General features: G+C 40.7%; 3 protein-coding genes across 3 annotated transcripts; 2 read left to right on the top strand and 1 right to left on the bottom strand.

Moving 5' to 3' along the window:
• Positions 1 to 39,245: 39,245 nt before the first annotated feature.
• CMPK2 (cytidine/uridine monophosphate kinase 2) lies at positions 39,246 to 53,978 on the bottom strand (the record flags this gene model as incomplete). The annotated part of the gene is made up of 7 exons (XM_084202600.1): positions 39,246 to 40,466; positions 44,055 to 44,288; positions 45,453 to 45,654; positions 46,472 to 46,586; positions 46,926 to 47,625; positions 53,562 to 53,715; positions 53,912 to 53,978. 7 exons carry the CDS (start codon positions 53,976 to 53,978, stop codon positions 40,346 to 40,348), a joined length of 1,593 nt encoding a protein of 530 aa, XP_084058726.1. The 3' UTR covers positions 39,246 to 40,345.
• Positions 53,979 to 54,090: 112 nt separating this feature from the next.
• On the top strand, positions 54,091 to 59,284 carry RSAD2 (radical S-adenosyl methionine domain containing 2). The gene is made up of 6 exons (XM_084202581.1): positions 54,091 to 54,448; positions 54,634 to 54,795; positions 55,269 to 55,498; positions 56,327 to 56,476; positions 58,168 to 58,200; positions 58,776 to 59,284. The coding sequence occupies exons 1-6, from the start codon at positions 54,124 to 54,126 to the stop codon at positions 58,938 to 58,940; spliced, it is 1,065 nt and encodes a 354-aa protein (XP_084058707.1). The 5' UTR covers positions 54,091 to 54,123; the 3' UTR covers positions 58,941 to 59,284.
• Positions 59,285 to 63,262: 3,978 nt separating this feature from the next.
• RNF144A (ring finger protein 144A) lies at positions 63,263 to 125,686 on the top strand. The gene is made up of 9 exons (XM_084203640.1): positions 63,263 to 63,403; positions 77,907 to 77,973; positions 98,126 to 98,271; positions 112,827 to 112,931; positions 113,121 to 113,181; positions 114,190 to 114,397; positions 116,186 to 116,333; positions 117,579 to 117,668; positions 120,908 to 125,686. The coding sequence occupies exons 3-9, from the start codon at positions 98,137 to 98,139 to the stop codon at positions 121,037 to 121,039; spliced, it is 879 nt and encodes a 292-aa protein (XP_084059766.1). The 5' UTR covers positions 63,263 to 63,403; positions 77,907 to 77,973; positions 98,126 to 98,136; the 3' UTR covers positions 121,040 to 125,686.
• The last annotated feature ends 18,493 nt before the right edge of the window (positions 125,687 to 144,179 follow it).

Genomic DNA, 144,179 nt, shown 5'->3' with positions numbered 1-144,179 from the left:
AGCAATGGCCAGAAGACACATTCCTGTTATGGGATTCAAATTCTTACTTGCATGTTATGATTCTGTCCAACAGTCTGCAACTATCTCTGCCATGTGTTGAGGCCAGCCAACAGGCTGATGCAGGTCCACAGCCCAGGGATGCCTATGCAGACATCTAATTTCTGACTCTGAATCTGGAGCCCAGCTCCACCCCCTGTCACTTCAGCCAGTCTCCCTTATCCTCACAGACCAGGGGTATGATCCTGAAGAAACATGAGCACTGCTCACAAACCGTGGGGTGCCCAGAATGTTATTGCCTTCAGCTCCCTGGAGAGTCCCTGATGCAGATTCCAAATAAATCTAGCATCTAATCAATTCTCCATTAACATCATAACAATTTTGGTGAAAACAGTCTATTTCTGTTTGTAAATTGATGATTTCATGTAATGTTTTCCTCTGTGTAGATAAATTTCAAGAATTTCATGATCAGCTTTGTCTGAATAAATGTTCCATTTCTCTAGCCATTTTATGTGACTTAGATTCATGATGAGAAATTATCAATGTCATAAGTATAGAAAGCATGACAATAAAATAGAAAATCAACCTGTCTGTTGAAATTCTGAGAGGTTTTTTTTGTTTTGCATGCTTACAGTAATCCCTTCTTTTCTTTGCTACAGTGTTTTTGTTGTTTTGTGGGTATTTTTGTGTTTGGGTTCTTTCAAATTTGTTTTTGTTTCTTTACTGTGGAGTATACATTATTTATGTAGAAAATATTGTGATTTTTAAGCTGGGGAGAAAAAGAAGATCCAAATTTAATTTTATAATATCACTGGAGCAAAGTTAAGGCATATATCTTTTGATGCCAGGATCAGGGAAATATTTGTAAAAGAAGCATATATTGTTGAGGTGTACACTTCAGCAGTTTTTGGTTCATATTTAAGGTATAGATTTACACCATATATTTAGTATGTGGAGGAGAGAGTTTTTAACTGACCAAGAGCAATTTAACCCTTCCTCTGATTTTCCATAGAAAAGAACTTCAAGTCCTTTTCAGATCAGATGACTTTCAGACCGTATGACCTGTCTAAAGGAAAATCAAACCAGAAAGTGTAGCTGCCTTAAAGCTGAATAGGATTTTAACAAAGCAAGCCCTGGAATGACTGTGTCCACTATGATACTTTTGATGGTCGATCATGCAGTCAGCAGCTCTCTGTACATTAATTCTGAAAATCTCAGTATTTTTTTCCATGTTGGGTAAAAGGAAAAATTAAATATTACTTGTAATGTTAGTATTCAATGAGAATTTATTATAATGCTGGAATTATAGTATATGTTCATAGATATTCTAGGCTTATTCAGACAGGAAAGTATTTGGAATGTTTCAATGAGATCCAAGCTTGCACTTCCCTGGCTAAACTGCTCAGCCTATTAGCTTGAAAAGGCAAAATACAAAGGGCAAGATTTTCACGACTGATTAGGGAACTGAGAGAGTCACTTTGCATTTCCTTAAAAGGGGCCTGATTTTCATAAAATACAGAGAAGCCTTGAACCATCTAAAGCTGGTTTAGCACCCCAAGCTAAACCAGCTACATTTACAAGTCCTTTTTGCCTGTCTCCAGCAAGTGGTATATTTAAATTCAGTTTCATGAAAAGAAAATATCAAAGAGACAAATCCAATTTGATCATGAGAATCAAGTCCCACTAACTTTAATTATTGATAAAATAGATCAAACCCAGGAAGGATGCAAATGCTGCTGACATCTCTCATTCCTTGTTTGGGCTACCAGGGAAGCAGTCTGAACTAGCTTGCAACATCACGTTGCATTCTGAAACTGAAAACAAACAGCAGCTTCTGCTCTGCAAAGTCCTCACCCTCAGTCAGAACGACAACAGCTAATTGGATTAAGAAATGGATTATGACACCCAGCATAGTTTGAATTGGTTAATTGGATTAAAATAGATTGAACTGGCCATTTGGATTAAGGCATAATCAAACTTCTCCACAGACAAAAGATCTGAGCAGCATGTTAAGGGAAAAAAAAATAAAAGGAAAGAGAGGGAGAAAAAAAAAAAAAGATAAGGGACAAGAAATGCTTGTTAAAGGGGGGTATGCTACTCTTCTCTTCCTAGCTATTTTTAATGAAGGGCACATTATCTTCTTGCCTAGCAGCTGAAATAACATTGTGTAATGGAAATGAGCTCAGCAAAAGGGCTGTAGTCATTATAAAAGATAAAAATCCCTAGGAGTCTGTTTAAATGTTAATAAATATAAAAGAATAAAAGAAGAAATTAAACATTTCAATACAATGTTACCCGCTATGCAAAACTTCCTGGTCTGCATTTGCTCCCCACCACATTATTGATTTTTAAATTACATTGTCTTTTATTTCTTTTCTCTGAATCTGTCACTGTAAGAACTGACACAAAATCTAATCAAACCATAAGGAAACCATCAATTTTATCTAGTTATTCAGCTGGTTGGTGAATAACATCACAGCCTCTGGTCCTGCTCATAGTAATGAAATCAAGTCCTGACCTGCGCTTTCTTATTTTAAAGGTTTTCTTTGGAAGAACTACACAGTTGAAGGGAGCACCTTTTTGGGATTATTGTGGTACAGCATAAGGGTACAGGCTGCCACAAGGCATTGACCAAAATTTTTCTGTATCTCTCGCTGACAGATCTACATAGAGATCTACATGCTTTTTAATACTTTCTCATTTATGTGCAAGCCACACAATTTTTTTTCAGAAGTTTGTAGAGCAAAAGACACCATTCCATCAGTGCCATCCCACTGAAGATCACATGGGCTCACACAAGAAAATTAGCTGGTGCAAAGGCCCTTAAGCCATTGCCACTAAAAAATGGGCTTCAAACCAAGAGCTGCAATTCATTCCCACTCAGGGGCTGCAGAAAGCCCATGGTGCTGGCAACATCTGCTTATCTTCTGAGCCCTTCAGGAGAGCCCTTCATGGATCTGCAGAGGCTCCAGCAGCGTTGAGGGTCTGCTTTATCATCCAACTCTCCATTTCAAAGCCAATGCTAGCCTACACTGGTGGGAGCAAGGAATAGGGAGAGACATGAGGGAAAAAAATTGAGACAATCAGGTAGACCACAGCAGTCTTTGGGCTCCTCTTTAGTTTTCCCCCATAGTCCCTGTGGCCCGTGCAAGCAGCAGGGAAATGAGTCTTTGCACTTGCAGCTCATGCTGTCCTCTCTGCCAAGCAGGAGAGGTCAGTTGTTGCTTTTCAGGTCTTCTTGCCTGGAGTTCAATCTCGCTGACATTGCTCAAGTGCACTGAGTGCACCCTTCAGTCAACAACAGTAGCAAAAGGGTTGTGAAAACAGATGATGCTTGAGGTCAGAGATGGAGTTAAGTGCCAGAGAAGTTCAGGACTATGTGAGAAATTTTCCCAGATGCAGTTTGCCAAAAAAAGAATCTATATTCAGCAGCAATGTGATATGTGCTAACTCAGTGTGCAAATCCTACCTTCATTCTCAACCTTTGCAGAAGCCCCATCAAAACCCAAGTAACATAGCTGAATAATACATGACTTAAATTAGCAGATTACTGGAGACAAGAAATAGCCATAAACTGCAGTCATAATTCAGTGTGCATTAAACTTTCCAATCACTATCTCTAAATCACCTTGGTTCTACCCACATTTTCTTTTTCATCTTCTTTCTCTAGAAATGAACAGGAAATAATAAAATCCCGGTAATTTATTAACATAAGAAAAAAATCTGAGGATGGGATGATATACATTCATTGAAAGTCTCATTTCCTTCCATCATTCAGAAAATAAATTTCCTGGGTTTGGCTTGCTTTGGTTTGGTTTCAATCAGAGAGCACGCTAGGAATATTTGCAAAATTATAGCAGGACTTTTACTTTAATATCAAATAGAAGACACCTGTACTGCCCTGTAAAAAATTATAAACCAAAATTTTTTTCAAGAATTACAGAAGTATAAGCACAATGCTGCTTCATGATCTGGAGTAGGTCAGATCATGCCTTGAATGCTATTTTTGCATGTAACCATCTTTATCCTATTTGTTGAACAGCCAGGACTTCTGTATCAACATGACGATCCCATGGAGGAGCACAGGCCCTTTATAGACAACTGTGGATGTACCTTCATCGAAAAACCAGAATCAGTGAGCCTGGGGGCTTTGTGTTCAACCATTACAATTATCTGCTGCTTACCATCAGCTAGAGCATACTGCACTTGAGGACAAAGATCCCACTGGGTCATCTGTATTAACAAATTTCTTAATAAACTCAAGAGCTTGAAAGGGGAGGTCTGTGGCCAGGGAGAACCTAAACCTCAGAAGCTCTGACCCAGCTGCACTCAGCTGTGCTGGTCTAGCTGGGCGCATCACAGCTGTGCCAGCTACCAAAATAGGTGAGGTAAGGTTCATCTATCAGCAGAGTGATTGCCAAGCCAGCGCCCTAAGGAGTAATTCACAAAGCAATATCAGCTCTGACCCACCCTCCCTTGCCTGCTCTCCCCATCAGTGAGCCTGCCAATCTCCAGCTTCAAGGTGTGTCACGCTCTGTCCTTACAAACGGGTTTCGTGATGGTTCGTGATCTCAGAGTGCAAAAAGAACCGACAGGGTACAAGGGGGTTTGCAGTAATAACCAAAATAAATGCGCCTTTATTGAAATAACCACAGCAGAAATGCCTTGGGGAGGAATCTGGGGAAAAAGGGAAAAATAAGGAAAAGAGGGAGGAAAAAGAAAAGGGTATATAGCTACCAAACTAGAACAGCTAGTTTGGTATATAGCTACCAAACTAGAACAGCAAAGTCCTTCGGTGTCCAGTCGGTGGAGTTCGCCAGGTCATGTCCGGGGAGCTCTCAGGGATGCTGTTCGTCTGGACTCCAATTTTAGTCTTTTTTGATGGGGGAAGGGGAATGATTTTGAAACCGAATCTATTGTATCTTTGGGGGGAAAGAATTGTATTTGGAGGAGGGCACACACAGTCTATATTCTCAGTGGGCGAGAGCCATTGTCTTCATGGTTCAATGCCCTCACCTGCAACATCCATCTTGCTTTGGTCAGCTCACCTCCCCCTACACACCTCTCCCTAGAGTTGGGGGATTTCAGTCCCAGTCCTTGGAAAGTGTGAGAGGGGCCTTCTCACATGGGGATTTCATGTCTTGGCTTTTTCTCTGGTGAAGAGGCTTCTTACATCTCACTTCGTCTGTCACGGTGCTTGCAAACGGGAGAGAGGGGTCTTCTTTGAGGGACCACCCCCAAAACTCAGGAGAAGTCCAGCCAGGCCAAGAAGTGAGGGAAAATCCCAGAGCTATTGTTGCAAAAAGGTCAGAACGTCCTTTTCCTTCTCATGGAGCTCAGTGCAGCATGCAGCAAAGGCACCTGTGACAACAGCAGCTCAGCAGTGCTCTGGGCTCTCCGAGCCCGTGGCGTGTTCCTTTCCCTTACAAAGCCAGAGATCTTTGTGGGGGGGTCTTTCCTTCAGTGGTCCCTCAGTGATGATCATGAGGCAGATGATGGATATTTGGGACAGACTCTCACAAGGTGTCAGAAATATGCTTCTTCCTGCTGAAGTAACCAATTAAGTTTTATTGCTTTATTGATGCAACAGATATAAAATGACTATGTAGAGCATCTGTCATAAAATGCTTGCTTAAGAATCTGTTGCTGGAGACATCAGTACTGCAGTAGAAAGATGAAAGGAAGATTTAAAAGGCGTGATGTGGATATGTGTTAGAAGCTAATTACATGCAGTGGGAACAGATACAAGGATGGCTTGCCATCAGCTGTGGATTGCATCGAAGATGTGGTTATCAGTGCTAAAATGTTTTCATAAAACAATCTTATGTGCTGTCAAGCTAGTCATTTTTCTATCATGAATTGTTCCTTCTAGTGGTTTTCTTTTTTTTAAGAAGAGGAAAACTCAACCCTGGTTTTCTCTTATACTGTATAGAGTGGAGTTCTTTTATGGGGAGCTCACAAGTACACACAAAACATTAAATGCTGGTCCTGAACACTGAAGTCTATTGTCAGGAGGTGTCTCTTATAGCAAGGGCATTAATTTATAGAAATATAAAGAATAAATTCAGCATGAAGAATCTATGACCATATAAATCTATCATGCATCAGTTCAAATGAAAGCTGTTGAAAAGAACTGGATTGCCAATATATTCATGTAAATGCCTGTGACACAGAAAGTTTACAAAAGAAAAAAAGAAATGCTAGCAATAAAAATGGAAAGGTGCCTTTCTTCTACCATATCCTTTTATCCTTGATATATGCCCTGCTTCTGCATTTTTCATATGAAAGCTTAAGAGAGTGTTGAAATTCTTAAAAAAAAAAAGGAAAAGGAAAAGGAAAAGCAGCTCCTATTTGCTATCAGATATAGTCACAGAGGCAGTTGACTCAGATATACAGATTAGGGAATCTTTTATGCTTTGGCAGCATTGGCCCCTCCTTTTTTCTTTGCAGCCCACAGCAGTATTACCTTCTTAATTTGTTATTTTATAAATATTTTGAGTGCTGAAACCTTTAAAAAGCCCCAGAACAAAATAAAAAAGGAAAAAAAACCAAACAGCATCACTACTGTCAGTTTTAAAATGGCAAACTCAGATTCCTAGCAGGTTCCTTTGAAAAGGGAAATTGTGTATGAGGATCATGTGCACAGGGACATGTTATCAATTCTGAACTATTTTCAAGATGTAGTCTTGCCTGCTGCTAACACATTATACAGTGCTGCAAATCGCATGTACCCTTAAGAAAGGTCAAAAGCAAGAAATTTTAAATACCATGGGATTCTTCCTCTTTTTATACAAAAGGCCATGCTTTATTGAAGAGGTTAGGAAATCTGGTATTGTAAAATCCATAGTGGAGATCAATTTTATGCCATTGAAATAGGAGGCTATGTTATTTACTACGTATGTAAATATTAAAGAATTGAAAACCTGTTCTAACTTAATATTAAATTACATTTTTCAGAGATCTGGGAATGTATCTAATAAATTCACTGTCTTATTCAGAAAACAAGGAGATAGAAGCAAGTATTAAACCTCCATACAAAACCTGCCCAAAGAAATATTCACTGATTGTTTTCATTCCTTATTCCTTTTCTACCCTAATTTTCTTTCTGCCTTCTCTTCCTTTTTTTGGCTATATAAATAGTTATTTTTTCAGAGTCAGGAAGGATGTATTGTGGCAAGAGGAAGAAAGCCACCTTTTAAATTTTTTTTCACTCCTGTTTGTTTCATTTATGTATTCAGACAGAAATAGTTTTAAAATAACCTCTTAATATTGAAATTCAAAAGAATGAGAAAATTTCAAGGTTTTTGACCCGACTTGATCAACCCTCATTGCAGCACCACCCAAGCATTCAACATTTCATTCAGTCAAGTTAATGGCTAAAAGATTGATGAAGAAATATTTGTTTTGCTACTTGACCATGCCCTAAAATCATTGTAAGAATAATAATTTCTTTGTGTTTATTTATTGGTCCTGACACAAATCCCATCTCTTATTGATGCAATGAGCTTTGTGACCACTACACATCTTGAAAAGTGAGAAGGAGGAAACCAAAGCACTGCTTCTTTACAGAGTGTGTTTCCTGCCTTGACATTTCAAGAGTCAAATGCAGATGACATACATCTGCAGGTGGTTTAACCCCATAAGATCAGGTAAATCAAGATGTACCAGGAGCAGTCTTTGTAGCAGTAACAGGTAAAAATAACTGTTAGAGGAAAGCACACAGAAATGCTGCAATGTCTCTGTCACCATCCCCAATTTCCCTCTGCCCAAGACCACATCAGTCACCATTACCAGGGACATCTGTGTGTGCTCTCTCTGTAGTTACACTAACTTGGAGAGCAAAACCTAATTATACATGAACCTCTGCTTGAAAAATTGCCCCTGTTGAAATATCCAATTGTCTCAAAAGTTAATAAATAATTTGCAATTATTTGTTTATGCATAGTTGCTGCTATAGAATTATTTTTGTATTCCGGATATTATTTAAATTAAAATGACCCATACAAATGGACAATCTTCTTTCATTAGTGCTCTGCACTCTCTAAGTCATAAAAGTCAATTGACAGCAGAGCAATAGAGTGTCTGGTATAAATATTCCAGGTACAAGATTTCTGGTCCTGAGATAGTGTCCATCCAGGACAACAGATGGATCTATGTCATCATTATTAGAGTGCTTTGTTCAGGTTGCATACGTGCAGGCTGAATTCCTGGGCCAGTCAAAGGAGACATTGGAAAGATGAGTTCATCTACCCTTAGTTCTATAGCTCCTTATCTCAAAAATGAGAAAAATTATATTCTTTCCCAAAGGAGTAGAGGAAGTACAAATCTGTGAATTGTTGTATAAGATTGGATACTACAGTGCTGAAGACCATTGCAAGAAACCTTTGTACCTATATTTTCTTCCAACTTTTTTAATGTTCCTTAGTCTCCATGCTCTGGGAATTCCTACAAGTATTCCTTCATCTTGTCTTGTTCCTTTGTTTTTATAGCATGTGCTGGTCCATGGAATCCAGCAGTGGCTAGGGTCACGCTGTAAAGCTATGAAACTTAGAGCATAATCACATGGTTTTAATGTGGATCAACCACCTCCTGAACCCTTCCTGTAATGGCAGTCTATCTTAAGATATGCATTAGTGAAGAAAATCAATTAAATTACCACCACTTAATGAACTACTGCTTGTTGGCCAGTCAGGGTACCTGACTCTGTTACCACAATTGAAAAAAATAGGCCATAAAGGGCATAAAGTAGTTGCATTCCATATCTGAGTGAATCACATATTCAGATAGCAATGAAAAATATTGATTCTTTTTGCTTGTATTGAGTCTTCTCCTGTGGTCAAACAACAAGTCACAAACTACAATTGGTAAGAAATTGCAGCAGACAAGACCTAATCTTCTCCCATTGCTCTTCCCATCCCCAAACTATACATCTTGCTTTGGACTACACCTTAGTAGGAATTCTTGGCAGAATGTTTAAGACAAGGACCTGAATCACTGCATGAATACAGGTATAGTCAAGTGTTAATTCAGCTCAGGTTAAGCTACACATTGTATTTCTCAGGTTATTGAGGATGTTCCAGTGTTTGTACTGGTGCAAAGATTAGCATTTGGTCTGAAAACTTCTGGGCTTTTAGCTTTACAGTTTCTGGTACATCCAAGGTTTGTTTCAATCACTAAGAAATTTGCAATCATGCAGTTGCTTGTAGCTCATGTTGCAGTGACAGCAGTGAGTGTCTTGCACAGCTTTACACAGGAAATGGCCATAAATGATCTGGACCAAATTTCCCCTTTTCCCTCAAGAGGGCTTCCAGGGTCAGAGTTGAGGTCATTAACAGGATGGTGTGGGGAAGCTCACACTGCAGCTATCTCTTGTGTTTGCAGCTCATGGATAAACAATGGACCTTACTGTAAAATATTTCAGTCCATTAATCTTCAAAAATACAAATATTTATAATGCAGTAAGAACGCATTAGCGCTGTACACAGTATCTGCTGTGACTTGCTTCCCTTTGTGCAGTTCATTAGCTGCTTTAATGCTAATGCATTAGCTGTTTAGTACTAGTACATGAGCTGTTTTAGTACAGGCATCAGTTCTAAGGTGTGTTGGGCTCACTCTTCATCCATCTGTGCATGCACAGACTATCTGAGAATGCAGGGGTCATCTTCTGGCTTGTGGATTTTGTTATGGTGTTCTAGAGAACTTAATCTTTCCAACTCTACTCTCCCTCTGAGACTGACAAGGCCAGGAGAAAGAGGGTACTTTCTCCAATTGCTTTGGAACTGAGCATAAAAAACAAAGCATAAAAAAACCAATCTTGTTAAAGCAGTTTTTATACTCTGTTCCCAAATTGTGCCAAGCACTCTTCTAAAAAATATGTTGTTCCAGGAGAACTGTATTTTCAAAATAGGCTTTCTTCTTTGGTTCTTTAAATTTGAACAGTTAATATTTCATTCTGCTCCATCAATGCAAATGGGTCTCAGGACAACAATGTACTTCCCCCCCATAATGAGACCTGTATTTTGTGTCCTGCACTTACCTTTCAAAAACAGGTTCAGCATTTAGACCTGCAAAGGATGATTTTTCACAATACAGTGCAGTAATAACAAGACAGGTTCTCTTGTAGAGCTACTAAGACTGACATAATACCATATCTAATGGGCCACTGTCAACAATGAACAGTCCATGAAAGAGCACATTCAGCACTGTCACTTTCTAGGCAATTAGTTTCACCATTTAAATTATTACACTTCCAGTAATATTATGGCAATGACATAGGCACATCAGGAAAAAACTGTATTCTGCCCTTTCTTCACCCATGCTAATTGCTTGCAGACCTGTGGAAAAGGCAATGGAATGGAAAAAAAAAAAGAAAAAAAAAGAGAGGGGAGAAGACAAAACAACCCCAACAAGTTATGAGTCCCTGATGGAAATGACTTATCAACATTAGTTGTACACTATATGTTGTCAATTTATAGATACTTACATGTTGTTTGCATCTTTTAACCAGCATTTGCTTATTTAGATTCCGAGTTTCAAAACATGAGTTAATGGGTTCTGCTTTCTTGCTCAATTTACTGACAGAGAGGAATGTCTCTTCTGTACAGACCTAAGCTTTGCATTTTGCTATGCCCAGGCACCAGTGCAGATCAGCAGGACCATACAGCTCATGCTTCAGTGTAGGATTTTTCCAATAGACAGCTAGATTTTTACTCCAGCCAGTTATATGAACTTGGCAGAGCGAGAGTGTACTCTGGCACCATCTAGCAAAAACACAATGCAACTCAGTCTTCTTCTCTGAGTACAGACTAAAATGGGGACATGAAATAACTGAACTGCAAGAGAATTCAAAATATTGGCAGTCTCTTTTTTGACACAGGTGAAAAAGGGCTTTAAGGATGATTTGTAAATATATACCCCTTTGTCAAACGGCTATTTGTGCTGTCATAGCAGAACCCTATTTTTTATATTTCAAGGCAAATGGAATAGAAGATATAATCTACAGTGATGATTGATGCTTCTGCAGAAGTGGATTAAAAAGCAAAGTAATTTCTTAAGTGTAGGCTTCTGCTTTAACCTTTCTTGAAATCACCAAATGAGGCAAAAACTGAGAGTATGCTGAGAACAAAAATGTTTTTAACATTAACTTATTTACTGGCCATAGAGAAACATCCTGGTTTTCAGTGTCTCCATATGTACAATGGGAAAAAAATAATTACAGGATTGCAGAGAAAATAAATTATTGCACATTTACTGGCTGTTCTGAAAGCATGACCAAAGCTGAAGCAACTATTTTCCTTCCTATTAATACTATAATAAGGCAGTTTTCACACAGAAGCTTAAACTTTTAAAGATAAATGAAGAACCAAAGCCTGGAGATAAGAAAAGAAAAGAAAACCTGTTATTGTATTAATGAGAGCAGCTCTGCTGTTTTTGCTTTACTTTGGGTAAGAAGGTGAGCTCCTCAGATGGTATAAACTACACTACTTCCAGCTTCCTTCAAATGATGCCCTTTCACACTGACTGAAAGCCTGGCCTGTGCTCTCTAGCAGCTCTGACCTTGGAAATCCCTTTGCTTGAAGAAGTTTTATGGAAAGATTGCCTTCAAAACATTTATTTTTTGAAAAACAGGCGTTCAAAGTTTTTTTTTTCATTAAATGACAAATAATTGCTAACTTTTCTAAGTTGCATTTAGAAACACAGAATCACAGAATAAACTGAGCTGGAAGGGATCCACAAGGATCAAGCCCAGCACAGCAGAGCACCATCCCCAAGAGTCACACCATGTGCCTGAGAGCATTGTCCAAATGCTTCTTGAGCTCTGCCAGGCTTGGTGCTGTGACCCCTTCCCTGTTCTAGCTCCCAACCACCCTCTGGGTGAAGAACCTTTTTCTAATATCCAACTTAACCTCCCCTGACACAGCTTCAGGCCATAATACAATTAGCCTGACTTTCTAAATCCTGTTGTCCGAGTTCATGTTTTAATTTTCTTCTCATCAAATGACTTGTTATATAACTATCTTCTTTTTTTATCATCTTACCAGGGCAATCTTGCTTGCAATATCTGATAAGATGTTTGGGATGGTTTATAAGATTTCCTTAGTAATCTGGTAACTTTTGCAGCCATTATTAAGTGTCTGTAAACTTGGGGGGATCAATGAGAAGTTATGAGCCAGTGGTTTGAATTGAAAATTGTTTAAACTGTTATTTCAGACATAATTCAGTTAATAAACTGCCCCAGTTTTGGTAAGAACAATATTTATTTTTTAAATTGTCTTTTTCTTGCTTTTCTCCTTTTACCTGAAAGAAGGAATTTCTTTAAATCCCTGCTTAAGACTCATACTAGCCTCTCTTTTCCAAACAATTCTTGCTTCTTTTCATCATAACTTCTACAAAAAAAGCTAACTTTTGGAATATCAACTCTGAAACCTGAATGCAATTAAATTGTCTCCAATACTTTACTAATTAATTCATGTACCATTATATAATATCTGTGAAACACTGACAGAAGAGATCACATTTCTGATTTTCCCACCTCTCCAAAGACACACAGGCAGTTTCTAGGTCTGAGGGATTTTCTCTTTCTGGCTTCTCTTAATCCCTGTAGTATTCAAGCTAAATGTTTCCATCTGCAGGGTGTAACCTCAAAATACAGAACTCTCAGCTGTTGTCTGGGCCAACACATAACTTGATAGAGACATGTACAACACACCAGGTTGTCAGTGAAGAATGCACATCTATACCTTGCCTCCCATGCAAACACAGGCACAGCAGCCCCCGACACGGTGGCCTCAGCTGGGCTCCTTTCCTCACCAGCACCAGGCTCCTCCCCTGGGTGGAATGTCCCCACAGTCAATGTGGAATGTCCCTGCCTCCCCAGGGACTCTGAACCCAAGCACACCTAATGGAATTCTCATTCCAAGTCATGCTAGGGAGCCATGTGGACACCATAGAACGCGGCACTAATAAACCACAGCAGGAGGGGACCCCTATAACCAACGGGACAGGTCTGTGCTCCTGCCACCATTGCACAGACTGATGGGAGGACTTGACCCAGAACCTCATGGGGATCCACAGCGTCGGTCAAGTACAGGCACACTGTTTTACTCAAGTTTATTTTTAAGAGCAATGGTTGGTAACATTTTTACATCTGATTGCATGTGTTATTTAGCCACCTGCATTGGCTATTCCATACATAAAGACAAATTTCTGTTGGCTTCTTGACATGAGTTTAAAATACGTTTGTGAACACAGCAATGTGGGAAACTATTTGAAAGTGGGCCTTCTTCCATTCTGCTGGAGCAATCCCTATGGCTTCAGGGTAAACCAAATGGAAAGCATTTTATTTAGGATCTGGCAAGTGTCCACAGCAATTTTTCACAAAGTCATGATATGCTTATGCCGAAAAGGTTGACATATATGAAACCTCTGAGCAGCAAAATGTCACACTAACAATAAAGCAAATGGACTATGGTTTAGGCCTCTTTTTTTTTTTTTTTTTGTACAGTGCCAAATTCCCCTGTAGGATGAACTGCAGAGAAATGGTCTCTGGAAAAACAGACTGATTATTCCTGGTTTCATTATCAAACTGTCAGTGTTTTCCTCTAAAAGACCCACATACGCAAATAATGGTGTTCTTATATTTAGATTTTTCTCTATCACCTTAAAGCTATCCTATCTCACTGCAGCTGTGTCCTTCCCAAGCTGTCAGATTCGTATATTAACTGATATTTCATCAATTTGGCCTGAGCTGCATTTGTAACTGAGTCCCAAGGGGAAAAGCTAATGCATTAAACAGAACATTAGCCTCCTGGAAGTCGTATTTCCTTCAGAAGCAAAGAAGCCTTCCTCAGCTGAGCTGCACAAACCAGAAGCACCAAGATGGCGTGGAGAAACTCATATTGTTCCTCGTGAATTTTTCATGAGGGTGTCTGCCCATGCATCTCTAACATTCATCACTGACCTTTACTTATCCCCATCCTCACAGTAAAGATGGGAAAGGTAAAAATGACCTGGGCCTTCACATTTTTGGAAGTATTTGATACAGAATGGAGAATATCAGGGAGCATTTGGAGCCGGAGTTGGGAATCAGGTTGGATGGATGTTAGCTTGCTAGCCCATAGCCCAACATCTACAAAATCATGCAATGCCAGAGGTAGTTAGTTTGTAGCTGTACAGATGGTCATGGATGATAAGATTTGCCTCAGGCAGGAGAGCTGTTCTTGCTTATTCCACTGAAATGCAGCCTTAGATATTTGTAGCTATATTGCTTTGATTTTTTTTTTATTGTAAACTCCTCAAGTTAAAAGGGTAAAGCTCAATTTATGAACAAGATATCAGAAGGCAAAGTTTAAAATGCAAGCATCCCTTAACCTAGCTTAAATACAAATCTCAGAAACAATTTCATTTGAAATACATTTAACTTGCAAGCTTACCAATCACATCATTTCCCATACAGTTCAAATCAAGACTCGGCAGAACTTTCTCATTAATGCATCAAATAATGCAGATGTCCTTTTCTTGCCCCCTTTGAAGTGACATATGCTTCAATTTATTTTTAATCTTCTTAGTGATGTTGTAAGTAAAGCTGCCCTGTGTGACATATGAAGTTACTATTTTCTTCATTGCTATGAATCTGGAGAACGCAGGCAGTAGTGGCTAAATGCAGATTGAATCAGGCTGCTTAACCTAAACGCCAAGGAATGAAAGCCAGCATTTAATTGTGAGGACATACACAAAGGCAAATGCAATGAATTTGCCCCTTGCAGTAAGAGAGAGAATACACTAAACACTTAAACCCCACATCTGCACTTCTCTTTTACAAGGCACATTTCCACTTCCAGATGAAGTTTTTTGGCTGTAGCTGTGTGGAACAACAGTGTCATCCAGTGGTTACTTGGTTAACCACACGCTGCTCTTCCCTCCAGTCTGTCCAAAGTCTGCATCCCAAGCTTGACACATTGCTTGAGGTAACAGCCTGAAAATGAGCTGGCACGGCCAGCCCTCTGCATCACACCTGTAGGGAATATTACACAGCTGCTCTCTGCACCCTCAGTAATGGGTGAGCATTGGGTTTCATGAGGAGCCTGCCTTTTGGGGACAGTGCACAACAAGGAGCTGCTGTGGCCAAGGGCATTTCCATGTATGTTTTTAGAATCTGACTCTGAGATCCCTTTAGGAAGACCAGACAGCCAAAGGAGGGTCGGATAAGGAGACACTTGGATACTGTCCCTTGACTTCTGGCATTCCCAGTCCAGGAGCTTCCCAAACCAGAAGCAGCACCTCCGTGCCCGGAGCCTGACATGTAGTTTGTCCAGTTGCTCAGTAAATGTTTGATCCTTCCACGTGTAAGGTTATGTGTCCTTTGCAGGGAAAACAATATCTCTTACCTACTTTGATTCCACCAACAGCCCTTTTCATTCTTTCACTGGCACAGGAAATGAACAATCTATTCTGATACATTTTTTCCAGGCCACCACAAAGCCAGATCTTCCTTCATCCCCCTTTCCAACTGCCAGACTTGTATTTGATCACAACATCCACTCCACATCTTTGAGCTTCTTTCACCTTCTCCGTGCTTCTACAAGCTCTAAAATTTCATTTTTGAGACAGAGAGACATGCCTGAATATTTAAGAGTAAAGATGACATTTTTGGCAAAGCTGAAACTTTCCCTCTCAATAAAAGAAAGTCAAAATCACTAATAGATTTTTCTTTAAATAACATAAAGATCTTCAGGGGTATTGAAATAAATTGATTTGGCTTTATTGTTTTCATGCATTTTCCTCTGACCTAAGGATTAAATATTAATATCATCCTCTATATAACATATCTAGAGTATTTAATATTTTATACTGTGATTTCCCATGGTCTAAATGAAATCCTCTAATATTACTGAACTGAAACTTTCTGACATTCTCAAAATAAAATGCAATAAGTGCTCTGATGTTTCCAAACTGAGGGAAATAATTAAAAATAAAAGATTCAGTCTGTCATAAAATTCAAAATTTCCACTTTAGGTTGTCATGAGATGTTTAAAAGAAAATATCATGGGAAAACGGTTCTATCTTCTCAAGTTTAGCTGCAAGAGTTTTCCAGATGGGAAATGATGCAGCTTCACATGGGGATATAATGTTTTCCGTATATTTTGTTAAGGAGTGCACATGATCACTTTGGAAAAGATATATTAAACTTAAGATTTATGCTTTGCTTGCAAGATAAAGATTATGCCAGGGAAAAATAAAACCTAAAGTACATCTTAGAAGAGGCTATCTTTATGACTAAAGATTTTTTTTTTTAATTGTGAGATTCTAGTCTTTTTCAAAGTTCAATTTTCCTTCTCTTGAACAATATATTTAAAAGAAATTGAACAGTCTCAGAGCCCAAGACCCCTCTACCTCCTTTTGTCCATGCAGACTCATTATTCTATTGCAGGAGAGCACTGGAGATAAGGAATTTTATAAAAGAACATAAGTGATTTAGGCACAATTAGATATGTGCTCTTAAACCTGCTAGGTGCATTTAAAAGTCTCCCTAGACAGGTTATGGCCATTTAGATCCTCATTTATATGGCCTGCCAGGGCTACTTCTTTAAATTAGCTTGAAGCAGGCCAGATAAACCCAGAAGGAAGTCAGTTGTCTTTTCTTTTGGCATATAGCTAGCCATTGCTGTGCTTTCAAGGCTAACAACAAACAAGATGAGGGTAGAGATAAACAGGACAAAGACTAAGCCATCTTCTTCCTGAAGAGTTCACCACGCAAGCAGCAAAATGTCAAGATGAATTGGATGAAATAGTAAACTCCAATAGGAACAATGCATCTTTTGAAAAGAAAAGGCTGCCAGATAGCCCGAAAGTGTTCCTTGGCTAGATTACCTCTTCCCCAGCAAAGCTCATGAAATCATCATGCTAAGCAATCACAGATAAAATGATGGGGTAATTATGAAGGTTTAAGCAATAATACTTGAACTTGGCAAAAAAGCAAGATAAAAGCACTCTGTTCATTAGGGTTATTAGGCTTCAGTTTGTGCTAAAAATCTGTGATATTTCAAGGAGCCTAGGAGCATAACTCAGCTTCAAGAGTAGTTTCTGAAAGAGCCTCAATTAAAGAAGAGGAAAGCAAGCACGATTACATCTCTGCCAGTCTAAATGGAAGGGGTGCTGGGCAGGCCAGAGGAGGTATTGTGGTGCTCCTCAAAAGGTAGCACTGCTGAGAAAGTTTTGGGCAACATGTGTTGAGAATCTGGAGGAAGAAGGCAGGTTTTATACGGAAGTGACCTTCAGAAATCATAAGCAGAATATGTTCACTGACCTCTGCCTACAGCAGGAAGAGAAGGCTGTAAGCTCCTGGGGGGAGAATGGGGTCACATCTACAGATGCAGATGCAGCCCATATGTCTTTTTTTTTTTCTCATTTTAATGAAACTATGCAACACTGATGCCTTTTTTAATTTAACAGACGTTTTGTTTGCAGTTTTTTGTTGTAATTGTGGTTACTGCTCTTGATGTTTTTTGTTTCTTTATGTTTTTGACAGGGCTTGCATAGGTGTGTATAGCTGCAGCTGTCACATGGCAGAGTACATACATACGCATATGTCCAGGTTTTGTCTGAAATAAGTTTTTTAGCTTCCAAGGAGAAAGAAGTAGAAGAAGGACAGTAAAATCTTTAGCTATCTGAAGAGTAGTGCACAGAAAATTCCTACTGTGGGATGGGGAGAGAAAAAATAAGTTCATTCACAGCAAGTGAAAGGCTAAAACAGACAAAGACCAACCTCAGCTGCAAAAAATCTTGAAAAAATATTGGCAGTATGTATACTTAACAAATAGGGGCACATAGAGGGCTAAACCCAATGTCTGAGGTGATGTAATGAATTTAACCTCCTGTTCCCAGTGCAAAGCTCCTGTAACCATGACTCTCTGCAGTTGACTGGGAGCCAGCCCTTCACAACCAAACCACAGCTTGCCCAGGTGCAGACTGGTGGCTGGACGTCCCCTAATTCTCTTGGGCTTACAAAACCTGAGGAGATACCTCCAGTGACTCTGAGGGGTTACAGATGTGTCCCTTCCTCATCTCTAACACTGCTCTTAACAGTTCAATAGGACCAGGCTTCGGAGAACAGCAGCGAGGAGGCTGAGTGATAGCACTTCATTCCCATCCTGCAGCAAGTGAAATACTCCAGACCCTCACAATTGCAGCTGTAATTCCATTGAGGTTTTCTGGTGACATTAGCCAACTCCTCAAGTCTTTCTCTTGATGGAATTAGAGACCTTCTATGGTCTGTGGGATAGACATCATGTCATTAGCATCAGCACTGGTTCTGCCTGAAAAGCTGAAGCACTGAAAAGCAGCTTCTGGAAGTAAGAGCCATTTGAAATATTGCTTTAATGGGAAGACAAAGAGCTCATGTAGTTCAATGTAACTTTCGAGATAACAATAGCTAAAAGATATAACGATATACAGAGAAATCTAATTTGCTGTTTACATTATATTTTTTAGCATAGAGGCATCCTTGTTTTTCACCTTGCTTGCACCAATATCAGCTAAAATAGCATAACTGAGAGCAGTGGGATCACATTGCATAAAGCCATCTGATGTGAAGTCATGATCAAGCTTTAAATACAAATATATTACTAATTCTAGGACTGCAACCAGACAATGGTGCAAATCCTCATTACCTAAGGGGCAGTTTTGTGCCTGGAGCTCTGTTTGCACAGAGCTTCACCTTCTATAGAAGGCTGCCTAACTGGTTTCTGCACTTTGTCATCTAAGTGGCCTAAAAATATGCTGACAATAAAAGCTTTTTTTGACAGCTGTGTAGAGGCCTCTAGAGGGGAGATAAACAGAGAGTGGAGGTTATTCATCGTTGTCCCTCCCCCACCCAGCCTAACTCTCCACCCAAGTTAGCAGAGCCAAAAATGTGTCCACCGCAGAAGCTTTCTCTTATTTTTGAAAGTTAATCTCCCCCAGAACTGGATTACCACTGGCTAATCCCTTTAACCACAGGCACATAATGCTGGAAATGGATAACTTGCTTAGAAACCTGCTCAGAGTGTGCACGTTTGAGACACATCCGCAGCCCCTGGCTGCTCGGCATCGCGGCTCAGAGCAGACACTGCCCGCTGCTCTTTGCTGGCTCCTGCCCTGCTGGAGAGCCTGGCACCCCCTTCCTCTGCACATCATCCAGGGGGCTTTACTGAGCTGCTCTGCCCTGCCCTCCACATTATGCTGGAGCTCTGCTATTCCACCTCCTGCTTCCTCAGAATGTGTTTTATATTTTAGCTGGGGAGCTGTAGTAAAGATTTTAAATGAGTGGTTTCTGCTCATTACACAAGCTTGCTGCCCTATTAAGCAGATAGATGTTGTGCTTCTCATCCTGCTAGAATGTTCTGCAGCAGTTCGTGTACCAAGTCTCACACTACACTGCTTTTTATTTACATTTCAAAACACCTGTCTAGAGATGTGCATGCAGCACAAAAATTAAAATTACAGCCTAGTGCTGGAAAAATGCTAAATACTTCTGCCTGGTTGATACTGCACTGGAATGTGGGATAGGGAATATAGAAAAAAAAAGCATTATTATTTCATTCAGAAAGTATATGAAGAACCAAAGCTTTTTTTGATCAGTGTTGTGAAGCTCAAAGGTTGTGGTACAGGACTGATAACACATCTTGGTTGATGAATGAGCACTGAGCCAGGAGGCAGTGACATTGTTTTTACTCTGAGCATTGCTGGTATTTGTTCCACAATCAGATGGTATCTGGGGTATTGATTAAGTATAGATAGCAATACTGGTTATGATCTAATCATGTAACTGAAAGGCAGCTTCTAAACATATAATTACTTATAAAAAAAATTAGTCCATGCTCTGTGCTGAATTATCATACAAAAAGAATATTATTAATATTCTGCACTGACACACTGGGGAAGATAATGATGGTACAGTATATTCCAAGTCTCACATTAAAGACTAATCCAATCCTACACTATGAGTGAGGGCATGAAGGTAGAGCAGACAAACACAGTCTTACCCACCTGATAACTTTCAGTGTTCATACCCTCTTCATGAGGGATGGAAGGGGCATTTTTCTCTTTCAGCATAAGCAAACCTCAGATTTACAGATACTTACAAAATGCTCATTGCATTTGCCTGAAGATTTCCTGCAGTACCAGTTTCCAGTCAGATTATGTATTTTCACTCTCAATAACGTTTAGGAGTTCATTCAGAGTTACCTATGGTTAGAAAGTTTATAAAGTGAAATAAGGCCCTGTCTAAATAAAACATAGATAATGAAGAGGAAAGGCATTATTTCTCTTTGTCATTTTAATATTGACCACTACTGGCATAACCAAATAAGAAGAGTTGTTAGCTTCACAGATTCCTACTGCATTGGGAACAGAAGTGACAATATGCCAGGATGCTGCATGTGCATCACTTCTGTCTCCTAGGCATAACAGGGAAACAATTTATCACTGTAGTGCACCCAGCGTGTTCCCATATATCAGACAGTCCCCTCATCATATGTTTGTGCCTCCATTTCAACAGCAGGTACAAAATGCCACACTTGTGTTTGCTCCTTCTGGGTGCTGCTGATGCAGCTCCTCAAAAGCCTTTGTACTACAAAAGCCAATCATTCACCAGAGAAGACATGAAAAAAAGTCACAGACTGGACCAAGGTAGATGTCTACATTGGACTGGCTGCTGTTGGCAGAAATCCAAGTCTAGGTAAACTGGTTTGGAAATGGTTCAGATGCTCAGGTGAAGTCTAGACTACAATCAGCACACGAATTTCACCTGCTGTCAGGAGATTTCCAAGGAGACAGCTGGCAAGTGAAATCTATCAGCATGTGGAGGCTCAGATGTGATGCTACCTTTTTTCATGCTTCAGCCACAGCAGCCTAGGGATGGTCTTTGTCTTTAGAAGGGCAACTACCTGCAACACTGAACTTGTTTCAGTCCTGTCAAACTGAAAAGTGTTTTCCATATGCCAAAGATATGTTGTTTTATTTATGATTTAGTGACAGTTTACTGCAATGAAAGAGTGCAGTATCAGCAATAATCTCACTGGAGCAGGAAGCAGAAATTATCTTCATTTGTTAAGATAGTTAAGACTTCAAATATCGTTAATTTCTTAAAATAATTCTTAAATGAGAAAAATGAATCTACACAAGACATTTGCTTCCACTCTGTGGAATGAGGCTGGCTCTCTATGCTGGAGTGACTAAGAAGTGCTCAGATATCTCTGATGACAGAGACTGTGTAGATGTTTCAACTAATCATGTACAGAGAAACTTTGCAGCTTTTAATTCTAGTTTCTGTCCATTTCCTATAAAATTCAAAGGTCCTTTCACTAATTGAAAGACCTGATGGTGATGCAAGATTTATAAACCTGGATTTTAAATTAGGTAATTTATTACTTGGGATAATCCAAAGCACATTCTTAGTTTGACCAACAGATGCTTTGTGTCCCAAAATGCTGAATTCAGATATTTTTCATGTACCTCTTGGGAAAGCAGAGACTGCTATCCCAGAATAGGGTCTGAGCTATACTTGCAGGCTGAACTGCTGTTAAATTCTTAGCACAGCCCTGAGAATGTTAAATGGGTTAATAGAAAATAGTTTTCTTTCCAGGAGGAGAGCAGATGACTCAAGAAGCTGTAGAGACCCCTCCTCTGGCTGTTACCAGACACCGTTTGCCACTCCAAAAAACAGTATTTGATATTTTCAACCTATAGCTCTGGGGCTTTGCAAAGGCTCCTAAACTGTAACTGTTTGAATTGTACAAGCTATAGACGGATCTTTCAACCACTGCAACACCCAGATGAAGTCTCTGCCTCACTGTCTCCAAGAGCTGTGTCCATTCTCTCCAAGCTAAACTGGATCAGCTCTGAAATGACAAATCTTCATGTGCAGAATTTGTCCCAGGAAAAAGTTTGTCCTGCTTATCAAAGCACAAAAAAATTTCTTAGTCTTGTATCACCCTGTAAGGACTATTAAAATGTTGCTAATTTTTTATGCATGGAATCCAAGCATTGTGGCATCTCATGCTTACCTTCAACAGACAAGAAGAAAGGAAGCAAAAGCTTCATTGCAAGCATTTAGTAGAAGGAGTTCATAATTTGAAATTCATGAATTGCAAACAAACAGGACTGTAAGAGATGACGAACCCGAACAGAAGTAACAAGCAGTTTTTATGTCTGTTATATACTTACCTTAGCAAATCAAAATGATTTAAAATTACTTTGGTGGCAAAAGAAGAACTTGTTTACTGTAGAAGGGAAGATATTACTGCTTAAAACCAGTATTTGTCTCACAGTAATAGTAATAGTGAAATTTGTCCAATTCATTCATTTTGGCCATAAGGGGTGTTTTGTAATGGAGCAATGGAAAATGTGCAATTGGGAAAAGACCCCTTTTTTTTTTTTTAATTTAAGTCTACACTGAACATCTGATATCATGCAGATGAGCATGCATTGAGAGAGCATGCTGGTGAGGCATCTGGATGAAGTCAGCCTGGCCAAGATTTTATGAAACTGAGAAAAGTAAAAGGTTATACAAATAAGTGCAATAGCAAAAAGATGGCAAGGTGCACTTTTTCTATCCAGAATACACACTCAGCAGAGAGTACCAGTCTCTGTGTGATTGCGTACTGACACATTTAACACGGGTTTCAATGAACTTGTAACAAAACAACAGGTTACTCCAGCAATTTGTTTCTCAAAATATGTAAACTTCCTTGGGGCTAAATTGTGGTGCAATTTCCAGAGCCATGCAAGGGAACAATAGGATTCAGACACTCCATAGAAAAAATTATACTGTGAGTGACTCAGCTTGCCTTGTAGCCTGCTGTTGGGGCACTGGAACAGCCCTTTGCACGGGTTTCACAGAAAACCCACAGCTTGGCCTTGAAATAATAAATCTTCATGATTATATGATGCCTGAATTGTCACCATTAACATACCAATGGTTACTTTTGGAAGTTTCATGGTGGTGCTGACTAATACAACAGCCAAGCATATGTAAAGTAGGAATTCTGAATATTGCAGCAGAATATTTATAATTTAAGCTTTTCAAGGCAAAATTCAGTATTACTATTGTTTTCAGAGTGGTGGCACAGTCTGTGTTGGGGCTGTAAGAAGGAAATGAAAAACGGGAAAGGAAGGTTTAGGGGGGCAAAAGTTTCTATGACTGGAGCTTAAGAAAGAGGGTATTGAAGGAAAAAAAAAAATACTGTGGCAGAAAGGAAAAGCAGCAGAAGGCTGCAGGTGGAGATGCTTTCCTTTCCTGATTCTTCAGAGGCGGGAACAGAGGCAGTAATTCATGCGGGTGGGATCAGGGCATGCCAAGCAGTAAGTGTCCCGTGCCCTCCTGTGGAGGCTGGAGCTGGGCAGTGTACCAGGTGGGATAGTCTGTCTCAGGGCGGCTGCCTGCTCGGACCCACCTTGAGCAATTTTCAGATGCCCTGCCCGGCATTCCGTCTCTCAGCCAGCCGGAGCTCCGCGGGCTCGGCAGCGCCCTCGCCTCCCTCGGGGCAGCCCCGGCAGCGGCAGCGGCTCCCCGCGCACGGAGCACGGCAGCAGCGGCAGCGGCCCCCGGAGCCTTTCAGCCGCGCATTCCTCGCAAAACTCACATCCTGTGCTCCCCACGCCTGCCGGGCATGCCGGCATGGCAGGCTGGGCAGGGGGGCACGGCTGAGCCCGGCCGGAGCCTGAGCCCGGCCGGAGCCTTGCAGCCCCGGTGCCGGGCAGCGCCCATCTCCCGCTACACCCAGCACAGCCGGCAGCCCTGCCTGCACAGGCACACACAGACAGACAGACACAGACACACAGACACAGAGACACAGACAGACACAAAGACACAGACAGACACACACACAGAGGCACACACACACAGAGTCGCAGACACACAGAGACACACAGACGCAGACAGACACACATACACAGAGACACACACACAGAAACACACACAGAGACACACAGATGCAGACAGACACACATACACAGAGACACACACACAGAAGCACACACAGACACCCACAGACACACGCAAAGACACACACACAGACACACAGACACACACACACAGAGACACACACACAGACACACAGACACACACACACAGACACACACACACGCAGACAGACGCACAGACACACACACACACAGACACACACAGGCACAGACAGACACACAGACACACACACACACACACACACACACACACACACACAGAGACACACAGACACAGAGACCAACAGACACACACACAGACACATGCACAGAGACACACACACAGACACAGACACAGACACACAGACACACGCACAAACACACACACACACACACACACAAACACACTCACATGCACAAACACACACACACACACACACAAACACACACACATGCACAAACACACACACACACAAACACACCCACACACACACACACAGACACAAGTGCCCCTCTGAGAAGGTTATAGTAACCAGCGGTTATAATTTTCCTTAATCCTTTATGACGTTTTTAATTAAAAAGGCTTTAGTACTTTTCTAGCGTGACATTTGATTGCACTCTAGATAATGCACCCTAGCCGATTCTGGCAGCGGCAAAGCGCTCAGAAAAGATATGAAATATTTTTATAAGGAATTCTGTCAGATCTGTCTTCAATGGGAGGCACAATGATTTCAAACCATGTGTATTCTTTTCAATAAAACAACAATATATGCCAGAACAAGATAACTGAAGAAAATCACCCTGTCCAAATTACTGTCCATTATAAACTGTTTTCATTCTTGCTGCTTAGATTCCCTTTTTTTTTCATATAAGAATTAACTGAAATTTGTTGCACCGTTTTGAAGTACTGACTGAAATTAAACCTACTACAAGCTGTTTCTAGCTTATCTGAAAAAAAAAAACCTGCGTCTGATTCTCTTGTCATCCATACCATTTTAATTTACTTGACTTAATCCTTATTCTCATCTAGAGCAGAATCATAGATCCTCGTTCCTCAGAAACTCAGATTTATGCTGTATTTTTACTTTTATCCTTATTATATATAACCCTTTGATTTATTCACATGTATTCCTTTATCCACTTTGGTCAGCAGTAATCACACTTTGCTTAAACATGGTACCTTGTTAATCTCTGACACTGAGCTGTAATGCTATGCTCTTTCCTGGATTTATGCAAATCTGAAAGTAGAAATGCTGCTACTGAGGACTTCACATACTTTGATGACAGGGATGCATTTACAAGATCAAAGAACAAAACTCTAGTCCCACTGTAGTCATCTGAAGGTAGCCATTGACAAAAAGAGCTCCTAGATTTTTTTCTCAAAATAATAGATCTCTTAGAGAATTATTTGACTTGTTGTTTTGGTGGGGTTTTTTTCCAGTTAAACAAAGCTTTTGACATTTCAAATTGTTTTTACCTGAATTGAAGGAAAAAAAAAATTAATTCTGAGGAAAAAAAACCCCTGTGTAGAGCAATGTTTCCATTTCAAAGAAATAAAAACCTTTTTTTTTTCTTTTTTTCTTTTTTTGTTGTTGCAAAAACTTTGTATGTTTTGTCCTGAAAAGAAAAATTCAGTGGAATAATTTTGAAGAAAGCCTCAGTCATGGGAGACAAATTAGTCATTTCATGACAAATTTGTCTATGGGTCCATCACAGCAGTATAGAAATGCTTTCCAAATGGATTTGTCCTCATAGTATCCTTATGACATTAATAGCCCTTCCCCTTCTCTGCTACAGAAGATGCAAAATGCGCATCAAAACCTCATCCTCATTTGTTAAATCTTGATTTTAAATGCCAAGATTTTTCAAACAGTGTTGTTAAAACGTGCTGTATTTACGGCAGAGCGTTTCATTTACCCCCAGTACAATTCCCACTGACCGGGACTCTCCCGGGAAGCTCAGCGCTGCTGCCAGCCAGGCACCAGGTGTCCCCCGGAGGGCACTGCAGCGAGGAGCACACTCACACACAGTTATCACCTGTCTGAAAGAGTGACCTGTGCCACTTGCTCAGGGACACGGCGTGACCTGACCCTGCAAGGGCACCGGTGCTCAGCTGGACCTGCCCCAGCCTTGGCCCATCTGCCTGTACAAAGAGAGGGGTGGAGGTGATGGGCAGGGACAAGGCACATGTGCTGCAGGAAGGAGGTTGCTCCTCAGGGGACAGCTCTGGGGACTGTGTGTTATCTAGGCAGATTGCTTTGAATTTGATATATACTTGAAAAAATCAGTGCCACACTGGATCTGGTGTTAGCCTGTTTCCTTAGAGAGGCTGGTGAGGAAATTGCTATGCCTGCACTGAGGATGGCGAAGGGTTTCACAGTCAGAGGACACACTGCTTCAGTGACCCATCCAACCTTTCTGCAGCTGCAAGGCCTTCAGTGCTTTCCATTTCTACGGTGAGATGAGGGCCTTTTTAACAAGGCATTGCTAAAACCCCGTCTTGAGCCATTTCCTGAATCCCATCCACCTCCTGTAGTGTGTGAACAGGAGATAGAGAAGAAAACATTTTGTCAGGCTGAATCTGGTGAATCCCGTCTCATTCATCAGCCCACGAGCCTCAAACAGGGTGATCTGCTCTTTGGTTGCATATAGAGAGGAGTCCTCTGTGGTGCATATTCAAGTGCCTAGCTCCTTGCTTTTGGGTCAACCCAATACTTTTTGATCCTTAGGCTGATATCATGGAGCTCTTCTTCCCAGTGAGCTGGGAGAGCTGGTGGAAGCAGCCCCGTGCCGTGGTGCCTGATGCCCAGTGCTGGATGAGGGCGATGAGGCTGCAGGGAGTGCTCTGCTCTGCTCTGCCAGACCGTGCCCACCAACAGGAGTGTCAGGTTTCCTGAACAGCCTGCTGTCGCTGCAGTGCAGAGCCTTACCACTTGCCCTGATGCTGGTAGGCTTTGGGTTGGGCTTTTTTGTTTCTGATACACAGTCAGGAGTGGCTCATAACCCAGGTTTCTGCTGCAGTGCAAACCGTGGAGATGAGCATCCTTCAACCAAATGGTGGCCAAAACTTTCTAAAATGGGTGAATCAGCTTGTCTTTCCTATGTGCTATGCTGGGAAGTCAGTGCACTGGTTTTGCAATGTTTCTCTTGAATGTTTTGATAACACTTTTCCAAAAAGCATTGTCTGGGCCAAGCATGATGCAGGCAATATTTCAACTCAGAAAAACTGGCAAAGTTATGAGAAACTAAAAAGGGTGTCTTAAAAGAACATATTTCCAACAACATTCACCATAAATACCTATTTATATGGTTTAGAAAAGGCACGGACTTACACAGTACCTGTGATTTTTGAGGCACTAAAACTAATTTTTCAACAGTAAATCTTTCCCTTGCTTTGAAATCAAAATTCTCTAAAGCCTTACCTATAGAGCTTACAGGTTATGCCAACAATGAAAAAGAACTGGCTGGACATCCAGGCTCAGAGAGTGGTGGTGCATTAAGTTACATCCAGTTGCTATCCAGTCACTAGTGATATTCCCCAGGGCTCACTTTTGGGGATAGTCCTGTTTAATATCTTTGTCAATGGCCTGACAAGGGGATCGAGGGCACACTCAGTCAGCAGGTGACACCAAGCTGTGCAGGAGTGCTGGAAAGTTGACCTGCTGGAGAGTTGCAAAGCTGCACAGTGGTGATGGGCCAAGGGTAAGAAATTCAACAGGGCCAAGTGCTGGGTCCTGCCCTTGGATCACATCAAGTGCAGGCTGAGGGCAGAGTGGCTGGAAAGCTGGAAAAGGATCTGGGGGGCTGAGAATCAGCTGAACACGAGCCAGCATGTGCCCAGATGGCCAAGAAGGCCAGTGGCATCCTAGGTTGTATCAGAAACAGTGTGGCCAGCAGGACCAGGGCAGTGACTGTCCCATTGTACCCAGCACTGATGAGGCTGCACCCCAAGTCCTGTGTTCAGCTCTGGGGCCCCCAGTACAAGAAAGACTTTGAGGGGCTGGAGTGAGTCCAGAGAAGGGCAACAGAGCTGGTGAAGGGCTTGGAGAGTAAGTCATGTGAGGTACAGCTGTGGAAGCAGGGGGTGTTTAGCTTGGACTAAAAGAAGGTTCAGGGGTGACCTTATTGCTCTCTACCTGAAAGGAGGTTGTAGCCAGGTGAGGGTTGGCCTTTTCTAACAGTTAACAAGTGATAGACAAGAGGAAATGGCTTCAAGTTGTGCCAGGAAACCTTTAGATCAGATATTAGGAAAAATTTCTTCACAGAAAGGGGTTTTTCCAGCAGTGGAACATGCCATGGAAGTGGTTACATCACCACCTCTGGAGGTATTTAAAAGATGTGTAGATGTGACACGTGGGTACATGGTCTGGTGGTGGTCTTGTATGTTTTACAGTAAAGGTTGGACTTAGAGTTCTTTTCCAGCCTAAATGATGCTATGATATTTAACACCAGTAATGCATATTACTACTACCATTATGCATGGCCTGAAAGATATCAGGAGAAGGATGGGGATGAATGCCAATTTTAGAACCAATTTTTTATGGAGTGCAGTCCCCTTTTTCTTAATAGCCCAATTTGGTTCAAAGAATTCTTCAGGGCATGCTTTAAAAGCAGCAGCTTCTCAACTACATATGTCAGGTTGCAGCCAATAATGAAATTTTATAACTCGTTGAAAAATAAGATCTGCAATGGAAAAATCTGACACACCCTTAATTATTGCATCCTGACTGAACGCAGTGCAATAAAGGAAACTGATAAAACTTGGGAGACACAAAAGTCACGTCTGTAACAGCAAGACAGACCAATGCTGTGTGTGCTATGCAGCAGAGTTCTGGAGGTCTTGATTTTTTAATCAGAATGCCTGGCTTGTAGCCTCATCAGCATGCCCTCTTCATGGCTGCATGGAAAACCAGCCCAGGACGTCCTTGAACAAAAACTAACGCTGTTAAAAGTCCCAGTTATCTTATGCTAGTTGTAACAATCAAAGCCCTGAGCCCCAGGTCCCTGAAACATAAAATCTTGCACTCTTTAGTGCACTCTTTACAGCATGGTCTGTTTTTCTGTGAGAGAAAGAGCTGCGGTTCAGACACAGAGCAAATGGGGCATAGAGGAAATAGGACTACAGTACTATTAGGGACTTGAGTTCTGCTGGTTTTTTGGAATGTTAAGTTTCCTTATTATCAATGAGGATCTGGGTTTGGGTGATTTGCACACATCCACACAAGGAAGAAGTGACAGAAGAGCAAACCTTGCTTCAGCAGTCCTGTTGTGTTTAAATTCTGTGCAGCTGAGGGTCTTTTTAATCACTTCATTTAATGCTCTACTTTTGCCTTTCTCTTAGAGAAATGGCATAAAATACTTGTAATAGCTACATTTTTATGCCATTTGGCAGCTTATACAGTTTAGCCAGTGTTGATTATATTAAGAAATCAAGAAGCAGGAAAATAAATAAACAAACAAAAAAAAAAAAACCACAAAACAAAAATCCCAGTCTTGATTACAAAAAGAAATCAAGAATTAGGAAAAAAATATACAAAACCAAAACAACGAAAAAACCAACACCAACCAAATGCATCAAAATGGGCTTTAAAAGTTCATTGGGGTTTCTCCGTCTAAACGCAACCACACAGATTCTGAGCCAGCCCTCCTCTCCTCCTGGCTCCGGATGATTTCTGCGTTGTGCCGCCCAAAGCTGCGGTGCTGAGCTGCCTTGCTCGGGGCTCTCGCTCCCTCTGCTGGCTCTGCGCTCCCCGCACTCCGACTGCGAGAGACCCTGCAGAGGAGACGCATCCTCTGATGTGCTGCAGATCTCCCTGCAGGCACAACGTGCTTGGTACACTGGATTAAAGAAGGAGATAAAGAAAAGGGACTCAAAGAGAAGGAGCTGGCATCCCAGCTGGTTTAGGCACACAAACGGGGCGAGCTGGGTGGTTTGCAGCCCACCGGCTCCTCTGCAGCGTTTCCCTGTTGGATGGAATTTATGGCACGGAGCATTTGGAAATCAAACTGCTCACACAGCTCATGCCAGATCTGCTCCCTGTGCGGGGAGATCTGGGCGAGCACCAGGAAAGTCTGCAAGGTTCCCTCCAGGAGCCTCCCAGCAGATTGTTTTGTCAGATGTTGGCCGCCCTGCAGATAAAACCAAAACCCGGTCACCTCCTGCGTGTCGCTGGGCTCTGCCCTCCCTCCCCACCTCCTCACAGACTTTGTGGAGCACAATCCAGTCCCCTGCATCTCTCTTTGGGCCCCCACGGTCCTGCAAGGAGAGGACTTCATTGTCCCGAGCCTGCCTCGGGCAGAATTCACTCTACAATACCTTTGCCAGAGGTTCAAACAGAAGATCCCAATGCCAAGAGACAGTCAGTGCTCCTTTCTGTCCAAGTCTCTGCACTGATCACCATGGGCATCAATAGGTCAGGCATGCAGGCAGAGAGCCAGTGATGGAAAAAGCATGCAATCTGAGATCTCTGCTCCTGTCAGTGATGGGCAGACAACCCTTACAAAGGACAAGGTTTGACAAATGAAATAAGGTATTTGTCTGAACAAAATGCTGTTCCTTCCATGCCCTTTTATGCTATGGAACAGATTATGATGAGGGGAAGTCCTTTGAAACTCATTTATTTCCCATATGCTCTGTTGCTTCATGTATTTGTTTCTTCTTATTGAAGTGCTGGAAAATGAGTATATTTTGACACTCTAAACCCCTTCCACTGTCTGAAACAGAGTGAGACCGTTTCTCACCACTAACCAACACGAAGGACCTGCTAGCCCAAGTCTCAGCATGTGCACAGCTCCTGTTAAAAATCAGGGCTTAGTGCCCAGGGCTCTCCACATCTGAATATTAGATTCCAAATCCACCATGTGGATCCTGTTAACTCCACGCTGAGAAAGAATACCAGAGCTCAGAGTGATAATCTGTAATGAGCCTAACCCAAAATCCCCAGCCAAAGCAGCTGTGACCTCTGAAGGAGCTCAGACCCAGATCCAGACTTCTGTGCCTTAGCCCAGCTCCACAGGCTGTGCATGCAACATTAACACAACTCCAGTCCCAGGGGACAAAAGCAAACCACAGACTTGCTGATGCCCCAGCTGTGCTTGATTTACTGAAACTGGATTACAGGCTTTCCCTGTCACAACTGGCCGTACCACTGGCATGGCTGGAAGCAAAGGACATGATTGTTTTCTCCTGCAGCGTGCCAGTATGTTCCTGCTTATTTTTGATACTGCAAACAAAAGTGAAGCAAGGTTAGATACTTACATGAAAGCTGTTTCTCTGCAGAGTGGGAATGAGAACAAAGACGTTGATTACAGAAATCTTTCAACTCCTCCTTCCCACTGGTCATCTCCTCACCCCTTCTTATGTCAATACCTCCAATTCTGCAGTTATTTTCTGCTCCTTAACCTGGCAGTGGGAAATGCTAAAATCATTCACCTCTTCAATTTTTCCTGCGGGATATGAGTCAACACTATCTTCAATGTATTCATGTCTCTCTCAGTAAGTGCAGCTGTGAGGAAAAGAACAAAACAAAAACAAACCCTCAAACAGAGAGGTGAAACAATGGTGAGAACAAGCCTGCTGCAAAGCTTTCAAGCCTACTGTGTTTTTATTGATACATACCCCTCTGTGAGCAGGATATCTTACTGCTTCAACACTTATAGTCTTGGGTGAAGGCAAGGAAAGATATGAGAGAAGTTTAGCTTAGAAGCTTCCTTGATCAGTTTCTTGGGCTACAATTTTGGTTTAAGAGTTTTGATTTTTTCTAGAATACATCTCCTATGCCTATTGCTGATTTTCTCTAATCAGCAAATAATTTTTTTTGTTGTTGTCTTCCAAAGATTTCTGACATCCAAGATGATGTCAGAAATCTGAATAGGTATCTACATTTTACATGCAAAGTGTAGATTTTGATCAAGGAACTCATTACAGAAATTATGCTCAATTTAAAGGTCTCCAAAAATATCAAAGTGGAAAGACTGAGGAGAAGGCCCTTATTAGATCCACTTCATCATCAGATGCACCACTCACATCTGCCCAGGAGCACCACCTTACTCTGGTGTTACCCTTCCAGTGAAAATCCTGTCCAGGGCTCACCCACCTATCTTGAAGGAGCAGGGACAGAAATGCTTTTCCTGTTTACAACAGATTGACACAATACATTCCAAGAAGACATAAACCACAGGTCAGGTCCTTACTCTGCCTTCAAAGGTTCAATCCCTTGTCTCTTTTCCCTGGTAAGAGTCAGGCTGAAATTGCTTTGGGAATAAGAGAGTTTTTGCTCTTGTAACCCTGTGGGGAAAAGATTAGGAAATCACAATCCTTGTCTTTCGTATGTGAAAGAAGTCATGCTTTACTAAGGGATCACAGTGCTTTCTGAGGAAGACATGCAGTGGCTTTAGAAGTGTGCTACATGGCATTGAGAGCTAGAGAGCCAAAACCATCTATGCAGATCATTGCACTCACTGGAGCATCCCTTCCATGGATCAGGTCATGCTTGGATCATCTCTCCCCACTGCTGAGCTCTACAGGGGGAGGCAGCCCAGGGAAACATCTGGGATCCACTAACCTGCAGTTGCCATTTCTTAGGGATGTAAATTAAACTTCCAGGCAGGAGACACTTGAGACAAAATACCCATAATATAACAAAGCCCGGTGTTAGAGACAGATGTAATTCCCTATGTGTGTGCACATATACCCACACATAGGTACACATGTGCACAGTTCAGGACGGTGTGCATTCAGTTCAGCCTTGCACCTTTGCATCCTTTCAGTTTTGCATCAGTGTGATTCTATCCTAAATGAAGAGTTTTTGAAGCAAAAATGCCTCAACTTTTGTTCCTTTGAATTTATGTTTCTTTGAGCCTGCCTTTTGTTAGAATGCTACTCATTTTCCTGTCTCATTCTTTTTTCTCACTCCTTCTTTGTAATGGCATGAGCTGACCGCAGCACTTGCTGGTTCCCCTGTAACTCAGATCTCCCCTCTGCTTGGTGGGCTGCAAACTTGGAGCAGGTCCCTGGTTGTTTTGTTCCTGTTTGCCTTTGTCCTCCTCAAGGGGCTTTCTGCAGCCTCCTGCAATCTTGTTTGATTTAGTTTCCAAGGCAGTGCCCCAGTGCCTGTGGGCAGGCTGGTGAATTTGTGTGTACAACTGGCGCTGCAGATCATTCTGCTTCATTCTCTGGGACAGTTCTACAGCTGCTCTTTTGTTTTGCCCTGAAAAGATGAGGATAACAACATCTGTCTCTTCTCATAATTGTGAAATTGTCCTGAAAATCCACACTCTAGATCCAGTATTTCTGGAGACTTACAAAAACAACATGTTTTCTCTCAACAGAATTAAATTTATCAGAAAATGTTTGTTAAAAACCCCAAATTATTTCTTTCTAAGGTCAATGACTTTGAGAAAGTGAATCTATTTTGGGGGATTGCTGGCAAAGCTACATAGAGGTGCTTCCTTTGAATTGCAGCTGCAGATAACTAAGTCCTAATTTCCTATGAAGAGCTAACATTTAGATCACTTTGGAGCTGTCTTCTCAGTGAAACTCCCACTCAGAAAAAGGAGAGGCTTTTCACGGCGCTTTGAGAGCAGTTGTTGCACAGATGATGCATCCTCTGAGGAGGCAGCTGTAATTGTAAAGTAGATGAACTCTAGAGCTGAACTCTTTGCTGTGTTACCAGAGTCATATGGGAATGCTGCTTGGAGCTGAGCTGCACTGCCGTGGGGAAGCAGAGTCACGCCCACTTCAAAGCTTCTGATCTTAAATATCACAGTTAAACCTGACAGCAGTTCAGAAGCTGTGAACTGCTAAATAAAAGCTAACTGTAAATACTCTTCCCTTACTAAAATAACCTACGTTCCATTTACCAAATAAATCTCATGTGGAAACTGGAAAAGCAGAGCAAAACCCATATTGTTTGGGCAATACACATACATAGTACATAAGCATGATACACAAACTACATTACAAAGAAATGTCTATATAGCTTATTTGACACTTAGGTGATCAACTTTAGCAAAATATTGTTGTGGAGTGAACTAATTTTTCAAATTAAAATACTAGTGCAGATATATTTTTGCCAACCTAACACAGAAGTTTTGCATCCCATTTTGGAAGAAAACAATAAGTAGTCTTAAAATATTTGAGGATTTCTTTTTTGGAGGCACAAGATTGGTATCAGGCACGTCTGAAGCTTTTGCTGCCACCACTTCAGAATATAGGAGGGAAAAGCAAGTTTCTGGTAGCTGCAGTCCTCAACTGGAGTATTCACCCCAAAAATTTGCTGGCTGGGATCAAGGAATACGTGCAGCTGGATACAAACCAAACTTCAGAGACAGCGGCAGCACAATGTTGTCTGTGTGTAAATACTATGAAATCTGCTTCCATCAGCAGATGAGGCTCCCTCCTTAACCTGGTGCATCACTCCAACATCCTCCAAGTCTGACAAACACCAGTCAAGGAAGACTTACCTGGAAATGGCCAAAGAATCATAGAATCATAGGATTGTTTAGGTTGGAAAAGCCTTCTAAGATCGCTGAGTCCAGCTGTTAACCCAGCACTGCCAAGCCCACCACCAAATACTCCATCTACACAATTGTTAAATACCTCCAGGGATGGCCACCACTTCCCTGAGCAACCTGTTACAATGCTGGAAAAACTTTTCCATTAAGAATTTTTTCTGATATCAAATCTAAACCTTTCCTTGCCCAACTTTAAGGCATCTTCTCTTGTCCTGTTGCTTTATTATCTGGGAGAAAAGACCAACCCCCACCTCACTCCAACCTCCTCTCTGGTAGTTGTAGATAGTGATAAGATAACCACCAAGCCTCCTTTTCTCCAGGCTAAATGCCCCCAGCTCCCTCAACCACTGCCCAGAGGATTTGTGATCCGAACCTTTCACCAGCTTTGCTGCTCTTCTTTGGACCCCTCTGGCACCTCAGTGCCTTTCTTGTAGTGGGAGTCTCTCGAGCACAGTACTCGAGGTGTGGCACTTGGATCACCAACAAAAGCCTAAGCACTGGCTCAGAAGACTCACAGTTGTGGGATGTGGTCTGAAACATCTGCAAAAGTTGTGTCTTCTGTCTTCTCAGGGAAAGCAGTGCCTACTTGCTCACAACATCTTTCATGAAATAAAACTGCGATTCTGCAGCCTGCACTAAGCTCTCACCAGTGCAGCTGGCTCCAGTGATGGGGAGAGCAGCAGGAAAAGTAAATTACCCTGCTGAAAGTCTTTCTGTACTTGTCACATGCTTAAAGAGCAGCTTTTCTGTCTGGGTATTTTCATAAGCAATGAGGTTGCAGACATTGCATTTTTCATCGCATTTCCCCTGCTTTGGAGTCCTCAACATGCACTGTCTTTACGGCTGAATAAAAGGTCGTGACTGGCCAGCTGGTAACACAAAATGCATTTTTACACTAATGGCAAGGTATTCTAGCTTTTATTTCATAAAATTGCACTGACTGTGTATTTACATAAACCCTGCATCTGTTAAGTTAAGCCAGAGGGTGATGATCTTTTTCTTTACAAAAGAGCTGATTTAATTTTATTGAACAAAGCTTTCTGTTTGAAAGATCAAAGTCAGTGCAGCCCCCTGCAGCAACAACTTAAAAGTTTCTTCAACTATTCAAATTAATGAAATACGGTAACTGGGACTGAACAAGCAGGAAAAAGAAAAAAAAGGAAAATAAAAATAAAAAAACTCCTTGGGGCTTTGTTTATCATGGGCTTGGAGAGAGACATTTTTCTTTTCATCAAAGTCCCATTGAGTGTCCTGACTCTCCTGCCTCTGAGAATGCAGGAATTGATAGCAGAAGCAGCATGCACAGTTTTAGACAAATTTTTAGAAGCTGATAATGCTGTGGGAAAAAGGCACAGTCCAGTGAAGAAAATCTAGCAAAGAACTGGCATCTCTAGCTTCCATGTGCTAGTTCCAGGCGCTTGTGAATCCTACTTGATAAAATTCAGTTTGTATATAAAATTGCTTGGGAACTCTACAGAAAATAATGGTAAAAATCATGAGTTTGAAACTGTAGCTGTAGTGGAGATAGATATTTCATGCCTTCTGAGAGAGCCTGCCTGTCACCTCCTAGCATCTCACTTTGGGGAAATTGTCTGGCAAACTTATTTTTGGGAGAGGAATGGCTAAACCTGCCTTACATTTCACTCTGAAGGTTGGTATTTGCTTGCAAGTAGCTTCCTCATCTCCCAGACTGACAGCAGCCCTCACTACTGATACACTGGGCAAGCCCATGGCTACACCTCATGCTATAGCAGGATGGGGTCAAACACGCACCAAAATTCACTCTTTGTGCCTGTCCATAGGTTATATCTGGCAGGCAGCCCAGGAACACGGAGCAAAAGGAACTGTAGCATGTTCCAGCTTAGCCCTCAATCAGGACACTGATCTCTGGGAAAGGTTTCCTTGGAGTCTGTTTTGACTCCAAGGAAATCTTTCCCAGAGATCTATGTTGCTTCTATGTCTCATACACAATACATCCACATCAGCACTTCAGCTTGGATCGGGAGAGTGCTGTGGCAGCTTTCCTCCTGACCACCCCTCCTAACCACGCTTTGCTGAAACAGTCCTGGCATCTATCAACTGGACTCCATCCAGACAAAGCTACACAAAAAAACCTGGTGTAGGAGTGCACTTATTGCACTACAGCTGCTAACATGAGGCCAGTCAATGTGACCAGATTAGAGCTGGTCTAAAATAAATCTCTGAAATACACAGAGGGCACACACTGGTCCCCTGTGCCAGCTCCTCTGTGCTACAGATCATCCCTACTCGTTCCAGACCACCTGCTAATGTAGACTCAACCCAAAGAGGCTGCACTGCTGCTTTCTGACCCTCTCACTGTTTAAATGGGTGAATAGTGCCATTTTAGGCACCATATGGTACCCCTGCAGGCCTCCAGCTGCCACTCTGCGGATCAACAGCTCAACCAAATGTCTCGTGTCATATCTGGCAGCCCCACGCAGACATCTCAGATACCTTAGGGAGACTAACTGCTGTGGATGTCTATGTTTAGACAACTGAATACCATTTTATTTTAGCATCTATGCCCCTCTAGACCAAAAAAATTGAAGCAAATGAGATTAAAAATGAGAATGCAGATGCTCGAAATACTATGGTGTGGTTTATGAAATAAAATACACGATATAGAATAAATAAAATAATAAAAATAGAATTTCTTGGAAAATTCATTAAAACTTTTTTAAAATAATCTAAACAGCATACAAAGCTTAATCTGACAACAACAAAGTATTGTTTTGTCCTTCAAGAAACAGCTGAATTTTACAAATTGCATTTATTATTCAGTAAGGTCTAAATTCACTGAATTTAACAGAGTTATTGCAAAGCTTGAGATTCACTTTCTGTTTGTGTAATTTGCTGGACTAATTCCCCAGAAGTTTTGAAGACTGTAGCATCAGAGTCTTTGCAGGACCATATCCTAAAGCTAGCAAATCAATAAATTATTAAATTACTAATAGTAATAGTAATAAATGGAATAATAGTAATAAATGAAACAGTCTTTGGCATGTTTTCTGTCCTGAGGGTGACTGACAGACAGCAGCCCTTCTCTGTTAGTAGCAAACTCCTTCTGTCCAGCAGGCTGGCTGCAGGTAACCAGGGATGCTCTCTGGGCTGGCCACACCCAGGACTGGCTGGCAGAGGCTGGTGGCCATGGGCCAGCACTGTGTCATGGCTTAACCTCCCTTACACATGATGTCTTACACAGCAAGCACCCTCCAAAGCTGCAGAAAAACATTTACATGCCCAGGAACCAACTTCTGAATCTGCATGGAAATGCTTGGCAGATTACAGGTCTTTCAAACACTGAAACATTAAAATCCTGACCTCTCGTGGCCATCAAACTGTCCGGCAAAAGCTTCTGTCAGTTTCTAACCCGGGTGATGCTCTTGCTGGGTGCAGGATGGCCATTTGTGTATTCCTGCTCCCAGACCTGCCTGTGTGCCAGGAGTCATTGACAAACCTCACATTTGAACTTCTCTGTGGGTCCAGAAGAGGCCACAAATGAGATCAGAGGGCTGGAGCACCTCTCCTACAAAGGCAGGCTGAGAGCTGGGGCTGTTCAGCCTGGAGAAGTGAATGCTTTGGGGAGACCTTAAAACAGCCTTTCAGTACCTAAAAGGGTCTTATAAACAAGAGGAAGAGTGACTTTTCACGTGGGCAGATACTGACAGGACAAGGAAAAATAGTTTTAACCTAAAAGAGGGGAGATTTAGATTAGATAATTGGAATAAATTCTTTACTGTGAGACTCTTGAGGCACTGAAACAGGTTGCCCAGAGAAGCAGAAGATGCCTCATCCCTGGATGTGCTCAAGTCCAGATTTAATGGGCTCCTGAGAGATCTGATCTAGTGGTTGGTATCCCAGCCCACAGCAGGGGGTTTGGAAATAGATGATCCTTAAGGTCCCTTCTAACCTAAGCCATTTTTTTGATTCTTTGATTTGTCCTAAATGTAAATAAAGTGCAGTCTTTTTAGACACTGTGGACAAAAATCTGGCAGAAATGCCACAGAAATGGGAAGCATGGGAGTGGGTCTGCACATTAACATCCTGCATGTGGCACAGAGCTACTTGCAGACCTTTAATTCTAACAAAGATTTGAGAAAGGGAATGTTTGTTTTGTCTACTTTGCTTTGCTGTTCTCTGGGTCTGCATCAGTAGCTTTGGGTTATAGAAAAACTTAGGCTATTAATATATTCTGCATGTGTGCAATTGATAATGCCTGATGTCAGTTTTTACAGATATATATAATTGCACCATTTCAAATATGAACCTAAACTTCTAAGAACCCAGCATCAAAACCCAGAAAGTCTGGCTTCACGTGCAAGTCTGTGTAAGGAGAAAGGGCAAGTGGAATTTCTCAGGATGAGTGATCTTTTACCTGGACAAGCTAAGGCTACACAATATTTAGGACAGGCACGTATTTGCACCCTGATCGAATGATCAATATGCAATAGTGTCTTCCATATAAAAATTTCCTCTATCCAGGACTGAGTACCTGAATGCTTTATAATTTCTAAAATAATTGGAGCATCTACAAGTATGCATTTTCAGTCTGCATGTATGGCAATCCAAAGGCTGCTGAAATACAAATAATATATGAAACAAAACAGAATCTATTTCTAGAATTTATAAATTTATAGACTGTATAAATTATCTAATATATTAATAACATACTCAAAACCATTAAACGGTGCATGAATAAAATGTATTTTCAGAAGTTTTTCTTTCTATCACCTTGTATATACAGATTGGACATAGGAACTACAGTACTGAGTATATTATTATTTAGAAGACAGATTCATTGATAATTGCACTTGCTTAAAACAGGAAAGTAGGTAAAAATGTTATAAATCAAATTTACATTTTAAGATTTTTTTTCTGGAACTGCGGCTTTATCTCTGACCTCACAAAGGCTTATCCATATGTTTAGCTTTATACTTAGGAGTAACGATAGTTAAACTAATGCACATAGAAATAAGTTTTTGCAGACCTGAAGTCTTGATGTAGCCTGCGTTCACATTCAACCTGTTTGAACACAAGAAAAAAAATGAACTGAAAAGGTGCAATCATTCCCACTGCTCAGAATCTCTGTGGTTTTTCATTTCGCATTCTCTCAAAAGAATACTAGTTCTCATTAACAAATATTAATAGGATAAAGAAAAAGTTTTGTGAAAAATATTTTAGTGATCATTTATAAATTTTTAGTTTCAGGTTCTCCTCAGGTGTCTGTTTCTCATTTGCTGGCATTCTCTGGGTTCCCTCTGAAAATAATTGATATTTCATTTGAATATATAAACAGGCTTGGACCATATTACTTAGAGCCCTTGGTTTACTGGCACTCATTTACAACACCTTTTTTTTCCAGTGCCCATCACAGCAACAGCTGCTCATCCTCTATTCAAAAAAAACCCTCAACACAGGGCACTAGATTTTCTGTTCCTAAATGTTATAATCATTTTATGGTTTTAGTGCTGATGATATTTCAGCCTCTTCTTGGGCATCTAATGCTGCTGATGCAGTGCAGTAAATTTTGGTACACAAAGAATTGGGGAATAGGTTCTCCTGGTGATGAAGATGCAACATGATAGCATCTCAAAATGCCCTGGTGTCAGAAAGCACTCTGAGGCACTTCATGCATGACTGTAGTACGCTTGTTTCTTTACAAACAATGCTGAATGATGTGAGTAGCATTTTGCCTTATACAGAAAAGTAGAGTAGCAACCACAGAACAGATAACCTGCACAGATTACTGTTGACAGAATAAAACTGTATTCAGTATTTCTGTGAGACAAAACACATCACTGTACATTTGCAGGTACTAAAACAGTGGGGTAATAAAAAGTATCTTTTAAGTGCTACTACACAGAAGTTCCTTTCAAAAAGCACAGTGTTGCCTAATTAGTTGTAGAACAGTCTTGAGAACCTCTTCTTTGGAGGGGCTGGCATCAACCTCTTGGCATGCAGGATTCACCATCCTTCTGTAAGACTCTTCAACTCTAAAAACAAAACAAGATTAATTGAACTTCAAAATGCAGGGATATGAAATGAAATTAGTCATCAGCCTCAGAAGACAGTGCTCGCACTGCAGAGACAGAGGATAGAAAATCTAATATGAAGCTAAGAATGAAATCTCCAGCAAAGAGCAATAAACCATTAGTAACTATTACAATGTAAATCTTAAACCACATTGTTTCCTTGACATTGATTCCCAGAGCTCCAGTCATATTCACAAGACATGGTATAAAGTATTTCTTTCTTTACAGCTTATCACTAGATACAGTTTGGTATAGCAGTAGAGTGGACAGTCTGCTTCTAGCACCTGAATTAATTTTTTTCCATTTCTGCCAAGGTATCTCTGAACTTTATGGCATTGCATTGTGTAGTTGTGCTCGTTGACTGATCTCAGCTTTCACTCACTAGATTACAGAGTTGACATATCATTCAACTCTTTCCTCCGATCAACTAACCAGTTGAATACCAGGATAAAATACAGGACGAAAACCTTAGGCTATAAGCATAATGCAGAACCCTCCCACATTGTGTCTTTGAGGGTGTGAATGTGGATGTGAATATTATTGTCTATGTTCCCATGATGCCATTCAGGACAGAAGTCACAAGACAAATCAAGGAAGATTCTGGATGTTCTCATATTCAGATTGACATAATAAACATGTTCTGACACGAATATGCAGTAACAGGATTAAAATGTAAAAGCTGCTTAAATGGTAGTATGTTCCCTACCTAACTCATCCTTCTGCAGGTCCCACTACATGAGCCGTGTGTCCACACAGAGTTTCTGTCAAAATTAAGCAATCACAGAATCATAGAATGTTAAGGGGCTGGAATGGACCTTAAAGATCATCTAGTCCCAATCCCCCTACCATGGGCAGGGACACCTCCCACCAGACTAGGTCGCCTAAAGCCTTAAGCAACCTGACTTTGAATACTGACAGAGTTGGGGCATCGACAGCATCTCTGGGCAACCTGCTTCAGTAGATCACCACCCCCACAGTTAAAAATTTCTTCCTAATAGCTAACCTAAATTTCCCCTCTTTCCATCTGTATCCATTACTCCTTGTCCTATCACTACAGTTCCTGATGAAGAGTCCCTCTCTGGCTTCCCTGTAGGCCCCTTCAGGTACTGGAAGGTTCCTGTGAGGTGTCTACTAAACCTTCTCTTTTTCAGGCTGAACAGCTCCCCTTTCTCAGGCTGTCTTTGTAGAGGAGGTGCTCCAGTTCTCTTATCAATTTTGTGATCCTCCTCTGAGCTTGCTCCAACAGTTCCATGTCCTTCTTATGTTGGGGACACCAAAACTGGACTCAGCACTCCAGGTGGGGTCTCACAAGAGCAATGTATATGAGAAGAATCCCCTGCTTCAACCTGCTGGCCATGGTGCACAGATGCAGCCCAGAGCACAACTGGCATTCTGGGCTGTGAGTGCACATTGCCAGCTCATGATGAGTTTTTCATCAACTGTCGGAACCCAGGAAATTCCTCTGGCTGCCATGGAGCACTCGAGCCCCTGCCAGGGGGCTCAGAGACCTTGGCACAGAGCCCAAGACCCCTGTGCCTTTGATTTTGCCCTTGGAAAAAACAATTACCAACCTTATATGAAGAATTATAAGCCACAAAAGTTTAAGTAGAATGATAGTGAACTTATCAGGGGGTGAAAAAGTAAATTTTTGGGATTTTTAGCATGGAGGTTCAGGGGGCAAGATGGAGGAATCTGGGCATCTCCAGCCTTTCTCCTTCTTCTTCTTCTTGGTCTCCATCTTCTCCTGCGATGTTGGCACTTTTAGATTGGTTTAGAGTAGGAGCTCACTGTCTAACATAGGTGATAGGTATTGGAAAGTAATTGTAAATATTGCACACGTAGTTTTTAGTATAAAAAAATAACATGCCCTGGGGGCAGGCAGAGCGCCTCTGGTTGTCTTCCTGAGTGGACCTCAGCAGGGCAGGAGAAAGAATTTTATGGATAAGATAAATAAACAACCTTGAGACTGAGAACTGAAGAGATCTGCCTCCTTCTTCGACCGCTGGGCTGGGAAAAGAGACTTTGTAACTTATCTCATGGTCACTCTGGCCAGCTAGAGTCCTGAGAATCAACCATCACCCTCAAGTCTTTCTCTGCAGGGCACTCTCAGTCACTTCTCCATCCAACCTGTAGATGTGCTCGGGATTGCCACAACCCAGGTGTAGGACACTGTACATCCCTTTGTTGAATTTCATGAGGTTTACACAGGCCCACCTCTCAGGCCTGTCCAGGTTCCTCTGAATGGCATCCCTTCCCTCCAGTATGTCCACTGCACCACACAGCTTGGTCTTGTCAGCAAAGCTGCTGAGGGTGCACTCACTTCCACTGTCCATGTCTCCAAAAAGATGCTGAATAGTATCAGCCCCAGCAGCGATCCCAGGGGACACCACTTGTCATTGGCTCCCAGTTGGACAGTAAGCCATTGCCCACAACTTTGTGTGCTGCCATCCAGCGAATTCTTCATTCCCTGAATGGTCCATTGATCAAATCTATGTCTCTCCAATCTGAAGAGGAGGATGTCATGTGTGACACTGTCAAACACTTTGCAGAAATTCAAGCAGAAGTTGCTCTGCTCCATTCACCAATGTTGAATTTGTCAAGCAAAATCTCCCCTTTGTAAAGCCACTTTGGCTTTACAAATTACAGCCACTTTTAACTCTACAATATTTTTAGGGTATACCATCACTAGAAATTTAAAATCCTAAAGGCAGATTTCAGCCTTGCTTGTAGATATGGAAACCAATATTCAGTGTCTCTGCTGAGGCATCTGCATGAACACTGGGTATTTGAGTTTCCACCTTAGACAATGATGATCTAATCAATACATTTGGCAGAGCCTAGACTGCAATTCAGCACACCCTGAAGCAGGATACCTGGGGTGCCATTCAGTTGCTTAAATTAATGTACTGCTTGAGATGCTCTGGACTATCTCATTTAGCTTCCAGTTCCTAGCCCAGGAAGCGCCCACAGGTGCTGCATCACATATGATATCAAAAGGCTTTAGATACTTAAGTTTAGGTCACTGAGCTCCAAACAAGTAGTGAGATAAATCACTTTGAAGGTTTCATTGAATGTATTGACTATACTGGTACCTGAAACACTTTGTACAACTGAAGACATCTACAAGAGGATGTTTAAATTTTATTCTCTTAATCTGGAACTCAATTCCAGAATTTCCTGGGGAAGCTGTGTGTTTCAGCTTCTTGCCTCCCAGTCCTGGATCTCTTAAGTCCATCTCCTTCATGACCTCACTGAGAAAGATGCAAAAATAAAAGCAGCAAAGCAAAATAGAAGTTTTTTAACTCAAAGCTTCTTTACAATTAAATTATACATCTGCATCTTTCAAACACTTTCAGTTAGAAGTGAGAGAATTTACCCTCCCTGACAGGCATGCATTCTTTCCAAAAACAACCAAAAACCAAAAAAAAGCTTATACAAAGGAAATTCTTGTGGAAATTCTTGTCGCAATAATGTGAGAGGCACATTTGTTATTGATCCCACAGGAGCCAAGATTGCCTCCAGCCTCTAATTCCCCATTAAAGGAATTACCTTTGGCGAAAAGAGCTGTTAGCTTCCAACTCAGCTTCCTCCTTTGTTTTCTCCAGCCCCCGATGCTGAAGTCTCCGGACTCGTTCTTCAGGGTCAACAGTCAGGAGAAGAACAAGATCAGGTTTAAGCAGATCTTCAGGCCACTGATACACCTCATCTTGAGCTGGGGGAAGATCCTGGACTTCCCCACTTGTTTCAGTGGCAATTGCGTAGGCAGCTGTGCTGTGCCAGTATCTGTCAGGAAAACACAAAATGGAGGGAGAGAAATTTTAACAAAAACATTAATTCTTCAGTAGTATAGGAGACAGTTGGGATTATAAAAAGTCAATAATGATGAGATAGGTGACACCATGGCTTTGAAGGGAAATCGAAATAACAGTTCTGTGCTCTCCATTATTTCTTAACAATGATAACAGTCAGTGCACTATTCAGAGCTAATGTGAACTATTAATTACAACATTATGTAGAGACTGCTTCAGATACTCATATCAAAAGAAAGTCTCCTCATATATTGAGACCGGTCAAAGAAGAGTTACAATATATCTCAAAATCCTTTACTCTGAGTCCCCTTTTTTGTGGTTCCCATTCTACTTAATGCAATAGATTTGGTAGAGAACTTGCAGTCTTCACAAACATGTGGATGAACACAGACATTACTAATGTTACTAATTTCACTTGCATTTAACATTCTCCCTACTACAAGGCACTGTGTTTGATAGATTTCAGTGGATTTGGGGCTGGTTGAAAACAGCACTCACATGCAAACAATGTATGTGTGCATGTGTGTCTGTGTGTTTTGTAGCAGGAGGTTACAGTACACCTACTGAAATAAGCTAGAGGGTTCTAAGTACATCTAGAATTTTTTATGAACAGTAATATTGTAAGCTGCCTACACAGTTAGTGAAAACCAGAAATAACACAAAAAAAAACCCCAAAAGTAGGAAGTATATCTCTGAGTTTAAATTCACAAAGAGTAAGTCTACCTAAAACTCAGTCATTCCAATCCACCCATATCTGAGACACATCTTAGAGACAGCCCTGACCAGCAGCCCACAGTCTCCTTTGGTTTGTCACAAAGCCCTGGTTTAGCTCAGGATGCACAAACTGTGCCTTCACTATTCCTAACTGAAGATGTAATAATTTTCATGTATCCTAAAGCTAGTTATGAGTATTTCACTGATTGAAGTTCCCTATTTTACTGTTATCACAAGTGTTACTCTTTAAAAGATATAATATTTATCTGACTCTCTGCAGAGTGCTTCCAAAAAACCCTAAACAAACTACAAAAAAACCCAAAACAAAACCCCTGAAGAAATACATAGACCATCACTGACTGCTTGCAACGCTGAACAATTGTGTGATGGCACTGATATAAGAGGGCTTCTTAAACACACAGACCTGTCTATGATCACAGGTGCCTGAGTGGATGCTTTCGCTATCTCTGAAGCCAGAATGTAGTTGCCCGCAGCATAAAACGCTCTTTTAATGGGTGCTCGCTCATCATCAAATACAGTCCTCCAGTGGCTGATGCAGGCTGGTGGGGAGCGCAGCAGAATGCCATTCAGGGTGTCCTTAACAGCCTGGGTCACTGTGGTTTTGCCTGCATTTCATTTACAGAAGGAAACATCCATTATGTTATTTACCAGATATATCAGAGTTTTAAAAACTGAAAAACGCTCCTGTCTGTTCATGTGGAGTACAGATTCTGACATCTGAATATGTAACCCCAGCATCTTGTCATAAGGTTTCCAGAGGAACATGATTCTGAGTCTGCTTGCAGGAGTTATTACTCCTCTTCCTGCTCTCTGGGAATTATTACTCTTCCAGCCCTTCCTTTAGCCAGCTTTCAGTTTTCATTCCCTTAAATGCATTAGGCGCATGGCAATTTCTCTATATATTCATGACAATTTCCCTATCTATTAATTTATAATATTTTTCTCGGTTGCAATTTATGTGAATGCTGTTCATCCAGTTCCTTCTTTTTAGGAGGATTTTTAGTTCTCTTTAACTGACAAGTCAGAAAGCAAGGTTAGTCAGAAGCAGGTAATATTTCTCTCTCAGACAAACTTCTGACAGTTCTCCAGACTACCACTAGTTCATTTATTTGAAAACTCTCCAGTAAAAGTATGTTTCATCAGCTGTACAAGAAATTTAATTTTCAGTACTCCACTCTGTATTCTTTCATTTGCATAGGTAAGGAATTAAACAACTGAATGTAAATTAGCAAAGACTAATCTTTTACAAGAGAAGACAGATTGGCATTTGTAATTATTAATTCCATATCTGTCACAGGTTTCCGAGATTTTTTAAATTTTATTTAAAAGCCTTTTGCCTAATAATAAACATAGCAGTTGCGCCTTTCAACAATTTCTCATCTGTGAAGAAGATGTGGTTCTTCAACCACACGTTGCTCTCACCTGTGGCATCCAGCCCCTCAAAAACTATGACGGGAAAACTTCCCTTTTTTTGGTGCTCTGGGCACTTCTCCAGCAGGTCGAGTACTGCTTCAGCCTCTGGGATCCGTTCTGCAGACTGCAAGGAGAGATCAGAGAATGTGCTGGGTCGGAAGGGACCTTTAAAGACCATCTAGTCCAGCCCCCATGCAGTGCACTGGACCATCCTAAACTAGATCAGGTCTCTTAGAGCCCTGTCAACCTGACCCGGAATGTTTCAAGAGACGGAACATCCACCACCCCTCTGGGCAACCTATGCCAGTGTTTCACCACCCTCATCGTAAAAAACCTCTCCCTTACATCTGGTCAGAACCTGCCCTCCCTTCGTTTAAAACGATTACCCCCCGCGTTCCCCTGGCACCCGCCCGCCCCACGGCGCTGGAGAGACAAGCGTGGGCTCCGCGCCCGCGGTGCTGACCTGGCGCAGGCGCTGGCGGAGCGCGCTGGCGGAGGGCGGCAGGGCGCGGACCGCGGGACGGCGGGCCGGGGAGCCCGGGGCGCAGCGCCCCAGCATCGCCGGGACCCGGGAGCAGAAAGCCGGGAGCCGGGAGCCGGGAGCAGTGAGCCGGGAGCCGAGAGCAGAGAGCAGCGAGCCGGGAGCCAAGAGACGGGAGCCGAGAGCAGCGAGCCGAGAGCCGGGAGCCGTGAGCAGAGAGCCGGGAGCTGAGAGACGGGAGCCGAGAGCCGAGAGCAGCGAGCCGGGAGCCGAGAGCAGAGAGCAGCGAGCCGGGAGCCGAGAGCCGGGAGCCGAGAGCCGGGAGCCGAGAGCAGCGAGCCGAGAGCCGGGAGCCGAGAGCCGGACCAGCAGCACAGCGGAGGGGCGGGCGGAGGAGGAGCCAGCGGGAAACGAAACTGGCCCGGGAGGCCGGGAAAGCGCCGGTGCTCGGGGAGCAGCGCGGAGCAAGGGGCAGCTCCTCGGAACGCCCTTCTGCCTTCCCCGCCCCGTGTCACTGGCACCGGGTTGAACGGGTTCGGCCCCGCGGGGAATGGGTCTGTGCGCGGACGGACGCCAGCAATCACGGGATATAAGGTCCCAGCCTCGGGATCCGGCCTGGCCGCCCGCCAGCAACAAAGGGTCGCATTCCCACGGGCTCTCGTGGCTGAATCCTGGCGGTCTTCTAAAAAAAAATTTAAAAAAAATTAGAATTGCAAAATATGCTCCACTGCTTAGGACTGGCCCAAAATTACAAACAAGTCCTAACCCAAACTGAACTACTTTGTTGAGTTGCAGTGCCCAAGCAGGCATATCAGTAGCTTGACCCCATTATTGGGTAATTCAGTGCCTTGATAACAAGACCAACAGACACAAATAATTTTGGGAGTAAACTGGACTTTTAGAAGCCTGTTTTCATTTTCCAAGCAATTTTGCAATGGCCAATGTCAGCTTTCTTCAGTTCAAATGTAGGAACTAGTAACACTGCAAATAGCAATAGCACAGTCTTAGTCTCGTGACAGCTGCTATGAGTAACATTGCCTGAAATGTAGTTTTTGAGTTTTCAGAAGATGTAACTTAAAATGTTGGAGAACCTGCATCTCTTTAGAAAACTTCTCTTTTTCAATAGTTGGAGAACTGCCAGTTAGAGATATCTAAAGTTAAGCTTCTGATGTGTTTTTTGAATTAGTAGACTCTACAAGAAATTCCTTGAAAACCTGTCTTCCTCTGGTCGTCTCAAATGCCTGCACAAATACCTTTTACTTAGTGTAACTGCAGGAAGAGGGGAGCAGCTGGTAGGCAGTACCAGTGGCAAATCATCTGTACTAGTAGGAAACTGCCCATCCCAAAGAAGATGATAAAAGTCTGGGCTAGAGGCACAACTGGGAACATAGCCTTGGAAGCTCTTCAGTACAGTCCCAGCATCATGTATCAAAATTCATTTGGTTCTTTTTAAGGTTGTTTCATACCTGAGAACTCCAGCCCACATCCATATCACTCCATTCCATATCACTCAAACACATGGGTATGGATACCAGGAGACACAGGGTAAAACATGGCTCATTATACAGGAAGCCAATAGATAGTTTTAAGATCATAATGCACCGATTAAGAGTAGGGGCTCTTCTCAGCCAATATTTGTCTGGCAGAATGACATGCTGTACATGCCTGCCTTATCCATGGTCCCTTCTCCTAGTCCTTGTGCTCCTCCAGCCTCCACACTGAATTAGGAATGTTAAACAGTACATCCTCATCTTTCAGCACCTGTTGTGGACCCTTGCTCATGGAGTTGGCTAAATGTGATACCTCCACAAATCTACCTCCACAAACTCCTGTGGTCTCCAATTCCAGCAATGCTACTGTTGCATAAAAATTTTATAAGTTTTAAATGAACATCTTTATTTCAATAAGTGCCCCTTCTAATAATATTGCTGATTTAGGTCAATAACAGTTCAGCATTCAGTTTATTTATTACCTACAGGGCTTTTTAAAGATCACTCAGATTTCCCCTTCAGATTTTTCATGTCAGAAATGCCTCTATCCCTTGGTAAGGCAGCTGCTTCATCCCCTTGATCAGTTAGAAACAAGGATAACTTTAACTGTAAGGTCCTGCCAAGATGTGGAGACCTGAACTGGACCACTAGTCAGGGTTTGGTTACACTTACCAAAGTTTCACAGACCAGGAGAGTAATGGAATCTAACTTGTTTCTGGGTGATACTAAGCTTTAAGTTGACTTCTCTCTCTGCTGCCTTCTGCAGAGCCATTGATTTCAGAGGAGAAGCAACAGTGACTAAGATGTCCTTCCTGAGCACAAGTGCCACTGCTGAGCTCAGCATCAGGAACACAAGGTTTCAGTGACTCTTTTGCATCTGTACTGCCTCCCCTTTATCTATACTGAAACTTACCTGTCACTTTTATGTTCATTTGTTTACTTGAGTTTCAACTGACATGCGGCCAAGTTTCATTTCAGAAGTGCTTGTAAAGCTGGCCATTTCCCTCACTGACCTCTCAGCTTTTTTTTTTTTTTTTTGTTGGCTTTTTTTTGTTTGTTTGCTTTTTCTCCAATGCTACTGTTGCCTTTCCCCTCCCTGCTGAACAAATGGAAAGCACCTACTTTCATTTTCTCTTTTCCCTTTTCACATCTCTCTGCTTTGATATAACCTTGTTACAACCATTCCTGAGCCAAGCTGGTGGTGATTCCTTTATTTATAACATGCTTATGAGATCATTCATAATAGGCATGTAATGCCTGTTCTCCTGCCTAATTACTTTAAAGTACCCTCTTTCAGGATTCAAGTAAAAGTACAGGAAAAGAGAGTTGTCTTTTTGTACCCAAGATGATTTGTTGTATTTAAAATCAATGGAGACAGTATGACTTTTTCAGCCTCTTTACAAGGACCTTTATAATTTTGTCCTCTGTATAATATGAAGCAATGTTGAAGAACAAATGTGTTAGTTATGTACAAACACTGTTCGGGAGCATTTTTACATCTTTGAGTGTCCACTGTGCTTACATAGAGCTATAGGGATGAGATACAGAGACAACAAGAGGCATATGAATATTCAAAAAATTTTGTTCCACACAAAGTGAAAAAAGAGGAAAAAAAAAAAAAAACCAAAACCCAAACCATCGAAATTAGCCTGTAACTTAAAAATATATCTAAATGTACAGTCCTGTAAACAGCTGTGTGATACACAGGCAGGGAAAACTTAAGTCAAAGGCCCATAAAATGTGAAGGTGCACAGAATACGTGCAAATAACCTGCTCTTTTAATGCAAAATATACTTTAAAGAATATCAATAAAGGGCCCTCCAGTAAAGAAAAAGATTTGGGGATAAGACCATGAGAACACAGAAGTCAGTATAGTGTCACGCCAAGAGAGATTCCTCTTCTGTCCATGACAGTGGCCACTGCCAGATGTTTGGGGAAGGCTACAGAAGGAACACAGAAGGATCCTTCTCTCAACATACTTTTGTCAAGAAAGGATCTGATGATCCTTGAGGTCCCTCCCAACCTGGTATTCTATCATTCTAAAAGTCCATGATCTTTTCCTAGAGCATAGAAACGATCTTTTTAATACTTCCTGAATGGGAAATCACATAAACACTATTAAGGGCCCATGGTGTACTTCTTTCAAATGTGCCTAATCTGTATCTATATTCATATTGTCTGTTTCATATGTCTTTCATAACTTAATTGCATGTGGGTTTGAGCTTTCTGTTTGGTAATTTCCCCTTGGATTTTTCATCCCAAGGAGAGCTGAGTCACTCTAAGTACAAGGTCCTTGACAGATTTGCATTTATAGTGCTGCAGTTGCAATGAGAAAGATAGTTTCCAGATGAGACTAGAGCAAGAAGTAAGGCATTTACCAAATGCTAAAATTTCATCTGCCATTGCATGATTTGCATGAGCAGCCTGGTTGTCCTTGGACCGTTTCTGGTCCTCCCAGGTGATATGATATGACTCCTCCTTTAATCTTTTTTATGTTACTGGTTTCTATCAGTAGTTTGGTTTGCCTAGCAAAATACTGTTTGACTGGAACTGCCAAATGGCCACTCTGGAGAAAACAATACATTTATTTCAAATATAAAATTACATTAATTCAATAAACATTATATAGTTGTTTTAAAGGTTTTGCTTTCCTAGCAACTAGGCACAAGAGCATTATCTATGTTTATCCCTTTGGATTCTTCCATGCTAGATGTACTTATTTATTATCTAGTGCACCATTAATAATATTATTCAATAATTGTTGAAAAATTATATTAATCTTTAAAGGGTTTTTAGATACAGATTTGGAAAACAGAACATTTTATTACTGGGATTCCAACGTGCCACTGTAAGATGGCTTCTGTAGGAAGCTAGAGGAAGAAATCATACTTCCTACAATTTTCAAAAAATATATATGCTTGCTTTTCTGAGGTTCTTCCAGAAGGCATCAGGACAGAAAATTTCTTTACAGTTCTTGCTTGCAATATTTCTTGTAGATTCAAAGCTTATGCATAAAAACACACATTTGTGTTTTCTTGAAGGTCTCACCATTGAGCCTGTGAGCTAAGACAGTTTGGGATGAAAAATGTGAATGTCCTTCTTGATACTGTTGGGACTTGTATATGTGTAGGGGGCACATCCTGGTCTGGGTTCACTTTGAGAGGCTTTACAGTAAAGCAGAGAGTGTCATCTGAAAACATACTTAGTTGAGGCAAAAAGTAAAAAGAACTATAATTTCCATTTTTCTAAGAAAGCACTGATAGAATTACAAAGAACAGGAAGCCTTGAGTACACTTGGGTGTGCAAAGTTCTCTGCATGTTTTGTTCCTTGAAAAACAGATCTGTGTTTTCAAAGAAAAACAGTCCAAAAATGCTAATGTTTTCATTTCTGATTTATTGAGCAATATTTTTTGACATGTTTTTGGAGTGTTTGGGTACCAGATGTAATTTTTGTGTCGAGAGAAATTGATAATCATCAAGGATTCTTTACTGACTTTGGAAATTAGGTATTTTGAACCTATTTTTTATGGCCAGCTGAGGTACTGGGCAACAAGCTCAGGGCTAGTCATGAGCCTTCCACCTCAAAGAAGAGAGAAAGACTCTAGTTCTTACACCTGCATTGGCTCAACTTGACATGAAAAGGGATATGAATGAGGACAGAAAGGAATTTGAACTGGGGCCAGAGAAGGTAACAAATGAAATAAGGTTCCATTGCAACAGAAGGGATGTATGGAGTGAGGAGGAAACAGATATCAGAATTCTCCAAATTAATTGAAACATTCAAGCTACCAATTAGCAACTCCAATGTCAGATTTCAGTTGAAATTTGCATTGTCTTGTCCACCTCCCTTTCCAATCATATTTTCAAGGTTGCAATCAACAAACTCTTTATTTATTAAAATAGCCTGCTTTTATCCTTAATCTTGTGTCTTACATAAAGCTCAAGGAACTGGAAGGGCACACAGTTAACTCCTGCTGGAATAATCTCTGCTGACAGCCTCTGAGACCATTTTGGAAAGCCTCAGAAGTGAGATGTTTCACATCATGCTGCAGCATGCGAGGGGGCATTACTGGAGCCAGACACAGCAAGAAGTTTCTCATCCTGCCCTAGTAGTATGAATCTGCTCCAGCAAGAAACAGCTGATAGAGACAACAATAAAAACCGTTCAAACAATAAAAACTGCTCAAAATAGTTTTTGCTGATCCAGACATTATTTAGCCAGTAGATCATCTCCAGGAAAGTGAAGGGAAGGTGATGGGAATTTGACAATAGCCAGTGGCAGGATTAATTAACACTTCTTATTCACAAGCAGGTTTTGTTTCCCATGAAAATTGCACAAGAAGAAAATAGTTCTACCCCTTTTTTTGAAGGGGAAAAAAGGGAAATAAAAAGAAGGGAAGATGAGGGCAAGACTGCTTGGCTACATCAGCAGTTCTGGCTGGGCTGGTCAATGGAAGTGAGGGAAGCTCCATTTTAGGCCATTGACAACATGAAGGTGGAAGGTGTTAAGATCTGAGTATGACTCTGTACCTTGGCAGTAGTGACAATGTTGACAGCCCACACAAGAGTGAGGACAGGCTGAGTGAAGACAAAGTGAGGCAGCAAATTTGTGACAATCCTGCTGGTGTGTCTGGACACACTGGAACACTGAAGATAGCAACTGGTATTATCATGGAGGGATTCCTTCTCCAGCAGTTCTTTCCTGTTGTACCACCAAGGAACTGAGGAATATGCAAACTGGCAGGTTTGTCCTAGTCCCTCCTGGTGTTACCATAAGTGGGCAGCCACCAATGTCTCACCTCAGGCTGTCAGCTGCTCCTGCTGTTAAGGCAAACCATGTGCTCAACTTGGTGCAGTAGCTTTGCTTGAGGAGCATTATTGAGACCAAGAATCAAAGAACCTGTAATTACTTTCTTTTCACGTATCTGAAGTCATCAGACTGCCTCACCTGAGTTGCTCTTCCATGCAAAACTGTTTAAACTTAAAGGAGCTCTAGAATGCCTGACAAAGGTGCAGTGCCGTTATACAAGCTCTGTTTTCCCCCTGCTACACGAGTTTAACGACAAGAGCCAAAGTCACTGAGACCTCACACACCGAAAGGGGTCCCAGGTGCTAGACCCGCTCAAACCCAGCGGTGCTCAAACCTGCTCCCAGCCCCGGGCAGTCGGCGGGTTCTGCGGTGGCCGTGGCCGAGAAGCGGCTCGGAAGCGTGGGGACTCTGGAGTCACGGGTGGGGCAGGCGGGAGAAGGAAAACAGCGCGTCTCGGTGCCAAGTTTCGCTTCTGGGAGAAGGGAAAACGAAACCGAGCTGTTCCCCGCGGTCCTGCACAGCGGGGCGGGACGGGCGGGGCGGGGCGGGGAGAGAAGGCGGTCACCGCATATTTAAGTGCGGAGCGCCGGACACCTCTCTGCAGCCTGCGATCCTAACCGAGCCGAGCCGAGTCGGGTCGGATTGAACTGAACCGAGACCAGCCGAACCGACCCCAGCCGAATCAAGTCGGCTCCAGTTGAACGGTGCCCAGGCGGGTCCGAAGCCGCAGCGCATCCCGTCGGGTCCGAGCCGAGCCAGGTCGGATTGAACTGAACCGAGATCAGCCGAACCGACCGCACCCGTATCCAGTCCAGTCGAACCGTGCCCAAGCGGGTCCGAAGCCGCAGCTCATCCCGCTGGGTCCGAGCCGAGCCGAGCCATGCAACTGGTCCTGCTGGCCCGGCTGCTGTCCGTCGGGCGGGCGGTGCTGGCGGCGCTGCGAGGGCGCCTGGGCGCGCTGTGCTGGAGCCTGGCTCCCCTGTCCCTGTCCCTGCCCCTGTCCCTGCCCGGTTGGCGGGACTCGGCCCCCCGGCCGCAGCGGGAGCAGGAACGGGACGACGCGCCCCCGACGCCCACCAGCGTCAATTACCACTTCACCCGGCAGTGCAACTACAAGTGCGGCTTCTGCTTCCACACGGCCAAGACCTCCTTCGTGCTGCCCCTGGAGGAGGCCAAGCGGGGGCTGGCGATGCTCAAGGAAGGAGGTGAGTCCAGGGGAGGTGGTTCCGGAGGCAACCGGGGAAGGGGGACCCCGCAGGACCAAGTGCCGTGGAAAAAGTTACCCCCCGGGATGTCACTTGTCCCGCTGCCGTGGGGCATTGATAACATTGAACAGGAGCAGGCGACGGGCAACAGACGTTCATAGCATCTTTCTTTGGTCCTTCCCTAGGAATGGAGAAAATCAATTTCTCTGGAGGAGAACCGTTTCTTCAGGACAGAGGCGAATTTGTAGGCAAACTGGTCCAGTTTTGCAAGCAGGAGTTGGGGCTCCCAAGTGTCAGCATTGTTAGCAATGGCAGCCTGATCAGAAAGCAGTGGTTCGAGAAGTACGGTAAGGAGGAAGCACTGGGCACAGCTGCACTGGCAGCACTGGGGAGCCTCTATGGGGCAGCCTCACCCATGGATGGGCTTGGGGGCAAGTGGAAGATGGTTTAGTGCTTAATTTTTAGTAAATGCAAATGAAATGTAAATACTATTGAAACAGTGTTGATTATCTCCTGTAAAGGTAGGCATTATACCACAAAAACTTTTTGGTAAAATGGTGTAATAAAACAATTATTACACCATTATACCAAATGTTTCCATATTTTCTACCTGTTTCCATAGTGCTGGACACACACACTCACACAAACTATGTGTTTCAATGCTGCTGTTGATGTGGCTTTTGTGGTTGATGGGATGACTCCACAGAACTGCATGTATGTGGCATTTGTGACAGATGACAAGGAAGTGAAAGTGACCAGAGTCCTGACAGCTTTTAGCTGATGGACTAGATATTAATCAATTTTTAAAACTTGTTTTCAGGTGAATATTTAGATATTCTGGCAATTTCATGCGATAGTTTTGATGAGGATGTCAACGTTTTAATTGGCCGTCGTCAAGGAAAGAAGAACCATGTGGAAAATCTCCATAAACTGAGGCAGTGGTGCCGAGAGTATGCTGTTGCTTTTAAAATAAATTCAGTCATCAACAGATTTAATGTTGAGGAAGATATGAATGAGCAGATCAAGGCGCTGAACCCTGTGCGCTGGAAGGTAAGAAAGTAGTATATACCACATGTTTCCTGTTCAAAGAAAAGTAATAATGAAGTCCTGGAGTTGTTTGAACCTCTATTGACCTGAGTCTTACCTCCAGCTCCAGCTTGGGCTGGTGTTAGGAGCCTTCTGGTCAATGTTGCATGGTGCTGAGATAGGTTCTATCTCATTCTGCACTTAAATGGAGCCCAGGAGGTCAAGAATCTTTTTTTTTGGTTGTGTTATATACAGAAAATTACTATTTCAGTGTGTGTAGATCCAGGTTGTTTTAGTATATTAAAATTAGCACAGAAAGCCTTTAACGTGTGAATATATGTTATGGTGTAGAGAAAATTAGGAAAAATTACTGAACAATGATACATTAAAGTCAATATATTGTTAGCAAGATATAAGTGTATATTAATCATCTCTTACATAGTATTAGAGGTTAGCGTACACATATTATTATTTTTTTACTAGAAATAAGTTTGAAAATGAGTAGACATAATGTGACATAAATATGGGAAAACATGTGGAATAATTTCTCCTTATTTGCCTCATGGATGTTGTTAGAGACACAGAATGACTCAGAAAAAGAACAAGCCCCAAAAAACACGTGCAATCTCAGATAGTAAGGAAAATCATAATTTATAACATATAGAGCTCTGTAATGTTAATTTACAAAAAATAAACCTGCACCATGCCCTTTGTGGAATATTCAGTTATCACAGGTTGTGTCATTTTGGCTCAACTGACAGAAAAATTAGACATTGCTACTGAGACTGAAGCCTCTTTATCCTCAAGGCAAGTGAAAAGATAAGGCCTCAACCAGGTGCTTTCTTTGTTCAGGTATTCCAGTGCCTTCTCATTGAAGGGGAGAACAGTGGTGCGGATGCTTTAAGAGAAGCAGAAAAATTTGTTATCAGTGATGAAGACTTTGATCGATTCCTGGATCGCCACAAAGATGTCTCCTGCTTGGTACCTGAATCTAATCAGAAGGTAAAAATTAAACTGTCCCTTTGTAAGTTTATTTTTAATTAATGCTAGAATATTTGAAAGGAACAAGAAACTTTCATGGCAATTAATACTTTCCCTGTTAATAGTGGCTTAGAAGAGGTGCAGTACAACTTTATCAGCAACTGCTTGTGTTATGGTGGAATCCAAGATTTTTAATTTTCTTTAAGGCTTTTCATTGACATCAAAGTTATTAACGGAAGAAGAAAACCCCATTGTTCCCAGTCCTGTGGACACCAATGGCAGTACTCTTCCTGATTTGGGCACAAGATCCTGAAAAGTTCAGAGTTAATGTAATAATACTTTATAGCCAAAGTATAGGTTCCTAATAGAGATTGACTGTGATGTCACATTATGCCAGTGTCATCAACCTACATGAACAAGACAGCATCCCAACGAGCATTGTATTGAGGAGCAGCACCCAACTAATAGTACTTCTGGGTAATCCCTCTCACAATAAAGTTGCATTTTTAACATTTTCTGTCTGAACTCCTTTGGATTGCACACTCAGGCTCTTTAATCAGGAGAAGACTCCTTGTGCTCCTGCACAGCCTACCAGTTAGCTTGATCAGCTGCCACCCAGCTTACATTAACCCCACTAAAGGACTTTGGTGCCTAAGGGTGAAGCTCAGGCCATTTGTAAATGCCTACAGACCCTAAAGATGGGATGAGGAGAGTTAGAAGACTCACTGTTGGGAAAGTTTATGAACTAAATGAAGAAACAGCAAGTTGAACCAAGTTCAGGAATGCATTGAATCTCCCATCTTGTGTTCCTTTTCCTTTCCACAGATAAGGACTCCATTTATAGTTTACTTCTTAATGTATGTAGAGGTTAAGTGAGCAGACTGGGTTGCCTTTGTTATGTAAGACCTAAAGGTGGGGCTGTGCTGTTAGCATTTAAGGCATTTGGTGAGAGGGAGCACTCATCAGAGAAAGGGTTAAGATGAGAACCCAGAACTGCTTCTACTTTTTCTAATTTTTTATTTTTCATAATAGAAGTCCTACAAAAAAGGCTTCCCATGATAGGTTTGGTTCCAGAAGACTGATTCTGATTTCTGGTAAACCTGTGTGAAAGATAAACACCAAATTGATCAGATTTCCTGTTCTACACAGCAGCAAGCTCCAGCTACCCAGAGAATTTTAAGTAGGATTTAGGAGATGCCCATTTAGCTAAGCAAACATATCTTATTTCAGCTGTTGGCATATTTCTTTATGGAGACCTGAGAGTTTTTTTACCTTTGAGCCAGCAGAATACCTTTGTTTGGTGGGGTTATAATTAAACATTCCAGTTAAAATGGTCATGTAATTTGTTTGGCAAATTGCATAATCATTCCAGCGTGCAAAACTCTAAGTTCTTCTGGTGTATAAGTTGATGGAAAACTTGGATATTATTTAAAACAACTTTGTCCAGTTGGACACCTACATTTCACTTAAACACTGGAGAGGTAATATTCCAGGAATTATTAGTTTATTCATACATAAAGTTTTTCTAGTAATTCTGTCATTTATTTCTATAAATTTCATCCAAGCTCACTGAAACAGTGGTGATACAGCAATTATTTCAAAGATTTGTAATAGACCGTGAATGAATAGTTGTTTGTTTTGTCCCTTCTTTTTAGGTGGAATGGAATTTTGATTTGTACAATAATTTACTTTTTTCTTTTGATCTATTACAGATGAGGGATTCATACCTCATTCTGGATGAATATGTAAGTCTTTTTTTGATACATGGTGTTTGTATGCTAATAGATGTATGTATTCAACAGTGATAACCAGTTAATTTACTCTGCATTCTATAAAACAATTTTACCATGTAGTACAAGGAACAGATGTGATTTATGCCCATCAGACATGTTGTGAACTACAATATAGTACGACCTAAGGAGGCATTGCCATCAGTTTGCACACAAAATCCTTGCATCACAAATCTTAAGGTGTAGATATCTAGTTTTGCAGGACATCTTTGCTTTTTTTCTTTAATATAAAAATGCAGAACTTGCCTTGAAAGTTAAGTTTCAGAGTGCCCACTTAGCTTACATGGAACTGAAGTGACAATATTTAATCTTCAAGAATTTGAAGATTGCTTTGTTCCTGCTAAGATTTGTCACATGTCTAACCATGAGTTTCTAAGCTTTCTAAGGACTAGAGTGAACCTCTTCATGCACTTATATAGGCTTTACAACTTAAACAAGTTGCAATACAACTTGTTTAAGTCTGTAGAAAAATTAAGCTTTTGCAAATTGACTTTCTAACATCTTATCATCTTGTCTATCTTACATTCCAGATGCGTTTCCTAAACTGTAGAAATGGACGGAAAGAACCTTCCAAGTCTATCCTGGACGTTGGTGTAGAAGCAGCTATAAAATTCAGTGGATTTGATGAGAAGATGTTCCTAAAAAGAGGAGGAAAGTATGTGTGGAGTAAAGCAGATATGAAACTGGACTGGTGACTCAATATACTGAGTTAGGGCAGTGCATTCTGTAAAAATATGTGTATCTTTTATAGGTGAGTGTATACTTGTATCTAATGCTTTTAACTACACTTGGTATTTTACACAGACTGATGTTCAGTATAACTCTACATGGGAATATGTTACATGTTTTTTAAATGCAGATCACATTGTCTATTACTTTCTTGAGAATGACCAAATACTATCAGAGCTTTCACGTGAACAGATCTTTGAAATAAACTTTCTAGTCTATTGCAAGGATAGAAGGACTAAAAGGCAAACTGTTTTTATAAAATACTATATGAGTGTGCATGCCAGATAAGAAGCAAAAAACCACCCCAAATTCTAACTCATTCTAAATAGCTGCAATCACGAAGAAGTCAAAATTCTTATCAGGGAACACATTCTGCCTGTTTCTCAGGGCAAGATGGATTGCAGTTCCTGGGTAGATCACTGGAGGGCCAGCTGGCAGGCCTCCGGAAGCACCTTCTGCTTTTTTCAGGCACAATAGAGGGTCAGAATACAGGAATCATTCAATAATAATGTATTTAAAAGGAAATGAAGGAATAAAAATTGTCCGTGTTTATTCTTTAAGACTTAATTGTAACAGCATCTCCTCCCTCTCCTATGTATAAACACATGATATTTGCAAAAATGTTGGGGCATGTAATTTTCGGTGAAAACATATTTTTAGCCATGAAAATATATTCTACTCATTCATCCTAAAACCTAGAGGGACATTTTACCTAATGATAAACAACATCAAGTTTCACATTGGAAATGTCCCTCAAATATTTGCTCTAACAAATATTTACAGGGAAACATTGTTTTCATTTTATTAGTAACACAATTTTCCTTTCATCTGCAAATATTGATTTATTATTTTAAACTATTTTAAATTGTGGGCATATAGTTCTGATTAACAGTCCTTCTTAAACTAATTAATACCATGTAGAACAACCTAATATATATCTTCTGTTGCATACTAGCTTTTTATTTTGCTAAGCTATGGAACTACAAACAACAAAGTTCATATATCAAGCAACCTTGTTTTAAAGGTTGCTTATCTCAGTAACTAATTAACTGCTGATTATAAACCTGCAGACTTTAAATGAAACTAATTTGGTTTTGAGAGAGCTACCTTTGATTTTAAAAGCAGGTAGCATCAATATAAAATACAAAAATTAAAAGAAAAATCCCCCAAACCTGAAAAATAATCTAATATACTGCCCTCATTCTTGGTTTTCTGGCAATTGTTATGGCTTTATAATTGCAGATTTTCAAATTTAACTAGTCCCATCCTCCCTCTCTCTGAAGGGCATGGGGATAGGCACTGCACAGAGCAGAAGTGAGATGGCACTTCTCATTCATCCTGTCCACCGAACTCAATGTCTGTTCTGTCTCACACATTTAAATATTTGCAGCAGCTGGGAGCCAGCATGCATTAAATATACCACATAGAGAAGATGACACCTTATTAAATTTTTTTTGGAAATGAAAGTTGATTTTTTAAAGAAGTTTTTGAAAGAAATGTTTTGCATTCACCTAATGCATTTTCAAAGTTGAAGGGGGAAAATGCTTCAGTAGGAGCTGTTACTTCTGTGTAAAGGAAAGTGCTCCTCTGAATACTCTGTGAAAATGCTTCCATTTATAATTCCTTCAGTTTCTATTTTTACTATCCTAACTGTAACTATACTCACTGGTGCTCTTTTGTCCCTTTGTGTTTTGCATTTTGCAGTCACAACATTTCCTAGACACTGACATTTCAGTATTTTTTTTTCTTGTATTAACACTAAGTGACATTTAAAATGTGGCCCACACACAGTAACCCCACAGTCTTTTGGCAGCTATTTCACTGACCTTGGCTGGAGTTCTCCCTGGCTCTATGGGCAGTGCAAATTTATGTAACTGGTGTTTGACTTCCCCTGCCCAAATATTAAATCTAGTCTTTTCCTCAGTACCTACACCGCACTGATAGAAAATAAGCATTTTCCTTTGCTGCTGTCTCAGTCCCAGGATGGGGAAAGATTTAGTGCATCCATGTACCAAAAATCCACCATCCTGCAGCTTCTGCAGAAAATGCCAGCTGTAGCACAGCACACAGATATGAGAACAAACTCCTGTTCAGATCCAGAAATCCTGCCATTCTTTGCTTTGCATTTTACCCTGTAAATGGCTATTCTTTTGCTTCCTGTGTGCCTACAGAGGAAACTGCAGGAGAAACAAGGAGATGAAAATGTCAAAATCCAGTAAATAATGCACAGACATTTAAGATGGCTTTTATTTGAAAGTTCTATGTGCTTACCTTCTTAAAATGTTAGGGATTTCACCTACATAATTAGTAAAAGGTTTCTGCTCTGTGCAATACTCCTTTTCAAAGGAAATATGAGTTGTGTACATTGGAAATTAAGAATCTCACATTACAGTTTGAGAATAATTTAAGTTAATGAACAGCTATTGGCATTTTTTATATGCAAAATTTATTGTTTTGTAAAACAACAAAAATTTGGCTACAGTTGATGAGTCTAGTTTATTTAAAAAAAATTATAAACCCAGTTCATATTGGACCAAAAGTGGACTTTGGGCTTTCATTATATAGTAGGGGCTACTTTCCAGTATGGGACTAGAAAAATAAAACAGAATTCCAACATGGTTACTCCCACTGTTAGTGATTACAGCTATGTTGTGATCCTGAAAAGTCAGGATTAAATTTAAGGCTTATAAGCACAGATATGCTTAATTGCATCTCTGTGTATAATATCATAGTATTGCAGCTAAGCACTTGCTAAAGATGCTGAATTGGGAAGGAACTGACACTGCATTCTACCAACATTATACAATTGTTTCTATTTGTAAAAAAATGTAGAGAATGAGTGTTTGGAAGGATGACGTCTGATAAAATTGTGATTATACCTTGGGTAACGAGTAAAATTGTCACTTAAGATGCACTTTAGTATGCCCTCTTTTTCAGTGTGAAGGATGCTGATATATTTGAATGTTACAAATGATCAGTTTTGGACTAATAGTGTCAAATAATTAGTGCTAAGTATTTCATGAGTGTGTTGCACCTTTCAATAAATATTTCTATTTTCCTAAGTTTGCCTGTAATTTAATTTTTTTTCCTGTAATATGAGCCATACTAGCAGAACGTGTGGCTGTATTCACAAGAGATCTGTAATTCTGGATGTATTTAGTCTGTATTTAGCAGGGGGGCTGCTTGCACGGTGCCAAGGCCAGCATCGAGGCCGAAATGGAGAACAATGGTGGTGATTCTCCTCCTGATGAAAGGCACTTCTTACAAGCCTGAGTGGACTGGTCTGTGCTGGGAGAAGACAGTCCAAATACCTTGTGCTGTTCCGATGACAGCCGACACGACAGGCACAGCTATCCATAAATATCCGAGGACAAAAATAAGATTATCTGCTGTTATGGTAAATAAGAGAGAAAAGCCAGTCTATTTAGAAGACTGAAGACAAGCAGCTTCTCAAGCTCATCTTCCATCCTCCCGCTCGGTGTAAACTCTTGTACTAGACAACCTCAAATTGGGCTTTTCACAGGATTTGGCCGTGTGTGAGAGGATGCTCGGCTTTCTCCCCCCTCTGCCATTCCCCCGCACACTGCGGTGCTGTGAGGGCCCACAGCCGTGCCGCAGTGAGCTGTGTGCCCCGTGCCGGGGCCGCTGCGCTGTGTGTGTCACGCCGGGCGGCTGCTGGGCTGTGCCCCACGAATCCGCCACACGGCTCCCGTTCGGCTCCTGCCCTGCCTCCTGCCTGCCGCAGGAGCGCCGGCCCTTGCTCCGCACAGACACCGACAGCAGGGAGGCTGGGACAGCTCCGCAGAGCAGCCGTGCCCGTCATGGTTCCCGTGCCTTCCCCTCCTTCCTTCCCTGGCAGGCAGGACAAACCCCCCGCCTCCTCGGCACGACCAGCCCCGTTGTTCTCTCTGCCGCTGACGGACCTGCTGGGCGCGGCTCATCACGCTGAGGCAACCCGAAGTGCTATAGCTTCCAGCAGATGAAAAGCCTCCCGGTACAACCGGCGGCTCGGCCCGGCCCGGCCCAGCTCGGCTCGGCTCGGCTCGGCACGCCCGGGCGGGCGGCGCTGCCAAGCGGGAAATCCCGGGATCCCCGCGCCGGGGAGGCGCCGCCCGCCGCCGCCAGGGGGCGCCGCTGTGCCTGGCGCGGCGTGGCCGCTTCAAAGTGGGCGGCGGCGCGAGCGCGGCCGTTAATGGCGCCCGCCCGCCGCGGGCGCGCCCGCCCCCGCCCGCCCTCACCCCACCCTCCTCCTCCCCCGCCGGAGAAAAGACCGGGAGCGGCGCCCGCCGCGCACACTCCGGCTCCGCGGGGGGTGGAGACCATGGTTGGGGTGGCGGCGTCGTCCTGCCGCGGCTCCGCGGGCTAGCGCGGGACAGCGCCGCGCACCGCCCGCGGGCTGCCCCGCGCCGGCAGGGGCTGCAGCGGCACGGTAAGGCGGCCGGGGCGGCGGGCGGGGGAGCGGGGGCGCCTCCCGGGGCGCTGGGGCAGCGGGAGGCGGTGCCGGAGCGCACGGGCACCCTCGACCCCTCTACGTGAAGGGCTGCGGCGGGCGTTCCCCGCGGCGGCCGTAGCCCTGCCGGCCGCCGGGAGCCCACGGCGGCAGGGCGCTGTGCCGGGAGCGGTGCCCTGCGGCGGGGCGGGCACGGCGGGGCGCAGGCTGCCGGCGGGAAGCGCTGCCGCCGGCGGAGCGTCGCGTCGGGGGCGTAATGACAGCGGCAGCTCAGCCCCGCGTGTGCTCTGTCTTGGGGTTTCCATAAACGAGCGAAAACGGCTGGAAAGAGCCCAGCCAGTGCCCTGGAGTGCAGTAGCCGCTCTTCGGAGAGGGGGAAATAACGAGTGCAGGGGTCTGTGGAGTGCCACCCCCAGCCGGTGCTCTCAGTACAAGCGGAGTGTGCAGCCTGGGGAGAAACCGGATCGTTTGGGTTGCGGGGGTGGAGGAAGTAGGAGTAAGGCTCGGGTTTTTCTTCCCGGAGTTGAAGTGATGCTACCGTTGAGTTTTTTTGAGCTGTTGGAAGAATCCGTAGGTACCATAATGAGGTTGTCTTCTCACCCGCTGGATCAAGGGTATCTTGTTCCTAAATAGATCAGGCCCCGCATCATGTGTTTATTGCTTCTATAGTACCGAAACTGGGAGTGTCAGCAGGGCAGGTTGATGGAAGAAGATACCAGCTCTTTGAATTTTTGCTATGTTCTTGGAAATACTGTCACTTCTGTCCTGGAACATAATATTCCTGTTCTATAACAAGCATAAATGATGATTTATAAATAGAGCCATTTGTTTATATTGTTCCCCGTATAGCCAAACAACTGTTTACATTGGGAAATGGATTGCTTCATTTCGCATTAGCTTATCAGTGCTGGCCCAGGAGTGGCTCAGCTGAAGTTACATGTTCTTGGGCAGAGTGCTACTGGAGAGATTACATCAGTAGTGTAAACTTCTGGTGGCTGGCCTGTCTGCTTGTGTGCGCTTCTGTCACAGGCATCAGAGGCTAGTGAAGCGGTCACTGGGGGATTGAAAGAGTGTGTGGGGTTGCAGTACAGTGAGGGGGAGAATTGTGCTTTTAATGAAAATGGTTAGTTTATACTTTAATGGGACTTTACAGTGTGGGAAAACTTATTTTTTCCTGGCAGTGAGGGATCAAGGTGTCCTGATGTGAAGCTTGTTAAAAACTCAGGAGAAGCAAGATCAAGTGAGAAGAGTAGTGGCAGGAGGGAAAAATAGTTCTCCCCACTGCCATCCTTGCTCTCTGGGATGAAGTTTTATTTTTTTACTCCCCCTCCCCTCCTTTCTCTGACCATCATGCCTCATTATCATTATCCTCTTGTGCAATCTCTGTATTATGAGGGGGAAAAAAACTTTGTGATTGAAATAATACTACAACGATAGGTGTTTCAATTTGATATAACTGCTTTGAATAAGCCATCCTTTATGTAAAGCAGAGGGTTGATTTCCCCTCATATCTAAATCACCATGATTCATATCCTAGGAGCAGCTAGATCAAATCATGTGTTTGTTGTCTTCAGTTATTGTAGATTTTTGCCCTTGAAGCACAGTTTTGAAAGTTACACTTTTACACTATTAGAAGTAACACAGAGTGTTTTGGTTTTTTTTTTTTTTTTGCCTGATTCAGTATTTTAGGGCAATAATTTGTAGGGGGAAAAAAGGCTGTATAGTTGCTTAAGTTCTTTGTTTTTAAGTTTGGGTTGGTTTATTTTCCCCCCAATACTATATTCCAAGTATTTGTAAGATTTCATGTGGTTTGTTTTTTTTTTATAACTTCTGACAACTTTTCTTTCACTTAAGCCAGAGGACAAAGCTGCTGTCTTAAACATGAGCTTTGGCTGCAGTGTCATACAGTGGGTATGAATGGCTTCAGTGTATCTGCTGTATTTACAGGAATGCTCTCATAGGCTGGCAGAAAACTCGTATTTGCCCTCCCAGTGCTGATTCAGGGAAAAATAATGGCTCTGATCATCCTGCAGCCTGGTCAGCATGCACAGACCTTTTCTCTCTCTTAAAGACCTGATGCAGCAGGGGAATTGGAACCTGTTATACTTACCATCATATTTCCTCTGGATTAGTATCAATAGTTATGCAATTGAGTTAGTAGTCTGTGGGTTGATTAAGAGACTTGCTTTTCATTGTGCTCCTTTTTACATCTTGGGTTACAAAAAGGAAATGGAAAACAATTACAAACTAACCCACCCCTCATTTTTAGTGGCGCAGTTATTCTGCTGTGTCTAGCTTAGGCTGTGGTCAGCTGTTCTTTTTATAAGGCATGATCCTTTTTTGTATTGCTTTGTGGAAGCAAGTTCATAAAATTCATTTTGAAGGCAATCAGACAAAAAGATCATAATGATAATGTCTGGTTTTCACTTCTGATGCCTGGGAGGAAGAAGCTGTTGAAAATAGACTTGCTCTTCTGGCTGCTTGCTGCAAAGCGGTATGTTTTTTGTATTTCCTAATCAACTGGGATCAGAAATGCTTACATTTTTTTCTGCATATGCAGTCAGCAAATTCTGGAGCTGGCAAAGATAGTATAAAATGGATTTTCAAATAGCTTGGTTGTTTCCTGATGGTGCCACTTAGAGTGGTAATACTGTTTAGTGTCCTTTCTAAAAGGCTGAAGAAAAAGAGGAACAGAGAAAGTGAATCAGTATGTCTGGTAACTTTTTATTTACTGTGAGGACAGAATATCTTGTCAGATTGTCCTAGTCTTGGCATGACTGTTACTTCCTTATTACAGCAACATTTTCACCTTTTTATTCATAGAAAATCAAGTGAGTGGTAGTTTGTTGCATTGAAACACCTTGCTGTTATCCTCCAGGTATCACTATGGCAGTTTAATAAAACTTCATCCTGTTTATATTGAATGGAAATGGCTTTGGATTGAAAAAATGCACTGAAGCTTATTAAATACAAACTTTTTCTTCTTCATGATGTCCAATGGATCATCTGAAATACTTCAGAATGTGGACAGGTCTTTCAGGTTGTCTGGAAAATAAAGTTCTAACTTACCAGGTTCAGGTGTAATTTTTTTATTACTTACAAATGTTCAGTTTTATTTGCACTGATCACTGCTTTGCTTGTGAACAACCAGATTCCATAGTTTTGGAGTCTTATTCTTGAATTTCACTTGGAAATTTTACTGTCTGTTCTGTTTCTGGAGTATTTGGGTTATTTCCTGTAACCATAGAACTCCAGTATGAGCTACAGGCTGTGAAAGCTACCACTATGGATCTTGGAGACAGTTTCAGCAGACCAGCCTTTGCTGCAACTCTACTCTCTACTAAATAGATCATATATTGCATAAGAATCGTATACTACACATCCAGTCCTTGCAGACAACTCTTATATTTAGCCAGGAATATGAAAATTAATTAGGAAAATATATTGAGGCAAAAATCCGTTATTAGCCCTTGATAATCAGGTATGTGATCAGCTTCTTCCTGTGCTTATTATTTCTGTCGTTGTTCAGCAGTTGATTTGCTTCATGTTTAATCGCTGATGAGGATCTGTGTGTGGGTTTTATAATCTCACAGCTATTAATTTCCTTCTATATATACTTTTTATGTGTATGGATATAAAATATATGCTAGATAGAGCATTTTATGCAATGTATGAATATAAATATATCTCTCTTACTTTTCCTTTCTCTGATGGGGGCAGGTCTGACAGAAGCATCAGAAGTGGTTGCCTGCTGTCCTCCTACACAATATTTTCAGTCAGGGCTGCCTCCCTGCAGTGACCACACAGGATGGTTATGGTGGTATGGGTGAGCAGAGTCTGTTCCTTGCCGAAATGCCCCCTCCCTGGGGTGACAGGAGGGGTCTTGCTGTGTTCTGTAAAGCAGCTGTATTTTTCTGGGGCTGATGCTTCAGACAGTGTTTGTCCTCTTAGGAGGAAAATGAATGTTTTTTAAGTCTGGGTTTCCTTCTATTACTACGGTTTTCCCTTCATCTCTCTATTCCCTATTAAGAAATACATCCATCCCGACAGAATGAGAGCAATGCTCTGCGACTTGTGTGGTCAGGCTCATGTCTCCAGTGCAGTCTGGTAACAGAAACTTCCAAGTTCAAGACCAAGCTATGTGCAGTCAATATTTATATATTTCTAGCCTGGTTTTCTGAGAAAGCAGAGATTGCGTGCAACTCTGTGAATGTCTGACTTTCATTGTTGCTCTTAATTTCTAAACCTTTTGAGCAATTCCAGTTGCATTTGTGAGATGGTGGCTTATGGTTGATAAACCTACACCTCTTCTGGCAGTAGGTAGCCTTGGCAGATGGAAAGATGCTTTCTGAAGGACAGATTGAAATCTGAACTCTTCCTGCAACTTTGACACACATTCCTAGGAAACTAGGTTTTACTGCCCCTGTTGCTTACAAATCAACTTACATTGTGTTCCTATTTTTTGACATAGTTTCAAATTATACTTTTCTTTCATTACTGAGTATTTTTGCAACACTTTTGAATATGAAGAAGAGCAAGTGTTTAGTCTTTAGCCCCAAGTAGCTTTATAATATGGCAAAAAGTGCATGATGAGAAAGGAAAGAGTCACTGTTTTTTTAAAAGATTTTATTTTAGTATTATTTATTTTATTATTCTTCGTACATGTCCTACTTATGTGAATTCCTGTTTGTTAAAATAATTATTTTAACTCTTTTATTGATTTTACTGTGTAATAGCAAGTCTTTAGATACCCAGAAACTTTCTTTGTAATTGTATCATATAAAGATTGTTCCCCAAATGGAATAAAACTTAATAGGATGCAAACTGAAACGGTTCAGTCTTATTTCTGTATTTCTTCTCTGTGTTTGTTTTCTGTAAACAGACTCTGTGTGAACCTTTCAGCTAGCTGATCACTTTTGCACACTGCTATCTGTTGAATACATCTTGTGGTCTTTGTTTGTCTTGTCATGCTGACTTGATTAGTGTTGTACCATCATCTTCCTTCATGAATAATGTATTTCCTGTCATGCAGTTGGAGCCCAGAGGAGAAGACACCTACACCTACTTTCTAAGATTAATTATGCATTACTTTTACCTTTGATGTGTACTGTCTATTCTTACTTTAGTGGAAGAAATACTGACCGAAAGATACGTGTTGAGGATGTGTTAGGTATGTTAGATTTGTGGAAAGGCAGACCGTATTTAAATAAAACCAACCAATCCAAGCCCCAGCTTTTATTAGAGCTTCCTGGTTTTTTCCTTTGTACTTCTGATATTTATTGGTAACTTGTATTTTGAATGGTTTGCTGATGAATTCTCTCTACTTTAAATCACCAGGTTTTGCTGGTGTCAGTTATTGTTTCTTAGTTGTGTGTGTGTGTCTAGCTTTCTAGCAAAGATGTGGCAGTATTCATAAGGTCTCACTGTTGCTGGAAAGCTGTGAGAGTTAGGATAACCTCACTCACAGCTGTAGGATGCGTGTGCCAGCTCAAATGGGCTGTTGATGTTTATTCCGTCTTGTTGTTTGGTCTCATTGATCCTCTGGACCACACTTGGAGCCTGCTGGGCTCTGGCTTGCTCCAAACACTGAGCTGACCTCATAAGCTTTGTGCCTCAGGTAAAAAAGAGTGGTTCTCTCTTCCTGTTAATCACTGAGAAGTGGAATTGATACAGGTTAAGCACAACATGGTGGTGAACCTCGTAGTTGCTACAAGAGCTGAAGCCAGCTGCTTCCTACAGGTGCAGTATGTACTATCTGCAGTTCTGATGGTAAGCACTTAAAAACCTTCAAAGTTTGTGGCTGCTCATCCATTCATACTCACCTGCAGGATGTAAGTTTATCTCAAGGCTGCAAGCTTGTTTTTTTCTCTTTACCATGTGATGTGACAGTCTCTGACCTTGGGGAAGGTTGTGCTGGAAGAATTGGTGCTGTGTGAAGCTTGCTCAAAGCAGTGCTGCTGACCCTGACAACTTTCCATGCTGTAGGTGGCTCCGCTCTCTGGTTGTGCCCTGTACTTTGGATCCTTGTGGCTCTAAGGGAGCAATTCTCTGTATTGTGAGTTCATCCTTCTCTCCACTGTATTTTTCCCTTCTGCTGCTTGTGGAAGCAAACAGCTTGGCTGCATCAAACTGCTGCTGTCACTGGGCCTCAGCTGTGGTGGTGTTCAGAATATATAACGCCAAGTTACCTATCTCCTTTCTTGCATGTTGTGATGTCCCACTGGGGCAGCAGCATTGACCATTTACTTTGCATGGATTTATGTCTGAAAATCCATTCTTAAAGGTTTCACCACTGGCTTTTGTTAATGGTGAAACATAATAGTTCTTAGTGGTTTTACTGTTTTAACCCCTTTTCATCTGTAGAGTCACTAGGAGTGTGATAAGCCATTTCTCTGTCTTCTGTTCTCTTTGTTCTAGCTTGTCATTGTCTTAAAAATAAAATCTCACTTCAGTGGGAGCAACAGGGTAATTCTAAGTTCATGCTACATATTTAGTCAAAAATCAAGGTATGACAAATTCATAGACAGCTTATAAGTCCAAAGAATGTGATATCTTTTTGGCAAACTGTCAGTGCTAAATATTTGCATCAGTCACTTCCCATTTCCACTAGCTCCTTAGAAAGGTGAATTTCACAGATTTGAATGAAATACAACGTTTGACTGTGTTCCCTGCTTTTCAATTTAGACTACTGTTGTGAAGCTTTCTTATAGTTAGAGATGAATCTCTTTTCAGGGGCTGCTCTTTTTTGGAAAGTTTACTGTTTTTCTCAGTCTTCTCTGAAAGGTCTGCATGGGGGTTTTTGGGGATATCTTTGGTTTGATTTTGTTTCCTGTCCTCCATGATTCTACTGTATTGGTCTTCAGACCAACACAGGCATGTCCTTGTAACTTTTATTAATAGGAATAGTTGCTTTTGGATGGGATGATTCACCACAGCTGCCAATATAAGAAAGAGTCAAAACATTGTGCCCCTTCATTGTGCTAATAATAGTGATGTACCTTTTTGCTGGCTGGCAGCACTGCTGTTAGTAGCAGCTTCAGAAGGGATTGCTGCAAGGGCAGTGGGGATCTCTGCTTTTTCCCTTTTGCCTTAGGATCTTTTCTCATGAAGCTTTGTTTCTCACTCCATGACACTGAGCCCATCCTTTTCATTGAAATGACAGTGTATTTTCACTCTGCTATCAACCAATTCTGATCTTGAACTGTGGAAGGGCAAAGATGGTGCTATTTTTGAAGGGGAAAAAAAAAAACCACAAAAAGCCTGCAAAACAAAACAGTTTTTGTGCTGTGCTGGACAGGATGTTACTAAAACTATAACCTGGAGAGTTCCAGGGTAAAACAATATGTGCACATAAGGATGTCCTATCAAAATCACCTCGCCTAATGTGAAAATCCATTTGTTTTCTCAATACCAAGGGAGTTTCCATGTGATTGCCTTAATATGGAACTTATTCAGCCCTACTGGTTATGAAGAATTCACAGTATCTGGAGCTTTACAGGAAAGAGAGGAAATCATTCTCTTAAAAGAAAAAAAAATCTTTACAGTCAAAGAAACTTAAAACAAGCAGGCTTAAATGAAAGACAGTATGTGTCCAAGCTCTTGGAAATGGCTGAAAGGCTGCAGAAGGTTAGTATCTGTCTCTCAACAATTAGGTCTTCCTTGAAATGTGTAGGAAATGCTCTTTGTTGGAGCTGTAGACCTGAGTTTAGGTATTTCATATTAGCTAAAGTCTTTGTGTTTGCTGTCCAGCTGTTTCAGTGCTTGAGTGGGAGAAAACCGGAGGTTGCTCAATGAGGTTGTTCCCAGGCATTTGTCAGGCTTTGATTTTTTCCATTCAGTGAAAATATGTAGAACTCTACTACCTGAAAACAGTAAATGCTGTAAAAAGAAAATAAAGAATATTTTTCAAGACTTGTGTTCTTATTTTATACAAACACTTAATTTTTGAATATGTGCATCAGATAAAGCACATCATGTTTTTATTCATGCTCAAAGGGGCTTTGTCACAGAACTTTCTGTGATTTGCATCATTGTTCTTCAGGAGTCTAAGTGCCAAATTGACTTTCTCTTTAATTGAGGTGGCTCCTGACATTTGAAACTATTACATACCTACAGTGTTGGAAAGTCTGCAGGGATCAGAAAAGATTCCCTCATTTAGCAGAGAGATTTTTTCCTGAATATACTGTGTCCATATTTCTTTAAAACAAGTTACTTTTCATGATAATACAAAAAGCTGCCTCCAGTTTCTTCTTCTCCATATTCTTCTTCCTATTCAGCAGCCATTCAGTACATGGAAATAAGGAAATGAGGATATTTTTGAAATAGGGATACTTTGCATAAATTGTTTCCAAAAATATTTGGTGGATTTGAATGTTGAAATTATTTGGATGTTAACAGTTAAGGAGTATAATGAAACTGTCAAATAAAAAAATATAATAATTCCTCAGAAAACATTAATGTTTTCCTCTCAATGCAGTATACTTTTGTAGATATCATCTATTCTGGGAAAGTACCACAAATGCAAAGTATGCAGATGCAGAGTGGCTTTGGGGCAGTGTGTCCCAAAATGACCAAATGTTGGGCATCTGATGGTACAGCTTAATCTGTATGAACTCTTAATGTGTGCAGGCTGCCAGTGCATGAGCAGTGCTGTGTGATGTAAAAGGTGTTATTCCAGAACCTCTCAGAGGGTTGTCTGGTGCTAGCCATGAAGACAGCCAGGTTGAGTGGGCCTTTGGCTGCTGTGGTGTTATGAATTGCAGCATTGCATAACTTGTCATAAATGAGCACACAGGAAAGGGAATAGGTAATCTGTATATGGAGCTGTATTTTCTTTCATGACAATTCCTGTTTGCATCTTTTCCCTCTTTTCACTCTATCCCTGTGTTCTCCTCTTTGTGTTAGGAGAGGGGTGTTGGTTAGTTGACTTAGTTTTGACACTCTATGGGAAACTTGAGGCAGAAGACTGAAGATAATTTGTTTATGTAATTCCCTTTTCCATCCAAGAACCACAGTCCTCTCTTAGCACAAGATATAGAAGAGTACTGACAGTCATCTTGAAACAGCTCTCATCCAGCAGGCATAGGCCAACTATCCCCAAAAGTTCCAGGGTTACAGGGGGTATATGCTTTGGGATAATGCCATTATATCAATTTCTTTTTGCCTCCTGTTTTGCCTTTATTTTGGCTGTACAGTTCACTGCCAGGTGCAGTGATGGAGCCATTGCCAAGTCAGTCTATCTGGTTCAGCCTATGCAAAATGCAGCTGTACCTCAGTTCACATCTGTGTTGTGGGGCCACTTTGTAGCCTGGAAGGAGTTGCCTGGTGTGTTTGTCTTCACCCAGCACATCTCCTGTGTGGTCAGGTTTCAAGAGGGAAGGAATGTGAATCTATGGTCTTCAAAACAAGAGTATTTCCTTTTTTTCCTTTTGGTCAAATACCTTGTGTGTTTCAATGTATCTGAGATTACAGGCAACTTCTTTGGTCCATTTGTGTTTGACTGACAAAATGAGGTCAGGTTAAGTCTGTGTTGATTTCTAGGTCAGACTGAACCCCTTAGACCCTTTTTAGTTTATCTCTAGTACTTGTCAGTGAACAGTAACTTTAAAAATACTTGCTAATGAGGGAAATAAAAATGGGTTTATTTTCTCACCTAATTATGGAAAAGTTGCAGAATATAAACTGTTCTTACACCTCACTCAGATCCCAATTATGATCAAATTATTTTAATATTTTTCCCTTGAAAATTTGACAAGCCATGTGGAAAAGGCATTTTTTTTCCCCAAAAAATTACATTATTTTTTGAAGTGGTGTAATATGCCTAGTCTACCTTTTTATAGGAAAATAGGCAATGTTTAGACAACATTACTGCATTTGGGGATCTTCTGGAAGGCTTAGAAAAGCATATCTGGTAAAATGAATATGTAATTGTGATTTCATTATTTTAACCACAGGTTTTGATTGTTTGTTCTTCATTGGAGGGAAAAATAAATGCAGGGAAGACATTTTCCGTTCCAGCTTTTTAATAAGCAGGTGTGTATGTGGTGGGGAGTTGTCTTCTCACAAAGACTCAATTCTGTGTGCTTTTCTATTATATATATTATAATAAACCTGATAGTTAAATCCAACCATGTCTTCTTAAAAAAAAAAATCTAAAATGAGAAAGCTTCTTTAGAAGTGCATCCAAGAGTTAGTAGAGTAGTAATAGCTGTCAAGTTCAAAGCAAAGCTAGCAATTAAATCTTCTGGCCTATCATGCTAGAAATGTCTTAAATTTCCCTGTTTTCAGCACACAGTATCTCCTGTATTAGTATGAATGGATCTATTAAAATGCCTTTTATCACAAAGCTTTGAGCTTTTCTGCCTTCATGAAATCATGTAGCTGCTTTCTCTAAAAAGCCTTTAAAGAGCTTCCCACATGTGATCAGATGAAAAGCACCTCACTGTTGAGAACCAGCCAGTCAAATAGCTGTTCAGCCATGGTAACCTGAATATTGCTTGCCGGGAGAAAATGGTGTGGGATATGTAAACCAGAGGGAAGGAGGGGAGGGACTGTAGCAGGTGGGTGGCTTCTTACTCTGCTTCAGGGAATCCATGGGAATTTCATCTCCTGGCTTGAGCAACAGCATACTTAAGCTGGCACTGTGCAGCAAGGAGCTTTACCCAGAGTTCATAAGGGCTTCTCTCTTAGCTGTACACCTAAATTTTGCTTAAGTTTCCAGGATGTAGCTCTGTGTTTCTTTGGCATAGGTCTTCAATTTGTTTGTGGTCTGTTCTTGCACAGCAGAATTTCCCTTTGAAAACTGTGTTGTGTCCCTGGCTGCTGTGGGAGCTGGTGCTGCTGAGGGATCTCATCTTTCGCTCCCTTCCCCCTGTGACTAGGGCTGACAGTGTAGGACTGTATGAAATGCTGTCTCCTGACAAAGCTAAGGAGGCTGCTGAGGATATGTTTTGCATAATCACAAGTTGTCACCACCGTAAGTAAAGTGAGAATCCAAAGCTGAAATTCCTTCTTGTGCATATAACCTGTCAAACCTCATCCTCTTCCCTGTGTGCCCTTTAGCGTTTGTCCTTGGACCTTGTGGCTGCCGGGCTGTGAGCTGCATCATAAGCTCTGACAGGATGAAGTGCAGAGAGATGAGTTCACGGCCATTTGTGCCTCCTGGCTACTCTTGGCTGACACAAAAAAACAGATGACCCATGGGCTGTCACACAAATACAGAGTAGATCCCGCAGCCTTTCTTCCCACATCTGCCACTAGTCCTCTGCTGAGGCTGACACAGGTTTTTTGATTTTTCTGCCTGTCAGCTTGTGACTCTGTACAATACAGTTTCTCTTGTTGGGAAACCATAACAGCACATCAGCAGAAGCCTGCCAGGTGAATGGCGCAGCAGCCAGCTGTAAGATATAAACAAGTAGATAGGTATGTGTGGGAAATAAACTGAGAATCACAATGTTCCAGGACTGGGCCTAGGCAGGATGCCATTTAACATTCTCATTTCTAAGACAGAAGCTTAAAAAAAACCAAAAGCATTCATAAACAGCAATTATGCTGTTTACCAGATTGTAATAATAAGTAAGTAGCCACAAATAATGATTTATGTCTTTTTGATGAGTAAAACCAAAGGTATTTTTACAGGATTTAGCTGTTCAGTTTTCTTGGTGAAAAGCTTTCCAGACATGAAGCACGAGGGGCTGCATCCTGGGGAACAGCAACTCTGCAAAAGTGTTGGGATCAAGCTGGATACAGACAGGACTCTTAAGGTATCAGTGTACTGTTATAGGAGGGGAAGATAGGACTAATTTAATCCTTGGTTGATGGGATTTATAAAATAAGCATTTTTCTTCTGGCATGATGGAGGTGTTACTAATGACAATAACGTTCAACTTGTGTATTTGATCCAAGTTTTTACATCTTTAAAAGGTCTTCTGAAAACCTTCAGGTGAATAGAAAGAGCCACAATAATTATTAGTGGTGAAAAAATTACTGGAAATTATGTAATATGGAAAGGGTCGAGTGTGAGCGACTGCTTTTTTTTCCACCTGCATTTTTATTAGTAGTTACTGGATTCCTGTTCAGATAATTTTAATACAGGCTTCATGTCATCCAAAGTTAAATGTCTAAAAACTGTTGAATGTTGATAGTCAGGTCATTTTTGTGAGATAAATTGTTTAGCTGCTGATGCAGGATAAAACATCAGTAAAAAATGATCAAGAGAAAAGGCTGAGAAGACTGAGCAGGTTTTTAAAACTATGGGAATAGTATTTGGGGAGCAGTTTGCATGAATTAAATAACAATAAAAGAGTTAAAATAGCCCAGTGGCATGTGCAGGAAATGGCCATTGTCCTTTCAGAAATTCTTGAGGTTGGATTCATTTGGTTGAAGCTTGAGAAAAGGAGGAAGATCTTTTCGGATAAAAGGATACCATTTTATAAACCAGGATAACCATTTTTTTTTGTCTAAGAATTCAGAAAAAACACTGCATTTTATGTACATTATATGCGTGTTCTTTCTACAGGATTTGGACATACAGCTTCTTGTTGAATATAATGATCAGCCTGCAGGCTGGGGGACTGGCAGGATGCTGGCTGTTCAAGAAGAGCCTCTTGGGAAAGTCTTGGGAGGGGAGATAATTGGTTTGTCCATCTGTGTAGAGCTCAACCTAATAGCTGGATAACTCTGAGGAAATGTCAGAGAGAAGGGTTGAAATTTCCAGTTTGGATAAGGGGGAAGAGAGAGAGACTTGGAATAGGAGGTAAATCTGTGAGATCCTTTTGTGGAGAGGGTAAACTGAATTTTTGTAGTTGGAAGAGATTGCCCAGGAGCAAACAGGAGGAGTGACAAACCCTACTGATAAATAACTATTTGTTTCCTGAGGATGCCTCCTGCCTTTGCGAGATACAAGTGGGAGAGAGGGCCCCAGGAAGGCAGCGCTGGTAGAGCGGTTAGTGAGGTGCTGGCAAGGGCAGGGTTTTCAGAGGAAGAAAGAGATTAGGAGATGCATAAGTCAGATGAAGCTGATGCAATGACTGAGAGTGTTGGCCCTGGACAAGTTGGGTGCTAAAAAGAAAGAGCTGGCAGAAGAGATGAAAAACATCTGTGGTAGAGCTTTAGGAAATGAGTTTGAAAGCAACTTAAGCGCTAACCATACCGCGACTGTACAAGAGACTGCATTGACAAGAAAGTGTGTTGTAGTCAATTCTTTCCTTTTTAAATTAATTTTCCTCCTCCCATTTAGAGAGTGATAAACATAACTAGAAACACTCTCTGAAGAGCTACATGGAAAGGTGAAGAGCTGTAGCTCTTCAAACCAGTAAATTGCCCTTCCTGCCATTAGAGAAAGTGGTGAATCTCTCGAGGTTTCCAGCCCAAGGCAGGTTGGATGCCTATGCAATATTTGTTATCTGTGTAAAAGCTACTTATCATGCTGTCAGGGTACTTGGTAAATGTGTAATAATTTGTGGTGTTCAGGTTAAGAATCTAATACATCCCATGGACCTTCTCACCCCAAGGTACAGGAAGCAGCTTTCTTATTTTACAAGTAGATAGACCATAATGAAAATAAATTTTTAATTTCCTCCTGAAATGTCAAGATAATTCAGGAAGAGGGCAATAACAATTTTTGTCAGTATTCCTAATTTTCAAGCAAGATTTGTTTTAAAGAAGTAGGAGGGGAAGATTGAAGTGTGGAGGATGTGGAAGAAGTGAGGGGGGAACCTTGTTTTGGTGACAGAGCTGTTGGCTGCATAACTGATCAGTAGCTTAGAATTTTGGAGTACATGTATCTGAGCTTTTTTCGAGCACTGGTTGCCTGAGTAACAGTAATTACTGTTTGTTTTTTCTAGAAGTATGGTAGATATTTTTCCCATATCACATCTCCCTCTAAATGGAAATCAGTGGAGGATGAAAATGTTGCAGAATGAGAATGAAAAAATACTTATTTTTACGAGTTTAAATGTTAAAGCATACTTCAATAATTACAAATATTTTTAAATAGCATCTTGTTTAAAACTTAAGATGAGTAAGGAAGATGAGAATTTTGTGTGTTTGGCTATAAACTTATTCCAAGCTGCATTTTTTTTAATATTTGATAACAAAAAACAGGTTTTATGTTTAAAATCTACATACTCAGTTTGTGTAAATAAGTTTTATGAGTATTTGTTGGAAAGGAACTGAGCTGATAGTTTATTTCTGAGAAAAAACACTATTGGAAAAAGCTGAAAAATGGGAAATAGCTTTCAGTGAAAGTAGGACTCCTGCCAGTTGCTGTTTTCTGAATTCATAGTCATACAATTTTTTAGTTGAAAAAGACCTCTAAGATCACAAAGTCCAGCTGTTAGCTGTTAGCCAAGTCCACAAAATTTTGTCTGCTAAGACTGTACTATCACACAATTTTAAAAGCTGCTTGGCAAAATGGAACTCTCAGTTCTGGTTTGATATGGTCAGTTGAAATAAAGTGTGACCCTTATCTTTTGTCTTTCAGGCTTGTCTAATACTACCAGAATCGTAGACTCATGGGATCCTTGTGACTGAAAAAGGAGAGTGTTGTGGTAGGTGTTTGCCTTGACTGTCGTGATAACACTTGGCCGGGGCGCAGACAGATGCAATTTTCAATGCAGCCACACTTTCATAGGACTCTTATGCCAACAGAAGCTGTGGGAGGGGAAAAATGGGCCTGAGAGATGGGTTTTACAGTCTTTGGAATTGCTCTTGTGGTTCCCCATGAAAGTGGAAGTCACATAGCCTGGGGCAGTGTAAGAGGAGGGAATTTGTCAAAATTTGCTTTTAATTATGGAGCTCTACTATGAAAAGGGTTGGTTCATTTACCAAAGAAATGTAGGAAAACAACCAAATCTGCATTATAATTAGCCTCCTAGCAAAATCCAAGTCACAGAGACTTGATTGATAGCAGCCCTCAAAGCACAGCTTAATGGTACCACCTAAAATGGGCTCACTAGGCTTTCATTTTCAAATCTCTACATAGCATATATATGTGCATATATATACACACACACATCTATAAAGCACATATAAAAATATATCTTCACCTCTAAAACAGTGCCTGTTGTGCTTTCATATATGGTTTTTGATTCAGTAGTTCCATTTGTTGTGTACTCCATATGTCCCACATAGTTCATACTCCAAATAAGGGAGAGAGATAATAAAGTTATTTCCTTTTTCAGATAGCTACAGTTCTATATGTACTAGACAGCAAATTATTGATATAATTGGTAAATGTATCTCCAGTCAAGCAAAAAATATAGCACATATTTAGTTTCAGATCTTTTAGAAGGCGGTAGAACTTGTGTTTAAATAATGAAAATCTGTCTGTTTCTCTGTGGTTTGGAAAAGGTCATCCTGCTAATATCACTACAGCTGCAAGTTCTGCATTATGCTTACTCTAATATATGGCTATATGCAGAAGTAATGGCATTTTTAGATTTTTTATTTGCTTGAGCTTGTGACCTGCTGTTAGTAGCTTTCCATTTTTCAGGCAATGCCACTTTTGTGCACATTGATTTTCTGGAAATAGTACTAAAAAGTCATACTTATGGACTAGCAGATTGTACAGTATTTTTGCCTCCTTTTCTTTGAAACTCATTCTTGGCTTAGTTATCAAAGTGTAATGGTGTTCTCACTTGACTCATTTTGACTACAGGAAAAATCTCTTGTGAAAACATAATCATACCCTCATTGGCTTATATTTAAGTATTGAAGATTTAATGTTACAGTCTGTATGCTCTGCTTGACTAACAAATCTTAATATAAGGAAGTATTTCTTAATTATATCTAGTTTAAATATTTTTCATCTGGTTTTTTTCTGCTCCATTTTTTTAGTACTAAGTGGAAAGGTCTGTATTTTCACAGCTTTTTTACAAGCCAAAAATCTAAATGGGAGGGGGGAAGAAGAGAGATAAGATTTGTCTTGAAACCAAAATGGCTGATATTGTCTTTCATATCCCTAGCTTAAAAAAAAATTGTGGTTGGAAAAAGTAAATTTACAGTTTTATTGTTTTGTTCTTTAATTTAACTAGTTGCTTTAAAATTTAAATACAAAGAAGCAGAAAGATTTTTTTTATTTGTGCCTCACAGTGCTGTAGTTAAATCCTTTTATAAACTTTCATCTTACAAGTAAGCAGCATTTTTCCTACTTTTAGAAAACTATGCTAGAAACATATCATTCATTCCTGATACTTAGAAACTTGAAGAAAATCCTTATAAGAGGTGGGAAATGGCAAGTTTATACATGTCTGTCCTTGGGGTCAATGCTTTCTTAAAATAGTTCCTCCTCCATTTAGTGATGTACTTTACCCTGTATCATGGGTATTCAGGGAGTGACCACAGCTCTTCTTATCTCCTTGTGGGAAGGTAAATGAGCCAAGGTCCCTCAGCCTCTCTCTCTCCCTTCCTTCAGCTCTCCATCCCTCTCCTGAGGAGTCCTGTCATAGTCATCTGTCTCTGCACCCATTTACCACTGTGTTCTTTCGTCAGTGCAGCTTGTTCTGTTCTCACCTTGCTGCTTTAGTTTTCTGCTGAGGTGCCTCTAAAGGTCCTCAAATTTCTCCAGGCACCATGTCCCGTTTTCTGAAACACGAGGGAAGAAACAGGTGTAGCGTACCCTCAGGATCTGTGTCCATTGTCTTAGAAAAGCATGCATAACTGGTCAGTCTTCTTCTCCTTTTCTCAAACAAGTGAGTGTGTTATGTTCTGGCAAATGTCAAACAACTGTAAACTTGTATGATCTTTCCTGGCCTGTGATCAGTGTAAGGACAGCTCTGACATCCTGTGAACATAGACGGTTAAAATGTGCCTTGAGTTCTTGAATCATTCTGCTGCCTTCCAACCCTATTTCACTGAAATGGCTCTAAGGGATTACTGAAATGGAGCATGTCCTGGCAGAGATCTGTATTGGAAAATATTTGTGGCATACAGATGATCATGAGGTATTTGTGTAAAGAACAAGAACATACCATACATAGCTCAGATGATTAATACAAAGCAGAGAAGCGTTGCCCTCTGATTTTCCTCGTCTGGCAGGCAAGATCCTGCCACTCCTGTCTGTGTGATAGTGAACATAGAGGGGGACAGCTCATTGATCTTTCCTAAGCATCTAAAGAGGCTTGTGCTCTTGTCATCTTCTTTAGACATGCTTTCATAGCTTGCTCCTGCTCATTAATAGGGAGAGAAGGGAGCAGATGGGGAAAGTCAGAGTTTGCCAGTAAAATGCAAAATTCTTCTCTAAATGATCTAGTGTTGGCTTGAAATGGTCAGATTTTCTATTAGAGCTGGTAATTTCTGTTCCATTGTTTATAACCTTAAAATAGTTCTAATGTTTAATTTCACTGTGGAAGGAAACAATCAAAATATTTTGGCTTTGCTTTCGATAAAGATATTTTCTAAGTAGCTGTCAGTAACCTTAGGTTACTGTCTATATAGTTGAGACCTATATAGACTTTATAATTCTATAAAGTCTATATAGACTTTATAATTTAGTGACAAGTGTGTGATCAAGATCTAGTGATACAGTAATAATTTGAATTCTTATCATAATCATCATTATTATTTTGTCTTATAGCGGTAGCCAAAGACAAAACAAACTTGCCTCAGTCCCACATAGGAAACTGGTAACTAAAATAAAATTTGATAAAGATGTAAATATCTGTCTATGAAAGTCAAAGTGTTTTTTCAGCCTATGACATAAAGAAAGAATTACGTTGTGGAGGTGACAAACTCATTCTGTGATGTCAGCCACAAGAGAAAATTTATTTTTAATTATAGTTAATGAAACAAGATGAAAAACTAAATGTATTTATTTGCCTTAGTCACAAAAAACTTCCCCAATAATAAAGAAGGGTTTGAGGGTGGGAAATATTTATCAGTATGCAAAATTTTTAAAAGTAAATTGTCTCTGCTCACTCTTAATTCATCTGTGTTTCTTTGTTTACCTGGTTGTTTGTGTTTGGGTCTGTGGTTAGCTCAGATAGACATGGAAGTGGTTCTGACCAGGCATGGCCTTCTCAGCCTTCATTGCTTTTAATTCTTAGTTTTGAATGCCCCTCTAGTGCTGCAGAAAAACTTAGCATCCTATTGAAATAAATAGCTGTAGATTGCATTTCTGAGGCTTTATTTCAAATGTTGGGGGGGTTTTTTCCCTATATTTTTTTCATTTTGTTTTTGCAGGCAGGTTTTTTTTTTAAAACCAGTATTAGCTTCTAACATAGGATATTTTGGGGTCGTACCATATTCCAAAACCTGATCAGGAGTTATTTCTCACCTCTTTTGAAGTTTGTAGAACTAAGTCTGGCTGTGAATGTTTATTTTTTACACGAATGCTATGTGTATGTGACATTGGCTTTTTGTAGCTTGTTCCAGGTTCTGTAAAATTGATCACCTTTCTGTTAAGAGGGGATGGCAAGAGTTAGCGTGTTGTGGATGGTTAATTTTCTCCAGTTCAGCGTATAAGAAAGGAAATAGAGGGCACTGACTACTGCAGAGTATTAAATGTGCTGGAAGGTACTGGCAAGGCATGAAGCAGGGAAAGAGGCACAAGTCAAGACACTAGTCTGCTGTTGTGTGTTTTGACCTTTATAAAGTTAAGTAACCACTGCACACCTTGAAGCAATTTTTTGTCTTGTGCAAAAGAATCTTGTTGCTGCATAACAGTCAGTTCCTAGGCTTTCACAAGCTTTCTTCCACTTTTTCTATTTTTTTTTAATGCAATGTACACAATTCCATTGCAGCAGTACTTGAGAAATTTTCTTGTCCTTAGGTTCAGACATTACACTGGAGCCTCTAATTTTCTCTGATCAGTTTTCCATTCTCCTGGTAAGGTATTGATCCTAACAAGAATTGATAGCTCTTTCTGGTGTTCCATGTCATGTCAGTATTACTAAATCTTCCTCCCATCCCTAGCAGTAACACATTCAGCTCTTCCTGCTTTCTTCTGGCTTGCATTTTGCGTATCTCAATTCAGTTTCACTTTTCTATAAAATTTGCTGGTTTGCTTGAAGTAACACTGCAAAATAAAGATTAATAATGGGAGTAAAACTGCTAGAGAGATCTGGATCTCAGAGAGGGAAACTGCCCACTTCATCCCTTTCCTTTTCTGTCATGGTAAAAGGCTGATTTACAGCTTGCCATGTTATTCTGCAGTCCTTTTAATGTTTCTGTTATAAATTGAGGTGCTGGTTGCCATTTCTGTCAAGCCTCAGGCTTAGGGCTGGGGAGGAAGCAGATTGGTGGCTGGTCTGTCAGGCATAAGCTGAGCTGCACAAGCAAGCTGGTTTTCTCAGGGGGTATGGAAAGAACTTCTCCAAGCACTTGGGAGCCCTCTGAAACCTCAGCTTTCTGTTCCAAGCCCAACAGCTACTTTTCAACACTGCTTTCTTTAACCAAACAGCAAAGCCAGTCTCCACAGAAGAAATTTTGAGTGTTAGTAGGGAAGGCAGGAGAGAGCACAAACTGTCTGTGTCACAGGATAATTATATTGTCTTATGCACTACATACCACTTTGCCTGCTTTTTCCATCTGCTAACTCTAACCACTGCTTTCTTTGCAAGAACCCAGACCTGCTGGTTATTTCAGGTCACTAGCAGATATTGTAGCATCTTCTCCAAGCCAGCCCAGGTGAATCAGATCTGTGGTTAGAAGTTAAACTCAGTTTGTTGCCCATTATTAAAGTGTTGTGCCCAAGTATGAGAGCCTGTATTGCTGTTCAGTACCTGGGTGAAGGGGTCTCTGCCCAGCACTCTGAATTCTTACTCTAGTGCCATTTATCTGTGTCCATACTTGTTCCTTTTATAGTGCTTCAATTTTTTTTAATACTTCTTAAATCTTTATTAGCTATTTTTACAAATGGTTGGTTACTTTTATTAATTTCTAACTACCACATGGTTAGAAGCCCCATGTGTTCAGCTTTTGCTTAATATGTTTTAAATCTAATATTTGGATGACTCCTGGTCTACATATGCTTCTAATTTTCACCATCTCCCATGGGCCTTCTTTAGTGGGGTTTAGGGTTTTTTTGTTCTTTTCAAGTACAGATAGATTATGAATGTGCTGGTAGTTACTGACCTAGTTGTTTTGTCAGTCATATTCCCAAACTCCCCGTTAACTCAACTGCATGACTTCAGCTATTAGACTTCATGGGTTTAGTGTTTATGTAGCACTGCCTTGGCTTACAGCTGATCCCCTATGTCTGATACCAAATCCTCCCTATTCTCCATCTCAAACAGAGTTTGGGGTGGCTGAAAACAACCCTGAATTTATTCTGTTGCATTATAGGGTCTTCCTACGCTGCTCTGCTCTAGCCTTTCCCAGCACGGTGAGTTCTGAAGGCCACCAAGTGCCTTGCTTCAAGTGGAGATGCTCTTGCTCCCATCTGTGCTCACCAGTATAAAGGACACACACTGCTTTGTGTCTCCTCTTTTTAAAAGAATGGCTTGTTCCAACTCTTTTGGAGAACCAGCAGCCTGTTCCTATGCTCTTCCCTCTTATTTGTTTTTTTTAAAGTAGCACTGCTTTGCTCTTGCATCTATTTAATTGGTTTCCTGCTGGAAAGAAACTCAAGGACTGCCTTTGCCAATTAACTAGGACAAAATACTCTGTTAGTAGACAATGTAGGATTTACCCAAGGATTTCAGAAAAGAAATGTGGGATACCTTTGATGATTTAACAGTTGTTTTGTTCAAAGATCAGCAGTTCTTTGGTGGTAGGCTCTTGTCATCAAACATGCAACATGTTCCAAGTTGAGTTCCTTCCTGAAAGCTTTATTTTAATGTGCAGTTTTAATATTGACAAACCATTTAGTCCCAATAGCATGTCAAATTTTTAAGTTCTAGTCAAGTATTTACTGTCTTTGGTCAAAAAAAACCCCAACAAAACTTAGAGAATGACTTAAGGCCTGTTACACAGGTCAGTCATGTGGTAGTCTATATTTAGGAACATTAATAGCCATATTTAAAATGAAATTTCTATTATTGGCCTCCTAGATTGCTAGGTGCAATAACCTCAGCCAAGAAAGAGCAATCAGATTGAGTTTGTTACTAGGAATATCTAAAAACCAACCGCAAAACCTAATTTTAAACAATGGGCTGTAATCCATGCTGTTTGGTTTAGAACCCCTTCAGCAACTCCTTTCTAAATGTCTATTTTAAACCAGTATGTCAGACCTCACAATGCCCTGAACATAAAACACTTTGACCATTAAAGTAAATAGGAAAAAGTAACAACTAAACAACTTAAAATATATATATATATTTTAGTGCAGTGGATTCCCTTTAAATAGAGAGGTATGTTTGAAGAGGTGGGTGGTGGTGTGTGTGCCATGTTACTTGGTTGGGACCATAATGAACAACCTCATCTGTGATCTTCCCAGCAGCTGGAAAGAGGGCAGGCTTCTGTGGTTTGTGTCTTGTTTGGTTTGGGAAAGCACGAGTTGAACTTGGAAAGTTTCCTACTATCTGAAATGTACACTTGACCTCTGGGAAGTTTAGAGTATCTTTGCCTACCATTTTAAAATTCAGTCTTTTAGTCATAACTTTTCTAGAAAAAAAGTTTTTTTTTTTCCTTTATTCCTTATTCCAGTGTTGACTTGATTGGTCTACTTTTTTTGGGCTGCATACAAAGGGATGGAAGCTACAGGAATCAGAACGGCTCAGACAAATACTGTATCTGGATACTTGCCAAAAAAAAAATGGTTGCTCACTAAATTCAGCCACTCATGTTTTCTGAGGCAGAGAATTTAGTACCAAGGCTATTGATAGTAGTTGAATTGTCTTACAGCTTGTTTGTATTGGTGTAAACTTCTGTAACCTCTGACCCATTGCAGTGTGCACCATGCAAACATAAGAGGATCTTTTCCCCACAGAGGAATTTGCAGTTGATTCTGTTATTAAACTGTTTGGGACTGCTCTGAGTAGACATATGAATATATGTCAAGGTCCTGAAAAGGTTTTTTGCAGGCATAACCAATGTCCAAGGTAAAATGTTTGACATAGTTATTTTACATAAGGAGAAGCATGTTTTCAAAGAACTCTTAGCCTTTTCCTGGATATTGTTTTCATGGGACAAGCTTTAGTTACCTTTTTGGTAATGGACATAGACTGATCTTTTTTACTTGTGGAAGAAGCTCATTTTATGAAGTGGCTTAGGGAAAATATTGTGTATGTAAATGCTTTAAATGAAAGTATCACTGCTTTATTTAATTTCCTTCTTTAGGAAAAAAAAAATTACTTAATTCTGATAATTTTCACTTCTAAAAACCATCAGGACTCACTGAAAAAGCTCTTTGTTTGACTTTTTGTTTTAAAAGCTTTTTTTATAAACCCCTAGAATAATAGCCACAAGCTTAAGCTGCTCTAAAAATGCTTTTCTCCTTGCCAGAATAAGTTTATGCAAATTTCTGTTGCTTTATGCAGCAAACCAGATCTCTCTGCTGGGAAACTGAAGAGTAAGTAGGTGTTTTCCATCTGTGTGCCCAGAGTGCTTTCTGCTAGTAAGCAGGTCAGCACTATGACCCTCAAGATGTGCAGTGGGGGATGGTTTCAGCATCCTTCCTGCTCATGTGCATGGGCACATCAAAGTTACAGATTGAGCAGGATGCGGGTGGTTTGTACCGGTACAAAACCCAAAAGTGCTCCAGTGGATGTTCAGCATGGGGTGTATCCTGAACACCAGGACTGACTCTCAGTTGCAACATCTGTGTTAATTTGGGGAAGGGGTTAATATGGTCTCGGAGGGCTAGGAGATGATGCAAAATGGTAGCAGGCAATTCCTCTCTTGAGTAGGCTGTCACATTCACTGCGTACCAAATCTACAGCAGAGTTAAGTGCTGTGGTGTACTGGGTATTAATGCCTGCACCATTGGTACCTGAGGTGTTCCCTCTTTAACAGGATGAATTATAGGAGTATGTAGAAGATGTAAGGGATTGACTTAAGTACCTTCAGCTTTCTCTTTGTAGCAATGCAGTGCTATGAGTGTTATGCTATAGTAAGGTAGCATCCTTTATTATTTATATTTTTATTGCAATTCAAATTGATTTTGCTAGCTCCATGTTAGAAAAGCTTTATTTAATTTTTTTTAATAGCTTATTCTATTGGTATATTCCTTGAATAACTTCTGACATCTCTTCTGTTTGTGTAACTCAAAAGCCGAGTCTCTTCCATAATAGTAAAGGTTTAAAATCCCAAAGGTTGAAATAAGAGTGGGTCAGGCTGGAAGGGACCACAATAAATCATCCAGTCCAACCTCCCTGGTCAAGCAGGGTCATCCTGCAGCACCCAGCACAGGTTTGTGTTCAGACAGTTATTGAATTTCTCCAGGTTTCTCTGGAAAACCTGTTCCTGGGCAGTTACCTCCACAATAAAGAAGTTCTTCCTCATATTCGGGTGAAACCTTCTGTGCATGCGTGTCTGCCTACTGCCTCTTATCTTTACTAAATTAATTAATTGGTAGGAAAAGTGATTTGCTATTGTAGAACTTTCAGAAGCTTGTTCTTAACATTTTGTTGTAAATGAGGAAGGAAACTGTAGTTCAGGTGCCAAAATTTCATTTTTGATCTTAATTTGCTACAATTATTCATGCGTAAAAGGAGAAAACCAAATGTAAGCTAGAAGTAATAAACCAGACTTTTGAGCTGTCCTCAAGTGTAGAAAGTGGTACAGAGGAAATCACAATAGAATTTCTCTGCATATGTTTCCAAAATCAGGAGGTCTGTAACTTCTTGTATTTGTTACCTAGACAAGGGAAGCCCTGAAGGGAGCATTTCCATCACTGTAGTGATTCCGTGTTCTTTTTTTCTTCCCTGTTATGCTTTCAGTTATTTCGATGTGCCCTCAGTACTTCAGCCTTTGGTTTTGGTATCTCTGCCTGTGTGGTTGCAGAGGCATTAGGCACTGTCTCTGCCATGTGCTTCTGCTTTCTGCAGTAAACATGGGTTATATATGTGTGTTGTACAGCAAATGTTTTTTTAAGATCAGGAGAGAGGAAAAAACAGCAACAAAGCTGGAAGCATTACTGTGCAACTGTAATATTACTGTGAAGAATTGGAGCTGGGGCTGATGTTGAGGCTAATATATTATACCCCTGAGAGTACTGTTTCTGATTCTCTGCAGAGGGAGAAGTGCAGGAAAACATGTACTCAGGCAGCTAATGCACTGCTCATCCCCCCCATCCCCTGCTCAGCCCATGTGGCTCAGCCCATGTGGTGTGGTAGGTACCATCTGAAGTGTCTGTGTGACTAAGCTGCATGAGCTGTTCAGTTATGCAGTAAGTTTGGGACAGAAGAGGTTATCAGTTGTTCCTTATAGCTCAGGTGATGTTCTAATCATCAGATTCTTTTTTTTTTTTTTTTTTTTTTTTTTCTGGTGCATGCAAACTTAGTGGTTCACAATGACATAAGAACTTTCCCTTGAATGTGTTTGTTGAAGGTCTTGGAAGGCCTGTGTGCTAAATGACTTGACCAGTGTGCCTGTGTGCTAAATGACTCGCACAGAAGAGAGACAAACTAAGTATCTGTCCCTAATCCAAGCACTGTTGTATATTAAACATCTGTCTTTAAGTTCCCTGGCCCATGTGAGTGACAGATCTGTGCACGGGCATGTGCTGGCTGTCATACAAAGACATGGAGACTCATAGTTGGAACATAGGATTCTGGATGTGCAAGATGAAACTTGGAAACAAGCACTACTTTATTCATCAAGCTGGCATGGCTGAGATACCAACATAGACCAAAATATAATTAAATTTTGTAGCACTGGGCTTAGAGGAAAATTGCCACTTTGCTGGAGAGGAGCAGCCAGTTGCCTAGGAGGACAGTGAGAATGAAGAACTGGATTGTGCTACAGATATGATGGGAAGAGGGCAGGCTCCTTTGAGCAGGAGGAAATTAGAACAATAGAAAAAGACAAAACTTCTAGGGGGCTGCTGGGGAATAATCAATTGGATTTGAACTGTGCAAAAAGAGATTTGAATCCACAGTCATCAAGGGTGTCAGGCCAGAGATTTGTTGTGAAATATCCTAGCTGATAGTTGTAATTTTTGTCATGTAAAGCATCAGATTATATGAATAATGATAAAAATATTTTGTTCTATTATCTATTTTTAAATTTAGGACTACTAGTAAGAAAAACACTAGTGAGTAGCAGCTAGTGTTGATCAGACTAGATCCTCTCTGCAGGATGTACTAAGCAGGCTGTATTAGTTTGTTCAGTGTTGGGGTGGGGGAGGGGTATATATATACTGATATATAATTCAGACCACTGCATAGCTCAAGCTATTTGGTTTATTATTAGGGGGCAGAATTCTTACAGAAATATGTGTTGTGATTTGTTTTATTTTTTTCCTGTTTGGGTGGGTTTTTCCCCTTGACTGCGGTGCCTGGTATTAGAAACAGTCTTCCTCTGAAGGTCTTCAGAATCACTTTCCTTCCTCTCTCTGAATAAATAGTATTGGCAGTTATCTGAAAATCTGCTTCTTTAGGCACCAGCAGCAGGATAACGATCTTGGGCACTCTAAATCCCATCCTAAGTGTTTCCCTATGCTCAGTCCTGTGTGTCACACCAGCATTGTGAATGAGTGTGTATAACATGTCATCTAATTCACAGGGTGAAATGGTATGACACAAGCTAGTGGTTTGGGAGAGAAGCTGACTTCTTACTAGGGTTGCTGGTTTTAGGAATAGTTTTGAAAAAGTAAAAGTAACTTTCCATGTGATTGTAATGAGTGTACAAAACACATCTATAAAGATTTACTCTATGAAGAATCTTTCTCTTTCCCTGTGTTTTGGTAATACATTCTTTCTACTCCTATTGATTAAATGTGCTCTCTTGGTTCTTCTCCCTCTTAATACTGTTTGTGGAAGATAACCCCTCAGAGCAAGGGAAACCTTTAATCTCTGATGGGTAGATGTGGGACATGAGACCAGGAACTTGTCCATACTGAGAACTGTGAAAGATGCTGTCTCTTACCAACACCTGCCTACCTAGAATTTTGTGATTTTTACCAAGTCAAAAGAACAAAGAGCTACAGGGAAGCAAACCATACTTCACCCCATTTTGAATGCTGCTTTCAGCCAGCAGCAGATCTGCTTTGCATTTCAGATCTAGCATAGGAAGGGATGTTGCTTAGATATGTGCTGCCTTACAACTAGTGCAGGAGCTGTTGTTCAAACCTGAGCTCCACTGTTAGTATGCAAGTGACACCTCGAGAGGGTTTGTGGTGGTTTTTTTCAATCCCAGGTGCTCTGTTTGTCATCTGAGACTTGTGAAGCACAATGGAGACACAGCATGCCTTTAAGCATGCATTTTCTCATAGTTGCAAGTAAAAGAAGAGTTTTGATTTCCTTTTGAGAGGTTGTCCAAGTGTCTCAGTCAGAACTAGGGCTCCATTCCCCTTGCTCATATTTTCAGTTTCACAATAACTTTGCATAGCTTTAAATGTGCTTTCTAGCTTGAAGCTTCTAAGGCTTTTCTCTTTCCCCCCAGGAAGAAAGCTCTTACAGAGCTCAAACTTGGTGTTATTTGGACTTTGTGTAAACATAGCTCTTACTTTTCTGTGAGAGTCAACTGTGGAGAAGGAAAAAGCTTGTGATATGTCAAAGCTTTAAACTACTCCTTACTGATTTATTGCTTGTGTGGAGACAGCTTAGAGCGTATTAATTCATCAATTGTTGTAAGCAGAGAGGAGGGAAAGAATAGGAGGAAACAAGAAAGAGGGTGGATGGGAAAAGAGTTGGGGAAGAGAAAATAAAAACATGGGGAAATATGGGGGATGGGAGGAAAGACAGAGCAAAGCAGTTGTTTTTGAGTGGGTGGTCTAGGAATTTCTGGAAAACAAAAAGGTGCTTCCCTAGAAAGCAGTGGAATTATCTGTGGCCTTTACAAGCTAGGGCACCATTTGGTCTCAGATCACTTCTGACTGCCAGATTACATTGAGGGGTTTTTGCAGTTGTGCTTAGGTTGCAACTGACTAAGATCAGTCTGCTTTAGGTTGGCTTCATCTAGTTTCACTTTAAGACCTGTTCTGTATGCAGCTGATGTTCCCTTCTCTTAAACATATTGATTGTTAGTGATTTAACCTGTGACCTCCCTCACTTTTGTATATATTTTGCATGTTGTATTTTATACACCTGTATCTATACACAGTAATTTACAGATGGTGCCTTGGTATTGGCCCCAGTATTCAAGGGCAGTGGTTCTGCAGTAAAGTTTATGGAAGTCTCTAATAAGGATCTAATAGGTTCATGACTCTTAAAGCACGAAAATGAGACAGGCAGGCTCATTCTCTCCAGACCAGAATGTGTTGCACTCATGCCAGTTTTAGATCCAGTTGCAAAACCAGTTCTACAGTACCCAGGCTTTTCTCCCATATTATGTAGGATGGAGTTTTCCCATCCAGCAGAGATAAGGAGGCCTTTAAAATGCCCGTCATCTTGACCTCACTGTTTCAAATTACCTTAAGCCTTGTGCCTCTGGCTGCTGAGAGGGCTCTGAAGTGTGCAGAGGATCTAGGGCTCTAGTACTGGGAAATGGCATGGTGCAAGGGCTTCCAGCTTTTGCCTGAGGTCATCTGCTGCTCCAATGCTTTAATAATCTCTTGGATAGCAAACATTGATTAGACACATGAATTCTGAGCAATGTTCTTTAGTAGTTACACACCTGTCCTTTTGTTCATGTCCTCTTTTGGGAATATTAAATGTTTGGGCCATATTGCAGTGGGATTCCATTTCAATTGTTATTTTACTCTGTATAAAACTACATTACTTCTGAGATCAGCTGGGAAGTTGATCTGTTTCAACTATTTTCTCAAGATTTCTCCAGTCTTTCCTATGTTTTCAACTGTCTTACTTATTACACCATTTTTCTTTTTATTACATTTCTTTTTCCTTACCTTTGACTCTTCCTGTTCTTTCCCTTCTGCCTGTTTGCCTTTCCCATCTACAGTTTCTTTCAGATGAAATTAAGTGATTTTCTTTTTTTCTTTGAAATGTTTTCACCCTTGCCTACAGGATCTGAATAACAACCTCACCCAGTTTATTTCAGGTTGCTGCTGTTTGGCAGTGCTACAAGAAGCCACACTGGCACCAGTGCTGGTGACAAACATAGGAAAATGCAAGGTCAGGAAAGTCTTTGGCTCTGTCACATTCACTGACTATTTTTTGGAGTATGTGCAAGATCTAGCTCTCTGGGGCACTTCTGCATGGACAGCTTATGGCATGTCTATTTGTAGTATTCTTTTGAAGGAGGAGTTTTAGCAATCTCTTCTTTCCTGTATTTGTCTCAGCAATATCTTTTCCTCTCTACCCACCCATGTATTTGATAGGCAGTATTCTCATATCCATAGATCTAGAAACTGTCCATTGCTTTTCTAATCTTTAAAATCTTTCGTGGTCTGTGCAGTAATCAAACCCCATTGTCTAAGGTTTTGGCAGGGGTGGTTGTCCTATATAATATTCTAATTTCTCTAGAAAACAAACAAGAAAAAAATTTACTCAGGTTTTTAGCAAAGAAATTGGTGCGGAGCTTTTTTTTCCTCCTTTTAACATGCCCTAACAGTGATTTGCCCCTGAAGCAATCCACTAAATTTATTCTGTTTTGCACTCAATGTTACTGTCCAGATACCTTTTATCAGTGAAAAGACACATTCTTTCTTTTTTTCTTAGCGTTGGAATGCTTCAATGTAATCTTTATACATGTATATATTTATACACCTATATCTGTACATATATATACCTATGTGTGTGTGTATATGATACATATATAAATATTTCAAAACAGGATTTTATCAGTCAGGGAGGTAAAGCAAAGAAACATAGTGGCTACTCATGAGTGGACTAAGGTCCCTGAAATAACTGTTTCAACTCAAAGGAAGAGCTTGTTTCCCATGCGCTTTATTGTCCAGGAGGCTGAAGTTGCTGACAGTGTTCTAAAGCTTTTTACTCATGGTCTTTTATCTCTTCTGGGCTTTGGCTTGAAGATGTGAACCTGGAGAGGTTGAAGTTAGTGGTTAGTCTGTGTAGGGACTTAAAGGCTAGGTCTGAAGAGCTCATAATAGACAAAGCTGACATGACTTTCTGCACTACTCTAAGTTGAAGTTTCATACATGTAGAAAAAGGTTATGCCTATAAACAGCAGCCTCTTATACTGCTGGAATAAAGAATGTGGCTTTAGTGGGATTTTCTGGAATTCAAAGGATGATACCTATCTGCTGAACTTGTGCAGTTGTTCGTGGATCAGATTTATGAATGAGTTTGGAGACTTAGGTAGGCATTTGACAGGTTGACAGGATTTAAGAACGTAAGGAAGGCAGGCATCAAAACTCTAAAGTTAGTAATCCCTAAACATCCATGTAAATCAGTCTTGTGTTAGTGTGACTGGCACCTTTTAGAGAGAGTGATTCTGCTTTACCAGGCAGTTCTGTGAAGATGAAGACTTGGAGACACAGCTACCACAGTGATAGATGCCAGTAACTAACTGTGACTGATAAGGGAGAGATATGAAGTCTGCCTGCCAGTTTATGTTATTGTGAAGTCTGCCTGGTGGGTGGATGTAATAATTAATTTGCTATATGAAGTGACTTTAAAACGACCTTATCTGTGACATATTTGCATAATAAAAACTGGTGCCACCAATACAAAATATTTGCAAAGTGGTCAATTATGTCATGTAGGCTTCTTTCATATGACCCTTCTGAAGAGCTTTGGAAAAGCCCAGGAGCAATGAAAAATGGGATCAAGTTCTAGCTCTGACAGAGGGGTAGCAACTTATGCAAGCTCCAGGACTGTTGCTGAATGCCCTCAGCCACCTGGATCATGGGGGGTAGTCCCTGCTGCCCTGAGGGTATGGCCCATAGCTGTGGGGTCATGTGTGATGAGCCACAGCTGTGGCTGCAGAGGAAGGCTCAAACTCAAAAATATTGACTTAAAAGAAGTGGTAGGCAGTGTCAGTTACAGCGTGCAGGGTAATAGCCTTTCTACAGATGACTGCAGTTCAGACATCTCTGGGTTTCTTCAACGTAAGTAAAAATATGTAGGTTTTTGTACAGATTTATATTTTTATAAATATTAGTGGTATAAATGTATAGTATAGAAGCATACTTCATATATTAAACCATACAATTGTACTGACAGATGTGTTTGACTTTATATAGGAGGAAATGCAATCTCTATTATATACTTTTTTAATCTATAAATACTTATACACAATACTAAAACTGTACTATAGCAGATGTCTGATTTCATCTAGTAGTCTGTATTACTTTAATTGGAGTTATTTTGATAAAGAAGGACAAGAAGATTGAGACCAAATTTTAAATCCCATTTAAGTCCCTTCCTTTGATTTCTATTTTCATGCTTTTCATCACATCAATAAATTCAGATTAAGTTAACTCCTTAAGGCAGATGACTTAAGTGTACCTGATTAACTATCTGTCTGGTAGGAGTGGGGACTGAAGCCCTTAATTTAGAAATTAAACTCATCCCTGACCTAAAGTTGAAATTGAGATTCTGCTGAAATCTCTATTTTGAGTCTTGTTTGATGGAAAAGACCCACCAGCTAGTGTGCTGCATATGACTTCTATTCATCCCTATTTTCTAGTCATTCTTCTCACATAGGCAGTCATGTATCCTAAGTGTTGATGATGAAATTGCAGTTTAAATGTGCAATGCTGTGAAATACTTGACTAGCGTGCAATAAGAAAAATTGTTGTTTTATGATTTCTTGAATGACTTTTATGAAGAAAGTGGCATTATTTTCTGCTTTCATAGAAGTTTTCACAGTATTTCTGCTTCACTGTTTTCTGCAACTCTGAGGCCTAAAAAGAATTGTTCTATTCAGATGTTAGCAGCCACTTGTTCTCACTAGAAAATGTAGTCTGTGTAGGTGGACTGAAAGCTGAGGGATTACTGTTCAGAAATAAAGTTCATGTTCACTTAATTCATTAATTCTTCTTCAGAAATAAAGAAAGTTTCCTTTTCATTCCATGCACATCTCCAGGAGTGCCTAAATTCATATATATGTTATTACAGTAAGACTTGTGTTATTACAGTAAGAAGACTTCAGTCCCTTCTTTCTCTTTGCGCAGAGGTTCCCTTTCAGTGTGGATATGCACATGACTGAAGAATTAAACAGTCATTAGTCAGGTTGTTAATTATTTATGACAAGACTGCTCTGAACAAACTTACTAAAGCTCTTTCCTATGCTTCTGACTTCCAGTTTGCTTTGGGATGCTGTCCCAGAAAATCACGTGCTATCTTACAATATATCTTACAAATTCAGTATTACCATTTTGCTGACCACAGTCAGCAAAAATACATAAATGGGATTGACCTTGACTGCAGTAGAATTGGGAGCTTGAACTGATGACCAACTTCTCTTCTGATTTTTTTGTGCCTCTAAGTCTGATTTGGTGTATCTGCTGTCAATATTGATGTTTGGGATTGAGTTTGGCAAGCAACACAATCTCCAGTGAACTATATGTTTAGTGTTCTGGGGTCTGTTGAGCTGTACCTTCACCAGCATTATTTCTTGGGACCTCCTAGTAAATAGCCAAACCATGGGGCAAAATTTTCTACTGGCTGTGTAGCTAGTGCTGTCCTTCAATACAATGACACCCCAAGATGTTTTTCAATATCTTGTTCCTCTAGAAATCCTTTTCATTACTTTGTCTTTCTTGCAATTACTTAGCATTCTCTCTGAGGTATTGCACATCACTGGAAAGCATGAGAATACAATCTGAAGCTATAAGAGACCACAGTTGTGGAACAATAGGAGTTTTAGTCTGGTTTTGAAAGAAGGTGTTTGTTTTTCTACTTTTCTGTTACAAGTTTGTTGTTTGGTTTTATGCTTTATTTTTTTTAAGCTTTTTAAAGTCTTGTGATGTAACAGAGAAGCTTATTATTTAGTTGCAGTGTGCTGGATGGCCATGAAACAAGACCCAGTCCATGCATTGAAAAGTTCCATTCTCTTTTTTTTTCACAGGGGTACCCAGGAGAAATTATCCAGTGGGGGCTTTTCGTACAAGCCTTGCTAGGCTAGGTGGCAAATTTCTTGGTCCTTGCTTTAATGGCACCAGTGACATTGTGTCCTCTCCTTGCCCCATAATGAATGTAAAATTTCTTTATTAAAAGAAGGTGTTTGGCAAGGAGGGGAGAGCAGAAATGGCTCTGCTACTATTTAGGGCTGAATTCAGATTTTGCTCAGTTGTCACCATGGCTGAATTCAGCATGGATTGCATGCCAGCTGTATGGGGCGGCTTATTTCTGCTGGTCTATTGAAAACCAACTGGAATGGCATTTTAATTTGATTCATTGTTGCTTTGCAGAAGACAAAGAGGAGAAATATTTGCCAGTGAGGTGTTATTGCAGTATAGTTGTTCTGCGAAAGTGGAATTACCACAGTGATACCAGTAAGCCTCTATTGAATATCCTAGAAAATGAGGCTAAGCCTTGGGGCTGAAAGCTTGATATTTTCCCTTTGTTGTCAATTATTGACCCACACTGAATATATATGTGTGTGTGTGTGTATTTCTGTGTGTATATATATATATATTTATGTATATATATATTTATGTAATTTTTTTTTCTGAATTGAGCCATGCCATACATTCAGTGAGCTTTAGTCTGAATTGTGTCAGATTCTACATCTTAACCATAAAATTTGCTGTGATTTTGGTCTGCCTGATGTATGCAAGTGCATCCTTAAGGTAATCTGTCCTTTGTTGTTCATTTTCTGGTTTCACCTACTTGCAACCATAAGAATCAGATATGCAATAAACTAGGCAGGACAAGCAAATAACTAATAGCAGACAGTTCAGATGTGTTTACAAATACCTCATTAATTTGTCTGTGTGTGTCAGATAAACCAAAGTTTGGAAGAAGGAAATTGGTTTTGCTAGCAATTTGTGAGTGAAATGAAAAAGTAGTGGTGAAGTACAGAAGCAGTCTAGTAGCTTTAGAAATCATGGGGTTTCATTCATATCACCATGTCGGATTTTCATGTTGAGGTCTCAGAAAAGACTGCACAGCACAAGTTGTATTTTGTGAGCTGGAGCCATTATTCATGTGCTGTTCTGTGGGGCTGTTCCATGTGCTTGCTTTGAAACAGTGTTGAGTTTGTGTGTGGGCTTTCAGAGGAAATGCTCTAGAGCAACCCTGGAAATGGGGTTGCTTAACCTTTATTCTCTTGCCCCTTCTTCTCCCTGTTGACTGCACCAGGAAAAAAAAAATCTTTGGGTGGTACTTATGTACATCACAAAAAGCATCTTCTAATGAATTGGACTGAATGGGAGGGCTGACAAAATCTTCACTTTCTTTCAGAAATGTTAGGGACCTTGGTGGAGTCATGCCACAATTAATTGAATAGCAAAGACTTGGACTTCAAAGAAATGTTTGTGAAGTCTGCATGTGATTTCTTGAGGGACAAAAAGCACCTTTTCTTGAACATTTGCCTAAATCTAGTCTAGCAAGCATTAGTTTGTGGCAGTTCTGGAGGCTTGCAAAGTTCACAGATATGACTTAAAAATTAGCAGTTCCGGCAAGGAGTAGTGGAGGCAGAAGGGGAAAAAAGGAGGGAAAAAAAAGAAAACAAACCCCAAAAAAACTGTAACCATGATTTGAGTAACTGCTGGTGTAATGATGGTAAGGAACCACCTAATTTTGGGAAGGAGGAAGGCATGTTAATGTGAACCTTTCAGCAGCTTGGGATGTGAATTTTCTATGCTTGGGAGGTCAATGTCACAGTGATAAAACATTACTAGTAAATATGTTGTTAAAATTTGATATACTCCATAAGTTACCCTAGATGTTTTGGGGGAGTGTGTGGGTTTTTGTTTTGTTTTTCTTCATGTAAAATTCATAAATTAGCTTTTCTCTTTGAAAAGCTAATTTCTTACGTGTGAGAATTTCTTTCTGCTTAGTCAGTTGACAACACACCATCTGGGCCCTGAAGCCTAGGATAAAGATGCTCTGTGTGATCCTATCCTATCACTGTCTTGAGGGTGATATATAGGTTATTTTAGCCTCTTCTTGTAGCTCACTTTGTGCTCTTATTTGCCCCAGATGGTTGTTGCCACAACAAAGTTGTGTTCTCAGCATATTGGAAGGGTTGGAGGAAATTGCAGGCTAAAACTTGCAGTGTACTCAAAATATTTATTGTTCTTGCTAAAATTAACAGCAAACTGATTGATCTGTCATGCTCCTGGGAACAAAAATATCTGGCTCTGTGAGTTGAAATATCATCGTGTTGGAAAAGGGCATAATAAATGCCTGGCTTATGAAAGACCTTTTGAGTCTTGGCTGGGTAGCTGAGGTTAAGGAACATCAAGAGAAAATTTTAACATTTGTGAGAGAAAGCTTGTAACTAGTGATGAAAATCACAGGAATTGGAAATGAGATTTTTGTGTTTGCAATGTGTGACGAAAGCCCGTGACCTAAGGGTATTCCTGCTGGCCTTCATATGTGTAGTGTATTGTGGGGGGGGTTATTTTTCCTTCTGCTTTCTATATGCAAGTTCTATCAGGCTGGGGATATATGAGGGAATGCAAGTGCTGGCACTGTCAAGTTAACTAGTGTTGATTAGTGTGGTTGTTGGGAAAAACAGACTCAATAGGCAATACCTGACAATGTGATTTTCAATGGCAGAGGTGTACTGATTATCAATATAAGGAAATAATGGAGTATCTTTACTTTTTGTGCTGTTCTTCAGACTGCTCTGCAATGACTACAGCAAGATACAGGCCTACCTGGGACTTGGTACTTGACCCATTAGTGTCCTGTAAGCTCTGCCTTGGTGAATACCCCGTGGAGCAGATGACAACAATAGCACAATGCCAATGCATCTTCTGTACCCTGGTGAGTTTGTGTTCTTTATTAGACATAATAAACAAGACGTAGGTTTAAGTGCAGAAATAGGGTGTTTCTGCTGCGAGGGACTCACCCTGAAGTATTGATCTTGTGGTGGAAATAAATACTGTTGCTGTGTATTTGACACAGAAGCTAGGAAGTAAACCTTTGTTTACCTGCAAGAAAAAAATAAATTATTCAGCACTTCAGTATACCTGCTTATCAAGGTTATTCACACTTTCCCTTTTATCTATCAGTGGCTTGGATCTGGGGGTGGTTTTGGTACTCCTTATGTACCTTATAAAAGACATCTTCTAATGAGTTGGACTGAATGGGAGGGCTGACGAAATCTTCACTTTCTTTCAGAAATGTTAGAGATCTTGGTGGTGTCATGCCCCCAATTAGCTGAATATCAAAAACTACTGGTAGTGGTTTTATGATTGACTGGGTTTTTGTTGGGTGCTGAGGTGTTTGTTTTAATTTTTTTTTTAACTTTAGAAGAGAATAGAGTCTTTCAGCTGAAAGGGATCACTTCAACCATGATCTGTGGTCCAAGTTCCACTTCATGGCTCATCAAAAGCTAAAGCATGCTTTTTGAAGGCATTGTCCAAATACCTCATAAATGCTGCTCTAGGAAGCCTGTTCCAATGTTTTTTCACCCTCTCTGTTAAGAAATGCTTCTTTATGTCCAGTCTGAACCTTGCCTGGTGCAGCTTTGAACCATTCCTGTCTTGTCAATGGATACTAGGGAGAAGAGCTCAGCACCTCCCTGTCTACTTTCCTTCCTCAAGAAGCTTTAGAGAGCAATGAGGTCACCCCTCAGTCTCATTCTCTCCAAACTAGATAAACCTCAGGTTCTCAGCTGCTCCTCACAGGACACTCCTTCCAGCCCTTTCACCAGCTTTGTTGTCCTCTGGAGATGCATCCAAGGACCTTTACATCCTTAAGTGGTGGGACCAGAACTCCACCCATGCTGAAGGTGAGGCTGAATTCTGAACACAGTGGGACAATCACCTCTTTTGAGCAGCTGTCAATGCTGGGTTTGGTGATCCCAGGATGGGCTTTGCTCTCCTGGCTGCTGGCCATGGCTGACTCACAGGGAGCCTGCTGTCACCCAGCACACCAGATGCCTTTCTGCAGGGCTGCTCTGCAGCCTCTCCTCTCCTGATTCATACTTGTGCCTGGCATTACTCCATAACACTTGCAGAAACTGGCAATTCAACTTGTTAAATTTCATGCCATTAATCATTTCCCTGCTCCTATTTATCTAGATCCCTCTGCAAGGCATCTTGCCCCTCAACAGAATCAGCAGCAGTTTCCAGTTTTGTATCATTATCAAATGTGCTAATGGTACATTTGATTCTTGGGTCCAAACAGTTGATAAACACATTGAACACAACTGACACTAGAGCTGAGCTCTGAGGAGCAGTGCTGGTGACTGGTTGCCAGGCAAATGTAGTTCCACTCACTACAACTCTTGGAGCCATTTTACACTCAGCTCATCTGTACAGCTGGACAGCTTGTACGGAAGGGTGCTGAGAGGAACAGTATAGAAAGCTTTACTAAAATCCAGAGAAACTACATCCACTGCCTAATCCTTGATTTCAGGCAGGTGAGCTTGTCATAGAAGGTTATCAAATTAGTTAAACAGTCTTTCTCTTTTTGATCCTATGTTGACAGTGCCTGATGATTGCATTGTTCTTTAAATGCCTTTCAACAGTACCCAGCATAGCCATGCACACACTTGTAACTAGAGAAGTATTTAATGTGTTATAGATTCTAATTTCACTGTGTCATAATTACAGTCACAAAACAGGCTTCCATTATCATATTGTACAAATTCCTACCCAGAATAACAAGAATCTTGTCAGTTAAATACAAAACATTGAGGAACATGTGTGGTGTTTGACAAAGAACATCATCATCACAGTTAGTGAATATTGCTAGTTTAGGAACAAAGGAAACTACTAGTGAGTTTCCATCCCTTATACTGAATCAAAATTAAAATTTTAGTTCATTAAATATTGCAATGGGTGCAATTGCACTAAAACCCTTGTAATGATGGTTCAGCAGAGGAAAAATTTGAGTATTATCAGTAAAAATATAACTTGTGGGACACATGGTGCTCAGACTTTAATTTCCCAAGAGTTTATGATATGGTATTATAGACTCAGACATGGGATTGGGTGTCTTTAATTTAAAAAGTCCTTCCCAGAAAAGTTTTTTTGGTGTGTGCTTTTAATATATAAGATCAAGAATTTTAGTTTATTTGATTTTTCTCATGGAAATACTACCTTTTTTTTAAAAGTAGATTTCATTTTTCCTGGTAGTTATTGAAGATATAGGAGGCAACCAATGGAACAGGTAGAACTACTGTGAAAGAAATGTTGCTCAAGCATGCAAAAGCATATAAAATAATAGGCTCCATGGAAACTCTTCTCTTCTAGTGCTTACACCTGAGTGTTGTGTTTCTCCCTGGTGCTTGAATGCAGATAATATTTAAATGTCAGTTTTCAGTAACATTTCCATGGCAGCAGAAGGATTGGGTTACCTAATACATTTTTTTCATCTTCACCTTGTTCCTTTCAATGTTTACTGCCATCCCATATCTTCTGATTTTTTGGTTAGAATGTGGTTGCTGACTCTTAGAGCTGTTTAGCAAGATATAACCAGTTGCAGACATCAGATATGTAACCTTTACCGATAACCTGTTCTTAGCAGCTGATATAGTAATCTGACTGATGACATGGAGTTTGCATTTTGAACTCTGTTCAGGTGGAATCATAAGCCAGTTTTTCCTACTTGTACTTGATTGTCTTGAATAGTTCGTTCAGCTTTGTCCTGTTTAAAGAAATTTTTGTAGTTGGTCTACCCCTTGTTTGCCGCTAATAAGCTTTATATACAGTGACATTTGAGTCCCCTGAAAAAATTTTTTATCCTAAAGCCTTCCCATGAATTAACAGATAGATAGTATTAACCTTGCTTTCCTTGATGCTGGTGAGGGAAGTATTAAGAATCAGTCCCAATAAATGCAAGAGGCAATAGCTATAAACCTGTTACACCCAGCCCTTCACCTGAAACCCAAGGACTTCATCTCTACCTTTGTGCCAGCCTGAAGGCTGATAAATTGCTAAAGAAAATACTCCCATGAGTCTAGCAAGATCGTTTGGCTTATTGACAGTTGTTAAGAGTGTGACAGATACCACAGAATCCTCCACTGGTGTTCCTTCAGCAATGATTTCCAGAAACACCAGGGACACTGTGTATGAACTGTGCTTTGTAAATGGCCAAACAATCAAAAAGAGTAGCCTTTTGACTCAAGATTTTGCATGGAGTCTATGTACAGTAGATCCAGTTCATCTCTGCTTTGTTCTTGTTTGACCAATATGTAGTTTTGTTCAGGCTTCTGTTTTGTGGTCTTAACAGTGGTCTTTCCAGGAATATAAGCAAAAAAGAGAAAGGAATGTCCCTACAAGTGTGAGGACTACTTTTACTACAGCTTTTACCACTAGCTCTAGCCCTTCTGGCTAAATCACAGCAAGCTGAAACAACATGAGTATGTATTACAAAGAGATCTTTCAAGTGCAGTACTACTGCTATGTTGGCAGCATTTGGATCAATGTACGGGTCTCTTAATCCTATATTTCTGTTTGCAGGTCTTGACTCTTTATAATCATAGAAGTGCTGTAGTAAAGATACCATGAAGGATTGTCTCTTCCTGACACTTGTACAGTAGCATAGCATTTCTATTCAGGAAGATAGAATGGGGACAGTGTTTCCATTTGCTTTCTGGCAGAGCTGTGCATGGATTAAATAGAGCAGACTGCCACTCCTCTGCTGATAAGGCACAGGCATTACAATTTCCCATAGTATTATTTTGCCAGTTAGTACAATACTCCATTATTGTTTTTATCATTGTGATCATTAATGCCCAGACAATGCTGTGAGCTCTCAAGTTTTGTATATCTCATCCATTAGGAATGTTATGAGAATGTATTTTCTCTGGTACATCAAGCAAATCTATTGTTGGATTGCTTGCGGTACCAGAGAAACATAAGTCTAAAGAATAGAGAGAAAAACAAGCTAACCTGCTGTTAGCTTTTTCTTTGTTTTTCTGAGTATTATCAAGGGGCAAACCAGTAGAGCCACGTTAACAATAGGACCAATCTTTAGTGTGCTTGTGTACTTTTGGACCAAAACACCTAAATATCTTTTTATTAAAAATTTTCCCCACTTTATTGACTATGTACTGTGTGCTATTTATCTTACATACTTCGATAGTCACTTAGGAGTTGCTTGCCTCAGAAGAAGTAATTGGTTTTGCATGTTTTCTTCAGCAAGCTTTACACTTAGAGAAGGAAAAAGTAAAGCAGAGAACACCACTTTTCTTTAATTTTTTTTTGGTATTATTTGCTGCACTAAATTTTTATTTGCTACTTAGCTTCTGCTTTTTCAAGGGGACTACGGGAGATAAGCAGGGAGCAATTTTATCCAATTCCTGTCTGAAATTCGGATTATTTTGTAATCTGTGATGAAGTTAACGTGCATTTTAATGGGCAGGATGCTTCTTTGATGTGTTACCAATTGTATATGTGCTGAAGTTACAACAGGTTTTTTGCTCTTGATATTCTTGCATGGAAATCAAGCAGTTAGTTGCATGAATGTTTTCTGGTTCATGATTTACATGTACATCTGTGTACATAAATACTGTATAATTTATACATATATAAAACACACACGTAGATGTGTCAATGTATTCCAAGTGCAGTGATGCCACTATTACTCAAGACAGGCTAAGCTCCTTTTGACCTCACATTAGTCTGTTCAGTTCCCTTCATGATGTTATGCACTCCTGATCATTCTGGTACCAGTGGATTCATTGTTTACTTTACTCAAATTTAAAACCAAAGTCTGTCAAGTAGGCAGTCCAAGCAAGCAAATGTCTAGAAGAAATATGAAGCATGACAGAAAACTTGTTTTTGATGAAAAAGTTTGATTACTTCTCTGTAGTCTACCTTGTTTCTGATAGAAGAAACTGTAGTCAGGTACATGAAGGAGAGGGCCACCAACAGTTAGAAAATAACAAAACTAAGGTTAAGACCTGCCTTCTGCTTCATGTTTGTGCTTTCTTTTTGGTCAGATAGCACATATGGATCAACTTTGGTGTTTGAAACTAATGCTGCTTTGTAGATACTCATACTCAGATTCTACCTTAAGCACTTGAGCCTGCTGGTTAATCTTACCTGGGCCTTCAGATGTCCCTCTAAGTTTGTTGTATTCTCTCCCAAGTAGCCTGACAGTGGGCTAGTGACAGACTTCTGTTTTCACTAGTCCTTTTAAACAAGATTACTGAATTTGCCAAATCATGACTGGTTAAACGGGTCTTCTTAATTTTAATCATTCTGCTATTTGAGCTTCCTTATAGGCTGATGATCAGCAAGGCAATTATCCTGCCTATAGCTGGTGTCAGGCACCCCTTTTTTCTTTCTCATTGTCATGCTTGACTGGAAGCACATGGAGCTTCTCTGAGTAGAAGGAGAGAAAAAAGTGATTTACTTAGTGTTATCCCTCACTCCAAATGAGGCAGAGGCAGCATCAGCCTCTCCTTCCCCCAGGGCAAGGCAGACACCAAAAGCAACATGGATGGAAACAGGTGGGCTTGGCTGCCTTCCTGTTCCTATGTAGTTTGTCTCTGCTTGCCAAAAGAAGCCAACCTTAGCAGGGCAGCACTGTGCTGACACCAGGCTGTTCCTCACCTCTACCAAAGGAAATGCCTAACTTGCTTGGAGACAGGAGGGAGGGGGAAACCTAATGGCTTGCGGGGTTTTATGGAGTTCAAGGTCCTTCTTAGCAGCTTTAATGTTTCTTTTTCCCACCAACAAAGCTTAGAGCTTGCTTGTGCTCATATACCACAACCTTAGCAGAGAACTGATACTAATCTTGACACGTGATGTGTCAGAGAGGCTTCATGGTTAGAGGTCACTGTGTGTTTGCATAGCAGTTCACATGGCTGGCTGCATTCTCACTTGTCTTGTAGATGGTGGGATGGCAGAACTCCCTGCTTTAATTAGCAGGTACCACAGAACCTTGGGTGAAAACTAAACTTGATTCAGGGCCTTCAGCTCTCCTCTCCTGTGTGATGTCACTAAATGAGATTCACGTTACCTGTCTTCATCAGGCTGTTGGGAAAACTAGCTCATTTTGGTTTGCATAGTGTTTTGCATGTGGAAAGGGAAGGGCCTTTGTTTGCTGCAGGTGTATTTTCCTCCCACTCAGAATTGATATTTCTGTTCTGAAATAGAATAAAATTTTCTCAAGAATTTTTTGTGGTGTTTTTTCCTTTTGAATATTTGATTTTCATCCCACGTATGTTGGCATTTGAATATAAATTAATTTTTGTAAGGTTTGCTGTGTGTTTTTACCAATTGCCACCCTAAGTAGGTGAGAACAAAAAGATTTTGCAAGGTAATGGAGGGGTAAAAATTTGTAATGAAAAAGTTTTCATGTACATCTGCTTGAAATGCCTATTCAAAGATGAAGAGGTATCACAAGGTATTATCCTTGTGTCATTTGGTCATTTTTTGCTGTCTACTGCTGTGATTGATTCTTCTGAAGAAAAATTGTTCAACTTCTATAAATTTTACAGTACACAGCCATAAAAGTATATATAAAAAACAAGCCCACCACTTCAAAGGCTGGGCAGCTGTTAGTCTGTGTTGCTTTCTCTTTCAAGATACTCAGCTGGAGAAAGGCACTTGTTTTTCCAGTGCTTTTAGTTCTGGTTGCTTGGTCTTGCTTGTGATTTCTGCAGCCATTGATTGCTGTGTCTCAAAGGCTATTTGTCATGTCCTGACATTTCTCAAGCTGGAGTAGTCATCAGGGCTTCTCTTTCCACTTTCTTGATAATACATTTCTTCTTGCCTTACTTCATCATTTGTTGACTGATGGTGCTGCTCCCTGTACTCAAGCTGGTGCAGTCTCATGTGGAGGGATTTGGAGGCTGGACTCAGAGGGGTGATGCACCTCGTCCCTGATATGAACATCTTGTCTGTGAGTTATTGTTTGCATTCATTAAGAGGTGTGTACTAGGGACTGTTATGATATTTGGGTGTACTGTCAGATGGCATTTGGACAGAGGTGGAACCAATGCAGCAAAGTCTACTCTGCTGTCCACAGGAGGAATCAACAGCCACCACTGCTCTAACTACAGCAGAATTTGCAATGGGTGAGTGCCTGCTCCTGCCAGGATGCAGCCAGTCCCTATACTAAGATTACACCAGCTGCTGGGAGCACAAGGACTCTTGGACAACAATAATTTTTACAGCTCAGGAAGGAATGCTCAGATGGTTTGTTCTCAAACATGGAAGCACATGGGTTGTGTTTATCTTTCCCAGCCCTCATCCTGTTTGGCCATCATCCACAGGGAAGATGATGTGATTGTGTTTAGACTGACAATATAGTCTATAACAGGGCTACAGAACAGCTGAGGGAGTCTTTAAACATTGACACCATGGGAAAAAGAGGCATTTACCCTTGGCATTGCAAACAAAAAGTATCTTTAAAATTGGCCAAGTATCAGGAGGATAGAGGCAGGAAACCTGCCAAACAGGGGTCTTCCAAATTGCTTACCACTTTGGGAAAAACATGTATCAGCTGTGATGTTATCTCTCCCTGGTCCTGGCCAAAGTCTCTCTTAGTGTGTACCCTCTTGTTCACAGCATAAGGCTCTGGGTATTTCCCTGTTGTGGAGCTCTGGAGTGCCTTGCAGGTGCTTCTCTTGGAGTCAAGGGTTGATATGCTTGTGTAGCAGAATTTTTGTCTCTGTAACAAAACAAAGGATATAAAGGATAAACATGTAAGACAGTTCTCTGTTACTGCTTTCAGATTTGAAGTACTGCATGTCAAGATAAGTGAATTTGTTCTTCCTGTGATTTATTCTTAAGATGATAAATTAGGGTTAATAAAAATTTGAGTTCTAATAGTGAAGATTTCTTTGCAAGTAGATAATTGTTTCTGAAAAAATGTCTGTAGAAGTGGAAATGATTTAAGTTCAAAGTACTATCACAAACATTAAACACTTCTAATGTGCATCTGTCCCAGATCTACATGGTTTGTGAAGCTGAATGTAGCTTGCACTTGCAGATTTGGTCAGTATAGCTGGCAGTTTATCTAGTAAAGGAGAAAAATCACTCCCACAGTCAGGCATATGCCTCAAAGAGATTTCTGTGATTAGGTGTGCATAGATATTTTCCAGTAAGTCCCATGTTAACTAAGTAGGATTAGGGTGATATTAAAAAGCTAGGCTGTAGGTGTACTGTAGAGAATTGGGCACACTGGAGCAGCAGTGCAAGAGTGGTTTCGAGTTGAGCCTGTTATTTAACAACAATAGATTTGAGGCAGTATTATAACTACTTTACACAAAAAGGCATGTAGTAAATTTGAAAGAAGCTTAAAACCTCGCTGAGGAACCTATCTTTTTTTTCTTTTCTTGCACACATTTTCTTGTGTGCAGTAAGTATACCATAGAAATTTCTCAGAAAGTAGTTTTCTTCTGTAAAACTCTAAGATTAAATATTGCACTTATGACTGGAATGTTGGAATGGAAGGATACAGACTCTTTAGGAAGGGCAGGCAGAAGAAGTGGAGGTGTCACTCTGTATGTCAGTAACCAGCTGGAGGGTGTGGAGCTACACTTGGGGACTAAGGAGATGACCAAAAGCTTATGGGTCAGGATTAAAGGGAGGCCAGGGACAGGTTACCCAGAGAAGTTGTGAGAACCCCATCTCTGGAACTGTTCAAGGCCACTTTGGATAGAGCTCTGAGCAACTTGGTCTAGTAGAAAGTGTCCCTGCCTATGGCAAAAGGGTTGGAGCTATATGATCTGTAAGGTATGTCCCAGCCTAAGCTATGCTATGATTCTGTGATTTGTCCTAGTACCAAATAAGCATTCCTGCTACTTTAAGAGGTATGCACTGAAATATTTTAAAAGGTAGCATATGATAGTTATATGTGGCTACAAGAATCTCTCTTTCAGGAATAGGGAAGGCTCTAGCCTTGTTGTATCATACTTCCTTTTTCAGGGAACACCCCAGATGCAGGCTGCTTTTTTTAGGGGAGTTTTTCTTCTTGAAATTGTTCAGGTTTGTCTAAATGGAAAATATTTCTAGAAAATTACATTCAGAGTGAATTTGCTATTTGGACAAAAGGAAGTGAGCTATTTTCCAAGAGTATTAGTCTTCACCTGAGACACTCAGATTTTTTTTTTGTAGTGAAGGAAATTCACTCTCTCTCACACATGCTGTCTCCTCCTGCCCCAGTGAGTATTGCACACTACATCACTGCACTGTTCTAATCTGAACCTAAAATAGGACATTACATCATTTTACCCAAAAGATTTGCAGGCAGTTTGTATATGACTATAAATTGTGCATATTCACCAGACTGACTGCAGAATTAGCTTAGGGGAATTTGCACAGAGTAGCAGAATAATCTTGGTATTGCCCTATCTTATGGAAGGAAAAGATATTACGTTCTTAGAATTCATTTTAAAGCAATATAAAGAAAAATTCCCAGTACATAGAGCATAAAAATACTACCAAATGTAGCTGATGCTGTAATAGTTTTGGTCATCTTTGTAGCCCCATCACATGAATTTTGAGCTTTGGCTTAGTATCCTGTTAGCATAAAAGTGACCCATAGACCAAACTGTAGATCTTTAACTACAAGACACAAAATAAGTGCTTCTCACTCAATATCCTTTCATATTCTTCATACAGAAGAATCTTCTTACCCAAAATGCAACGTCCAAAGGGATCTTTGCATGTACTTATCCTGATGTCACTTGTAACATGGGTCACAAAATGCCAACCAGCTTTTCCTGAGTCTTCATGTGGTTGAATGCAAGTTTATGTAATTATATGTGTGTGTATTTATGTATTATATTTTTAGATGTTCATCTAATCCTGGTTTGCAGATGATACAGAATTTGAGACCAGCAATTTAGTCTACATGTTAATAATTATCCTCTTTGAAAAGATTTTCAGCTTGAGCTTCAAAAAATCTCCCTTGTTGAAGAAGCATGTCAGCCCTTCCTTGTGTTTCTGAAGTGCAGTGTAAACTCCTAGTGATTGTTTGCCCAAAGTGCAGGATTATCTCCAAGGTTAATATTTGTGCACAATAGCAACTGCCTTTGCCTAACTTTAATATTTATTGCTACTAAGGGAATTAATTTTTTTACAATGTATTTTCTTTTTTTAGACCTTGGTAAATGCTAGATTTCTTATTTTTGTTTTTCCCCCTTTCAATTTTATCGGCGCATGTGTTTTGGTTTTTTGAGAATTGTTTTCCAATAGAATCATGTGATGACTCTGCATGTAGTGCACACTTCATATGGTGATGGCTATGGCCTAGTGCCAGCACTAAAATATATTTGAAGGTTTAAGAAATAAATCAAATGATGTAGTGATGATATACCTCATTCTTGTCATGTGTTTTTCGCCTTTCCAAATCCATGGACTGATTAAAAAATTTCCCATATGATTTGGCACTTGCATCACAGCATTAGTGTAGTGAGAAGTCTACATTTTAACAAATTCCACCTATCAGCTGTTAAGAAAATAGTGCAGGATAATCTTTTTGTCTGCCTAACTCAAATAAAAGGTGGCATCTTGGAAAACCATTCCTTGTTTGCTGAAATAGTAGCAATAACCTGTTCTTAAAAATAAATTAGTCATACTTTCCCAAACTTCTCCAGGTGTTTTTAATTACATTCATTTTGTATCGAAAAATTACCTTAGGCGCCAACTGAACACATTTTTTCTGTCAAAGGAGATGGCAGATAAGTCTTGCCCCCCATGTAAACAGTGAAAGTCAAGATTCCTTTTTTGGAATTATGATGGGGTTTATTTGGGGTTTGATGTCAGGAGAAGTAAATCAAAGCACCAACATCAGAAGTAGGCATGATTATTCCTGGAATTCTTCTAAAAGAAAAGGAAAATCCAAAAATTTTGTTGTGGCCTGTGCAGGTTTGTCAGAGCTAAATGCAGGAGAGCAAGATTGTGTTGTGGTTTTGAAATTAGGCAAAAAATAACATTTTGATTCCTGTATAGTGTGTTGATTTTTGTAACATTAAACAAAAATATATGAAGCTCTAAAGCCGTGGCACTTCAGTGGTCACAGTACATACCTTCCTGTGTGGCACAATCCTTGATGTATAGAGGTTAGAAGTACAACACATCTTGCTGAGCTTTAAATACTGCACTGTGCTTGGCAGCTTCAGAGAGTCATTCCTTTATTAGTCATCTGTCTCTGAGGCAACAGGAAAAAAAAATGTTCCCAATTTATATAGGCAGCTTATAGTAAAACTGCTACTGAATTGGGGTCTCAGTTGATCTTTGTGAGGAAACGGATCTTGGCTAATACTCCTAAAAATTTCATGGGGACAGTGAATGTCTGTAGGATTCATGGGTTACCAGGTGACAGAAAAAGTTATGCATGTGTTAGAAAGGACAACAGGGATGGAAAGAGGACAGAGCAGAGATGCACAGGGAGTATGCATGCGCAGGGAACAATACAGGAGTAGTGCTCAGGGGAGCTAACTGGTCTCTTCTGACACACATCCATTAGAGGAATAATGAAGATGTTCCTCAGCATATTAGTTTTATACATGTCAGTGTACTCTTGTAACCTTACTCCAATCTCATGCCTTAGGTACCTAATTTTAGCTCCTGTTTTCTCAGAGAAAAATTATGTAATAGACTTCATTTTGAATGTTGTTTGGGGTGACCTACACTCCCATGTTTTTTGTTCATGCTGTAGAGTACTTTATTGCCTTAATGGAAGGACTGTGAAAATACTTTCTTCTAGCATTGAATCAAGTTGCACAGAAAATTTGCAAGAATTTGTCATCTTTTTCTAATTGTTTTACAATTAATTTTTCATAGTATATGATTAAATACCTAATCCTGCTTTGTTGTGTTGCTTGCACACTGCTGCATTCCTGGTACTGTAGCCAATCTTATACAAGTTGCAGGTCTTGTGTCTGCTCTCAAGAGAAGCCACAGGTACCCTGTGCATAAAATTCTCTTGCAACTGCTTTGGGTTCCTCTTTCTCTACCCAAGAAATCTCAGGGGAGTCTTGAGTGGATAGCATGTTTTATCCTCTACCTATTTTCCAGCAATATTTTGTAGCCTTGATGCATTTCTCAGATGGTGAAGCATGAGAAGTGCACTTGGCTGTGCTGATTTTGAGAAGGCAGCAGCCAATGCCCCATCAAGGGGAAGGGAAAAGGGCATGGACACTGCTCATGACAGGAATGAACTGTGTAGTTTCTTGGAAAATGAGAGGAAAGGGAAGCAAATCAAGTAGGCTTTGGCAATAGTCCTAAACAGGTTGAGGAGGAAAATTAGCCGCATTAATGATTAATGATAGCAAAGCTCATTCAGCTTGAAAAGTACTTTTCTATAAGTGCTAAGTGCTGGCATTAAAAATGTATGCATTTTCATTTTAAACCACACTTGGCATCAGCAAATGGAGAGGAAAGGGAAGAGCCAGCAGCATCCTTTTAGCCGCACTAATACCTCACTACAGCTGAAATCACAGCTTGCAAAGGCACACAGCCTAAGGTCTGGGTCTTGCAGAACTCAGCCTGTTGTGCTTAGAGATATGGGTTCTCCTAAAGTGTTCCACCAGCTGCCCTGCAGAGCTCCGAGCAAAGGCTTGGAAACCTCCTGCAAGTCAACATCTACTAAATGAACAGTTGTCCTCATTAAACCCCTACTGAGGAAGACAAAGACTGTGTGTAGTCTGTCACACATGGATTTCTTTGCACAATTAAAAATTTTATAAATATAAATTATCTGATCTCTGTTTTTCTTTTCCAAAAAATTGACCTGCTTTCTCTGATGCGTGGGAGACACAGAGAAAGGGAGCTCTAACAGAAATTATTTGTCATGCTATCAAGGTGGTGGCAACTTGCCACCAGAAATGCTGTGGACCAGAGCAGCTGAGATTGTGTGGGCAGAAAGTACAGTCTTTGCTGCAATTAAGCTGCAAGAGGTAAAATCTAGAATAATTTGGTAATAGAAGTGTCTGAAAGAGCTGAATAGACTAATGGAGAGGCAGGAGAGAGAGAACAGGTTTGAAGTCTGAACTTTAACAGTTACAAGCCTCATGCCTGAGGATTAGGCTGGAAGGTGCTTGCTGATAGACTATTTGATTGCACAGGGTGAAGGAAGAAGCAGTTTTGTGTTCTGACCTGAAGTTAGGCACACTAGCCTTGGCACCCTCACTGCAGCCCTTCGCCTTCCCAGGCTGGTGGTTAGTCAGCAGCTGCATACCTTTAGCAAATGCCTGGAAATGGTAACTGAAATCCTTGTTTTGCCAGTTTGCTGCAGAGTATGTAATCCTTCTTGCCTCCCACACAGCTGTATGCTGAGCTGGTGTTATATCTTCATTTCACTCTGCTGTTGGTCTAGCCTCAATCTTTATTCACGCATCTGCAAGCAGAGAGTTAGGTACCTTGTTCTGTAATTGTCTCCAGTTTGCTTATGCTAGCTGAGCACATGGGCAGGGTGAGAACATCACAGGGTGCCCCATCCACTGGGAAGCAGACCCTCGTCTGCTCTTTCTGTTAGTGCTGGGCTGGTAGAAGCTGCATGGTAGCAGCAGAAAGCAGGATCTCTTCATCACTCCCCTGTCTTCCCTGTAGACACCTATGCATTGATGTAAGAAGGATGGAGGTGGAGGGGAGTTGTTGCTCATCAAGAATAACAAGGTTTAATTTTAATTTGCCCTTGGTCAAAAATGCACCCTTTTCTTCTCTGCTTTGTTGACAGCTGTGCTGTGCACTGCTGTGCTAGAGGCTACATTTGCAGTTATGAATTGGGTAAAATGCTGTGGTTGCTAGGGGAGAAAAGTATTAGTATGACCAATATTTATTATTTGGTCCCCATGGAAACTATAGTTCTTCAGGGAGTCCTAATTCTCACATTTTTCCTTTCTGTGGAAAAGTTACTCTTTAACCATGAAGTTCAGATAGTTGTTTTCCAAGAATTGATGTCAAGATACTCAACTCCCTTTGTGTTCTAGTATGCTTGACACATGCCTGTCTATGGGGAATTACTGCTTACTAAGATATGTTGTGCCTTTCAGTCACACAAATTTCTTTAGAGTGTGGTTAATCTAATTGTATGGAGGTGTTTTATTGTTTTTTCTGCCTCTGCATCCTCTTTGATTTGTTCTTTCCCTCATTGTTATTTTGTAATTTGCTGCATATTTTAAATTGATGAAGAGCTTTTTGGTTAATTCTGGTTTAAGTAGTCTTAGAAGTTTTTTTTCAACCTAAATGATTCTATAATTTTGATGGAGAAATGAACTTTCTGTTTTCTACTTAAAGGTATAACTGTGGCAAAAGCTATGAATGTGGCTCATGACTGTAAAATGGACACAGTAGTACCTGGTTTTTCAAAGTTTGAGTTCTTCAGATTTTCTGACTAAAGCTGTTAAAATATCGAGTGATTTAACCTTGGCAGAATAGTTAACTCAGTGTTTGGCTCTCTTATAGTGCCTAAAACAGTATGTGGAACTTCTGATCAAAGAAGGTCTAGAAACAGCAATCAGCTGCCCTGATGCTGCCTGCCCAAAGCGAGGTCATCTGCAAGAAAATGAGGTACACTCTTACTGCAAAGAGGGTGTTTTCTTGCCTTACAGAATGTTTAAATCTGTCTTGCTTTTTATGTTACAGCTTCATTTGTTGACAACATATGTTTTTATTAATTCTTCAAAGGTCAAATACTCTGTTTAACAGATTATTACTGTTCCTAATTGGAATTTTTTTTTCTTTTCCTTTTTTCAACAGATTGAGTGCATGGTTGCATCAGAAATCATGCAAAGATATAAGAAGCTACAGTTTGAAAGAGGTAACACATGTTACACTATCCATTGAAGGCTGTGAGAATGGGTTTGTTCCAGAGCAATCCCATAAATCAGAATCTCTGCATATGTTCTTGCAGTAGCATTGTGTGTTAATTGCTTGGTCATCAGAAAGAAAAACCCCAAAACCTAAAAAGTAATTACGTCTGTTCTTGCCTGCATGATTCCCAGAACTGCAGCACTCTGGGAATAAACTAAGGAAAGAAAATTGCTATGTATTATATTCCTAAATAACTAAGGGAGGGAGCGACTTCTATTTTGAGCTTTGCTGTTTAAATTGACTACTAGTGTTGTAGGGGCTAGAGAAGAATACTGACCTGTTTCACAGAGCCAAGATTATCTCCTGGGTTAGCATTTGGTACAGAATTAATGAGCAAGTGTGTAATGATACTAACACATAAAGAACATAAGCTGACTGTGTGCCCATGGAGATATGGAATGGGGTGGCCGTAGAGAACTTACAGTTTCTAGGCAGGACCCAGCCTAGAAACCACTGCAATCACTGGTAGGTTTTTATTGCCTTCACTGGGCTTTGAAACATGAAATGAGTTACCTGTATGGAGCATCCAAGAAGGAGATGAAACTGTATCCTATGCTGTTGTTGATCATGCGGTTACATTAGGGTAGAGGTCAACTTTAAATAGGTTCCTACTAGGCAAGGCATTGTAAAAACACTTTCTGGTGGGTTTAATTGCATAATATAGGCTGTATTTAACTTCAAGTACAACTGAAAAAAATACATCTCATTCTCAGAACAAGTTTAGTTCAGTGAATGAAAGTGGGCAATTAATTGAGACTCGTGAAATTCACTTTGGTTTGGTGCCTGTTTGCAAAGCAGGCCAGGTTTATGTCAATGTGGGTCATATAAATTAAAAAGCTCCTTTTAAAAATTTGTCTTCAAATGCCCTGCCAGTCAACCTCAGCTGAAATACATTGTTATGGAAGGCTGATCTTGTATCCGCTTTTGAATGTGGTTCTTTTATGTCCCTTTGCAGAAGTGCTTTTGGATCCATGCCGGACTTGGTGTCCATCCTCTACGTGCCAGGCAGTTTGCCAGCTCCAGGAATCAAGCCCACAGGACCCTCAGCTGGTCCAGTGCAAAGTGTGTGACATTGAGTTCTGCTCTGCTTGCAAATCTAATTGGCATCCAGGTCAAGGCTGTCAAGAGAGCATGCCAATCTCTTTTCTTCCAGGAGAAACAAGGTAAGATATTGCAAAAGATTAAGTATTTAGAAGCTAAAAACTCAAAGAGGCATTTTCCTGATGTTTTGTTCTAAAGCTGTTTCCTTGACTTAGTTGTTCCTATTCTTTTTATGCTGTATTCTAAAACTGCACAGCTCTTGGCAGCCTCACTCTTTGCCAGCATTCCCAGCAAAGCACAAAAGAGCTGCTTGAGCCTTTGGTCTTTTGCCCCAGTGGGAAAAATATGACATCCAGGCAGCTCATCAGCTTCACTTGAGAGATGATTTTGTTACTACTGCACTGCTGGACAATGTGAGAGTTGCTAACATCATGCCAGACAGTGATTTTTAGGATACCCTGTCAGTCATCCCCTCTGCTGCACATTTGCCGTATGATCTTAAGTTCTGTTTCAAGTGGTCTCTGGTGGCAAACTGCAGCCACTGAATAAGAAAGACCTTTGTGCATGTGTTCCACTTCATGTCTGGGCTTTTTCAAAGATTGTGTTGCACTCTAAGGCATCATTAAAGCCCTGTCCAGTTTTGGACTTAGTTACTCATACCTTGTCTTTTAAGCTTTGCTGTAACAGATGACTAGCTAGGATGCTGTCATGATGAGTTCCTGATCAAATACACTAACTTTGGCACGTGCTTTTGTGTGTGCTTGACAAGAACTGAAGGTTGCTAAGTTTCATGGCAAGGTAACAAACTTTATCTACTTTTGCTTAGTGTTTTCTTTGCTTTTAGTTTTTATACCATGCTTAATTTTTTCACCCCACCAAGTAAAGGTAAAAATTTTTTTTTCATTGTTCTGGAGCATAATGTGCCTGTTAGCAGCATTAGGAGTTTTATATACGTTTTATGAATGCAAACATTTTTTTCTAGTACAGTCACCCCTAGTGTTAATAATTAGTGTGTGTCCTTTTATCCTGCTATTGGGCAAATCAATCAATCATCAGTCCTGTTTTGCAGCAAATTGTTGATTCTCCATCAGTCATTTTTATATCTCATGATGGCAGTAGCTGCAGGATTTGTCATTTAAGGTACATTTCAGTTGTTAGTGAGCATAAAACCTGCATACAGTAGAAAGCTACCCAAGGGAAATAAAAATTGTTCCACTGTTTCAACATTCCTCTGTGTTGTGCCCATTATATCAGGGGGTATCTGTGGTTTTGCACACTTCTGCAAGAACAGTCAGTGGCGACCCTAACTCATGAACAGTGACTTGTTAGGAGTCTGTCAACAGAGACAAAGTTTAACTGAAAGAGCAACATGCACCAAAACCTTAATGTTCTTGATTTGGAGGGAAACGCTTAGGCAGGGTCCTCAAGGAGGGCCCAGACAAGTTCTCTGTCCCTGGTGCCCCAGTCCAAAGGAATATGGTCTGGGGTTACTGTGCAATCAAAGGGTTGTTTCTTCATCCGAGAGAGAAGAGAGAAAAGGAAAATAATCTAGATGTACAAAATATTTAAGTGTGAGCTAACTACTGCTCATCTGGTACATTACAGGAGAAAACTGTTTGATATCTATTAGTATCAGTACATAACAAAAATGCTGTTTTTTATATGATAAAGAAAATATCCTAACTTTATGTGGACACTGTAGTCATTAAGCATATTTCTAAAGATATAGTTGAAAAGTAGTGCACAGCATAATATCTGAATAATAAAACTACCTGAATTCCTGAATTTCTAGTAATTTCTCTTTTTTTTAAGCAAAAAAGCAGGCTTGCCTTCATAGCACAGTTCTTAGACATTCTTTTCTAAACTGAACATGGTCATGCATTTTACCGATTTCTCACTCTCTCCCACAGTTCAGTTTTCAAAATGGAAGATGATGATGCTCCGATCAAACGCTGTCCAAAGTGTAAAGTTTACATTGAACGAGATGAAGGCTGTGCTCAAATGATGTGTAAGAATTGCAAACATGCCTTTTGCTGGTACTGTCTGGAATCTCTTGATGTGAGTACATGCCGTGCACTCTTGGCTCTCAGAAGCTTAGAAGTTCATTGCTTTGCCATCCAGCTGTTGCTTTAATCAATTAAATAAATAGCTCACTAGCTTCTGGCCACAACTCACCAGAGCTGGTGCTGGGAATTTGATAGGATTTGTATCCTCTGTTTTACTTGTCTGACCTGTGTGAATAGCATTTGGTCTGAGTCAGTAAATAATTATTAAAAAGTGAAATCTTAATGACAGTAATTTGTTTGCAATCTTTACGTGGCACCTAACATGGGGAAGGGTGTTGCTTCTTTTTTTCAGTGGTGACTTTTCAATGTTGCCTTTCTTGAAGGCATTACAGTATGAGAGTAGCAATGCTCTTAGTCTGAGGATGTTTAAGAAACTAGATGTGGTATGTCACTAGCAGTCTCATTTGTTTACCATTCACTGTATCCTGTGGGACAAGAATTAGATCTGACATAGGAGAAAGAATACAATGTTCTCCCAACAGCAGGAATTTATTGGTCTATAAGCTGCTACTCTCATATGTTTATATTTTTTTAAAATCAGCCTGTTATCATGCCTACAGATCAGAGTATATACAATACACAACATCTGTTTCCATGCATCAGTTTTACTTTATAACTTTGTTAACAATAGCAAAGGAAATTAGGTTCCTGAGAGCTACTCCAGCTATTCAAATCTTGTGGTTGTTCCATTTGAATACTTTACTAACAATCCTGAAGTCACAGGCTTCTCACATGCTCTCACAGATAAAAAAAGCAGTGTTGCCTTAGAACTAGGCCTGCTATCTTATCTGGTTTGTGAGAGGCTGATAGAATTGATAGGGATGTAATATCTCAAAAATCTGTTTTGTCATTCTGTTCAGCTAGATACAGGAACCAGCTTTGGGGAGTCTGCAGCACAAGTACTGATTTTCCTTTGCTCTTGCTATATGTGTGTAAAATACATGCAGTGGTCAGTTTATCTTCTTGGATTCTCTTGCTAAACTTCATGCTAGCGTTTAAATGTGCAACTTGAGACCCTTTGGGAGAAGAATTTGTTATGTATCTATAACACATGCCAAACAAACCTGCTTGTGAAGACACCTAGCTACAAACAAAGCACTTTGGAAAGGTTGGACATGACCATGTCCACTTGCTTTTATATTCCTGTGTGATTCCTGGGTTTAAGTTGTCAGAATATAGTGTTTTGTAACTTGAAGAACTTCTGTTTATTGCCTACCTTTTCATTTAATATTTGTAGGATGATTTTCTCCTTATACATTACGACAAAGGACCTTGTCGAAACAAGCTGGGGCACTCCAGGGCATCTGTTATCTGGCACAGGACACAGGTAAAGCTCAGACCTTTGAAAGCTCTCTGCTGTTATAGTGCCTCATTTTAACTTCTGTGCCAAATGGTAACTGATTTTTGTAGCAGATAAAAAGAGGGCAGTAGCTTGGAGTGGAACAATTAGTTCTCCTAGAGAAGGCCCTCCTTGGCAATATGCCACTGAGAACCAGAAAAGGTATGTTTGCAGAGCCAGGTCAATGCCAGTCCAGATTGTTCTCACTGAACTTGGAGAATGAACTAGGTTGCCACTGTCAGTATTATTTACAAGGAAGCTCTTTCTGCAAGGCAGTTTTAGCTCTGGATCCAGAACTGGAAAGGAATTAACCTGAATACAGTCATTATCTTGCTGTGGTCTCTATCTGACGTTGGTTGGATAGAAATAACCCTGAAGGTTTTTCAGTAGTTTCAAACACAGATTCAAACTGACAATTGCAGAGAGTGTGGGAATACCTTTGTAGTCTAGATTCAGTGTTGGTAGACTCAGCAAGAATGCTTGTAATAAAAGAGCTCTCTGCAGCACTTTGATGCATGCAGTACAAATGCTAATGTGTGACTTGGTCCAATCTACTGTCTGTACAGTCACTTCAGAGATAGGGGGACATCTGCGTGTCTGAGTCCTCTCTTCCTAAATTAACTGTGTGCCTGGAAAAAGCTACCTTTGAGATGAGGTACTTCATTCTTGAAGTACAGATTTCTTTCCATGTGAGCATAAACCCCAAGTCTATAGAATATAATCATCAAGTCTGGATAAACAGCTAAACTGAAATAAAAGGAGAAGGATCTCACCCTTCTCCTTTCACCCACACCACTGGGTGTCTGAGCTGTGGACTGGCTTTTGCTTGGATTAGCCAATGCTATCTCAGGAGGTGTGTGGGTACATGAAGTTTACTTGATAAATTTGTAGTATGAGGTGATTAATCTGATATTTGGAATCTGTTCTAAGCCACTGCAGTTTGTGCAAATATGTTTGATATATGGAATGTTTGATAATCTGGTTATTGTTGAGAAAGAAGCTGATAATTCACTACTAGTCAGGATGTAATTCTGCTAAACCCACTAAAGCCAAATCAACACTGCAATTGTTTCTTTATGTTAACTTTGAGTAAGTTGTTGAGGTTCTCCTTAGATTTATCCAAAGCAAATTGAGGTGAGTCTTTGGTTTGTTGTTTGTGGGTTTAAAAAAATATTTGTTTTGGCCAGAGAAAATGGCTTGATGCCTAGTAGGGCAGCAATTTCTTCAGAAGAAAAAGAACCAAGAAAAAAATAAGTAAGTAATATTCAGCAGGCAGTTTTACTTAAAAATAAACACACACACACGAGCACACACACACATATGCAAAGCCACACCAAAAAACAAAAACAGCAAAACAAAAAACCTGAAACTTGATGATTTCTTTGATGGCATATTGAGGTTCAAAGGAAGGTGTAAATAGATGTTTTATACTAATTACCAGTACTTTGGTACTGGTAATTAATTAAGTACAACGGACCAGAACTTAATTACTGGTCCATTGAATTGCAGCTTCTAGCTTGGCTCTGTCTGACCAGTGCACTCAGCCTGGGTTGCAAAGAGCAGCATGGCAGTAGTTGCAGCTCATGTTTTTTAAAGACGAGAATTTAATTTCTGGGAAATAAATGCAAAGATTAGTAGAAGTTGCATCAGATTGTCGGCACCACCAAAAGTAAAGAGAATGGGTTATGAAGCGTGCCCACCGCTGAAGCTGAAGAAGGAATTGCTGCTGGGAAGAAGCAGAACGGCTCGGGCTGGGCAGCGGGGGTTCCCCGTGGCCGGGCAGCGGCAGCAGCAGCAGCGGGGGCTCCCCGTGGCCGGGCGGCAGCAGCAGCAGCAGCGGGGGCTCCCCGTGGCCGGGCGGCAGCAGCAGCAGCAGCGGGGGCTCCCCGTGGCCGGGCGGCAGCAGCAGCAGCAGCGGGGGCTCCCCGTGGCCGGGCAGCGGCAGCAGCAGCAGCGGGGGCTCCCCGTGGCCGGGCAGCAGCAGCGGGGGCTCCCCGTGGCCGGGTGGCAGCAGCAGCAGCGGGGGCTCCCCGTGGCCGGGCGGCAGCAGCAGCAGCAGCGGGTGCGGTCCCGCGGGGCGGTGCGGCGCGGCCCGGAGCGCTGTCCCACAGCGCCACCTCCCGCGGCTGCCCCGTGCCGGATCATCCACACCCACTGCATCGTCCCATCCATACCATAGCTAATTTAATATTTGCCAGCTAATTGAAGTGGCGTATCTAGCCCTGACTAGAAGAATCCGTAATGAGTGCTGCGCTCTAATTTCATTTTGCCTTCTGCTGTGAGGTTTTGCTGTTGCATTAGCATTCCACTCTTGCCATCATTATTCAAAATTATTCACAGACACTCTCTTGAGAATAAATCTAAATTATTTTCTTAAATAATTTGTGGGCATATCATTGCAGCATCACTCTTACAGTTGCCTATGGCAAATGGGAAACTTTCTCAGGCGATGAAGCTCAACTTGAATGTTTCTTAAATAATTTTCCAAATTTAAGCTCTGTAGAAATTGACTGCTTTGTCACACTGACCAGTTAGGTAAGTCTGTGGTCTTCTGCTCATGCTGGAAAGGAAGTGGTCAATAAATGAAAGTGAAAAAGATGCATTTAGAATTAGATCGTGTGCCTTGAAGCAGCAGCATGAGCTCAGGTCTGACTGCAAAAAGGCATTGCATATGCAAAGCCCTCCTGTAGTCCATGACCTTAGTAATCTGTGATTGGAATTCCCAAGCTTGAGTGCATGCTGGTGGGACATTGTGGGATTCTTCCCAGATTCTCTGAACACCACCAACACCTTGACTAATTCTTCTTGAAGCTTTCTCCAGAAAAAAAAAGGAGCACCTGAAAGTGGAAGTCTTTTTTGTAGCCTTGATTTCAATATTGAGTATTTAAAATTGATCTAGGAAAGAACTAGTGATTTGCTTCATTAGTTGTTAGAGGTATAAGAAAAGTCAAAAAGGGAAATAGCCATCTGCATCACCTTGTGTGATAAAACAGAGTTCTGTGGCACGGTTCTGACGGGAGCCATAAGGCATGAACATTCACACTACTTTCACTTACGGTTTCTGGTCACATGAGCTGACTGTAGTGTCCATGTGGGGAGTTCTGGCTCTGATAAGGTCAGTGGCATTTGCTGAGGTCTTTCTGATGGACACAGATGATGCAGTGGTGTAGCAGACACAGAATCTAGGCAATGCTATCCTGACACAATGCTTTCCCTTTCTCTTACAGGTGGTAGGCATTTTTGCAGGATTTGGTCTTCTACTTTTGGTGGCCTCCCCTTTCCTTCTACTTGCTACACCATTTGTTCTGTGCTGCAAGTGCAAATGTAATAAAGGAGACGATGACCCTCTACCTACCTAGACTGAGAGAAGATTGGACTCATCACAACATGTTTTGATTTTACTGTTGCTGTTATGTTTCCCTCTTGCACTTACATTGCTGTAGCCTTACTTGCCCCATTCTGCTTTTTGCTGACACAGTCTTGATTCCAGGAACTGTTGTTACTACTGTTGTACAGATCACTTTATAACAGACAAGGAGGGTAATAGAAGGCAAGGTTTGGTGCTAAAGGAAGACCACAGACCTGGGTAGCCATTTGAAATTAAGAGGTGATACTGCTAAAAATAATGCAAAAGGTTGGTGCTGCCCTGCTGGTGGACTGGGGACTGTACTGAATGACATCAGCAAACCAAGCTGAAAAAGCCTACAAACTTCTGCATATCTGTTTGCTTCCAAAGTTGGTGTCTTATTCCTGCATATGTTTGAGTTGACTATCATTTAAATCAGTCAACTTCATGTGACTTTATTACACATCTGATTTTGTTAAAGCCATCACAATGTCCTTTTTAGTACCTGTTTTTTCCAAGTGTAACAAAATTAGTAAGGTGCGTATAGGCCATCCTATGCCTTTCTTAAAATTTGGGGAGGATCAGATCAGAGGGACAAAGTTAGTCCTGCTGCCTTCCATGAATTTTATAAAGTCTTATAAGAAATTTGTTTGATGTAAAGCTACATTTTAAAATTAATTGATGAAGTGGTGAGGTTGAGTGGTGGCACAAACCTGCTATTTAATCAAGTTTCTTTTAAAAATACATTGATGGTATTGCTTACCCCTGGACCACTAGTGTTTTTCTGAATTGTTATTTTTTGCTATTGTTTAGGGTTCTGCTACACTTATAGGGCTACGTAACTTCTAATCCAGGTATCTTAATCTTTTTATAGATACATAGATATATATATATATATAAAATCATATTTAAACCAAATGTGTAAATAGCTGTGCTATTGAATTATTTTGGAAATTCAGAATAGCTTGCTTCTGTCTTTAGAACAATTAATAAAAAATACAGGACTAACTTTACTGTTTAGCAGACTTTTGGGTTATCAACGAGTCTCTCCTTTTAAATACAAAAATACATCATGGTTATCCCTGTAGATAATATGAAAATGCCTGGGATATTTGTGGAAGTTGTGCTTTGCATTTAAACTACTTATCCCATTTTAAGAGATAGTATTGTATGATATGTGGTGTATTGTGCTAACAACAATACTGTGACAAAATAAGTTTTTATTTGAAAACTAATCACTTGATAGTTTTGCAGAATTCAGTGCTCTGTTTTCAGGGTAGTAAAGTGTGCTATTCAACGTACTACATCATTGAGGTTTCTATTTAGAAATATTTTTTTGAAAACCATTTTGCTCTATTTTTAAGCCAACAAGAATTTGACTAATGACTTCTTGCCATGAAATGTGAAGCACCTGAAACAATGTGTATGTCTGTAATACGAAGGAAAACATACTTTTGAATGGCTTGTGGACTGAAGTTTTACTGCATTTTTTGTTCATCATTTATTTCTGCCATTAGCAATGTAGTGACATGGATGAATATCTTGAAACCAGGATAACTTTACACTGAAAATATCCTAAGATCCTTAAATGCATCTGCTTCTGGCTGCTGTGACAGGCTGGGAATAGGTTTTCATCGCTCAGCCATCAAAAAATTCCTCTTTATTGGCTTTTGGTTTACACTGTCTATCTGTTAAATAAAAATATTGTAGGGCACAGTTTTGAAAAGGTCAATTTCTTTCTATAAAACTGTTCTCCTCCCTTATCTTCCAAGTTTAGTGCTATCCAATTTCAAACTGTATCTAACCATAGATTTTACTTCTAGGAGCTGGAGATTGTCTGCAATTCACTTACTTGGTTTCATTTTAATAAGTTCAGCCTCTGTAATGTGAATAAAAAGGACAGCTTGTTTCCAGCAAATCTGAACTCATGCTATCTTCAGATTGTTTATGGCAATGCACAGTTCAGATCTTTTGTTATCTGAGTATCTTTAGTATTTTGTCTATCTTGGTTATTAAAAATTGCTTAATTGTTCAGAAATACCTGTAGGAAAACTGGTAGTACATCTGATCCCTGTTTGCCAGCTTCCAGGGGTGTGTGAAGCGCTGCTGAGTTCAGCAGGCAGGGAGGTGCTTCTTTCCCTCTGGCATCAGCTCAGTCCATTTCCCAGAGGGATCCCAAGCCACACACCTGAGTTGTCCTGAGTCATAGCTTCACTGTCCAGAATTAGTGGAAACCCTTCTGCAAAGGACAGCTTCCTGAAAGTTAGCTTGAGCAATGGCCTTTCCTCCCTGGCCCTGTACTCCTGTTTGACTGGAGAAAAAAACCCCTGGACAGTAGGATGTAAAGACTTCATGGGTTATTAATTTTCTAGCTGGGGCACTGAGGGGTTTTGCTGTATCGTGGCTGTGACTGATGACCAGTTCTCCTACTGGGATCACAGCAAACAGGAGACATTCACTGGCCTGTGAACAGTATTGAGTGTCCTGGTATGAGGAGGTTTATTTTCTCTGTGCCTTTCTTGGAGAATTTATGTCAAAACACAGCAAAACTTGCCTTTTCCAAACTGCTGTGCAGCCAGTAATAATCAATGTCAGAATTAATGTCTTTCCAGATTTAAAAGAAAAAAGAAAGATAAATAAGTTCTTTGCAAATACAGAAATTTTAAAATTATAATTTATAATTGATACTCACAGGAAACATTATATGCAATCAGGAAACTGTGTCAGTGTATCTCTGATCTCAGCATACTTGAATTGCTACTGGTGATTTTTATGCCACAGCTCTTGTTTTACATCCCAGCTGTTGGAATAGACTATATGTCGACATATTTTTACCAAATACCCACCCAGTCTTTTCAGGTTTGTTAAATGTCATCCCATCTGTATTTTCAGGGATTTTTTTTTTGCTTATTTTTATGGTTGTTAATATTATTATTATTATTATTTTTAATGCTGATTTGGTTCCAAAGTAGCAACTTTTGGTGGTGATGTATTAAGTTCAGGGTGCTTTTGTGTTGCAGCTTATGTTGATCCTGTGACATTGAATACCCCAAAACTCAATTGTAAATACATAATTTTAAACTCTGACATTTAAACCCCCTGCCATGGGAAAGGGAATGTTTGTTTCTTTGTCTTTCAAATGAAAATCTGTTACAACAGCTATGGCTTTTTGGATTTGCACCAGGAAAATAAGTATCACGGCATGATTTCTGCTGCATTTTTATGGCTATGCTATTATTTAGGGGGTTTGTATTCCCACAGAATCATAGAATATTCTGATTTGAAAGGACCCACAGGGATCAAGTCCAGCTCTTGAGTGAATGGTGTGTTCGTAAAAGCTGTTTAATGGAGTTTGTACTGGTGCATCATCTCCATGTTCTTCTGGGGTATCACGTGGTGTCACGTCTGGGGAGTGTGGAGTCCCACTCCAGAGGCTCTGCATCTCCCTAGCCTTGCCATTAGTTGGGCTGAAGCCTGAGAGAGATCAGGAGCACAGCCCCCTTCATCTGCAGTGGTGGTAGTGTTGGGTTTTCCCCTGTGACATTGGCCAAGTCACTTACTGCCTTTTATCTCAATTTGACCGCCTTGTGGAATGGACCAGTGTTTACCTCGGGAGAACTGTGAGGACAAATTCATTGGTTTTGAGGCTCTTCAAAAGTTTGTGAATGATGAACAATTACATATAAAAGATTACTGTAGTTTTATCTTAATATTTCAGTTTTATTCATGTTGGCCCTCATCCTGAAGCCTCCTACTACTGACTTTAGCATGTCAAGAATTTAGGATACTTTCCCCCACATACTAAGGGCAGGATCTTTCCTCAGATACTCTGGTGCATAAATTAGGCAGAATCCCAAATAACAGCAGACTGAATCAACTCTCAGTTTACAGCTGAGCTCCTGACATGCAGAAAACAATCAAAAATAGTGAATAGCTCTCATTTATGGAGCTGACAGATAAAATATCCATAGGTGAGAAAAATACTAAGTGTTTTTTTAAAAAAATATTGTTACGGGCAGGAAGATTAGAATGAAGTTCTGTGCATTTCATCTGTAGGCCTTTTACTGTATAGGAATAAATATTTTTAATGCAGGTCATTATCATTCCAGTGAGGTGCAGCATGCATAAACCTTTGTGCAGGTTTGCTTTTTTAAGACCAAAGTTTGTACATTTCATGTACATAATCTAAAGCCTGAGGAAAACAAGTAAATTACTGTTGTTGATGACAGTGATACTAAGGACATCAAAAAAGCCTGCATCAGCCCTTAATTGCTAATGCACTTGTAATAAGTAAGGCATGCTGTTTGTGTTTAGAGCCCTGTGGTCTTCATTATTGCTTTGATTTGTGTATATCTTACAAGAATTCCAGGAACATTAGGTACAGGTACATGGTACATAACTGAACCTTTCTTGATCATTTTATTATGATGTATTTTAAACTTGTATAGGGATAAGCATGAAGGAGTCATGCATATGTATAAATAATGTATTTGACCAGTGTAAAAATAGTTCTGTTGATGTATTTGAAATGTAAGTGCATTTTGTGCCACTAACACTGTGATGTATAAAGGAGCTGTTGAATGCCTTTTAATGTGGTGTTTTGTACTTTGAATCATATTGGAGAGTTTAATTTGTAATTTCAATAGATATTTTAAATGAATGTGTTTCCTGTGATTCTTCATAGTGACTTTTCCCTGTGCTTCTCTGCCTCAGGCTTTTGGAGAAAGCACAGCCTGTGGCCTGGAGACCTCCTGCCACAATCCTGGCCATAATTGTGGTTTCTGACTCACCATCTCCCAGTTTAGCTAGAAGAGGGAATCTGGATATCTCTAGGCCTAATTTGCTGCACAGCTGGATCTTTGATGGGCTGAAGCCAGTCCTGAGAGACATCAGGAGCACAGCCCACTTCATCTCCAGTGGTGGTAGTGTTGGGTTTTCCCCTGTGACATTGGCCAAGTCACTTTCCGCCTTTTATCTCAATTTAACCATCTTTTAAGTGAATCCTTGATCTAGCTCCCATTGTAGTCCATGGATGCTCTGGGCAGGTGGACGTGCTGCCCCAAGGCTTACTCTGAGGTCTGTGTATGTTCTTGCACCATGGGTTTAGGTCTGGTGCAGGTGGCTGTGAGCAGCTTGTACTCCCCCTTGTTGGTGTGGAAGAGAAACTTAAAAGTAATGTTGGGGTACCTGTTACCAATTCCCTGATTCTGGGATTCTGGCTGGGCTCCCCCAGGGGGCTCCCTTGTTAGGGAGACCCTCCTGGAATGGTCTTGTGTCAGGAAAGAGAGACACACTGGATCTTTTCAGCCTTCAGGTTCTCGTTTATTGTTATCTTATCTAGAGTTTGGCATGCTGTCCACACAAGGCTCAGCACACTGGAAAGGCACCACAAAAATGGCCAGCAATTTATTGTTACAAGGTCTTTTAAAGCTAAACTATCCAATTAAGAGCTGACACCTGGATTATTTTCCTTTTAACCCAGTAACTGATCCCCAACAGCTCTCAATGCGGACTTTTCCACCCAATAACAAAATGCCACCCAAACCCATGAAGAAGGAGGAAGAAGCAGCCCAGGATGACACCCTGTGCCCTCCATCTTGCTTCCATCCACTACATAGTAAAAATCCTAAACCCTAGATTTCCCACTTAAGTGATGCATCTACACTACTCTCTACAATCTACTTCACACTCTAGTGGATTCTGGTCTATTCTGGAGTTTAGGAAACTTTCTCCATGAATGAGGGTCAAAGTCAGTGTTCCCATGGGGGTCAGGGCACGCAGAGTAGACAGAGAAATATTCCTGGTGCCCTGGATTTCCACAAAGTGAAGCCCAATCTCCTGAATAAGTAAGCATATTTAACTCTCTGATAGTGGTAATGAGTTCGCATGTTCTTGATTCCATCAGAAAGCATTTTGCATTTTGCCTAAACTGTAATTGAGAATGCAGGCTTTCCTTTAGTTCCCACAGTTTATTTCTCATTTGTTAGTATACAATTTGTCTATACCTGTAAAAAAGGAACAGGCACAATTTCTTCAAGAAACTGGTGTGCATAAGGAATATGCATGTATGTGCTTTCTACCTGACAACTTTAGAAAAAGCCATGTAATAACTGCTACTAACTAATTTCTTCTTTCATTTTCATGGAGCATAATGATTTTTCTCCATAAAGGTAAGAGCTAATTAGATATTTTGTTCAATTAATTGGGCAGAAAATAGCGCCTAAAAGCCACAAGGTGTTTTGACTTCTTCTAGGAGCAGGTATTGTTAATAATGATCTTTCTGCTTGCTTCTGCTGCTCCTGCATTGTGTTGCTTCCAATGAACGGATGTTTGATGTTGCAGTTTTCTCTTGCAGAATAGGATTATTTCTCAGTCATGTGCAATAATTGTGTAGTTTAGTGACCTTTAGCTTCTGGGCAGTCCCTCTATTTCTCTACCTGGTTCAGCCTCCCTTACTACAGAAGGATTTTCTAACCTGTGCCTTTCAGCTGTGTGACTGGCTTTCTGCATTGCAAGTCTGTCATCAGAGAATGACAAGCACTGCATAAATTAGGTGGAGTAACAGTCATCTGTCTAAAATTAGAAAATTTGAGTTGAATTCTCAAGTGGCAAACTAACAGCACATGCATGTTCTAGTAAACAGTGTCCAGGACCGTTCAGTTGCCAGAGCTGAACCACATCCAGTATGTTCTGTTAGGAGGGACCACAGCCCCTGAATAACTCCTGAAGTGTATTTGGGCATTGGATGGAAGAGTTCTGCTCAAAATCATGTCATTAACTGTCCTGTAAGATCTGAAACGAGAATTGCACAGCACAAAACCCTTGTGCTAGTTCTCGCATTCTGCTCGTTACAGTGCTACTAATGGATTTGGTATTGTGTACACGCACATGCATGGGGGATAGTGCTAGAAATTGCACTACCAACTTGTGAGCACAGTGCATCCACAGCATTCACAAAGCACCTCTTCTTCTTTTTTTAATTTTTTTTTTAATTGAAGATCAGCTGGGAAGTTCCTCATAAGAGATTTTGTGCCGTGGGTACTTGACCTGTCAGCACTGCATCTATATCAAGATTTTCTGTAGGATATATTGAAACCAATGAAACTTTCGTTGATTTTGAGAAAGATAAGGCTATTTGGTACAAGGAAGCGTTTGCTACCCAGATTCTGTGCTCTGGGAACCAAGATTCAGCCTGTAGTATCTGATATCACTTCAGTATGAGATGTCTTGACATATGTGTGTCTCACCTCAACTGGTGGTAGCTGATGCAAAGACACATCTCCTGAGTTTTTGGGACATCTCCCTTCCTGTCCTATACTGCTTTTACTAAGGTTGTTGTCTAGACAAATTAGCTTTTTTAGCCTCTCAAGCTGCTTCTCAGGTGTGCTTTTTTTTTTTCCCCATATGCTTTGATGACAGAAGTCTAAACTGTCCTTATCCAGGCATATAACTTTTACATGGCTAAAACTGAGGACAGCAGTCATATCACAAGGACTGCTTTCAGACAGCAGGGCAGAACTTGATGGTGCAAATCAGAACCATGTTACTTTGTAATTCCAGATGGCTCTGTGTGTGATGACCATAACTTAACACATGTGCCACATACAAAATGTTTACATGCTGTAAATCATACAAACCAACTCACACATGCAAGCAATGGAAATGCATTTAAAAGATTAGAGTCTAGTTCTTTTGTGGTGTGTGACAGAAAGAACAATGTCGAGTTGTGTGCGCTAGCTGTGAATTTATTCCCACGTTCCGTGTTTTTTTTGTTTGGGTTTTAAAGCCAAAAATGAATAAAGACTGTAAGCCAAATAAAGAGAGCCCCTGGGAGTAAATTGTAGATGTCCTAATTCAGTACAGTATTCTAAAATCTGGATCTATATATCTGTGTCTACCTGATGTATACTTAATTTTGGTACACAGCATCTCCTTTAATGTCAAATGTGCCTTCTAGTCTGTGTACTTATATATGACTACAGGAAGAAGAAATGCTATTGCATAATTTTGTAGGAAATGCAATAATTTAGCAGGTTCTGTAGGCCTGACCTCCTCATACCAGTCTAAATTGAAGACATTGGCTCAGCCATTCCTGAGATCTCACTGTGCTGTATGCTATTCTTGAGAACAATTACAAACAAGCACACATTTTATTTTTCCTCTTTGCTCCCTCAAAATGATGTTTTGGTGGGTGGCAGAAATACTTGGGCTGCCACAAAACCCTGAGGTCTTACTGTATTTTGAGAATGCCACTGTCATTTTAGGGGTTAGCCACAGCAGAAATGCATGAGCTTGTGCAAAATCGCAGTTAAAATTGCCTCGGCAGACGAGCAGAGCGCAGCGTTGCTTTGTTTTCATGCCTGGACTCGTTTTGCTATGAGGGGCACAGGTCGACTCTGAGTTGAAATGGGAATAAAGTCTCGCAGCTGCCTTAGCAAAGTGCGGGGAGGTGCTCGGGCAGTGAGCGTGCTGCCGCCGGCCAGCAGGGAGCAGCCGCCGATCAGCCTGGGCTGCCTCGCAGGAGAAATCCCTGGCAGCCCGATCTCTACCTCGAGCTTGTAAAGTCTGCGTTTCAAAGCCTCCGCAGAGCTAATTGTAAAGATAGGGCTAAAAATAACGATGTTGTGATGGGCCTTCTGACACTGCTGGGGCTGTTCTAGTCTCTGGTATTAACATACATTATTGCTCCTGTTCTCTGAGGGCGTATAAACCTTTTCTGACAGGGAAAAAGACCAAGTGTTGAACTTTCAAAAGCAGATATAGAGATGTTCCAGTCTACAAATGTAAAATGAGAGGTGCAAACCAGAGGTCTCTTTCAAAATGCCAATTTCAAAAGCCACTGATTTCACTGGGAGAAGAGGGGAACACTAAAATCAGTCCGTCACAAACAGAGTAAGATTTGGCTAATAACGCTGCATCTTCTCTTTATTTTATAATGGACGGATATTGTAGCTCAGCCAAATTATTTTCTCTCTTCCTACCCATGCCTGCTGTTGTATCTGTGTTCTTTAATACAGATGTTCAGCAGAAACAATGCAACTGTCCAAACAATAGCTCCAGCCATCCATTCAGCATGTTTGGCAGGGGCGGCTAGCTGCAACAGGGAAGTTGTGAGTCCTTCTGCCTTACCTATCTATTTATTTACATTCCAAAGTTCATGTGTCTTCCTACCTGTGCCCAGCCACCAAGTACACCTGAGTAGAGCAAAGGGAAAAGTTGGTTTCTCATGTTTTTTGTGGACTAGAGGTTTGTTTCAGGATCCTGCCAGTACTAACACAAACTTTAACTTTTTTAAAAAAAAGATATAATGTGCAGTCCTGGTTGCCACCATCTCCCTGAGAGGATTCCAGGAACTCCTGGAATTCATGCCAATTACAGCCTGTTAGGGATGTGTTTGGAGCATGTTTTTGAGCTGAATCTGTTTTTCCTTTTCAGATCCTTGAAATTTTCTCAGGTGAAGCAGAGCAATTAGAGGATTGGGGTAACACAATGTCTCTTACCAGACCACCAACACTTTCCTCCCACCATATCCATGCATTTTGTTCAGCAAATTTTCCCAGCCTTCAACATCAGTCAGGGGACTACAGACTGAGAATCTTCAGAGTGCAGGATGCCTCCAGCCTTTCAGTGTTCCTTGTAGCTTTTCCTGGCTCCCCAGGAGCAGGGTAGTGTTTTTAGGTGCAGAGTATTGAAGAATAGCCCTTGAAAGACAAAAATCAGGGTGGGGAAGGGGGTGTGTGCTGTCTTGCTGTTTCCCACAACTGGAATCAGAAAGCAGAGACACCCAGAGCAGCAAAAGGGAGAGGCTGTGAGAAATTGCACCTTTCTCTTTATCACCTCTGTGACTAAAATGTATATTGGTGCTCATCCTTACCAGCAATTTTTATCCTTTCCTTACTTGTGATCTCAGGATGTGCTGCATTGCAGGTTCTGCAGTCAAGGACCAGCATTTCCTTACAACTAAGACTGGGAGGCAGAGGAAGGTTATGACTCAGTTAAAATGCCTTATGTGAGAGCTGACCCTCTGACTCAGCTCCTCCTGTGCCCTAAGACTGAGAGAATTAACCCAGATATTTTCTCTGCCATTGTGTTGGGGAAATAAACTGAATGTGAAAAGCTACAGCACCTGCAAGCAACATCCTTTTTCTTTCTAGAGACGTCCCAGGGCTCCTCAAACCTAGAGTCCTGTTGGGTGCAATCATCTCTCATAGCTTTTAACATTAAGCCTGAGAAAACCTGAGCCATAGTGTCTGGCCAGAAGCTGCAGGGAAAAGCTGTGGCTGTGAAGGAAAGAAAACTGAGAAATGCTTGAGGTTGCAGCAACATTTGTTTTGAATCACAGGATACCTTAATGACCCTTCAGGACACTCAGTACTTAAAGTCTTTAAAGTTTTTGACAGCAAGCTCAGATGTGCAGGCTGTCAGCATAGCTCAGTAAGGTTATAGCACTGCTCTCAGCTGGATAGACTATGACCTTCCTTACTCCAACTCAAATATGAAGCTTGCAGAGAAGCTCTAGCTGCTATGCAGGGCCAGCAAAGCAGCTGAGAGCTACCTGCCTGCCCTTTTCATGCAGCTCACAGCACCATGGAGCACTCCCTAGCAGTGGTCACGATTGTGTCTGCTCAGAGATGGGCAGCAGCCCCCTGGAAATGATTGTGGTGTTTCTTCAAGCAACAGTCACTGGTCTTGCTCAGGAGGCTGTGTCAGGTGGGATTTGCCAATAAAACAACTAACAGTGCTCCAATGGAAGGGTTTTGTAGAGCTTTATTTATCTGTGTTCAACATGTGAAGCACTGCAAACAAAGCTCCTGGATACAAGGAGCACTCAACTTGTCGGTAGGGAGAAGAAAACCTTTTTCTGTTAACAAGAAAGTATCATGATCTCTTTAAAAGCCATAAATGCAGTGATGACAACATGAGGTTCAGAAAAAATTTCACTCCTCTCTAGGGTATCCTGTATGTCCTTTGTGTACAATAGGTTTTTCCACCTGAAGAACCCATTCTCTCCGGGCTTCTCTGAAGAGCTACTGAAAGCTCAACATAAGGTTTGTGTGAAGAGTGTGTGGGTTGTGTGCAGTGCTCAGGCTAATTGCTGCCCCTGAAGCAGCTGGGAGGGGGTGGCCACGGAGGAATAGTAAATGAAGGTAGTCCACAAAGATTAGAAAATGTGATAATCACTTGATTTGTCAGGAGTAGAATCAGGAAATTTAAGCAAATATCTCAAATTCATTATTATTTCCTTCAATAAGCAAAATTTCAAAAGACATCTGGCATGTACCCCTCTCCCACCTTCCAGAGAGGAAAACATCTCTTGTGTTACTGCTGGCTTTTGTTTCACTATTTTCTTCCTATTTTAAACATAAGAAGCAAACCCCAAAATTTCAACAAGCTCTTGAGTACTGCACAATGCCTGCCTTATTTCTTTTCATGCATGGTGTCATGGCAACAGGAGGAATTCAAAATTAATTATAATCCAGGCAAGACGGGCTCTACTTGTATTATGTTTGATTTAGCTTGGCCTCCTGATTTATTTTTGACAAAGCAATATCAGAGGTGCTCTTTGCTACTACGGATTTTTCTTTGTCTGGTAAAGATCTTGTAGTCAATAATTTGAATATGTAGCAAGCTGCCAATGAAAACTGAATTATTACAGAGACATGAGACAAAAAATATTCAAAGAGAAAAGCAGGAAGAGGTGTAAGTGATTAAGTGAAACAGAGCCTGTTAAACTTTAGTAAATTCTAGGAGTAAAACAAAGCATGCTCTTTTTAACAGGAACAGCTCTACAACTATTACTGTTAACAATTTCCCTAAAAAGATTTGATTTATGACTTATTAATCAGATACGAGAATGCGTTTCACCTGAGAAATGCTCAGTAGCTGCTTTGATATGGTGATGCCTTAACCTGAAAGATACCTTGATGGTACACAAAGGGAACTCAATAAAAAATCAGTTAGACTTTCCAGCCTAACAAGTGTTTTGCTTCCTCATTCAAAGTCAAAGTACTAAATTATTTTTCCTCTTCTGCTCTGCATTGCTAAAGAGTCATGTATTGTATAGTTTTTACATAGAGAGGACCAAATTCAATTTTTAACTGTTAGATAGAATTCTTACGCCTGGAAAGCCATTTCTGGCAAACCTGCAAATCTGTACCAGCAAGTCTATTTTGCACTTCCATCTGCAGGCATACTGTGCATCCTGTGAAGGACCAAATGCAGACTGAGAGACCCTGCAGCAGGTTCCTTCAGCCTCTGTTCTGCATCATGCAGAAATAGTTCTCATGTGATGTGTGAGTGTCCCATTTAGGAGGCAGCTTCTGGAAAATCATGGGAGATGTAAAGGCATTATTCATAAAGAAAAAGGACGTTCTGGATTATCTATGTCCATCTTTTTTGTCTTTTGAATGATAAACATCTGTATCCACAAGTTTTCATTCTCTGTGATCACCAGAACCAATATGTTTTATAAAAATCCCCCCAACAAAATCAAACCTGAGGTATAGCACAATCTCCAAAAGAAGGATTTTTCAATAAATAATGGAGACAACAAGGTGTTGAATCTTATTCTTTGTTTTCTTTGTATTCTTTGTACTTTATTCTTTTTTCTTTTATTTCTTTGTATTTTATTCTTTGTATTCTTTGTACAAAATATTTTGCATGCAGATTAGTTCCTTTGTGCCAAATCAGTCTGACTTAGATGTTCCAGGTATAAAGTACCCAGGAACAACCTACCATTGACTAAACAGAATATTCTCTTTTTTTTTTTTTTTTTTTAAATGAGAAAGGGAAATATTTTTTTTTAATTGGAATGAAAAACTATATCTATCTGGGGGGCAAAACAAACCCCAACAACCTATATTCAGATGTCACAGTGCATTTAGTTCTTGACTTAGTGAAGAGTAAAAGGTATCTTTAACTGGGCTGATTGCCCACAAAAGTTAGGCTCTCAGCAGTCCTGCAGCTTGTGAACATCACTGTTGTTCAAGCCTTTGCATGCAGTGAGAGCTACTTGGAGGACAGTTTGATGCTATTTACCTCTGGGGTCTCAGCACAATTTCTAGAGCTATTGCACAATATGTGCTCATGACTGGAAATTCCAGAAACTAATGCCCTCCCAGACTGGCATCAGGGATCAGTGGTATTGCATAAATAACCTCTGAATATTGTGACTGATTTCTGTCACAACAGCAGCTAACTCAACAGCTAAAGAACATATGGGAAAAGTAGCAACAAGCACTGAACAACGTCTTGACACGTCCTGCATGCAGTGCTGAGGAATTGATCCACTTACCAGATGGGAGAGACAAGTCAGGCACATTTCCTGATTCTCTGGGTCTGCATATGGAGCATCAAAGAGGTGAACTCATATTTTATGAAAATGGAAAGTTACTCAGTTCAACAGAAATATTTGGGGGTGTAGACACTTCCCCAAGATGCAGGATGAAAATATTCTGGTATGTGATACCACTTGTGTTTCAGGTTTCTGGAGAAATTTGTGGAGCTAAAGAAGAGTGGGTAAGAGACGAGGAAATAACCAGATTTACTAGTCCACAGTTACTCTGAGGAGTAGTGCTTCCTTTGTGGCTCTCTTTCAGTATTTTGAATCTTACTGCCTGCAGCCAGCACTGGTTACAGATTATACTGGAGGATCTCTAACATCTGAATTGCTCTAGCATGTTTTCAGATAGTTCCACAACTTACTATTGCCATTTATTTTGGATATTGTTTTAAATTATTCTGTTTCTTTTATGCGTGGTGACAATGAGACCCAGGTTTTGTTCCATACTGACTGGCAAGCAGGCAGCAATCAAGAGTCCTGATGTATACCAGTGAACCCTTTCTCCTAAAATGCTCCCAAAACTGCCCCTTCTGAAAAATGTAGTCCCAGCTAGCAAAAGAGTGAGGCCTTGCAGGCAGAGAGAGAGGCTGTCTGTTTAATCAATAGCTAAACAGAAGTGGGAAAGCAGTAGGAGCTCAGTAACTTCCTGGATATGAACAATGTTATGTCAGCTGAAAACTTGGCAAAGCAGATTCATGTGGGGGCAAGGACAAAAGTTTAAAGTGTAAAGGGAGAATTGTCCAGCAGAGTACAAGAGGATGCTGTACTTAATAAAAAAAGGAAACACCCCACAGTGTAATTAAAAACAAAACCAAACCACCGCACAAGCCCATCTAGCCAATAAAAGTGAAAGGAGCAAAAAAACACCAAACTTGCAAATCAAGTAAGTGCAAAACATTTATGTGAAAAGACATGCATACTTTATTTCATAGAATACCTGTGTAAAAAGCTATTTCTACTGTGTTTAATAAACTGTCTGTGTAGAAAAGTGCATATCAGGGTTAGTTTACTTCTGCTATGCAAATCTGCTCAAGGCAGGACTGCTGGCAGGACCCTTCCCTTGATGGCAGCATCATTCCCACCTGGCTGAGCACAGACTGACTTGCCTTCCTTCAGCACTCCAACCAGGATCACTGAGGAGAGTCATTTTTCATCATCCTACTGGGCAGGTTCAAGGGCCAAACCTTGTAATACTGTAATTTTAGCTTCTTATAACATAACATTTAATGAGAGTTAGATCAGTATAAAGAATGATGAAGCAGTTCCAAAGGTGTCCATGGGAAATTCTTCTCAACCACAGCGAATAATACTAAATGAAAAGAGTTTGGAAATTGAGAGGAATTTGACCTTGGCAGATGGTGGACTGAAATCAGGGACTGGCACCCTTTCAAGGGTATTTTTCCAGTCAGTATTTTTCCTGCCCAAGTTAGAGGTTAAGCAATTCTAATAGGAAGTTGGTGGGAGCCAGAGACACCATTCTCAACCAAACAATGTGCTACTGATGAAAGGGTCAGACCCCTCAGGAGACAGGGCTGGAAACTGCTGCCTTTTTGTAGACTAGACATTTAGGTGGCAGTCTTTGCTGGCCTTGCTGATAGTACCTAACATCTTTCCAAAGAAATACACTTGTATTCCCACTTTGCAAAGTTTCTGACCCTGATTTTCCCATCCTTTCTTTCTAAGAACATTTTATTTTATTTAGTGTTGCAAGCAAATACTTTGACCAGTCAAGAAATCGACCCAAAAGGTAAACACAGAAGTAATTTGTTTTATATTATTCAGCATCTTCTCTTCCTTTTACTTTTTTTCTATGAAACAACCAAATTATTAATTATCTTGAAGAAACTTCTGATTTTTAAAAACAGTAAAGGAATCTACATCAAACAGCAGTGATGGCTCTAGTAGTGATGGCAAAATATACAACAAAACCTTGCAGTAACACAGCAAGTTTCCATCCCACTTTAGTCTGGGGGCTAGGATATAAATAGCAACAGTGAAAATGTGTCCAAAAGAAATAAAGATTTACAAGACAGCCTTATTTCTTCAAAATCTTTTACTCTCTTCCTTTTACATGCATACATGCAAATTTCTAGCATTTACATTTGGTGGGCTTATTTACTAAATTCTGCAAAATTATTCATTCATTCCTTTCACAAAGCTGTAATAAGGAGCCCAAAACTGAGTTTCTCACACTGATTCTCACATTTTTTATCTCACCCAAACTGGATGTCTGTGATTTAGAGCTACACAGCAAAGCCTCCTATTACATCCAACAGAAAGAAGCAGTTCCCTCCAGAGGTGACTTATCTCACAGGTTATGCAAGGTTTACACTTGTGTCTAGGTTAGTGTCCAAGAAGAGTGAGATGAGTTTAAATGCTCCCTCTCTCAGACCACTGATGATGAAGAACCACAGGGGTGGTTTCCCAGAGCCCAGGCAAGCCTGACAGAAGGTTTTTCTCTTCCCAAGAACCAACACTGGAGCTTGTGGGATACTTTTCCTCATGTACATTTGGCAGCCCCTTGGAAGTATCACTGTAGTCACCATAAAATTGCAGTCTGAGATGAATAAGTTTTAGCTGCTTAAACTTCCTGAGATAAATCTGTTTCTGAGAAGTTCTGTAGGTTTGTTTTTGTGGAACTGGTCGGAGGGTTATGTTCCTGACTGCCTTCTACAGAGGTCGTTTTTCACGTCTGAGCTGACAGGATAGACTTGCTGTTTTCAAGTGTTATTTCTGTGGGGGGAAAAAAGTCTAGAAATCTCTTGGGGAAATGCAAACAGCATGTTGCACATGCTCTGTATTTCAGCAATTTAATTCCTGAGGGAAGTATCTGATAGTGGAGAAATTAAAACAGTGACCTTGATACAGACATACATGGGACACTCAAAGTGAATTTGATTAAGAGTAAAAATGCAAATAGTTAAGTTTTTGTGCCTGTTCTGAACTGTGATTAGAAACAGTGATATGAGTTATCTGTGGGGGACACTTCCTTAAACTCACCTAAAACACCAGGGGCCATCTTGGTGACTCTTCTGTTTATAGTTGTTCATATCTACCAGGTTTGCAGTTCTACATTTTCCACATAGCAGTTCACTACTTCATAATTCCAGGTGTAGCCCACATATTAGAAGATCCGTATCAGGACATTCACGTTTTAAATCAATACAATTTCAGGTAATATTCCTTCTTTCCATTCTCTTCTCTCTTCCAGCATAACTGCAGAACACTGGTGCCAGAAGCCATATGTCTTCACTTTGAATACTTTTATGTAGTCTACAGTCCCCTCTGGTTTATTGTTTCTGACTGATCTTTGTTTTTAGAGCAATTCATCAGTTTAAAAATAGACAGGTGTGTTACTTTCAAAAATCACAATGATGGATGAATGCTTTGATGTTTTCTTATTGAAAAATCCTAAATAATAATTCTTTGTATGGTTTGTCTCTATAAGACTTGCTTCTCACAAATTAAGCAGTTTGGGCAGTTTGATATTCCAAAATAATATTTTATAATGAAAATGAAGTTCAAAAAATGCAGGTCAAACTAAATTCCCTTACTGTTGCCATTATCGTATTTTTGGCAAGTCTTACTTCTTAATTTATTTTGGTTGAAATTAAATTTTGCTTGTGTCGTATATTCACTTTTGTTTGAAAGCATAATCTCCTAAATCTGAAGGCCATGACCAATGATGTTATTTCTGGAGTAGTAAGACCTAGGATGAAACCTCTATTTTTTTTTTTTGGTTTCTTTTATCTTATATTTTGTGCTCTAAATCCCTTCCTAACTCAAAGTGACAAGGTTCTGGGTATCAGAATGAAAAAGAAAATAGTTTTTATTTTAGTCACTTGGTCTGGGGATTCTATAATTAGTGGCCTCCAAGGCTACTGAAGGATATGTAGCATTTGAGAAAGGTTCTGTGACATCCCCCACCAGAATCTGAGTTGAGCAAATGAGATGTCTGGAGAATACACCACAGCTCCTGGCTGCAGGAGGATATGTGCCTGTATGAAAAGTGGAAGGGATTTCTTCAGCCCTCTTCTGTTTGGGCATTTAATTTAAAATCCAGATAGATGTTGAGTTCCCACCTGAAGACTGGTCACCCCTCAGCCAATTCTTTTCATCTGCAGGTATGCAGTCCCTGAAATCCTAAACAGTAATTTTACAGAATCACAGAGTCATGGGGTGGTTTGGGTTGGAAAGGATGTTAAAGATCATCCCATTCCAACCCCCCTGCTATGGCAGGGATAGAGTCCACCAGACCAGGTTGCTCAGAACCCCATTCACCCTGGCCTGGAACACTTTCAGGGATGGGGCATCCACAGCTTCCCTGGGCACCTGTTCCAGTGCCTCACCACTCTTACAGTAAAGAATTTCTTCCTAACACCTAATCTAAACCTGCTGTCAGTTTGAAGCCTTTGTCCTGGCACTACATGCCCTTGTAAAAAGTGCCTCTCCAGCTCTCTTGTAGGCGCTCTTCATGTACAGGAAGTCAACTCTAACTTTTCCAAGCTATGAACCAATAGTTATGGAGTAATTTTAAAATAGGTACTTTACATGGCTAAATCAAAGATTATCTCAAAATTCTTCTGGCAGGGGTTAATTATAATTTTCTGTCAACTTTTCCCACTGTGTCAGGCTATCCTGCAATACCTGAGCTGCTTTGCTTTTCTCAGAGCAAGATGGTTGAAGCATGTTCAGTCTGTAGTGGATGGGTAAACAGTGGCTTTAGCCTGCAAAAAAGGACAAGTGAAACAAAAGTACACTAATTGCAGAACCAGTGAAACCCAAGAACAAGCTAAAGATTTTCAGATTTTTCTGTGATAGAAGTTTTAAGAAGAGATTGGATAAATATTTCTAGGAAGAAGATTGTTCTGGTGATGGATTGGAACCTCACAAAACACCTGAACTCTGTTGTTCAATGACTTTAAATTCACCATGAGACCTTGTGTTTTCTTCAACGGTTCAGGGAGTACCTATTCCAAATTTTCAGGAAAGTCCAGACCTATGCTTGGGCAAGTCACTAAGGTATTTTATAACATAGGAATGCTACTAAAATCTCACTCCCTGGAGGCAAAATTTCAAGACAGCACGTGGAGAAGGCAGCCTGAGTTTGTCCTAGCTGCTGCTTCACATGATTACCAGGATGTAGGTGCCCATGTCACCATTTAGTGGCTGTTTGTCAGCAAAGGAGCAGTCTTGCTTAACAAATGCAAGAGGCTTTTGCTTCCCCTTCCAACAGCCTAAAATGAAAGGACAGACCACCCTGAGCAATGAGGTCAGTTTTATAGAAGCTTTGAGAAAAGACAGTAGGATAGAAAAATATCTGACTTTGAAATAGTTTCGACGTAAGTTTGGAAGTGAAGAAAGCTCAAGAAACAAAACACAGAGAAAAGGGTATTTAGGAAAGAGCAATGGTAAAGGAAAGCCTGGTTTCAAAGGCCTGTGTCAACCCAAGTTTGCTTGTTCAGAAGGCAAGATGCGATGTAGACACATTCAATAACCTTATTTTCTTTTTGATAACCACACAGTGGGACAGTTTGGCACACCAGCTCTGCCAGGTTGACTAGATTTAAAATAGAATGAAATACTACTTTGGGTGGAGACAAGACTTGCTGGTTTTTGCAGGTATCATCTGCGGTGCTTAAAAAAAGCTTTTTAAGCTTTTTATGAGGGGAAGAAATAACAGGCAGTGATGTTTGCCTCATCAGACTTATTTGGGAAGTGAATAGGCCAAACCTCTACTCTCTCTGTCTTCTTATTGTTCTACTGAAGTGGAATAATCTTTAAAGCCTGCCATATCATGGTGTTTCTGGAATCTAGAGACCCTTTCTAGACCTACACATCCTCAATGCACAAACCCAAGTTGCTCCTGCTGCCGGTTTGTGTAGATCAAAGTGGAGATAACATCCCCACATATTGATAATGCACTGTTTTCCAGGTGTGTATTGTATAATTTCTTAGTCCCTTTGGGCTAGCTATGAGCTGGACAATTGAGGAGCAGTAGTCCAGCTCAGTAGTACTCATGCAAGGCTTACACAAGCTGAACTCACATAACTTTGCACATGTTTAGGAGACCTAAACTGAACATAAACTCTCCCCTAGTCCCAAAGCAATGGAACAAAATCATATCAATGTGTTTTCCTATGAAATGGAAAGCAAGGAAATAACTGCACTTTCATTTTTCCTGCATATTTCTAATGAGATTTATATTTCTAGTAAGATGACATCAGAACTTACACATGGAGAAGTGGCATGAAAACGTGTTGTAATTTCATCTCACATGGGGAAGGAGTGATGGTGTTATTCCTCAGGTAGTCACAAATGCAATACTGTACTTCATTTCCACCCTTACCTGTACTGTGTTGCATTTCAAATGCTATAGGGTAAAACAGAAAGTATAGAGTGTGGCTTGTCGTGTTCCAGAATTATGTTTTACATCCAGTTGAATATGTTATTACTTTACCTTGTGAAAGGAAAAAAAAAAAAAAAAAAAAAAGGAGAGAATTAAATCAAAGTAGGAAACAGAAAAGAGTCATGGGAAACAGATGAATGATGACATCCAAAGAATGGCATGAAAAAAAACTGAAGAAATGCTGCACAAAGCCAGGAAATTGTCATTTTGCAGCAATGGCATCTATCAGTGATCGTCTCCAGCACTGTTTCACCACATCCATCACTGAAGGACGCACAGATGTCACCATGAGAAATTCACAATTTGAATAAAGTTCCACAGCAAGCAATGGAAAGACTTTGATTAACTCCAGAGGGCTTTGGATGCAGCTCTTTCCATATCCTGGCTCGTTTTGGCTCAGGACCTGAAATCACTGTTTTTCTTTTTAATAACAATACTTTCCATTTCTGTGGTGACTTACATCCACAAAGCTCAGTGAAAGCTCAAAATATTTCCTTTTATGAGTTCTATTAATATCAAGCAAGATAAAAAGCTTTTGTCTTGAAACACAGGTCTTCTGACCTTCTCACAGTTCAGAGGCAGCTTAAAATTGTAATTAATTTTGGTAGAAATTGTAGCATGTTGAAGATTGTTCTCATTCTGATTTACATTTACAAAATCTAATGTCATGAAGTTGCGTCAGGGGAAGTTTAGGTTGGATATGAGGGAAAGGTTCTTCCCCCAGAGGGTGTTTGGGCACTGGACAGGCTCCCCAGGGAGGTGGTCACAGCACCAGCCTGGCCGAGCTCAAGGTGCATTTGGACAGGGCTCTTGGGCACATGGTGTGACTCTTGGGGATGGTGCTGTGCAGGGCCAGGAGCTGGACTTGATGATCCTGGTGGGTCCCTTCCAACTCAGGATATTCTATAATTCTTTGATTTCTTATGACACAAATATTATAATAACCTAAGAAGTTATTCACATTTTGAAATATCAAGCCAAAGATCATTCTTCGGTTTTATGTTTTACTTATGAAATTAGATTTTCTTCTTTTATACATATGACAGTCAACATCTATCATTATTTACAGTCTGAAATACAAATTATCATTGCCTGTGATAGAAATATGACTGAAAAATCCATTTTGATTTGATTTTCTTTTTTAGATTGTGGAGGAGACTGCTGTCTCGTAGCATAGCAAAAATGAAATCTCTTCTTTTTTCCCTTTTTTTCCTAGTTTTTTTTAATCAATGTCTCCTGTTTATGTTACTACTTTTTTTTTTCTTTAAGGCAGGACAACACACTATGAAAATAATGTAAATAATGTAAAAAGATTCCCTTGAGCACAAAAAATAGTACCTAAGTTGTTCTGCTGCATATTTAAAAAATGGAAAAAGTGCTTGTGTATAGCAATATGATAGCAGATTCTTCTGGGAAATCTGCCCTGGATTATACATAAATAAAAATAAATTATTTTGAATGGTTAACCAGTGAATTGTAGACAATGAAGTTAAAATACCTCTGCAGAAATGCAGGCAGCAATGAGCACACATGACTGGTGTATGGGTAGGGGGGTCTGGGGGGCATGTGTGTGTGCAGGTTGCCTGCCCTAGAAGGGATTTCCAAATCCCCAAAGATGAGACCAATAAAGCAAACAATAGCACTGCTATTTTAGTAACAAGAAACAAGAAAAGAGCAGCTCCAGCAGGAGCAGCTTGATGCAAGAAAAGGGCTTTTATCTCTGCTTCCATCCTGATATCACAGCCAAGCATCATGATGAGACCTTCAGTTCCAGGGCAACAGTACACTCCGTTTTTAAAGGCCCAAACGGATTCCAGTGAGGCTGTCTTGATTAATTTAAAATAGCCTTGTGCTGAAGTGGAGGAGGGCTTGTTCCAAAGCCTGCTGAAGCCAATAGGAGTTGACTTCAATTGCCATTGGATCTAGGCCAAGATAGAGGCACCGTGAGGTCATAGTTTAACAACTTTGTTCTAAAGGACAGAGTTTAAAATGTTCCAACACTTGTGAGTCCCTTATTTCACTCCAGGAGGCTTCAGGAGGCAGTTTGCATTGTGAATTGAATCATCCCTCTTAGCTGAGAGGATGCTACTGAGTGCTCAAGTCAGAAAAGGGGTTGCAGTGGTTGGGGTTGCCGCTAGAACAGGGAGGGGTCTCAGGGAGCTCTGAAGCTTTCTCCATAAATTACAGCCATGCATCCCAACTCCTGCTTCAGCTGCCACCACAGATGGCCCGGGCCAGCTCAGTAGCTGTGTGTCACCCCAGCTGATTGCGGGGATTGTCCTCAGGGCTTACGTCAGTAGTTCAGCATCCAGCCCTCGGCAGCAACTGGTTCACAGAAGATTTTTTTTTTTTAGATTCCAATACATCTATTGAACACTATTTCCTGCAGTCTCTCTCATTTGTAGAAGCTTTCCTCTTTTATGTCTCCTGGCTCCCAGCACCATTCCACTCCCTGCTCCAGCAGACAGGTCTAGCAGGGCACAGCGTTGTGTCCGTCCCGTCTTTGCACATCTCCTCTGGCCATGTGGTTTGCTGGGTAACTCTGGCCCCATAAAACATCCTGGCCCTGTGCACTTGTCCCACGGGCATGGGGTGGGTTGTGTGCACCCCAGGACCATCCTCCCGGGAGTGCTCTCCCCAGCCCAGGGGTGGGTTTGTTACTGTGCTCTGCAGAAGCACTGCTGAGGGGTAAGGTGTCCTCTGGGGAATATCCCAGAGGGGAAAATGTGTGGGAAGGAGGTGACAGCTTCAGGATGAAGCAGGCAAAGCATATGAAAGGGGCCTTGCTTGAAATTAAGTCTGATTTTGATCCAGTCTAGACCAACAGACAGTCTTGCATGCAAAACACAAAATACTTGCATCTTGTCCCTGAACTTTTTTGTGAATGTTTGCTTAAATCAAGTAAGTGCCCCAAAACATAAGCTCAAACATAAGAAACATACAAAAAATCTATTACAAATGAAACAGTGACAGTAGAATTGCCCCCACCTGCCTCTCTAAAGGCAGACTTATTTTTGTCTTTTTCTTTTTTTTTCCTTTTTTCTTTATTCTTTTTTCTTTTTCTTTCCTACTTTCTTCCTCCTTTTCTTTGCCCTTTTTCTTTTTCTTTCTTTTTTTCCCTTTTTTATATCTTCTTTTCCCTTTTATAATTTTTACTTTTTTCTCTTGCATCAGTTGCAAAATAAAAAAAAAAATCAAAGTAGGACAGAAGAAAATGCTATTATTTTAGGCTAAATTTTTCCGTGTAAAAGAGCCTCATACAATGAACAGCCTAGTCCTGTGTAACTGTCTCAGGTGATTTGGCTGACATAGCATCCTAATCAGAAGTATGTTAAATAAATATTTCTGATAACATCAGGTTTTGAGAAATATTTAGCATCCTATAAAAAAGGTTGTAACATC

This window comes from Fringilla coelebs, assembly GCF_963513975.1.
Source record: "Fringilla coelebs genome assembly, chromosome: 3".
Classification (NCBI taxonomy): Eukaryota; Metazoa; Chordata; class Aves; order Passeriformes; family Fringillidae; genus Fringilla; species Fringilla coelebs.
This window is presented reverse-complemented; position numbering and strand designations above follow the sequence as displayed.

Bases quoted from the DNA above. Each gene is read 5' to 3' on its own strand.
- RSAD2 (XM_084202581.1), top strand. From the start codon at position 54,124: ATGCAACTGGTCCTGCTGGCCCGGCTGCTGTCCGTCGGGCGGGCGGTG. The intron at 54,796-55,268 runs GTAAGGAGGAAG...ACTTGTTTTCAG, and splicing joins GCAGTGGTTCGAGAAGTACG to GTGAATATTTAGATATTCTG. The intron at 56,477-58,167 runs GTAAAAATTAAA...GATCTATTACAG, and splicing joins TACCTGAATCTAATCAGAAG to ATGAGGGATTCATACCTCAT.
- RNF144A (XM_084203640.1), top strand. From the start codon at position 98,137: ATGACTACAGCAAGATACAGGCCTACCTGGGACTTGGTACTTGACCCA. The intron at 113,182-114,189 runs GTAACACATGTT...GTCCCTTTGCAG, and splicing joins GAAGCTACAGTTTGAAAGAG to AAGTGCTTTTGGATCCATGC. The intron at 114,398-116,185 runs GTAAGATATTGC...TCTCTCCCACAG, and splicing joins TTTCTTCCAGGAGAAACAAG to TTCAGTTTTCAAAATGGAAG.